At 32.5% G+C, this 121847-nt stretch overlaps 5 protein-coding genes across 6 annotated transcripts; 3 read left to right on the forward strand and 2 right to left on the reverse strand.

Annotated features, from left to right (window-relative positions):
* Positions 1-3633: 3633 nt before the first annotated feature.
* Positions 3634-7940, reverse strand: LOC123662067 (uncharacterized protein C14orf119 homolog). Of its 2 annotated transcripts, XM_045596956.1 has the most exons (3): positions 7712-7940; positions 6827-7050; positions 3634-4640 (listed from the first exon to the last, which is right to left on the reverse strand). In XM_045596956.1, exons 2-3 carry the CDS (start codon positions 7019-7021, stop codon positions 4380-4382), a joined length of 456 nt encoding a protein of 151 aa, XP_045452912.1. In that variant the 5' UTR covers positions 7022-7050; positions 7712-7940; the 3' UTR covers positions 3634-4379. The 2 variants fall into 2 exon arrangements, with proteins under 2 accessions (XP_045452912.1, XP_045452913.1); XM_045596957.1 differs by lacking the exon at positions 7712-7940 and having other exon boundaries at positions 6827-7096.
* A 5218-nt stretch (positions 7941-13158) lies between these two features.
* On the forward strand, positions 13159-28214 carry LOC123662508 (zinc transporter ZIP1-like). Its single transcript, XM_045597351.1, has 6 exons — positions 13159-13514; positions 18973-19342; positions 20155-20362; positions 24676-24811; positions 25717-25901; positions 27867-28214. The coding sequence occupies exons 1-6, from the start codon at positions 13229-13231 to the stop codon at positions 28212-28214; spliced, it is 1533 nt and encodes a 510-aa protein (XP_045453307.1). The 5' UTR covers positions 13159-13228.
* A 1321-nt stretch (positions 28215-29535) lies between these two features.
* LOC123662316 (synaptosomal-associated protein 25-like) lies at positions 29536-58959 on the reverse strand. Its single transcript, XM_045597173.1, has 9 exons — positions 58610-58959; positions 45925-46015; positions 42803-42844; positions 38726-38774; positions 37783-37900; positions 37049-37177; positions 35394-35538; positions 32696-34117; positions 29536-31511 (listed from the first exon to the last, which is right to left on the reverse strand). Exons 2-8 carry the CDS (start codon positions 46012-46014, stop codon positions 34055-34057), a joined length of 636 nt encoding a protein of 211 aa, XP_045453129.1. The 5' UTR covers position 46015; positions 58610-58959; the 3' UTR covers positions 29536-31511; positions 32696-34054.
* LOC123662317 lies at positions 47208-48927 on the forward strand. The gene is made up of 2 exons (XM_045597174.1): positions 47208-47421; positions 48538-48927. The coding sequence occupies exons 1-2, from the start codon at positions 47247-47249 to the stop codon at positions 48771-48773; spliced, it is 411 nt and encodes a 136-aa protein (XP_045453130.1). The 5' UTR covers positions 47208-47246; the 3' UTR covers positions 48774-48927.
* A 20445-nt stretch (positions 58960-79404) lies between the features above and the next one.
* LOC123662509 (zinc transporter ZIP1-like) lies at positions 79405-118544 on the forward strand (the record flags this gene model as incomplete). The annotated part of the gene is made up of 6 exons (XM_045597352.1): positions 79405-79435; positions 83370-83612; positions 115579-115776; positions 116578-116758; positions 116947-117281; positions 117439-118544. Coding segments are annotated over 6 exons (1074 nt in total), but the record flags the coding sequence as incomplete, so codon positions are not given.
* Between the last annotated feature and the right edge of the window lie 3303 nt (positions 118545-121847).

The raw sequence follows: 121847 nt of genomic DNA on the forward strand, positions 1-121847 counted from the left end.
TTGAGTTTTTCAAAAGAATGTTTTCGGTTTGAACTTATCTACCGATATATTTTTACGTCTAAGGATAAATCATTTTAGGTATTAATTTAAAGGGTGACACGTTTGACTAATTTAATGGCTGCTTGATTAAGTAAAAAGTTGAAGGAATCGTTCACCAGTTAGGAACTGAGTGAACGAAATTATGCCGATGAACGATCTAATTTTAAGGTTAGGTCTATGGGATTTCTTTTTTTTTTTCAAGAATGATGCATTACCTTGTATTGGGAGTGGTATGGGGGTTGAGGGGGGCCTCCCCCACCCCTCCTCAGCCCTTTTCGCCCTTAAATTCGTGCCAAACGATTCTAAATCCAACCCAGGAACTGTATAAGCCAAATTAATTAGCAGATGTCTTGAATGAATTAATCCTAAAAGCAAATTCTAGAACCAAAGTCCGACTTGGCGAGTGGAATGTGACAAGTAAGATAGATTGCTATGGAGAGGACTGCAGCCCACCTGTTCTTGATATTCCTGTAGAAGAAATAATTCCACATACAGATTACAATCCAAAAGATAGAAACCGTCTAAACGATATCGCTTTAATAAGATTAGTTAATGAAGTGGAGTTTAACGGTACGTAAGCTATTTAGTTTTATAAAATGCTCTACAACTAAAACATTCTCTGCGTCTTCATTTGTAGGACTGTTACATAATATCGTCGGGTACTATCGGTATCTTGTTTGCTATAGTACATATTAGAATATATTGCAATTTTAACATTAATATCATTAATGTAATACGTATAAAAAAAATAATAAAATATTAACAACTTTTAAACTTTCGCGTTTCATTATTATATTTTAATGTTCATACGGGGATTAACGCGAACAAAATTTTTTAAGGTAAAATATATTACCTTGAGGCCTGACGTTTCGGCCAGGTTACACCAGCCGTGGTCGCAGGCAGACTGATCCAGCGATGTCACGACTCCGCTGTCAGGGTAGATGTTTCTTCATCCACCCTCAACTCGTGATTATTGTCATTTGTACCGCGACACACAACACTTATTATGTCCCTATTCTGTAAGTCAACCGGAAGGTGCCTATTCTGATATTTAACCGACTGCGAACTAAAGCGAGGTTGTGTAATTTTAATCACTGGGTTCCATGTCGGGGATAGTTTGAAACCGTCTTCGCGATTGAATGTTTTGTGTTTCTTAATTTCAATTGCTTCTCGCACTAGTCTTGAGTAAAAGTGGCGATCTGTGGAGAGGATTTCCGTGCGATGGAATTCGATCCAGTGATTAATGCCCGGTTGTAATTAATATATGTTCGGCTATCGCTGATTTATTCGTTTGTCGGTTTTTTACAGCGGCGATATGTTCTTTGACCCTTTCAGCTATCGTCCGCTTAGTCTGGCCTATGTAAGAACTGCCGCAGCTGCAGTTTATCCTATAGACACCTGGTGTTTGTAACGGCAAAACATCCTTCGGTGTGCCCACTATGTTGCTAACCTTTGCCCCCGGCGTAAAGATAGTGGGTATTGAATATTTCTTCAATAGACCGCCGATCTTGTCTGTCACTCCTCTCACATAGGGCATGTAGGCCGGTTGTCGTTTAACAGCGGAGTCGTGATATCGCTGGATCAGTCTGCCTGCGACCACGGCTGGTGTAACCTGGCCGAAACGTCAGGCCTCAAGGTAATATATTTTACCTTAAAAAATTTTGTTCGCGTTAATCCCCGTATGAACATTAAAATATAATAAAATATTTTTAATTTTAGATTTTGTTAAACCTATATGCCTTCCCATTTCGAAAGAATTACGCAGTAAGTCATTTGACGGTTACACTATGGAGGTAGCAGGTTGGGGCCAAACAGAATCATGTAAGTCGCATTTTAATATGTAAAATATAACGAAATTATTGCATTTTCATTGTTTAGTTTTTTTTTTATTACAATGCAATATACGTAGTTCCGAATTATATTTAAAAAGCTATACCGTAAAGTAGTGACTCTATATATTAAACATTTTGAATTTGCACAGTCGAAATTGCGAGAGACCTCTTATTGTAAGCGATTAGTATGTAGATGTTACAGAAAATCAGTCGTATAGAAACAATGATTTGGCAACGAAATAAGTTTTTAGTTTTAACCGTAAATAAAACACCCGAAAGACATCTAAAACGCATCGCATTTGGTATTGATGACTTTTTTGCGTATAGATTAAAAAAAAATATGTAGAATAATAAGTATGTAGGTAGTTTAATTGAATGCATCTCGCTTAAATACTAATAATATTAAATGTTACGACTACATCATACTTTTGATTTTCAGGGCATAGTTCGGAAGTTAAGATGAAAGTTCGCGTACCAGTAGTAAAAAATGACAAATGCCAGGATATCTACAGTAAAGAAGGAAAAATCTTAACGGAAAAACAAATTTGCGCTGGTGGCTTAGAAGGTCAAGATTCATGTAGGGGAGACTCGGGTGGTCCACTCATGGGACAAGTGCCTGGAATAGAGAATTGGATTGTAACTGGTATTGTATCTTATGGTCCGAATCCCTGTGGAACAATTGGATTTCCTAGCATCTACACAAAGGTCACCTCATACGTTGACTGGATACTGTCTAATATTCGACCGTAAATAAACAAAGACAAGAACAATTTGCTTTTTATTTTATTTTTGTTAAAGATCTGATATAGAATTAAGAGTGGATTAGTACTGACAAATTATGACAGTGAAACAAATATAACGTTAGAAGCTAGTTAGGAAATTTAGTGCACAATAGGAAATTCTAGGACACAGCAGAATATTTCTTGGGTAAAATTTGGAGCGACCCGACTAGGAAAGTTACAGTTAGAAAGCTTAGTTTAGTACCTTTGTTTTATCGCTAGGACATGCATTTACGCACTGGCCTCGCCGCCCGAAGGCGACAGGAGTGTGAGGCTCCCGGCACGGACAATGTGTCCTTCCTTCACGCACCGGAAACAGTCCGCTTCGGTCGACTAGGTCGGGCGAGTATGTCCGACTGACTTGGAAAGTACCTACTTCTACAGAACTCTACATTAAGTTCTACAGAAGATCACAGCCAAATGATACTGCTCTCAAATAGTGTTCGGTTCCTATGGTTCTTACCAGGCTAGGGTCAAAAACGGGTTCGCAACGCTCTTGGACATCTATGTTGTAAAATCAAACGCGCTGAAGTTGACATATCGAAGAAACATTGTCAGTTTTTTTTGGGGTACTTTAAATTATTTAACTATTAGAACATAACAATACGATTCGTATATAAAAAGTCGTACCCTAAGTCAACGACTTTAATTTCAACGATTATTAAATGTAATAACATTAAAATAAAACTCAAAATATTTTTTACGACATATATTTAATTATTATGTATATATCTTATGATTTTATGAATATCAAATGCCTTTCTCTTCGCACCAGCACGTTTCTATCAGTCAAACCTCTTACAAATTTCTCTTTAACTTAAAATTAAATCTTATACTAAAAACCACTATGATTTAAAAAAGAATACAAAATCTTGGCACAATGTTTTTGTTTGTACTTATTTATTTTGGTCTTTGGAGCCGCAGATGTTTTTTTAGTAGCAAGTTTATTATTTGTCAAAAAATATAAAGAAATATTTTTTTTAAAAAAGAAATAAGTATGTATATAATCTTTTTTTAGTTATCGAAATTTTGACACACATTTTACGATTATAACATCAATTTAGTGTTCACAGCTTTAAAAAAAAAAAAGAAAAACAAGGCAGTGAATAACCCTTACTTACTTGAATGTCTTTTTTTTACAATATTGTCTTTACCAACCTGCCAGTTACATCATATTATAAATCTAAAGAAATAAAGTTATTTTAATCGTGTCCCAATATAAATTATCTTGGAGATCTGATTGTATTATTTCATTCACACCGATACTTGTGCTTTTAATATGAAATATTATATATGTATATTTTAAATTACAACCTCTGTATACCTATAATGAGGAATATTAGTCTTAATCATTTCAATATTCTTTAATACCTATATACTCTAAAATTATATTAATATCTATATATAATATTGTAAAAGATAGATATGATTTATATGAGATTCTAAAACCGTAGGAATTTGCTAAAATAGCTAATGGAATGGTCTAGATATGGAATGTTTATAAAAGACGTATAAATTCTTATAAGTAATAGTTAAAAGTAATAAAAGTTCTTTCTTACTTCAACAACAAATAAGATCTAAAACTTCAGGCACAAAGGTACCAAAATAATATAAACGCTTACTAAAACTGCCAAAAAACCACGGGCAACTCTAGTTATATGAGGAATATTCTTAGTATAAAAAATAAATAAAATAATGCTATCAAAGTATTATCAAATTCTTGTGCATTTTAAAAGGCAGCAGTGATTTGAGCATTGGTATTTTCTTGTTCGTTACAAATGGGTTCAGTGGTATTTCCCTGACTTTGTGCAACTTCTGTTTCAAAATGCATCTTGTGTTCTTCATCGAGCTCTCCATTCAATTTTCCACCATTGACGAGAGCATCTTGCAATTTAGTTCCAAAGTCTGAGTCAATTTCGGACACAGCTTTTATGAGTCTATTTCGTTCTTCCCCTGCCCAAGTAGGAAACCACTCATTAAACAATTTGATCTGAAAACAATTTTATAACATAACTTTAATTTTCAATTTCAAATGTATAAATGTGTTTGTCAAACTTTCCTTTTTATTAATAATATAATAATTATCTTTGTATTATAACCTCCATGTAATATATCTCATGTTCTTGTTTAACTAGATTTACCATATCAAATATTGCTTAGGAAAGCATGGGAATTATGGACACATCCAGAATTTAGTAAAGGTGGGCCAAAAAATAAATGTAAAAATTCAAAATTCTTATTGTTTAGTGCAACTATTCATTTACTTTTTGTATCTACACTACTAAAATAATAGTTTACGAATGTTTTCGTTGAATCTACCTACAATTTCTTTTATAAAACTAAAATATTTATTATTGACTTCGAGTCAAGGCGGGGCAAATGCAACTTTGCTCCACTGTAGATAATCCCACAATCTTACGAAGTGTGTATATTTTGAGTCATTTATTTATTTTTTGTTTATTTATGCTTTATTGCACAGTAAATTACGGAATTGTAGAATAACATATAATTAATTAACATTAGGCCAAATAAGAGTGCATATATTAGTGTGCAAAGAAACCGAGTAAACTCGATAAAAAAGGCAAAAGAAGTTAATGAAATATCTACATGAGCACATTTCAGCCTATCGCAGTCCATTGCTGGATATAGGCCTCCCCAAGTTCGCACCAGACATACTGGTTTTCCGCAATCCTCATCAAGCCTACACCGGAAATCTTACGTATTATATCGTTATAATTAAAAATACGAAGTTTTGAAAATTTGTTAACAGTATCTATACAAAAAATTAAAATTGGAGTCTATTTGTAATATTAAAATAACCGCTTTTTACTAAATGCACATGGATGTATACATAGGCATTTACTGGCTGTTTGTTCTGGCTAATCTCTGAAACGGCTGGACCGATTTTGACAGAACTTTCACTGGCAGATAGCTGATGTAGTAAGGAGTAACATAGGCATTTATTTAAGAAATTTATTTATTTCATAATTTTGCAAACTGAAAAATAACTTTTTTGTTAAATTCCACACCGACGAGGTCGCGGGCACAGCTAGTTGTAAAATAATATACAATGTGACTAATTGTAAAATATTACTATTTAATTGATTATCCGAGCGTCAGTATTGTAAATGCCGCGCCCATCTGTAATTGCGGGTACATGAACATTTTAACAAAATGTATGTACACTAAATAATTTGCTGTGTACCTTGCGTTGATGAGGCTTGAATAAATAAATAAGTAAATAAATAAATATACACCAGATACTTGGAGCCGTGGAATACTAATTTGGGGCAGCATAGGTCGGAGAGTAGATTTCATCAAGCAGGTCCGCTTTTTTCATAGGAATATATTCAGAGTGCGCCACAATATGTCTTTTATCCGCTATGATGAAATCTATCTCGTTCCTCGTTACAGTATCGGGGCTTTGCCATGTCCACTGCCTTTGGGGTTTCTTCTTGAAAAATGAATTAATCAAGAAGAGCCCCTCCGCTTCGAGGAAGTTGACGAGCATCCGCCCCATGCGATTCCTGTGCCCCAATCTGTATAGATCGATCCGAACGATTAGTCACGGTCTTGTACTCCTACTGTAGCGTTAAAGTCTCCCATAACAACGTTGTAGAAGGCCGAAGTAGTGCCATGTGTGTCTTCGTACAAGGCTTCAACTTCATCTTCAGTGTGACGAGGTCAGAGCATATACCTGTTTCACTTTCAGGGAGTACCTTTCAGTGAGTTTAAGTACAAGGTACGCTACCCGGGCATCTACATAAGCAATAACATATAATACATATAAATAATAATTTATGCAGTATGTTTTAATAACTTCAATTTAAAACTCAGCAACTCCTACATATAAATAATATTAACGCGTCATGTCGTTTAATTACAATCACATTCTTGTTTGTGATAATGATAAAGATTGACTAATGAATAACAATTCCTACTTCTATTTGAAGTGTGAACAGTTTATGATATTTTTTTAAATTATTTTTTTAATTGGTAGTAGGGTATTTGTATATATATTTAAAATTATGTATTACCCTGTATTGTGTATTATTTCTCAATAAGTTTGTGTTACTAAATATATATACATATATGTATATATTAAGAGTCCAAAAAATATGAGCAAATAAAGGAATGAAGATTTTACAAAATTAACATAAAATAATTTATACTTACACGGCATTGGAATAAGGTCACAGGCTTATCTTTACACGATAGGGAAGCTAGTTTACAAGCTAAGTGATCTGGCTTCCCACTGTATGCAGCGGCTAAGATTGGCAGGAAGTCTTCTCGCTGAAGTTCACTGAATTCACCGAACCATTGTACTATGTATCGGAGCTGTGCCTCAGACGTTAAACCAGAGTTCGACATGCTGCGAGGAAATTGACGATATTCTTTAGCTGAAAAGCAACAAAAAAAAAACAAATCTAGCAGAATTATTTTCAACAGGATGATTTATATTGAAAACATTGAGGTATGATTTATATATTAGAAAAAGAGTAAGCTAGAAAGTATATTTCTGACCACGTTTCAATTTTATTAAAAAAGAAAACCGTTCAACTACAAATTTAATTATTTTATCTACTCACTTTCAGCAGTTATAGATAAACATACAGTAGTTTCAAGTAAACAATCCATTGTATAAAAATTAAAACAAAAGTTACGAGATTAACTTTATAAAAATATACAAGCACGATCACCGTGAACGGAATCTATAGAGAAACTAACTATTCTATTCATAACAACTTTCAAAGACCAAGCTTCGGACCGTATAAGATTAAATAATCACCATAATTTCACCTATCGACGAGATTATATCATAATTTTAATAACTTTCTAGTTTATAAAATTTACATTTCATCTGCATGATGTGATAAATGCTAATTTTACGTCTGGTCTTTATATTAATAGCAAACTATTTATTGTGTTAACTACTATATGCCATGTTTTAAACTATGTGTTAGAAATTGTCAAGCTTAACACGTAATTGTTAAACTACAAGTAGAGTAAATAATTGAATTTAATTAAATTCCTATTTAAATGTAAATAAATCATACTTACATTAGTTTTATTTTTCGAAGTTTTTATGTGTTTGGAGGGTTATTTTACTTATTTTGTTAATGTCAATTTTACGTAGATTGTAGTCAGTATACAAATTTTGAATGAATTTATTATATCGTTCAATCGTTGAATGAGAGACTGAGAGTCTCATTCACAAGAATCTCATTATGATGAGACAATATCCGACCAATATCCGACGACTCGACGAGCATTGAATGAATATGAATGTAAACGTGATCTAAACAGTGTGACCAGATTTCATTTAACGAATACTATAATAACGCTTGTGCTTGTGGAGGTTAAAAACTACTAAATTTTACCAAAAAAGAATGAGAAATTACTAAAAATCTTTTACTTTTTTTTATCTTTGAGAAATATAGGTATTCTTTAATTGTGATTAAGTTATGATTTTTCTTCTTATGTTGAGCAACATTATTATAAAGCTGTTTTGAGTCCATTAATTTGATATAAGCCCTATTTCTCAGAATCTTTAACCTATTCTAATTTTTATTGAATTTGTGTTTCACTCGAAATCGATAACCGTGGGAAGCTCCTACATTTCAAGGACAATAATATTGAATCCTTAGTACCTATGAAAGACAGCTTAGTTTGGCTTGTTTAATAAGAGGCCAATATAAAATGCCTCCGGGAATTACTATTTATGTATAGTTAAATTTAGGCACAAACAGTGTTACAAACCTTAAAACTCGTATAATTTAAGTTTAATGTGTTAAAATGGAGTAAATCGGGAGATTTACTCACTAAAATCGTTTTATCGGTATTTAGTCACCAAAATCGGGATACACTGATAAATCGGTAACTTTCATCACTGGCTCACGGCACGAATGGAAATAAGATGAGAATAAAAATGATGATGAAAATTAAGAAAAGAATAAAAATTGAAGATAAACCTACCTAATATAATTTTTCAACACGTGTGGGATTACCCCAACAGCTTTCCCTCTCGAATAATTAATATTAGAAAGAGATAGTTACAATCCATTCGATGAAAAGGAGAATACCCGCTGTTTCTCGAGAGGTTTGCAATATGAACGAAAAAAGTACCAGAATAGTTGAAAAACATGAATTCTACCAAAATATACCAAATAATTTTTAACTACTAGATACTGTTACCGGTAGCTCGAAATTTACCAAAAAAGTAGAAATCTACTAAATGTGGTCACGCTGAATGTAAAAGATGACATATAGGTCTGACTTGTGAACAAAAACTAGCAATCAAAAAACGCGGTATATTCAAAAAGGTTTTCAAATATGTACCTATAGATAAAAATGCTATTTTGGTCAATAATTATCTACCTAAAACGGTATGAGCTACAAATGTCCCTTTCTTGGCTCGGGGCGCGGCGGCGGCATACAGCTAGACAGGAATATTTTATTCAAATACCTATATATATTTTATGTACCTATGTTCGCGGATAACTTCGTCGTTTATGAACCGATTTTGATAATTCTTTTTTTGTTAGAAAGGAAATATACTGGTGTTGTACCATGATAAGGAAACCAGGATCTGATGATGGGATCCCAGAGAAATCGAGGGAAACTCGAAAATCCGCATAACTTTTTAACCGACTTCCAAAAAAGGAGGAGGTTCTCAATACGACTGTATTTTTTTTTTATGTATGTTACATCGGAACTTTTGACTGGGTGGAGCGATTTCGACAAATTTTCTTTTAATCGAAAGGTGGTGTGTGCCAATTGGTCCCATTTAAATTTATTTGAGATCTAAAAACTACTTTTCGAGCTATATCTAATAATGCGTTTTTACTTGACGCTTTTTTCGTCGACCTACGTTATATTATACCACATAACTTTCTACTGGCAGTACCGATTTTGATAATTCTTTTTTTGTTAGAAAGGAGATATCCCAAGTTTAGTACCATGATAAGGAAACCAGGATCTGATGATGGGATCCCGGAGAAATTGATGGAAATTCTTGAAAATCCGCAATAACTTTTTACTGGGTGTACCGATTTTAATAATTTTTAATTTAATCGAAAGCTGATGTTTGTCATGTGGTCACATATAAATTTTATTGAGATCTGATAACTACTTTTTGAGTAATCTTTGATAACGCGCAGTTACTTGACTATTTTTTCGTCAGTACAACGTAGATCACGTTGTACTTACTACTCGTCGATGTAATTGAAGTCGGTTTTTTTTTCGTTTGCGAGCAAACACAATTATTACTATGTGTACCGATTTTGATACCGATTTAAATTTCATCGATATTTGATTACAACTTTTGCAGTAATTGATAATGCGCGACTAATTTTTTGTCTACCTACGTTGTAGTACTTGTCGATATAATTGAAGTCGATTTGTCGTTTGATAGCAGCAAACAACCAACTAAACCAAATCTCAAGCCGTTAAGCCCATCTCCGATCAATCCGTTCTTCAAAAAGAAGTTGAAAATGAAAAATTAACAATAATTTCTTGGGTTAAATAAATAAATTATGAAAATTTAATTTTTTTATCAGTGATTAATACTTAGTGACGGATTTTTAGTGTATTTCATCAAAATGCAGTAACAATTTCTTAAAATTTAGACCATTATTACTATTAAGTAAATGACTTGAACAATAATCCAGAACATTTTTAATTTCAAGTATCTTTCCCTCTACGTTTTCAAATTATCTTATCTTAATGGGCATCATAAATATAAATGAAGATTCAATGGGTAGTTAATACTACTTAGGTAACATAAATATTGCTTGGGAATTGTCGCGAGCAATATTTGTGAAATTATCGTCAATTAACAATTTTTAAGTGATCAACATTGCTGCCGCGACAGACTTATCTGTTTAGGAAATATAAGTGTTTCCTTTATGTTTTGTTATATTTATTAAATATCTTACACAATACAGTAACAATTGACTTGTAGATCGCGCGATTGTCGCGAATGGCTCATTTTTTTTGCTAATAATCGAGACGTAGGAACTGGAAAGCCTTTCTTTATATTAAATGACATTAATTGACTATGTAACAGTTAAAATATTATTTTTCCATAATAAAACAGTTGTGGTATTAAAATTTTTATTTTAAAAATTTTCTAAAATATGTAATACAATGTTGTATTGATTATATTTATATACTATTATATATATTATACTATTAAGAAACAGGTTAACTTTTGCTCAGGAACATCGCTTTTAAACGCGGACCAATGGAGTAAGGTATTGTTTAGTGATGAGTGCAGAATTCTCTTAAATCAAATTGACGGCATGCAAAGAATATACAGACGCAAAGGAGAATGATACATTCAGACAAATTTTGAAACTACAGTTGCATACGGTGGTGGATCAATAATGGTTTGGGCGGGCATTTGTTTGGGAGCTCGCTGATTGACAAAGGGAGTCTGACTGCAGACCGTTATATCAGAGAAGTTTTAGAAGAAAATGTCGTACCGTTTGCCCCATATATCGGTGGTGATTTTGTTTTTATGCAGGATAATGCTCGGCCGCATATCGTTAGGGTAACTCAAGCTTATCTTAATGATATAAATATTACTGTTATGGAGTGGCCGGCGAGATCACCAGATATGAACCCAATAGAGCACGTTTGGGACTTGCTGAAAAGAAAAGTTAGTCCAGAATTCCAGCTCCTGCCAACGTGGGTGAACTGCGAATCGCCGTAGTTCAGGAATGGCGGAGACTATCCCAGGAGATCATCGATAACATCATTCTCAGTATGCCTAGACGGGTAGAAACTTTATTAAGAGCACGTGGAGGAAATACGCGATATTAATCACCATTTTTCTAATTTAATTAATTGTTATATTAATATTAATTTTCACTTTTCCCGGTTACATGAAAAGTTCAAAAATGTACCATTTTTCACAAATAGCCTTTACTCGCAAAATCTGTTCTTAATGTGATCTCATTTTAAGAAAAATAAATGAAACGTTAAATAACAAAATAAGTGTAGTAAGTAGATTTTAAAATAAAACCATATTTTAACCATATTTTTTTAAAGTACTAGCTAACCCGGCGAACTTCGTATCGCCTAACAGTCGATTCTTTAATTTTATTAATTTTTTTTTTTTAGAATTTTTCTCTCCGTAAGAACCATCCTCGTACTTCAAGGAATATTTTAAAAAAAGAATTAGCGAAATCGGTCCAACCGTTCTCGAGTTTTGCGCTTAGCAACACATTCAGCGATTCATTTTTATATTATAGATGAACATTTTTTTGTGTTCCGCTAAATATACCGGTGTGTTTAGTAGTAGATTGTACATTGAAACTAGGAGTACAAGATATTATTGATAGTAACAAGAATTTAAACCCGTCACACAGTAGCGGAAATAATTACGTATAATTAGCTGAGGTTTTATTAGAGAAAACAAAATAAATATATATATTTTTAATTTTATAGCTAGGTTGTAGTAATAAATATACCTACGTAAAGATACCTAATGCAAAAAGTTTTCTATGACGTTGCAAAAGCAAAAGTTGTGATCCACCAGAGCTATTGAGATCTGACAAGTACTTTTCGACTTGTAATGCGTCGTTGTACTTGTAGATGTCATTGAATTCGTTTTTTCTTTTCGTTTGCGAGCAAACAATTATGTCGTTCACAAGATTACTTAAAGAAAAGTCTAAGAAGAAATGTCTAGAACTAGATAGTGCTTATAATCAAAAAAGAATAACGAAAACAATAATTAGTTTGAATTTTCAATATTTAAAAAAGTTAATCATATATTAAAGTTTATATATAAATTTAAAAAATACGTGAAGTTTAAATATTTATATAAAATTACTAAAAGATCTTAAATAAGGACTTTAAAAAAATGCCTTTGTTTTTTATTTAACATAAGTCATTTGTAATCCATATAATTACGAAGGTAGCTTGTAGTGTTATTAAAACGGGATTTATTAAGACACAAGTGCCTAATAAGGACGAAAATGTTTTAAATGAGTAAATAAAAATATACCTATGCTTAATTATTAGACTGATTTCATTACATAAAATATTAGTTTAATAACAAAATAAAATAATTTAATATATATAATAAAATAAAGTAATTTTGTATTTTCAACATTATTTGTAGTAACTGGTCCATGTAATTTCAGGTTTAATTTTAGTTGTTTTTCTTGTACCTACATGACAAATTCACTTTATCATTAATAACTAAGTATCGGAAGGTATACCTTGTATTCTAAGCATTTAGAGATTCACGACTTGGCTCACGTATAGATAAAAACACTGATAAAATCTTAAACCGATTCTATATAAGACAAAATAACTTAAAGTCTATACCACTTCCATACTTGATATATAGCATTGTTTTAGTATCATATGTCTTAGTATAGTAGACAGGAGCGGAACATAATCATCGCGTCTGAAATCAAACACTCACTGCCATTTTTATCATTTAGAACGTTATCTCAGTCCACCTACGGCTGGGACGGAGGATATTCAGTAATCAGTCGAGCGAGGAGATTGAGGAGACGAGAAGTGCGCGTATATCGCTAAGAGTTCAATTAAACTGACGTAAAAATGAGTGAAATAATGAATATAACCAATGTCAACGACGATGAGGGGAATGCGTTGAGAGCGAAAATAATAACAATGATCTCCCTGTTCAGTGTGTCGATGGTATTCGGTCTCTCACCGATGCTTATTTCATTGAAATATGGATGGTTTACGAAATCCAAGAACTCTAATATGAGAGCGAAAAATCAGTTTGTTGTAGGACTATTATCTTTTGGAGGTGGTGTTCTTTTTGCTACTACATTCATGCACTTATTACCGGAGGTCGATGAGAATATAGAGTTGCTACAAGGTGAGTAAAGCTTATACGTATTATATGTTTTAATTTGAGACATTTACCTATACATATGTGAATCGTTTGTTCCCTAGATTGTTTTATGAAAATTATAGTAATGTTGACAGAATCATATGTTTTTATTCATTGCTAAGAGAGTTAGCCGGTATTTAAAAATAACTAATAATCTTGTAACGTAGATCAGGTAGTAATGAAGTTGTAATCTTAATATTATAATAATTAAATCTAGTTAGGGTAGGCAGTGACACAACCTTTACTGTGACATTTAAAGGTAACATGTGGAATGTAAACACATGGCAAACTAGTGATCGCGCATGATTCTCCCAAGAAGTTGTCTAAAGTTTTTCAAACGTTATACTTCAATTCTTGTTCTATTCTAATATTATCTCTGACAGACTGCTACCCTTATTTGTTAAGCAATACTTGGAATGTAGTTTTTAAAAGTTTAGAATTTAGGTGTTTCCTTGAAATACATATTAATGAAAATGATAGAACTTCATAAAAGACAAGTTAGTTAATAAATGTGCACCAGTTTCAAAATTAATGTTTTAAAATCCAATATAACATTTGGTAACAGTTGGTAAAACTATCTAAAGATAATAATAAAGAAAGTTCTCTTTATATTAAATCCCTAATATAAATATTTTTTCTCGCTTCTCGCTTCAGCCTGTAATATTCCACTGCTGCACGGGCTAGCATATGCCTCTTTTCCCATGTAGGAGAAGAATCAGAGCTTAATCGACTACGCTGCTACAAAACGGGTTGGCGGATATATTCCCTAATATAAGTAACGATCGCTATCAGGTGTGCATGATAACAACCGGGACCGACGGCTTAACGTGCTCTCCGATACACGGTGGGAAGACCCACATGAACTGCACAAACACCCAGATTACGACAAACATCTGTATGGTAAATACAAAATTAAATGTTCATGTGCGGGGATCGAACCCGCAACAACCAGCGCAACAGCCACGAACCAGTGCGCCAACGCATCGTCAATACAATACAGTCGTTAATACTTTTGACCAAAGAACAAAATTCAGTCATGTAAAATAAATACAGAAATATTCCTAGGTAGGTAAATAAATACGAATCTATTAGCAAATATACGTCATAAAACATGACAATAATGATATGGTTCTTAAAGTTTTAAATAACCTATTGAATAATTCAAAGTCAACAGTTTTCGTAGTCAATTAGCAAGCGTGGGTTAAATAACAACATGTAGATATATCGTATCCGTGTCAAATAAAGCATTTGTTTAAAACAAGAAACATTGCAAACAAATTATACACCTACGATACTGCCGTATACTAGTTACGAGAAGGGTTTGTTGCACCTAAATCTGCGATTGTTCGGTATAATGTGTGATATTCACGTGTGTTATTGCTCCATGTCAACCCTATGATCCTCCTAGATAACTGTATTACGTATACATTTGTAATGAATTGTAAAAGCATTAATCTCTTGTATTTCATTATTTGGTCTGGTTACTGGAACGTTTAATGAGCAAAACTTTATACTATAAGACATCACGCAAAACCCATAAGAAAACTAAATAACCAAAAATGTCAATTAATCTGAAAGGACTCGAAACAAAGCCTTGTACCTAACACATATTCGTTTTATTTTTTACTAGCTTCCCGCCCCCCCTTCGCACGGGTATTTAACAAAAATTTCCAATCCCTATTTTTTTTTAAATAACTTCGTTCCTTTCGAAATCGCTTGTTTCGCTGTTCAAATCAAACTAACTCTGGCGGGCGACACCGGGCTCTTATATATTCAGAGAGCTAGGCTCTAGGATATTCGAGAAAGTTTGAGAATATTTTCTTTCTCACACCTTCTAGAATGTTCTCGACATTATCGTCCGCCGTAACAACAGGTTCTGTAGCTGTAGCATACGTAAAGGCGCGAAATTTAAAAACTTAAATTTTAAAATGTTTTCAGAACTAATTTGAATAACTAAAATTATGTCGCTTTAACTACAAAATATAAGTTAGCTACTGCTATATAAAAACATAAAATTTAATAACTTTATATAGTAATAAATGTAATTTAAGACTTTATTAAAATTGGAATTTTAAATTTCGCGCCATTACTACACATGCTGCAATTGCTCGTAGCGCCTTTCGAAATGCATCCCAAATAATCGTTGCTCTGAATGAAGTTTAAATACTCGACAACAGATGGCGCCACTACACTTATTTTCCAAGTTGAAGGGTTGGAAAAGCCCAAGCTTAAAACGGGAAGTTTCTTGTTCGAGGGGGGATAAAGGGCTATCACACTATATAAGTCCTTTTATTATGCCGGGACTCCTTTTTAAGTTTTATCGGCACGCACATTTTATCAACTTAGTTTTATTATATATAATGATTATAGGTACCTTCTATATTTATATATATAAATTCGATGATATATAAAATATTTCGAAAAAATTAGCACTTTTATTTACTAACTAGCCCGCGACTTCGTATTCGTCGAATTTAACAAAAAAGTTGTCGTTCAGTTCGCAGTTATAAAATATATAAATTTCTGAAATAAAAGTAGCCTAAGCTATTCCATACTGTATCAGCTATCTGCCAGTGAAAGTCCTTTCAAAATCGGTTCAACCGTTTCAAAGATTAGCCGGAACAAATAGACAAACAGACAGACAGACAGACAAAAATTGTAAAAAATATTATTTTGGTATATGTACCGTGTATACATCCATATGAATTTAGTAAAAAGCGGTTATTTTAATATTACAAACAGACACTCTAATTTTATTAATTATTTGTATTGACATCATTTGTCGTTATAGCAATTCAAACTTTCATATATTACTAGCTGACCCCGCAAACGTTCCTTTGCCATATATGTTATTAACCCGCTTAATCCCCCCCCCCCTGTAACTTAGGAGTATGAAGTAGATGTGGGCCGATTCTCAGACCTACCCGATATGCCAACAAAATTTTATTAAAATCGGTCGAGCCGTTTCGGAGGAGTTCAATGTTTAACACCATGACACGAGAATTTTATATATTAGATTAAAGACCCAATTTTAAATGTAAAAGAAACAACAAACATACAAAATATCTTTTATATCTGGTGTCGGTCTTGACTGTTTGATAGTCTTGTAGCTTAATTAGGTAGTTGAACTTTAAAAAAATATCATAAATGTGCGTTTGTGTGCGCGACATTACGTTATAGTTATAACGAATCCGTCGATTAAAATATATTTTTACAAAATAACAAGTACAATAAAGATTATTTATTACTGATATGAAATATATGTTATTTGGCTGGAATTATTTGAAGATAAATAGATTAGATATCAAATATACTTTCATAAATTGGGGAAAAAGGATAGCCCATACCTATAATAATGGTTTGTTAATTGGCTGAATTAAAATGGATCATTTATATTAAATGTAAAGCGGTAGGTCACTGGAAACATTTGTATAAGGTTCACTTTTTTTAGCTTAATAAAAAAAATTAAAAGGTAGGTTCTTCTAACATACAAATTATAAAAAAGGGGTGAAACGTTAAGTACGTCACTGGTTGACTCGATTTTTGACCTATAGAGAGATTCAGATATTTAAATCATGGTCAAAATTTAAATGGAATACTTTTTAAAAATATAATCGCATAGTAAATAATCTGTGTAAACAAATAGTTTAAGAGACAATCTTTCAGCTGAATTGAAATTTTATCGCGGTTTATTAAGTTTTTATTAATTTTTAGATGCCCGACGTTTCGGATACTTTACAGCAACCATGGTCACGGAAGGACTGTCCTCTAAAGATTGAGTCCGCAATAAAATCCGAAAAAGTTGTTTCATTATAATGCGATATTCACTCGCGTAAACATTAGAAACCAATATGAATTGAAATTCATGTTCTTTTGATTTGAAAAAGTTAAAAAAAATTATATTATAATTGTGTAAACAATCATCGGTGCAATATTTGATATGATCGGATAAGATTAAATTTCAAACGATTCTGTTTATGTTTTAGATAAAATAATAGATATTATTATTATTGCCCAATGTAGCGACAGGGTCAATGATCTTGAATTACCTACATGACTCAAGTATGAAGAGATTAAAATACGTAAATTAAAAAGTGCATAAAGAAAAATTTGTACTCTTTCTGTACAAAAAATGGTGACCAAAACTGCATTAATTTATATTGGATAGATTATTTTAATTTTAATCTTAACAAAAAACCATGCTAGTCTAGTCTATATATATAAAAATGAACGTTTATCTGTATGTCCTTAATAAAATCGTAAACTATGCATTTGATCATATCATAATCTTCAGCAAAGTGTTATGCAAAAGCCCACAAAGGTTTCTGAAATGGTACGACCAGAAAGAAATCGTAGCACCGCGCGTAGGGTAAAGCTAGTTCATTATAAAAATGCTTTTGTTTGGGATACGGATGCAGGAACATCTGTAAAGAGGTTGCGTCAAGGTTGCTTAGTGACAAAGACCTTTGACTCTTGAGCCATGGAATAATAAAATATGAAAATACTTCCTTGAAGTTATTATAATCATTGATAAGTAATATTTCCTGTTTCTTACTAGTTCATTCATCTATTTCTATATTCAATAAAGCAAGGATCCGTCAGGATCGCGCTGTCGGTTATTGATACTTAGACTACTTAAAACAATTGCTCTTGGTCGAATCGTCTAATTTCTCTCTGGGAAGTCCAGGACGTAAAGTAAATTTGTCATCTCAGAGGATCGGTCTTTTATAATGCTCTTAAAGTTTTTTGAAAGATAAGCAAGTAACAAGTAGCATTAATGAATTTTAAAAATTAAGGTTCAGCCTTAAATGCTAACTTCTTTTATTACTTTGACTGTACTTTTAATAATTTTAGTATTTTATGAACTCATAAGGGGGCATCCATTAATTACGTGAGCTATTTTTCGATCAGTTTAGACCCCTTCCTCCCCTTAGTAAGATTTGCCTGGACCCTCCCCTCCCCTTACGAAAGATTGACGCTGAATATAATAGAGACTGACGGGAAATAAAAAACTGTTCAATTATACTATAGTTAATTTATTTAAATAAATAAAATTCTAAGCAAAAACTAAATTATTTGAATACTTCTTGCACTGCTTGCCTCGCTATATGAAACACTTACTCATGACCATGGGTTGACTGGAAGAAATCTCTTTCAGAGATAAGTCCACCTTTGCCATAAACCTTACTATTATTTTATGTTTTATGTCTATTTTTTGAGTGCAATAAAGTATATAATTAATTATTTTAATAATCATGAGATTTATTTTAGCGGACAAAATGAACACTCAAAATATATTTTTTTTATTTCTGTAACATTTTATATTTTTTGAAGTTGATTTTCGATTATCCCTCCCTCGGTTTAAATGAGATATTATTTACTTCAGTAAAACAAATATTGATCTCATTTTATTTATTTTATATACTCTATACCATTCTCACAGAGGCTGGACTTATGGCGGAAATGCCAATTTACCTGGCCGCCCTAATCATGTGCAGCGGATTCTTCATGATGTACTTAGTTGAGGAGTTAGTCCACGTGTATATCAATAGTCGCGAGAACAAAACAGCAAATACTAGTTTCACTCGAGTATTGAGTATACGAAGAAGTAGTGAAGAAGTGGCGAATAACGATAGACCTATTAAACAATTGGAAGCAGCGGCGCATAACCATGGACATAGCCATGTCGCAGTTGCATCTGATGATACCATTGTTGCAGCCCTTAGAGGACTCTTAATTGTGTTAGCTCTGTCTATACATGAACTTTTTGAAGGTTTAGCTGTTGGACTAGAATCATCAGCTAGAAGTGTCTGGTAAATATATTTTTCATCTTACATATTACCTACGTATAGCTAATATCTAAAAATACAAGATATGACAAAATATGCCATTTATATAATACATACATTTGTTGACATAATTATTGACAGTAAAAATTTTAAACACAAAAACAATGTTATCATCGCCTTAGTCAAACATTACTTTGTTTGCTATCGCAAATAAAATCTAAATTAGCATAAGCCAATAGCCGATAAAATATATTAAAATAAATATAATTTAATTCGGTACGTTTTTGTTTTTTTTTTTAATTATTACAAAGTATAATAATTAATAGCTATTTATTAATAACAATGCTAAATTGAAGCGTACCTAACTGATGAAATAAACTTCACAAAGACAAAATTCATAAAGATTAATCAGTTGCAATCCATTTACAACAAAATACACTTTCTTTTGCCAAGTTTTATTTCTCACGCTCATTGATCAAAAACTAGTTCAACAAACACTTTGTTTTTATATGAAATGTTTTCTTCACAAAATTCGTGATATTATATTTTACAAAAAATGTTCATGTCGTGGCTTTAAACACAAACAAAGTAGGTACCGAATATCGATAAATTATTATTTTACCTGACTCTTAAGTGAGATTATTGTTATTTTGTTTAAGAAGTATCTAATGAAATTGACAAAGTCTTATTTAGGAAAAGATGAAGCTACATTACCTATAGCGATAGGCAATGTTACTGTTATAATGTTATACTGTTATGAACGAATATTACAATTGAAACAGCTTTTATTTAACGAAAATTTTTATTTTTTATTTTATGTTTTATAACTTTTTTAGGTACATGTTTGGAGCAGTATCAGCGCATAAATACATAATTGCATTCTGTATCGGCGTGGAGTTATTAGCAGCTGGGACAAAGCGATGGTTGTCCATTGTCTACATTTTCACATTTTCCTTTGTGTCAGCGTTGGGTATTGGGGTTGGAATACTGTTAGTTGGTGGTGCCGGAGCAACCGAGGCCGGCATGTATTCTGTCGTTTTGCAGGTAAAATCATATTTTTTTATGTTTTTTTCGTAAGTTGAGTAAAAGTGTTTTGAAATTCTTGAATTATTATAAAAAAATATCAGTACAAATCCTTCGAATTGTCTTATGATTTTTAGAGCGGACGCAGGACCAAGGACATAAGTCATTAAAATTGTTAGGATTTTAAACTATATCTAGCCGATAAAAATTTTACCTTACTGTAGCATTGTTCTCTTAGTACTAGGTAAATTTTTATTAATATGTACGATTTTATTTTTTGTGTTACTCACACATTAGGAATTCTAAACATTTTTGAATATCATATCAAAAATTGACCGCTCCAGCGGGGATCGAACCCGCGTCTCCGACTGACCGTGTCGGCGCTCTAGCCAATTAAGCTATGGAACGATGTGCCCGCTGATTTTTATATTCGGTTTAAGCGAACCGTGGCGCCGTCTATAGTGAGTTCTTTACAGAAACCCGTAACTATTCAAAGTTTCATATTACAATGAAAATCTTTGACAAGAGACGACACCTTGCTATTTTTAATATGGTGGTGAACCTCCAATTTTTTTTTTCATTAAAAAAAGAAACGAATTGCTATAACGTCAAAGAATGTTTTCTTAAACATACCTACATCTTTTGAATTCACGCTAAAAATAAAATAATTATTAAATTAATTAAATAATAAAAATAATTGTGTTTGCTTGCAAACGAACAAAACCAATCAAAAAAATTCAATTAAATCGAAAAGTTATACAATTTAGGTAGACGAAAAAATAGACAAGTAAATACGCGTTATCAAAGATTACTGAAAAGTAAACAATATACATAGATAAAATTTAAGTGTGACCACAGGACAAGCATCAACTTTCGATGAAAACAAGATTCAACAAAATCGTTTTGTAACCCAGTAAAACGTAATTCGGTAAATGTAATACAACGTAGGTCGACGAAAAAATAGTCAAGTAAATACGCATTATTAGATATTACTCGAAAACTACTTGTCAGATCTCAATTAAACATAGGTAAATGGGTGTGCTGTGTGGCTACGGCACTAAAGAATTTAGCCACCCCCTCTCTTCCCGTGGGTGTCGTAAGAGGCGACTAAGGGATAACAAGGTTCCACAACCACCTTGGAACTTAAGAAGCCGACCGATGGCGGGATAACCATCCAACTGCTGGCTTTGAAATACACAGGCCGAAGACGGGCAGCAGCGTCTTCGGTGCGACAAAGCCAGTACTGCGGTCACCAACCCGCCTGCCCAGCGTGGTGACTATGGGCAAAACACATGAGTTCACGTTATTTTTGGCGTAAACTTGTGGAGGACTATGCCCAGCAGTGGACTGTATAGGCTGTAATGAAATGGGAACACATGAAATACACCACCCTTTGATTTAAAAAAAATCAACGAAATCGATAAACCAGTCGAAAGTACTGAGGTTAACATACACAAAAAAACAGTCGAATTGAGAACCTTCTCCATTTTTGAAGTCGGTTAAAAAGCGTTAGCCAAAGTACGTCCTAATCAACATTAAAATAAATTTTTAAGAAAAAATATCTAAAGCATTTAAATCATATCTAAATAAATCTGTTTTGGATTATCACAATATTGAAAAAAAATATCAATATAGGTATTCATAACGTAATAATTAAAGCAACCATTCTTCTTCTGAGCGCTATTATGGTCTATTAGGCCTTCCATGTCTGTATTTATAAAATTCAATGTCAGTGATTTTTAAATATCGAAATAGGCATTTCTATTATAAACTAGCTGCCTGGACAGACTTCGTTCTGTCAAAAGAATAATTGTGTTTGCTCGCAAACGAAAAAAAAAACCGACTTCAATTACATCGACGAGTAATACAACGTATATCGACGAAAAAATAGTCAAGTAACTACGCGTTATCAAAGATTACTCAAAAAGTAGTTACCAGATCTCAATAAAATTTATATGTGACCACATGACAAACATCAGCTTTCGATTAAATTAAAAATTATTAAAATCGGTACACCCAGTAAAAAGTTATTGCGGATTTTCAAGAGTTTCCCTCGATTTCTCTGGGATCCCATCATCAGATCCTGGTTTTCTTATCATGGTACTAAACTAGGGATATCTTCTTTCCAACAAAAAAAGAATTATCAAAATCGGTAAAAGTTATGCGGTATAATACAACGTAGGTCGACGAAAAAAGCGTCAAGTAAAAACACATTATTAGATATAACTCGAAAAGTAGTTGTTAGATCTCAAATAAATTTAAATGGGACCAATTGGCACACACCACCTTTCGATTAAAACAAAATTTATCGAAATCGGTCCACCCGGTCAAAAGTTCTGATGTAACATACATAAAAAAAAAAAAAAAAACAGTCGAATTGAGAACCTCCTCCTTTTTTGGAAGTCGGTTAAATAGTCATTTTTTTAACTACTTATTACCTTCCGTGGGCCTATAATGGAACATACAAGAAAATAAATTTGCCGAATTGGTCGAGCCATTCTCGTGTTATACGCTTAGCAACATTCATTTTTATTTATATAGACTAGATTACCTGACGGACGTTGACCTTTCCGAGTTCAAATAATTTTTTTTTTTTTAATTTTAGAGATTTTCTGCATAGCTTTCTTAATTTTAATTACCATAAAAAAATTCTACAAAGTATTTATTAGAAATTTTTGAAAAGTTAATTAGTCGAATCAGGCTAGTCATGCTCGATTCATTTTCATTCGTCTACATATAACATTTGTCAATTCGTTATTTGAATTGTTGGCGCATAGTGCTAAAATAGGTCCCTAACCTAGCATTCCTTAAAACAAAACCTGAACAGATAAGAATCATTATTCTATTACGCTCTTCAATTTTATTCATTCCATAGAGAAACAACAAAAATAGCAATAAATTTATTTTCTGTCAAATAATAAAGTCAGAAGTCCTGGCAACAAAAACATAATTTAAATTTGTAAGATTGACTTTACAGTTACTCGGAACTTCTTAGAGCTGGAAAGCTGGAGAGCCGAGAAGTCACGTTCTTCGTCTTATCTTATCTATGAGTGCATATAAATAATATGAGGAAATATATAGGTTTCATCAAAATCGATCGAGTTATCTTTAATGCCGTGGATTTAAAATGTCAGATATTGTAATCATGTTTAACATTAGGGTAATACTATGTAGTTATTGTCTATGGGATTATTAATTCTAACGATATTAATATAAGTATTATGATTAGTGGTTGATTGATTGAATCTGTCGCTGCCTGGTATAGACTTATTTCCTCATGTAGAAGGCTTGATTAAGAGGAGCGTCCCGAGCCAAGAAAGGACAACTACTGCAGCTCAGACCGTTTTAGGTAGATAATTATTGACTAAAACAACATTTCGTAGTCAGTCGACTACGAAACGTCGAACTACGAACGTCTTTCTCCCGAAAACATGCCAATTTTTTTATGTAACTAAAAAAACCTTCGGCTATTCCCCTATGTTCTGTTTTTTTTTTTTTTTTTTTTTTTTTGTAAATATGCGTAATTTTTTTAATGAATGTGAAAATGTCAAAAAAATTTGTTAATATTTCTAGTCTTTGAAGACTCCTTCTCCCTATGATAATAATAATATGAAAAAAAAACAAGACATAATCGACTACGTTTGTATAGAGAAAGTGCCGGTACCCTTTCTTAATCCACCACTCCGTTCGCGATGCTGGTTGGCGATTATAGGTGAATATGATTATTGCATATGTACGATGTAAATTTTTAAAATTGTAAAGATCTAGGTACTAAAAATGTTTTAAGTTTATAGATGTCTTTTATTAGGAATATATGAACAGAAATTGATCCGCGAGATCGCTTCTTAATGAATATGGAGACTTATCTATTATACTTATGTCAATTTCCACGTGTTTTTTTATTGGGAAGCCATGGTTAATAAATAATTCGCAAATAAAATAAATTAAACATACTTAAATTCAATAAAAATGATTGAAAGTTATTTATTAATTCTCGAAAATTGTTAGAAACTTATTGTTCACTAGCTGTGGAATATTGTAAATAATATGTCAGATTCTAAGTGACGCATTAAGATGATACATAAGTCAGTTTTTAAGTTAGAACTCCAGCAATACAACTGCGAAAACCGCCCTGAAATGCATTCAGTCGTTTTTGCGTGATGTGCGACTTACAGACAGACAAAAATTAAATTAATAATATTTTGGTTTCTTTTGGCCACATGAACACCATTTACACATATTTTTTTTTTTTTTTTTTTTTCATATAGATATCTTCTATGTTCAGACAGAAAACACACTTTTATTATAGGTATAGATTTGAAATTTTTTTTCAGGGACTTGCATGTGGTACTTTGGTATATGTCGTATTCTTTGAAGTCTGGAGGCAAGACCGAACAGGAATCGTACAATTCGTCTGTTCGTTACTTGGATTTGCGCTGATGGTTGGTCTTGAAGCTATCGTAGAAATAGGTATGTACCATAGTATAACAGGCTGCAAATATCCCATACCTAGAAAGAGAAGAGTTGGAGCTTTAAGGAAAACTCTATAACTGTCCATGATGGATGATTCTATAAACAAATTTAGCACGTTTAGCAAATTAGTAATGTAGCCAGGTTCTGAACGAAAATTTCGATGCGTTACAGAACTAATAAAAATTAAAAATATATTCATCTATTTTTAGACTGTGTAATTTTTCTTTTCACTGAAGTATAATTATTCTGCTTTTTTACAACAATTAACACAGATTAATAAGTATTAAAAGTTCCTATAGTTTTTCTTTTAATGTACCTAGTTGCTATTTTAATGCATTGCAAACTTGTCGAAAATATTATTATTTTGTCAAAGTGGCTTACTCTTGATTTGTGATAAGTATTTAAATTTAAGTGCTATAATACTTAAGATCTTTTGCTTGAGATAAAATCTAGTGTATGCATCAAGTCACGTATATTCTTCAGGAGATATCGAACATCTGCAATCTTGTTAAGTAACTTGATAGATCGATAAATATAAACCGATTTAATCAAGATTAGGTCATATTGTAAGCCTTATTTTATTTTTTCAGAAAATTAATCTAGCTATACAAGTCGACGTATCTAAAAAACTTGAGTTATTACATATACCAGTTGGTGCATGTGAAAACCTCTACATACTGATATAGGTACTTACTTCAATTTCTTTTTTTTTTTTCAGTCGCTTGATGGAAATCTTGTACAAGGATAGGAGTGAGAGAAGTAGTAACAAATTTTGTGCTCATACTAATTTAATTTATTTAAATAGTTTCGAGTGCGATTTTCCTTATGTTTATGGATATTTAGTCTTAAATTACCCTCCAGCTTTATAGTCCTATTATTAAAAACAATGATGTCCTTAAAAGAAACAGTATCTACAATGGCTGACACATTCAAAACTAAAATGAGCGAGTTTCAGCAAAAATCGCAAAAGTGCTCATCGCCAGTTACCATGGTCTCACTATCAGCCGAATTCAACAGTTTCAAGTTATTTATTATGTCAGCTTTGGGTTCACTACAGCGCCAAGTAGAGTTTCTTGGTATTGAGATGGTTCGTCTGGAAATGACAAAAATGCATAGATGATATTGCTGCATGGAAAAGAAGAAAACAAATCCGAAGATACAACCGCTCGTGTTACCTCTCTTGTCGCCAACTTCTCCAGTGCAAGTATCAAATTTTCACATCGTAAACCCTCTAACAATAATAATAGACCGATTGTAGTGAAGTTCACAGACGTCGCTGTCTGGGATGAAATATGATTTATCAAAACTAAGTTAAAGGGTAACATACAGGTATAGCTCAGTCGGAATTTCTGACAAAGACGCTTCGGTATTGGGAAGTATTTGAACCGAGAGGGCAGTATCTTTTTGATAGAGCTATCACACGCTGATGCTTCGTGTCACCAGGTGCGATCTGTGTAAATGCTTCAGGAGATTTCTCACTCATCATTGAAATCACATGAAAGCTATTAAGTGGTCGCAGGTTCAAAAAATTCAGACCGTCAGACAACTTTTCTACATACGAAAATAATAATAATTGTGTTTGCTGGCAAACGAAAATAGACCGACTTCAATTACATCGACAAGTAATACAACGTAGGTAAACGAAAAAATAGTCAAGTAAATAGGCGTTATCAAAGATTACTCCAAAAGTTGTAATCAGATCTCGATGAAATTTAAATGTGACCACATGATAAAAATCGGATTTCGATTAAATTAAAAAACATCAAAATCGGTACACCCAGCAAAGTTATGCGGATTTTCGAGGGTTTCCCTCGATTTCTTTGGGATACCGTCATCAGATCCTAGTTTCTTTGTCATGGTACCACCCTTAGGATATCTCCTTTCCAACAAAAAAATAATGATCAAAATCGGTTCATAAACGACGAAGTTATCCCCGGACATACATAAATATATATATTCGGTCGAATTGAGGAACCTCCTTCTTTTTTTAAGTCGATAAAAAATTGTTTCTGAGTATTTTTACATGTACCTGCTTACTTCGATTTAAAGGTCAGTTTTATTATTTTTGTCTACCCACACGTAAATTTTATAAATTCTCAATAATTGCTTAGATTCCTGTATTTTTATTTATAAAGCCTAAATTTGTGCTCATTAATGTAATCGTACAAAATTATATTAATATTGTGTTGTATTTTGTTCTGTACTTTTTTTGTTCACTTTTCGCATAGTTTATAATTCATTTTTGTTTTGGAACAGTACAAATTTTATTGAATCATTTAATGTTGTTTTATTGATTTTTTTTATATCATCATATGTTGTTATTTAAATTTTTTATTTGGTGAGCTGAGCGGATACTATATTTACCATGTACATATGTTGTTAACTTCAATAACATTTGTTTTAAATCTCTCTACAGCTGGCGGGTAAGAGATATATTTATTAATTGTATATAATTTTTTCCATTATTATTTTATCTATATTTCTTTATTATAACTTTTATTTTAATTTGTATTTATTATAAAACGTTTATTTTATTACATACTATTTTTTACCCGCGGCTTCGGTTGCATTAAATTTTTTTATTATAAAAAGTATCCTTTGTTACTTCTAATGCCTCTAAGAATACGTGTACAAAGTTTCATGATGATCGGTTAAGTAGTTTTCGCGTGAAAGCCTAACAAAAAAACTTACATTTATAATACTTTATAATATTAGGTATTAGGGAAATATATTAGGAATTAGGGATACATATTACAAATCACAAAATCAATAGCTATGTATCTGATGATAGAGATACATTTCTCTCTTTCTCCTCTTCTTCAGAAGATAGTTTTTGGAGTATAACCCAACACTTAATGAATCACTAAATTCTACCTTTACACGTTTATCGAAAGACTTTTCACAGTTCGCATAAACGCTCAGAGTATTCCTACACAGTACTCCGATCTTTTGTCCTCGTTTGATAACGAAAACATTCACGCTATCCTTGACTCTGAGTTGTAGCTTAAGCCATGTTTATCATCCACTTTATATTCTTTAACTGGGCTTTCAGTTGATTCGAAATGATCGCGTACATCGTATTGTATCTTCCGTTGACCATGTTGAACAACATGGACAGTGCGATGCTTTAGCATTTTCCTATCATGATCTCCATAACTTAACGTACAAAATTCAACAACCTAAGGCAAAATCAAGGATCCTTCTGCTGCGTAACTTTGGTGGAACTAACCTTAACTGCTTGCGTAAAGATGCGACTACGATAAATTGGTCTTTGATTCACACTGCAGATACTATTTTTAATACCTTTTTGATTGATCCATTTAACGTACACGCCCTGATACGACCAGTTCCTATAAAGCATTTGCCAACACCTGGCTTATCGATGACATTACAAAAATAAAAAATAAAAAGCGCATAGCAAAAGCTAAATATAGGGCTATAACCCCAATATAATAAACTATGAGAGATACAAAAAGATTAGGAATCACTGCGATACACTTTGTAGGGATAAACAACGATGCCACATTCATAAATGTTTAACTGAAGAAGGTGATACTTATAAAGTTCGAAAATTTCTGCAAACACAGTTGGGAATAAAATACATCAAAATATTGAACGTAATAAATTAGATTTCAATAAGCTTAACCAGCATTTCCAATCTTCTGAAGCCATTAATGATGCAATAAAGTTAAATAGATTAAACCAAATTTCAACTATATCCACTCCAGATTTTCCTGCTCTCACTTTTAGTCAGTTCACCACATGTTAAGAAGAATGTTTTGGCCGTCAGCTCCGATGGGGTTCGCGCACATTCATTAAGTACTTTTAAGAAACTCACCAAAGAAATGAATTTGTTTTCTTAAATTATATTGGATAGTGTCATAACTATTATTTATATTGACAAGTGACTTTAATGTTGTCTTCTTTTTCTTTCGTTTTAGTTACTCATTTATTATATGTATAGATGTTAAGGTGTGTATGTATGAATACTATATTTTAGGAATATATTTTATTTATTTGTTATCCTTTCTTTTATACACTTTTCGTCCCTTCCCACACTTTCTTTATCAGTCCCCATCCAAAGGTTGCCTGAAAATCGCTGCATTAGCGAAGAGCGCCTGTTGCAACTAATGCAATTATGTTACTTACAAATGTAATTCTGTATTTTGTTGATTATGTATTGGTGTGCAATCAAAATTTACAAAAACAAGATCAATCAAAGATGACAGATTGTAGTTAAGAGAACAGTGTCGAGTATAACGCTATCTTTAGGACGTAATTATACTTAAATCTGTGTAGAACTTTATACTTTTTATTGTTCATATTATTAAAATATTTTCACAAAATCAAATGTATGTAATTTTTATTGTTAAACTGAACCAAATCAGCCTAAAACGTCCCACTACTGGGCACCTCCATTTCATATAAGAGAAGAATCGAAGCTAATTAGATCAGCTCCATTATGGTTATGCGGATAATTTCCATGAGGGTTGAACTTACCATGAGTAACGATCTCTATGTGTCAATGTGATCGCTAGGTGTCAAAACAGAATTGACAGCTTTACGTGTTCTTCGAGGAACACACACAGAAAACAAACAAAGACATATCCAGACCAGAGACAAATATTTGCCCAAATACAAAATATATGACCGCCTGTGTTTTAGCGAATTTTTATTTTTATCAGTATTTAAAAGGAAGTAATTCAGAAATAAAACAGCGATTTATAGGTATATTTAACAAATCAATAATTTAATTAGAAATTAACATTTTATGCTAACTATTCTATTCATACAGAAAATAGATATAATTTATCTATATACTGTATTAGACAATATTAGGCAGAATATAAATGAATATATTTGCGCAGGCGGTAAGTATACACATCTATTGAATAAATTGATCTTATAACACAATGCTAGACGTTAATAAAGATACGGTTAACATTTTTTATTACTGGAATATGTACTTAGATAAAACGTGCTATTCCGCACGCTACTTAAACTAATATGATCGAGAGAGTCATAGAGAAAAATTTGGAAAATTCTTAATGCTAACGCCCGTACAGAGAGCCACTATAATTTATTAGAAGTGTCAAAATTTTTACAAAATACTGAAAACTTTAACTCTTTCGAATAAAGTTGGAAATATTTTGAAACGTTCGCTTTGGTCAGTGGCCCCCTGTACATGAGTATAATAAGTCAAGCCATTCTTTTTAACATTCCTATAATCATTATTCCTAAGGCCGGTACATCTTTATAAGGCGATTAATCGTTCAGTTTAATTTACTGCCAATTTTTAACAGAAAAAATATCTATTCACCCCGTTATAAAAACTTTTTTCTTTATTTTATCTGCAGCTATCTGTAATCCTCGTACAGCTAAAGGATTAATATTTTTTAATTATATAGTTAATTTCACACGGGCTATACTTGACTGTTAAATAATGGCAGTTAATGAAAGAGCACGATCACCTTATTCATACTTACAACAATATACTTTAAGTAATAAATTTTTTAAATACTCAACTATTAAATAGACTATTGCATGTTACTGTAATCACATTACAACTGTTTAGTTACTGGTTGTACGAAATAGAACTTTCTAGTAGAAATTGTAATATTTATTGTAAAATTAGCCAATAACATAGACATAAAACCCATTCTACGGGACATGGGAACAGACTACAGAATGCTACATTATAACTCAGAATTAAAATGAAACTTACAAAAATATTATTAGGCACCATAATCTTAATCTAAAAATTATAAAAAAGCATCTACTTGGATAATTTTGAAACTAAGCTGATTACATTAATATTTAAAGTTAATTTTATTATAAATACAAATAAATTAGAAATTATTGTATTAAATTACAAAATAAAAATAAGTATATTTCATACATAAGACGTCAAAATTACATACAAAAACTAAAATATTTTAAACGTTAGAGAATCTCACTATCATTGTATATATTCAAATTATCTATATTTTTAAAAACTTCAAATGCTGTTTGAGAAAATATCATCGAATCTTGCCGAGGTTATCTATTTTTTATCTATCGAAAATATACTGACTATATTTGAGCTAAATTGGTACCTCTTTACAGTGTTATTGTTTCGAGCAAATAATTTATGTCATAAGCTACTCTTTCTTACAACAGTTTCTAAGTGAATTAAAACTTTTGTTAATATTAACACTTCCAGATGAAAGTCAAAGGAAAGGAACTTTGGCACATTGCGTAAAGTAAAAACATGTGCAAAATAATTTGTTTTGGTGCGGTCTACCAAAACGTATGACAAAAACGGTTATTCTTTCAAATTATCATACGCTTACAACCAAGGTACAAGTATTACAGATATTTCATTGCTTTAAATTATTTATTGCATTTTTTTTATATAACCGTATTTGCTATGTTAACACAAAAAAAAATGCGCAGAAAGATGTTGCCATAAAATTTTCTAGACCAAAAAATAAAGATTAATTCTTACATATCGCGAATTATATAATATCAATAATTTTATTATCGTTTGCGTACAGCCGGAATTCGTTGTTACATGGAAGGGGAAATCATGAATAGGGCAACACCATTTCTTCAAACTTTCAATAATTTGCTAGGACTTTCGACGAGTTCCTTAAGATTTGAGCAGCTTATTCGCTCGCTGGTTCGCTACAGCTATGCGTGTTTCATTGCTCTCACCCTAGAATATTATAAGAAATATATTATATATAAGTAGTATATACACAATATTGGTATTATATTGAAACAGTGTCATTAATTATTAAGAGAGTAGCAGCGTAAAAGAAAAAAATAATTTGTTGAATATACTTAACACATCTTAGTACGGTGCACAGTGTGCGCATGTTAAAATGTACAGTTTAGAGCAAATTCTGATTTCTGATGGACAAACTATACAATGGAGTATTAGTGTGTACAGTGAACGTACACATAGATCAGATACCAGCTGCTAAAGTTACATAACAGTATTATGTCCTGACTATATTTATTTTACGTATTTTGTAGGGATTAACAAATATTTTTTTTCTACAATTATTATAGATTTTGGAAAATCGATATTATTTATCGGTTATGAAATATTTAAAATTCCACTTTTTTTTCAGATATATTTTTATTTCATAAATTTCTCTTTTTAAGCTGCTTACTCATTTTATTTTAAGTGAAAAAATTTTAGAATAAAAATATACCATAAAAATGTGTAAAAATTGTAGTTGTGTTTATATTGTTATTAATTAAAATAATATAATATAATTTCACTGGCTGCAATTTTTTTAGTAAAAAATTATAAAAATGTGATATGTGTGATATATTAGAAGCTTTTGAATTACTTTAGTATTGGATTTTAATAGCATGTGTTCAAAAGTGTAATTAAAAACCCTAGAAATTTAATAATTAAATACATTTTAACTCTTTCTCATTGGTTTGAAAATTTCATCAATAAATTACTAATCTCACAATACCCAATTACTCATCAGAATCTTGTGCCTCATTAATATACAATCTGCGTGCAATATTAAATAGGTAGTAAATAAGATTTTTAATTCAAAAACGAATATTATATTGCCTGTTTTATTTATATATTTTTTGTCATGTGTTTGACTTAAAAAACTAAAATTGATAAAAAAAATCTAGGCTATTAATAAAAGTATTAAAATTTTAAGTGTTATTATTAATAGTGTACTTATAATTATAAAATATTATAAATAGTTACACCCTTAAACTTATCGCTTACTACAAGCGAAACTTACCCAAATAATTAAGCAATTATGATCTATGTTACACATTTAAAAGCGATTTTGCTTAATAAACAAGTTATATTCAGCGTAGCTTAAAAGTGCGTTTAAAAAAAGTTTTGAATATACTCACGTTACACGACGCAGACCTGTGTGTTTGTGTTTGTGTCTGTCTCGTGGTTTAGGTTATTGGAAAATTTAGATATGCATTATGTTATATGTTGTAAAAATTATTAGGTACTGAAAGATTACAAGTTTAATTTGATACCTAATAACCAATTTTGCCAGATATTTATTCTGCAATTGTAATGACTCTACTTGGTTTATTACTTAAAGTATTAATGTACTAGTCTTTATTTATTTATTAATTTAAATACAAAATAATACGAAATAAATAGATGTTGTAAAAATAAAAAGTTTACCATTGTTCAAATTATATACTTTCAATATTTTCCTACGGTTATTTGTTAATAATTGCTAGTTATACATAATTCTGAAGTCCGTCAGTTCATAGAAGCAGATATGGTTTTAAGATATGCACAAATAGGAACACCTATATTTTAAAAATGGAATGACAAAGTAATTAGAATTAACATATATTAATAGAAAAATATTTTCAAATAGAAACACGGCTTATTGCTGAATACTTTTATAAGCTTTGAACTACAAAAAAAATTACATAAATGCTCCTATGAAATGTTTCAAAGATCGTTTATTTAGATTCCAAAATTTTTTGAGACATGATCTAATACTAACTTCTTAATTTCGAACTATTATCACATATCAACTCATTCCTTAGCGATGATCTAACCATAAATTATTTCTTACAATTATAACTACAATGATTACATTTATAATTGATTCTTTATGTATTATTTAAGAATAATTTCAACACAGATAAGATTTTATTTAAATTTTATTATGATCTTTAACTGTCAACATAGCGTTTGCTTTCTATTTACTTTAACAATAGGTAAATGCATTTTAGTAAAATAATAAATCTCAATATTCAACTTCTACATTAAGGTTGTTTTATAAGGTATATTTGATGATTCTTTTAAGACATTGGTCTACACAAAATGAGCACCAAATATGGTTTATTTTATGTTGAGCGTTTTTTTTTTATTACATAGAGGAATAGCAAAAGAACAATATCGATAGATACATTAGCAATAATAAAGAGGTATTACACATATTTTTTTAAGTGTTAACACATGTTACTCAAACTATGTATGGCCGGTTGCGATGATGATTAAGTCAAACAAATTAAATGACTAGAAATTAATGAAAACGTTAACAAAACTGTAGAGTCTATGACGCCATATATTAAAAACATTCATAAGCAATTTTAGGAACGAATGAATAATTAAATGATAAGTTTGAAGGAATATTTTTCTAGAAAGGTTGTGTTTATTAACGATTTTAGTATGGTTTCGAGTAATACGCAACCGGCCGAACCACGAGACGTGTGTACAGTGTGTGCTGCCGTCGTTTACTTGAGGAGCTCGTGTGCGCGCTGGTTGGCGAGCGTTATCCTTGTTTCATTGGATTCACCCTATGGTACAAAACGTTCGTCTTGCTTTCATGTACGACCATAATCCGTTTACATTTGAAACCCTTACGCCTTCAATAATAAGCCAACGCGACAAAATTGTCAAAATTTCGAATGTCATTTTGACGTAAAAGCTTCCAATGTGTACGGACTATCAATCACTTTGAATGTTTCTTGTGTTACAGTTTTTGATATTAATACACTGGTAATGAGTCGAATGAGTGTTACTGATGGGACTAGTTCTGAAGTTATGTTAGTTACTGAATGGGATTCTATAATGATTGTGATCATGTGTCCTTGGTTCAGTGGCCATGTTTCAAAATAGGAAAGTATTACACAACACCCAATCAAATCTAACCACATTCACTACTTATGTATCGACGAGACATGCTAAGTGGTAATAGATCTAGGTGTATTTCAGATTCTAGGAAAGCGTTTTGAAATGTCGAAGGCCAATAAGCGATAGACATCTGTTACAGACACAGAATAATTTGAAGAATAAAAATTGAAATCCACGTCACAACTAAGGTGAATCATACACTAGAATGGTGAAAATGTTATGATGTACAAGAAACAGACGAATTTATTAAATTTAATAAATTCGCGTATTCAAAATATCAATAATATCGAAAGCATCAAAATAAAATATATTATTTTGAGAATATATTTTTTTATGTATTTATGTAATTAAAAAAATTACGTAACTTTGTCTTCGATATGCAGGAAGTTTCTACATTATCGTCAAAATTGAACTTTTTAAAAATGTATATTTAAATCATGGAGGTTTTAAAGTTTTATAAACAATATGAGTAAATTATATAATCTGTACAATAAAATAACTTTGGGAAGTTTTTATTTGCATATTTTAATAATATATTGTCCCCATTAACTACGTATTAAGTTGTTGAAATCCTTGCTACAAAAAAACCAAAGTTTTAGATAAACTTAAACTAGCAAGTAAATATTATTTTTCTTAAGTATCCTGCATTATTAAGACGAACTTACGCGTTTCATGAAAACAATATTTTACATCACTGAACAAGTTAACATAAAAAGCACTTCTCTTCATATCAAACCAGAACAAAATATGAAAACGACAAAAATTGAGGATATACTTATGAATTAGTACCAAATTGGTATTATAAGTATTTTACTTAGTACGTACAAAATATCTAGTCGCAAATGGACATAGAAGTCATTAATAAAACTTGTACCAGTGCCTTTTATGTAAGCTTCTTTTGTGTAAAACAGCGTCATATAAAAATAGTCGTGTAAATACCTTGCGGTTGATACGGTCGATCTGGCGGTTCTGGTTCTCGAGTTCGGAACCCATGTCGATGGCCATATTGCGCAGATTACCTATCATCGTGTTCACTTGTCCCATGTTCTCTTCCATTTCGTCTTCGCGGGCATCGTTTGTTATCCTTGAATGTTTGATAGGCAGGTTAAACGGGATACTTATGCATGCACGTACGCAAACATTACTATTAAATACTAGCATCCCGCCCCGGCTTCGCACGGGTATTTAACAAAAATTTCAAAATTTTTTTTTCCTAATTTTTTTTTTGTTTTGAAAATATAATATAGCTCTATGTCGTTCGCGGATAGGGTAGCTTGCCAACGGTGAAAGAATTTTTCAAATCGTTTCAGTAGTTTCGGAGCCTATTCAATGCAAACAAACAAACAATCAAATTTATCCTCCTTATAATATTAGTATAGATATTAGACGCATTGTTATATTAATAGCACTAACTGTAATCGGCTATGTATAAAGAAGAAGGTCAACCGATATTGAAAATTAATTAACATTCACTCGCGTCAAAGGTCAAAGGTGAGTTTGTAGTAGACCCGGTATTTCGATATTCACTGGTGTACAAATTGACCTTCGTATCTTTATACGTTTAAATCAAATAATACGTATTACGAAGGTCACATTGTATCGTAGTGTATATTTTTTTTTAATTTAGAAAAGGGGGAGGACTTTTTTGTAATAAGACTTATCCAAAGTTGACGATTAATTATAAACTGAATTTGACATATTTATAATATATATTTTATATTTTATTTATAATGAATTATTATAGACGCCGCGTTAGCGCAACGGTCACAGCCATAGATTGTACCTGTTGCGCTGGCGGTTGCGGGTTCGATCCCCGCACATGACAAACATCTGTATTGGCCATACAGCTTAACCTACGCTTGCTAATTGATTACGAAAAGTGTTGACTTTGTATTATTCAATGGGGTTATTTAAAAGTTTAAGAACTATATTATTATTGTCATGTTTTATGACGTATATTTGCTAATAGATCCGTATTTATTTACCTACTTAGAAATATTTCTGTATTTATTTTACATGACTGAATTTTGTTCTTTGGTCAAAAGTATTATCGACTGTATTGTATTGACGACGCGTTGGCGCACTGGTTCGTGGCTGTTGCGCTGGCGGTTGCGGGTTCGATCTCCGCACATGATAAACATTTAATTTTGTATTTGCCATACAGATGTTTGTCGTAGTCTGAGTGTTCGTGAAGTCCTTGTGGGTCTCACCACCGTGCCACGGAGATCACCTTAGGCCGTTGGTCCCGGTTATTATCATGTACACCTAATAGCGATCGTTACTCATAGTAGGGAATATATCCGCCAACCCACATTGGAGCAGCGTGGTGGATTAAGCTCTGATCCTTCCCCTACATGGGGAAAGAGGCCTATGCCCAGTAGTGGTATATTACAGGCTGAAGCATAAGGGTATAATATATTAAAATTGTACTCAGTCAGAAAAAAAAGCGTAAATAAAAAGCACAAAGTCACTGTAATAAAAGGTAAAGAACTCGGCTTGTCAAGTTGCATTTTGAACCAGCATTTTTGTACATAGTAGTAGACAGTTTAGTTTACCTACTCTATTTTAAAGGACATCTCTCAATCTAATCTTACCTCCCGATGTATCCGGCCTGCGGACCGATGCCGTTGCGTTCGTCCATCACTCGCTGTGGCTGGTTGTTGACGACCTTCCCGTCATCATTGCCCTTCCATGTACCGTCGTCCTCCTTGAACGATGCTCCTCTAAAATAATTTAATTTTTAATATATCATCCAGACTTGAGTTATTTTTTTAAAGGTTATTTGTTTTCGTAGATGAAGAAAAACATCTGGAGGAAAACTGCGAGATGGATTACAAGAACTCAACCAAAGGATGATCGTCAAGCGACTTTTTCTATTGTTTTATTATAAAAAACAACATCCACTTGCTATTTTTTATCGTTAGTTGTAATCGTCGATCACTCTGTAACTCTGACCTTACGGCTGCCCAATTTCAAAACATAGTAAGAGACAAATTTTTCGAAATCGATTTTTTAAGCATTTTTTGTTCCAATGGAATTGCGTGAAGATATATATATATATATATATATATATATATAGAAAAAAAAATGTTGTCCCTTACTCTGTTTTGAAATTGGGCAACCGCTTAGGTGTGTATGACCAAGCTTAAATAATATTAAATAATTATTAATAGCCGAGCTATTTTACTAATATATATTACGTCCCTTTATAATTTACAAGTGATTTCGATAGATAATCAGCTAAAATGTTCTTAATTGTAAACTTTTATTAATTACATTTGAATGTTGTGTGAGAAGTATTTCAGCCGTTCAAAAGATCAGTACGTACTTGTTACATGGAAGTACGCAAATTCCGCAACATTTCTCCATACCCGAGAGATTCTTCTCGGCTTCACGCATATCCGCGTTAATCTGGTCCATTCCCTCCTCGATCCTGTCCAATTGTTCTGTCCACACACACCATCATAAGATTTAAAACCGAACTTTAAATCTAAATATAAATGTGTGTAAAGCTCCTAACCAAACAATTGAATTCTTTAATCGCGGTTGTTTAATGTATTTTAATATTATATAATTTTTTTCTTGTAAATTCTTAACGCCCTCAGAAAAGTCGAAGCAAAATGTAAGACAAGTTTTTGTTACTGAAATGTATGATATAGCAATCGTCTATAGAACATGCATTTATATGTATATTGTAGGTATGCTATAACAGCAATTCTGTTTTGAAAGGAAAGCGTCTAAGTTTTATTTAATTTGTAAAGTTTTCGTGTCGCTGGCTGATATTGTCTTACACTTCGATACGAACAAAATTTGTAAACTACTTTTTAATTTACCTTGATTTATATGATGTATGTGCTGAGACTAAGTGATAATTATATAAAAAATTACTTTATGACTAACACTTAGAACAATAATAAATACTAAATACATGCATTCAACAACAAGATTGAAGTATACGTGCATGGCTAGATGCGTGACAGGAACTAAGTAAAACAATACGGATGATGAAGTTTAAGATCAACGTCTCCATTCACGTCGAGGCGAGTGTGAACGAAGATACAGTTATCGTTCTATTTAATTATATGGTGGTGACGTTCGTTTACCTTTATTTATTATCCATTATTATTTAACTGTTAGCACGTTTCAATCGAAATGTAAAATGTTAAAACTTATTGCCATTCAATGATTTTTCATAAACATTTTGAACTGGCATTTCAGACAGAAGCCTTACTAAGTTATGAGTGATGTAAAAAGTACTACTGGATGCTTACCGCCCTGTTCATCCAGCATGACCAGGGTTTTCATGCCCACCTCGTGACTCTACAACACAATAATGATGTCACTATAGCTCGCCAAACGAATGCGGCGCGAGGCGGTCGGACGGCGCCCGCGCTCGGCCGGCCGCCTCGGCGACTCAACTCAATACAACTCAAACTGACAACTAAAGAGAAAATAAAATAATACATGAAATGGTCACGGTGAGCCGCGTCGAGGCAGGCGGCCACTCCTCCGTAGTAGGTGAGTAATGAAATAAATTAGCAAATGAACGTTTCGATAAAGCCATTCCTAAATGATACGTGAACATAGCAAAGTATTGTACGAAACGAAGAAAAAATTAATAAAGTATGCGGCATGGAGGAGCGCGGAGGCGGTGCCGCCGGCCTCGTACTGACACTGATCGCATCGAGCTAACAGTTACAGACCTACGGCGCTAACATTAACAGTACGCTGCTAGCCATGGAGATGAAGGCATATACCATTTGCTCTATACGTCAACAGACACACTCGGTAGACGCGCATTCATTTCAGTACCGCAGTTTATAAGAGAAGAGGTAGATTCGGAAAGATAAATAAATATACCTATAAAAAGCGTTCCGATCGATAATATCAACGGAAGAAATAAACAGATTGCGCAGCTCATACAAATAAATCTTCAGCAAAAGATAGAGTAATAGTCTTCTGCGACAATTAGCAACGAACGGCCATCGGGCTTCTATTTACACTATGTTGTCAAAATCATCCCCATCGAAACATAGAACATACGCAACATCGATCTGAGATAAGGTCGTTATTCAAGAGAAACGTCAAAGAAAAACAAAGAGATTTAATTATTTAACTGCACATTCAACACAGACGTTCTCACGGCTCGACTACCCATGTGTTCAGTTTAACTCTTACCGCCCTGGTGACTCAACATATGAAGCGCTTGCCCCCCGGCGTCCTCGCTCTATACATAAAATACAAATCAAAATAATATATCGCAGGAGAGAGTATCGGGGTGTGGGTTGCGGGGCCGTGCACGCGGTGCCGTGGGCCGCACGGACGCGCGCGCGTGCGGGCGGAGGGCGTGCGGCGGTGCGGGCGAGGCGCGTGCGCGTGCGCGTGCGGGCGCGTGCGGGCGCGTGCGGCGTGCGGCGCGTGCGGCCGGGCGCGCTAACACACACTACTCGAACAACGGCATGCATGCAGTGAAGCTTGCAAGTAAAACCAGATTCAGTTTTATCTGTGCTCAGTTTCATATGAATCATGATTATTTTGTGTAATGTTAAAGAGTCGTGCGTTGAGGAGAAGCGTTTCGAATTTACTTCGCTCGGTCGTTTTAACCGTTTCATGTGATTTAGGTAAGTTGTTTATAAGGAGTCGAGTACGTACATCTGAAATGCAAAATGTATAAAGTTCCGTACCGTCGAATATATACGTTGGTAATGTCAATTTGTTCGGACTAGCCGGCGTCGTCGACACTAGCATTAGCTGATAAGTAGTGCAATTTGGTGTATATTAGCTACATAACGCATACAATGATACAAAGATGTGGGTATTCCGTGATAATTTCGGTGTGTGTTATAAAATGTCGATGAGCTAAGTTTAAGGATGCCCGCACCTTTGCATTGGAACATTAGAGATAATTTAAAAATGCTCTAGAGGCGATACCCCCTTGAAATCTTCATCATCGACGAGCCCGCATTTGGGCGGGCTGAAAACCCTACGATGCTCCAATAAGGCTAGCGAAAAGTAAAATAGATAAAATTGAAAATTATTTAGTGTTGTAATTGCAGTTCACTCACCTCCCTGGTCATCTAGAGCGACCAGAGTACGAATGCCGGCCTCCTTGCTCTACACCAGCCGCAGAAACAAAAAGTCAAGAGAGCATGTTAGTTGTGAGGGGTACAGTGGAGTGAGTGGAGAATGGTTCGGAGCGCTCGAAGCGACTCCACCAGGGTGTCGCTAGGGAGAGCGACACGCGAACGCGTGGGGTGTCCGTTGAAAGTATATACCACTGTCTGGAGGATATCTTTAACACTTTAAGTCGAATGTCAATCTCCTCATTCACTTATGTTCGATTTACCATTTGTAAAGATATCCTTCGACAAATTTGAAGTGTCGCTTTGTTAATATTGACAATCTGTACTGTGTTAATTTTGAATTGTTGTACAGACCTACGGATTATATAAATGAAAGTAATTTGAATTGTTGCGATGTTGATGCGTTAACGTATAGACAACAAAATAAAAATATATGTTGTTAATTGTAAGTTGAACTAAAAGAGAACAGGATAAAATAAAATATTAATTTATATTTTGATAGGTGTTCTGTATTTGTTGTGAGAGTTTGCAAGGTGTAGCTCGATATATTTGTTGGAGTTTAGTAGTAGGTACGGCGTGCGATAACGCCCATATTTGCAGTATTGTGAATGTTGGAGAAGGCACGAAAATCATACAACATAATAGTAACACAGTCAACAACAGAGAACAGCCACTACACAGAGACCTACGTAAAGAACTTAAAAGTAAAACAAAGAGAGATAGAGATAGAGAGAGAGAGAGAGAGACAGAGAACATAAATTTAGAAAAGAGTAATCCCTAATATAAATTAGTAGGTATCCAGGATGTTTTATCATGGAGTATTTGAAATTTTATCTGTTTTTGGAATATATCCATAGTAATGGCTCGATAGTGTTCATAGATAAGTAATGATACAGAGGAAGTAAGAAAGTAGAACGTGCTTTGGAAGTAGTGATATTGGCCACAGAGGCGAATAGACATTTTTAATAAATGCGTCCAATTTAAAAGGAATGTCGTTTTGAAAGCAAGCCCAAGCACAAACGAACACACTATGTCGAGAGGAAAGCGTTTTTGGTTAATTAACATTCTAGGGTAACGCCGAGAAGTATTGTCATCTATTAGGGGGATGTTGGAATCAGTCTAGACAAAATGGGCTTTCATGCTATGATTTAACGTTAAAAACAGGCTACTTGGACTGAATCGTTGGATGCTGACAGTTAATTTATTTGTGTTTGTGTGTGATACATACCTATTAAACATTTAATAAGATTTTTAATTTATTAAATGGTACGATTAACTGTCAACGCCAAATTGTGGGCTCAGGGTATTTTTATTCACTCACAAAAACTTTACAATACTACAAACAACACAAAGGGCTATAGAGATCGCTAACAATATCGGATACAAGTAGGCACGGATCATGCAACACCCATAATATGGTTATCGTAAATAAAATATGTTTCGGCATAAGGTTGTAAAATAAATTAAAATAAAAATTAAAACAAATAAAAATAATAATCGGACAACTACAATAGATATACATACACACCGAATAATATATAATAGCGACATCGATAACACAACAGCCAGGGATAGCAAAGGCTGCGCCCTAAAGGGTCATGGGGCCATCGGAGAATGAACTGAGCTCGGGACACTTCGCTATACCCCTCACTCCCTCGCATCGAGAACACCTCTCTCACAGATGTTTACAAATAATCACAACAGAATAACTGAACATAAATATTCAAAAACTATGGGGTGGGGAGGTTCGGGTTAACATAAAGTCACTTAAATTAAACACGTCTAAGTTACGACTCCGCATGTCACATCTAGTTTATCTAATTGCCAATGGATAAAGAAACTCTCTCCAGTGATTTGTTCGCTTGTAAATTCATAAACACAAATTTAAAGAAAACACATTTTATTATAAAATTAAAGGACATCTGAAATGTACAAATAAAATAATTTTGTGATATAATTTAATCAGGGTTCCGTAGTTTTAAAATACATTTTTGCTAGTACACCAATTTTTTATTTTAATGAGCACTAAAATAACCCTTATATTATTGGCATTTCTTTGGAACTATATTTAAACTCGCAAGGTATTCTCGACAATATTGTAAATGTCATCATATCTCTTTAAAAATCGCCATAACATAACATTTTATTCTAAATTAAAATACTGTAGTACATTATTACTTAACTTTCTAATAAACATTATGTTACAGCATTATTATATAATAGTACTATAAATATTATATACGTAAAGATTGCTTCGAAACTCACCTCCTCGCATAGCTGCATCATACGCCGGGTGGACTCCAGAGACTGAAATGAAAAATCGTAAATTCAGTTTTTTTTAATTTGTTGGACCTGTTTCAAAGGTGATAAAATTTATTACCTTAAGCAACAGAAGATAAAACAAGCTTATATAGCCCATTTCATCTCAACTAACAAAATACAATTGTTGTAATTGCAGGTGGTGAATAGAAACACCTAATAGAAAAATTCGTGTTTGATGGTTAAAAAGAAAAATATAATATATAAACTATCTGTTGGATACCGTTATATATCAGATAGCTATACCAATAATCGGTGAAACTAGTCCTGATGATAAAAATGTTATTTTAAGTATTTTATAACTTTTCATACTATACATATCAGTGTACCTATTTCCATGAAACTTAAAACCGTGCCGAAATACGGGAAACTCAAAACGACTAACGACAAATGTTGAACAATCTCTCAGTTTTTTAATACTATTTGTTTTTCTGACATTCCAGAAAATCCTCTTTATAAAATTCTAGCAGACCCGGAAGACGTTGTCCTGCTCGGAATAAAGCTAACAAATTTGATTGCTCTCATACCGACAGCAGCGCCACCTACCGGGTTCAATTGTGTTTTTAAGCCATCCATGAACCTATATTTACGTACAAAATTTTAACCAAACTAGTCCAGTCGTTTAGAAGGAGCTCATTCGTTCAAATTTCTATTCGTTTTTGATTTCACGTATAATATTTTAGTACCTGTGTGACTGAACTTAGCTAGCTATTTTTAGTAAATCGTGTTTTTTGGAAATCATATTTAAATACGAATTACATATTGACAAAATATGAATAATACTTTCCGATTTTACCGACACATTAAAAAATATGAACTGGTTATTTAAATAAAAAATCATGAGTACAATTAGAAGGTTTCTTGCCCCCGAAATCCCCTGCATACTAAATTTCATGAAAATCGTTTGAGCCGTTTTCGAGATTTAGATTATATATATATTTACAAGAACTGCTCGTTTTATAGTATTAGATACATTATATGTATTCCAAAAACTAGTATGAAATTTAAAAGTAAGGGTAAGTAGTTTAAAAAAATGAAGATCAAGTTTATTAGGATTTAGGGTAACCATCAATTCAGCTGTAAGATTAAGATACCATAGTAATAGAAGTCACCTATCTAAAAAAATATATATGTACAATCTATACATATCTACTTGTTTTCTTTTTAACTATCTTCAAAGAAAGGAGAAGATTCTCAATTCGACTGTATTTTTGGGTGTGTTACCTCATAAATTTTAGTGGACCTTGACTTAGATGATTATTTTTTGAATCAAAAGCTGGTGCTTGTCATGTCACGACCGCTTTAAAATTTAATCGAGATCTGGCAAGTTTTTTTTGAGTTATCTCTAAAAACGCGCACTTACTTGACAATTTTATGGTATACCTACGTTGGATTAATAGTAGATCTAATTGAAGTGGGTTTTTTTTTGTTTGCGAGCAAACACAATTATTTTTATTTATATAACAGGTTCATTGCTTGTAATATGCATAACTCTCTTTTGATTTTCAGCACATATATTATATTATTTAATAAAAATTCGAAGAAATCACCAAGCACAAGCACCCAGCCGGCCTAGCATGCGTACAACGAGATATCTCTTGACGAGAGAGAGAGATAATGTCTACATCGAGTATTTTCTCGATTACCCTAACATGCGCACTACGAGAGACAAAATTCTCTTCCGAAGACTTCGCCTTGTCGAGTAGAGAAACATTATCAACCATAATCACAACTGAATATCATTCTTATTTCTTATGTCGTAAAGTTGAATTTACAAGGTTATTGACCAATCGTGCCAAACCGGGATGAGCCAACGTTTGTATAATTTCAAACGAGTGACACATGTTTTATTTAACAATGTTCTCGGCCTTTTGGCTAAGATAAAAAGTGTATATCTAATTTAAAAAATCTAATATGGAAAATAAAACGGCGTAAGTAAATGAATTTAATTATATATGTAAAACAATATGCTCGTGTTGTGCTTTATATCTTGTCGCACATTAGATAATTGTAATTCTATCACGCAGTTTTTTTTTTTTTTTTTTCTTTTTTAATTTTTAAAATTTTTTGAATTTTTGAATTTTTTTTTTTTTTGATTATTGATTTTACTTTTATTCTATTTAATTTTATTTTTACTTATTGATTTTTTAAATATAATTTTGTTTTGTTTTTTATTCTGAATGTTGTCTTGTCTTGTTGTACTAACCCAATATGGACTTATACTTTGGTCTGAAATAAAGTATTATTATTATTATTATTATTATTTAGAATAAGAAGCAACAGGGCGCAAATACGTTTTTTGTGTCATTATATGGCACACTTCACTCGACTTTTCGCATTTCCCGCTCTTCGTATACCGAAATTATATAATTATAATAGGGAAACGCCATGGTATACAAAAAATATGCACCCGGTTCTATTTATTTTTTATTTATCGTCTTTCTCGTCGATAATATTGAAAACGAGAAGTTTCTCTTCCTAAAACGACAAAATTCGACAAAATTACGATGTCATGTTAGCTTCCGTAGAGATAAATATCACAGATCACTAAAATTTAATGATTATCTCTTCTATTGACGTAACGAGAAGAGTATCGCGTGCACGCATGTTAGCTACTGTAGACATAGAGAGATAATACGAGAAAAGGGGTAGACAAAATTTTGTCGTGGCGCGCATGCTAGGCCTGCTGATCACGACAAACATCTGTATGGCCTACACAAACATTTGTAGGGATCGAGCCCGCAATTAAAATCGCCAAGTTGCTTTACGATTAGTCAAAATAAGGTCAAGGTAAGGTAAAAGACCATTGCGGTAGGGCACAGGGGCACAGCAGGAAATATCCTGCTCAAATCTGGAGCAGCCCGACTGAGGAAGTACCTCAGCCTTACAGTGGCGAGTAAGGTAACCAGAGCTCCTGGGGGGAATTGGGGGTAATGTTAGCAATACGCTTGCAATGCTTATGGTGTTGCGAGCATCTATAAGCTACGGTAATCGCTTACCATCAGGTGAGCCGTACACTTGTTTTTCGACCTATTTGTATAAAAAAAGCATAAATGTGTAACACTGACCTCATCGGTCACCTGGCCCGCGCGTAATTGCAGCTGCTCGAGTTCGCTGCGCGGCGCGCCATTCTCTGCCGGAGGTGGTGCGGAAGGCATCCTGAAAAAAACGAATTTAATAATTAGTAGACAAATAATACTGACCTAAATAAATGATTCCTCTAAAACTTGAGCTTTTTAAGTTTTTCTCAATATTTGTAAATCTATAATAAAATCTATAATAAAAAATGTAAATCTAATATACATAAATTATGCGTCATGTTGTTTATCCACAATGGACTCCTAAGCTACTTAACCGATTTTAATAATATTTGCACACCGTGTACAGTTTGATCTAACTTGAATATTTCATTTAAAAAATATATGGCGATAGGAAGTTCGCCAGGCCAGCTAGTAATCTATATAAATAAAATGAATAGATATATATATATATATACTGCTAAGCGCAAATCTCAAAAATGGAATGACCGATAAAATGTTCTAATATTTTGTACAATGTTCTTACGGAATACAAAATTAAGGAAATTCCTCAGAAAATTAGAAAATTCCAAATAAATTGATAATAATTAATACATACTACATTTCTATGTTCAAAGACTATTCAATTTCAGTTAAATTTATTTTAAAAACTGGCTGCGCAAACAGACTTCGTTCTGTCAAAAGTTAATAGTAAAAATTTTTTTTTTTTTTTTGTTATTTTATTTTCTTTATTTTTTTAGTAATAAAACCTTAAGTTATGCGCTTAGCAACATTAATTTTCATTTAAATAGATATAAAAATAAAATTAGTGAGAACATTTTATATAATAGAGAGGCGCATAATAAAATTATAGATGAAACTTTATGAAAATTTATAAATATTACAAGAGATGTAACGAAACGTAAAACTTTGCGGGTACTTAGGGCAATTATAAGTAATTTAACTTCACAATTTAATCATTAGTAAAATGCTATTAAACTAATCAATCAATCAATAAGTAAATATGCATTTACTTTTAATGTAGATTTATAAAACTGGAATTGGCATAATTGATCAACTGCACCAGTATACTTGCTTAAAATATTACGTACATCACTTGCGCAATTGATTTGGCAGTTTGGCTGTACGACTTGCGCTACCGACGTGACTGGTAGTTCTGCCCGTCTACAGCGCAATTTCCCGCGACCGGAACTGTATCTCTTTCGTACTTACATTCGGTGATCGGTCGCCAGTCGCGCTACCGCTCGGTCACCGACAGTTCGTTCTTTACTGCGCATGACATATAGGAAAATATACCGAGTTTAACGTAATCTGTTGTTGTCAATTTGTCATATTATTGTTTTCTTTTGAATATGATGAAAAATTTTCATACAGAACTATTCATTAATGAAATTCAAAAGAGACGATCAATTTGGGATACGACGTCCGCGGAACACGTTATTAAAGAATTGAAAAAAAGGGACTGGGATGAAATTATTAGCATATTTGGAGGAAATAACATGTCTCAGGCTGATAGACATGTTCTGGGTAAGTAACTAACACACAAAATAACTTCACAAAACATAAATACCAGCTAACAGTAAATAATACATCATCATCATCATCATCATAGGCCTCTACGTCTATTCCAGACGATTTAAGCGGTGTCTGAAGAGCATTTCTTCTGATGGCTGTACAAGCCGATACGGGAGCGGCAGATTCTACCACACACCGAACAGGGAAAAGATGTGCTAGTGTCACTGATGTCGCTGTTCTGGTGTTTTTTGTTTCTCCTGTCCGATAAGAGTCCAAACCAGGCTTCATCGTGATGTTGTTGACCATCCTTCACGCTCTTACGCCATTGGTCTCTGTTCTCGGCTAACTTTTCCCAGCTGTTGTGATTTATGTTAAAAGCGACCATATCGCGCTTGGCGCAGTCTTTAAAACGGAGCAAAGGCCTCCCAACATCCCTCCTTGCGTTCGCAACTGCGCCAAGCATGATCTGCCGCGGAAGTCGAGAGGGGTCCATCCGGTGTACATGCCCCAACCAACGCAGCCGACGCTGTTTTAGCATGGCAGTTAGACTGGGCATCCGCGCAATTTGTAGAACCCTCTCGTTGGTCGCTCTGTCTTTCCAACTTATACCCAGGATGTTCCGTAGGCAGCGCATATAAAAAGTGTTAATCTGACGTTCTTGCTTCGCATAGGACGTCCACGCCTCCGCTCCGTACAAGAGCGTGCTCAAAACACAGGCCTGAAATACTATCATCTTGGTCCTGTTGGTAAGATGTTTGTTGTTCCACACTCTTGTACTGAGCCGCCCGAACGTAGTCGCCGCTTTTCCGATGCGAAATAATACATACATATAAAGAAAATACATATAATTATGTTTTTATTTTTATAAAGAGTAGGTACTAAGTGAAATTGCAGGTATACTCTATATTGTAGGTATTTTCTATAAGGCTAGTTATAAATCTAAAAATTTAGACGAATTACTTTATTTTTGCAATTTCTGGATAAGTTATTTTAATTTTAAACATATACAATATAATATTATACTCATCGTCATTTTTTTTTAGTAGATTATAACAAAGGAATAAGAATATTTGTAACGAAAAAATACTCATTACTTAACTCAAAAACCAAATATTTCAAATATTTCAGGGTTTGCGTTAAAAAAGAGATGGAAAAATATAAGAACATGCTTCGCAAGAGAACTTAAGAGACAGAAAAATTATGGTTCGGGTGCTGGACGAAAGAGTGAATATACGCATTACAAACATTTACTCTTCCTCACAGATGTAATAAATATTGTAGATAAAGATATGGACGAAGATCAAGAATATATTATATGTGTTATGATAGCAATGACGTCGATCTACAGCACGATGACACAATAATAGAAAATAAGTACGGATGTCAAACTATAGACGATTCATATAGCGATGAAGAAGATGAAGACCGCATGTTTCTATTATCTCTATATAAAACAATGAAAAGAATTCCGGAAAACAAAAAAATGGCAGTGAAAATAAAAATGTTATCAATATTAAACAAGGTTATACTTGAAAATCAGAAGAATGTATTGTTTAAATAGCTTATATAGTAGAAGCCCGAGTAGAAATTTTTTCGTGTTCCTTAGAAGAACCGGACCAGGCATGCCTGATCTGGACCGGATAAGGTATGTAACGCAGAAGATTTGCCAGGACCTGATCAGGATGAGATGAGATTTCCTGATCAGGTCCAGATCAGGAAATCTTATCTCATCCCGATCAGCCGGTTCGGTCCGGTTCTTTTAAAAAACACGAATGTATATTCTTGAAAAAATTGTTTAATAAAATAAAGTGAATTGATATTATACGAATGTTACTTAACACAATTATTATGATATTTATTTCCGTTTATTTTTTCCATTGGTTTATTAATTTATGTTTTTACTTTAAATATTAATTATTTTAATTTATTTATATAATTTTAATTAATTATTATTATTATTAATTTTATTTTATTTTTTAACTTCTAATAATTAACTACTAATTAACTACTTCCTACTACTTACGACTGCTCCACTGTGTAGAAAATATGGACTCCCTGCTAGATTGTTCTGATAACTGTATATAGGTATACTAAGTGCGCTTAAAAACATTGATAGCGCGATTCAGGCTCAGTTCGCGAATTTTTTTCAGGCTATCCTGATCTGTACCGGAACGGGTCCTGATCAATGCCTTACCATACTTGATTATATTTTACATGAGACTATCCTGATCTGGACCGGACCGGGTCCTGATCCAGTATGCCTTACCATAATTGATTATATTTTACAACAGGCTATCCTTGTCTGGAACAGACCTGATCCTTATAGAGCTTACCGAATCTGGTATGCCTCATTCTATCCTGATCCGGTCCAGATACATGATCTGGTTGAGCCTGACCTTTTTTCTAGTCTGGAGTGTGGTGGATTAAGCTCTAATCCTTCCCGTATATGAAGAAAGAGGCCTATGCCCAACAGTGGGATGTTACAAGCTGAATATATTAAATAGCTTATAAAGATCTTATTTATTGATGCTAGTCGAAATTAGATATGAAATTAGGAAAAAAAAATACAAAAAAAAAAACTTAAATAAAAATTTAACGTTATACGTATATTACGTATAATTTAAAAATAATACATCTTTTTTCTTTTCTACCAGCTGTAGTTAATGTTATAATTTACTTGTGTTAACTAGTTACCTGACACAAACTATTGTAGTCACTAAATTTTTAATTATCTTATTTATAGGTTCAGATTTTAGTTATGTAACCTCACAGATGTATTCTATGGAGCCGTACAAATGAAGAAACTATTATTTAATGGAAGCTCTAAAATTTACGTGCTTATAAAAAAACTATAATGGAATTATAAATTTATTTGGTGGTTTGTACATAGCCACCTTTGACTACACAACACTGGCTCTGGCAAGATGATTTGCCATATTTCAAAAATATATGATCCTAATTTAGTATTATAGCTTAAGTTATGACGTAAATATTGGCATAGCCTATACAAAATTGTGTTAAGGTTCATCGGAACAATTTTTTGTATTTGATAAATTATGATTAATATTCGCATTCAAACACAATAATTATAAAAAATATTATTTTAGTTACAATAACAAAAGCACAATTTAAATAATTGTTCATGACACTACCAAGACCATTCATGCTATTTTGTTACATTATAAATAAACAATTGTTCAAAAAATTATTTGAATGTAGAATTTAAAAGACATTGTTACAATCACTGATATCGAATGTATGTATATTTTTTTATGAAATAGTAAAACAGTAAAGTTTAAATGCTGCTGTGTGATTACAACAGTAAAGAATATAGCCACCCCCTCTCTTCCCATGGAAATTAAAAAGCCGACCGATGGCGGGATAACCATCAAACTGCTGGCTTCGAAATACACAGGCCGAAGACGGGCAGCAGCGTCTTCGGTGCGACAAAGCCAGCCCTGCAGTCACTAACCCGCCTGCCTGCCCAGCGTGGTGACTATGGGCAAACCACACGACTTCGCACCATTTTTGGCGCAAACTTGTGGAGGCCTATGTCCAGCAGTGGACTGCGATAGCTGATGTGTGTGTTTGTGTGTATGTGAAGTTTAAATCAATAGCAAGTTGTAATGAACTTAATAAAACATTTGATTAGACAAAAATATGTTATTATCAGAATAAATAACTTTAAAATTAATCTTCATAACTATAAAATCAATATAAATAAAAACGAATCGGCGATATGTATGTACGCGCAATCTTTCCAACAACTGTGTCAAAGTGGATAATTTTTTTTAGAGTTTACATCATAAGAAAGGATATAAGGCGCGCGGTGTGAAAAAAAGTAACGCTGAGAGTGATGGTGTAAAGTTATGTTGAGATATTGACGCCTTACAGTCCTATTAGCTGTAAGAAGATATAGGTGTACCAATATAGCAGCATTTATCGTATTCATATAATACGAATATCAATCAATTTATTGTTTACTAGCCGTACTCGCGACTTCGTTTGCGTGGAAGATTATATCTGAATACTCATTATTTATTATTATTTATTTAACACTACAAGTATTACACAGAAAATAACAATTTTACAGTTATAACAAATCACAGGTTTACATTTTTACTGTACCGGTTATAGTTATAGTAACCTAATATCTTAAGGGAAATAAAGTCAGCTGACCATATCATGGTGGGTTTATACATGAGCTGGCTGCTTAAAAATGAAAAAAAAAACTTCTATTTTCAATGATTTCCTCTCAAGTAAAATTTCCCTCGTGATAGTTTCTATTCTACTATTAATGAAAATTAATGTCAGCTGGCGGTATCTCGGTGGAAAGTACGTCACCTGGTACCCTTTAAACTTTTTGTTTACATCTTTCAAAGATTTTCAAAAGCTTTATTTTTCCTTCGAGATATTAGGTAAACTATAATCCAACAAATTTTGAAGTGGGAGGAAATGACTAAAACAACTTTTTTTTTCTCCATGCGTGGGAGGCTGCCACTGCCAGTCCTACCCACGGAGTCGCAGCTGACGGTCGCGAATATTCTTAATATAAATCCCTAATGCATTTTACGAAGTTTCGAATGGGATGAAATAATTGACGAAATTTGTACCTGCCTCCCGGACATAATCGTTATTAAGTGAACACCAGTCGCATGTCGGAGCTGACTCGTATATTTTTTTTTTTTTTTTTTTGTATTTGTCGGTCGGACGGTCAGGACAAGGTTTTAAACAAAAAATTTAATTTTTTTTTATTTAATTTGCTAATATGATAGAAATCTTAAGAAAATCTTATAATATAAATATTCTTATAAAATTATTATGTAAATTATTATGTATACTGTAGTTAATAATTGTGTTTGCTCGCAAACGAAAAAAAAACCGACTTCAATTACATCGACGAGTAAATACAACGTAGATCGACGAAAAAATAGTCAAGTAACTACGCGTTATCAAAGATTACTCAAAAAGCAGTTATCAGGTCTCGATAAAATATATATGTGACCACATGATAAACATCAGCTTGCGATTAAATTAAAAATTATCAAAATCGGTACACCCAGTAAAAAGTTATCGCGGATTTTCGAGAGTTTCCCTCGATTTCTCTGGGATCCCATCATCAGATCCTGGTTTCCTTATCATGGTACCAAACTAGGGATATCCCCTTTCCAACAAAAAATTATCAAAATCGGTACATCCAGTAGAAAGTTATGCGGTATAATACAACGTAGGTCGACGAAAAAAGTGTCAAGTAAAAACGCATTATTAGATATAACTCGAAAAGTAGTTGTTAAATCTCAAATAAATTTAAATGGGACCAATTGGCACACACCACCTTTCGATTTAAAAAAAAAATTGTCGAAATCGGTTTACCCGGTCAAAAGTTCTGATGTAACATACATAAAAAAAAGAAGAGTTGCAACAACGAACAGTTATTTGTTGTAGTTTATGGTTATTTAAGTTTAATTATATCCACCAACCCGCACCGTGGTGGATTAAGCTCCGACCCATCTCTTAATCATTCTGTTGGAACATTTTCAAATAATTCAGATAAGATAAAAAGATTTAACAATTACAAATTTACTTTTATATATTCTTTAAATTAAATTGATATACAGTTCACATGAGTATTGAAATTAAATCCTTGTATTTTAAACATTTTTGAATATCATATCAATCTTGTATTTTATAATTGAATCGTTTTACTATTCAAAAATTAAAACAATTGCAACATCAATTTAAAATAACTAGTGGTCGCCCAGCGGTCAAATTCGACCAATTCGACCATAATCAATTAAGATTAAGTTTCAACATTATTAAGGTTCTGATGTCAAAGACTATATATACTTCTAGAATAATCATCACCATCATCATTTTAGCATGTAGGCTACCTGACATTTATTATTCGTTTATGTATATTATATTTATTTGTATTACACATATATTAACTTTTACTATTTAATTTATAAAATATTATTTTATATATATTTAATAAACAAGCATATCCGCAGTATACGGCGTATTTGACATTAGTTATTTCTCTAGCAAGATTTTTTTTCTTTTTGCAATAACAATCCAACATTTAGAACCCACTCACGTAAGAAAGCCACATTTTGAAAAATCTCACGTGAGATTGGGGGATGGGGGAGGGAAGGACAGAAAATTTAAAAAACACCTCACGTAATTTTTGGACGCCCCCTAACAGTTATACCCCTTCTTTTCTCTATATACATTATTAACATTCATTTGTGGAATATTGCTATTTCCCTACTTTCAATTTTTTGCGCTAAATTTTTAACATAGTAGTCTCATAAACTCGACATCATTGAACTTGGTTTATGTAAATAAAGGGGGCGGTAGGCGAATCGACCTTGAACACTGAAACAAATGATGGGGGCAACTCGCTAAGGCTTACGTCATTACCATGCTACGTATTTACCATTCTTGATCTAGTCCTGAAAAACTATTACGCAATTAATATGTATAAACATTATTTGAGCCAATAAAAAGTAACCTACAATTTGTATAGCTTGTATTTTGCCAGCTTTATATAATAAGTACAACTCAGTCATATAAATTTGTCCTAGTTGGCAATACATAAGTTGACCAATTTGGCTAAAATCGACTATATCATCTGTATATCTAAAATAATAATCTGGTAATAATTGTTATTTACAACAATATTTCTTCATATCTTTGTTTTATGACAATGTTGAGGAAAGTCTACTAATTGATTTTATATTTCCACTTCCGGAAACATTGCTTTATATGAATAATTAGCATTCATAATAAATAATGGTTTTGTAAGTTTTTACTTCGAAAAATGAAAAAAATGATACATAAGAGATTTAAGATCATTTTAAATAAAAAAAAAAAAAAAAAAAAAAAGATTATTAAAAAATAAATCGCGTGAAGTTTTTAACGATCACTGAAAGCGAAAGCAAATTTAAGCTTTTATGAAAAACTACCTTTGAAAGCAAATCATAAATTTTTAATAAATCTTTGGGTTGCATGCAATAGCGTGAGCCACGCTCTGACCTTTGAATTTTAACCACCTGTGATTGTCTACAAACATCTTACAGAATGTTGTATTAGGTATACAGTCATATTCCATATATCTTAAGTTACTGTAAAGAACACTTTATTTAAAACATAATTTTCGTCTTTTTAATGCTTTTGAACCTGAAATAACTTCAAGATCTAGACTTACGAGGATCAGCCTCTGGCTAAGTTAAATTGATTTAATAACGTAACAAAATGAAGACTTTTTTAAATATTAGGTACTTAAGTTCTAGAAAACGTGTATACTTACGTACTATACGTCACAGTTTTAGGGTAAAAATAAAGACTATTTACATAAAATATTTGACTTATATTAATTTTTATATTCAGTAGATTTGCATTTCTCTAAAAATAGATTGTGGCCACAATCTTGGTATTTGCAGAGACAGAGCGATGGTTTTGTCTGGGCAAAATCAATAGTCGCGCGCACCGCCGCTGCTGCGTTCACCCCTCACCCGGGACCACATACGACTTTAACTTATTTAGTGCTCATGATAGTCTCTTTATTCTATAAGTAATAATATCGATAACAGCCTGTTTTCATCAGCATTGTATCATATTCTAGATATTTCATGGCTGGAAAAACATTTTACAGGAAATATGAGCGTTTAATGGCATGCCGTTGGCATCAAATTTGCGTCGCAAAAATGTTTTATACGTATTTATAATCCTTTTTATATGGTAAAAGTAATTGACCAAAAGTGTAAATGTTGTTGTACTTAACCAAATGCCTCATTTCAAATTATATACAACATTTTTGTATAAAAAAATCATGTTCCATAATTGAATTTCTTTTTAAGTTGGAAGGTTGAGTTCAAACTGCGATTGAATTTGTTGACATACTTGATTATTGCCTAACACGTCTGAGTAACATGCTTTGATCACAATTCTCTAAAACATTGAAAGTAATGGAAAGAAGTAATAGAAAGAAGTAATGGAAAAGTTTTTGATTAAGTTAAGTTTTGTTTAATTGAGTTAGTTTGGCCAGACGACGACGTCACATCTCGGTTCTAAATAAGCGAGGCGAAAATCTAGTACTTACCTAAGCCTGTCTTGCGCGTCAATATAATACGAAATGAAACTATTAATGTTACTTAATTATAAACTTTGCAAGTCCTTCATTTTAAAATAATATAAGTCTATAAGGTTTAATGAAAAGTTTTTGTAAATAAATCTAATTTTAATATTCTTAATCGTATAAGTAATTTACTAATCCTTTAAAAATGGTTTCACTAATATTTATTAATTTAGACACTTTTTAAGATCAACAACATATTTATGTATTAATTTAACTAGTGGTCGCCCAGAGGCCATTCGACCATAATTAAAAATTTAAATAAAAAAATAATGAAAATAAAGAACCTTTTAAAAAAAAATTCAATTTGACTATAGACTTTGACAATCAACAAAAGAGTAAATATGCGTGTGTGCATCAAATGCATGGTACTGTGTGTAATATTTTTTTAACTGATTTAATATATTTTTATGCATAATTAAAAAAATATTAGCATTCTGCACTCCTTCTCTATATAAACTAATAAGTGTGCGAAATTTCATACTCCTGCGTCCGCGTAATTTCTGTAAAAAGGGGTACAAAGTTTTTGCTTCACTTATTAATATATATATATATATATATATATATATATATATATATATATATATATATATATATATATATATATATAAACCTTGCATTTCTCAATGAATTTTTTACTTTAATAGTTTTGTACCGAATGTATGATAATAATAATGTTGCACTTGGCTCCATTGCCCTTTCATCCCTCTGTCTATCTTAGGTTGGGGAAAACTGGATTCAGAGAAGGAGATACGGAGAAGGTTTACGGAGAAGGAAACATTTGTGTGTAAAACCGATTTGCATTTCACCATTTTTTTTCTCAAAAGAAAAGTTTCTTATTTTATTGGACAATATTTGTAATTTATGAAGAGATAAATTTAATTCCATTAGTTCAAAAAAAACATATCTTACACATTTGTTTATATGTAAATATGATAAGCTATTTTTAAGACTAAAACTAAAGATTTCTTTATATATATATATATATATATATATATATATATATATATATATATATATATATATATATATATATAAAACAAATTACAAACTTATTTATACTCCAATCTGTCTCCCTATTTGGACGACTTTAACTTCTATTTGCCTGAACCGTATATGACCTACATTTATCATATCCTCTTTATTCAAGCAGTAAGTTCTCGTTTGTAAGTATCTTGTTATAAACGAGTTGCTATAATAGTCTAGTCGACAAATGGTCTAAAATAGAGATACTGCTCTAAAAATTATGTGCGATAGATAGTGGAGCAGGAATGACGCCTAGAAAAATGAGCTATGGACATCACAGGTAGACTAATTTATTGGGGGTTATATTTTTGTTATTTCTGGCTCTACCTTAATTCCGGTGCTGCGGGAAGTGTACTTATGCTCCGTTCTGCGACTTTTACGCGTTATTTTCGAACAAATTTACGTAAAAACGATCTTTACTGCAAGATCAAAATACGATACGAACGAACCTTTAACGACTGACAAATAGACACTTTTAAACAAAATAACGCGTCAGACATAATATTCTAATAAAATTAGTAACATTGTGTGCTAGAATATAGGTATAGAAATTCGAAAAATACCCAAAACCGAATCGGAGCACCCCACTGTCCACGTGGTCCTGGTCTGCCCTACCCCTAGTGTTTTTTTATAAGCCGGAGGCGCGGAGGGGGGTGAAAAACCCACACTCCCTACCCCCTCTTTCCCCCCCAACCCCATAAATTTCTTGCCGAATTACCGAAAAATGTGCCAAAAGCGTGCACAAAAACTTGCAAAAGTTATAAACAATTAAAGATGAAAAAAGTCGGGCAGCTCCATATTTTGAGCAGAAAATGTCCTACCTCAGTTAAGGTTTAGTTTAATATTTAGTTAATATTATTAAATGCAAAGAATTTAATTTACATGTTCATTTAAAACATTAATAAGTAATGAATTTGGGTGAACCAATTTGTCACCGCCTTATACTTAATTGCTTTACAAGTTTATGATGATAGGTTGAAGAGACAGCGTCAAATAGTTTAGTTCATTTTCATACATACCAAAATTAAAATACAACATTCAAAAAAAAAACAAATTTACATGGAATACTAATACTCTGAGCTTTCTTTTATATTGAAATAAAAAAATTAAAGACAAAGATAATAAAATAAACAATTCACAGTTTTAATTGAATTGTTCTCTTCTTTGAACGCCATGGGGTCACCAGTTGGGCCACACTTATTTAGTCGATTGAGCCAGCTTAAAAGCGCTTATTTGCAAAATTATTATGATAAGTTTATATTGCACTACCATACCCATTCTTAACGATCTTACTTATGTTTTCTTACACTATCTGACATATGACTTTTTAAGTTGACTCTGGCTCGCTGTCATATGGTGTACCCCATGGCTCCAACAGAAAAACTAAAAAATCAAGCTCACGTTTAACATGTTAAATTGTATTTTTACTCATTAATCAAAATCATAATAGTTATAATTTAAGTCGTTTTAATCAATAATTTAAATAGATATATCAAAACATCAGTAAATTATGGTTTAACTATAATTCCTCTAATAAAAGAACACATAGTTAAAAAATAATAATATATCTAACGGCAATGAAATAGTGTAAATATCACTGAAATATGTTACAAAAAAGTTGTCATTTTAATAAAACATAAAAATCTATTTTTTATACATATTATGACAGTAAAATAAGAATATGTAGATGAGTTTTAAAATTATTCCATATACAATGATTAATTTTTCCATGTTTTAATATTCTAAATATAGAACATAAGTCTTATGCATATAATGTACTTATATCATTAAATAAATACTGTAGGAAGTTCATCAAAAAAAATTAAAAATAAAACACGTACGTTCATCTGACGTCATTTAGTTTAATCATCTAATGACATCATGTAAGATAAAACTATGACATACTCTTAATTAAATTTCTATTTTGGATATTAATATTGAATAGTAAATCTACATATAAAATACGGGAAATTGTAATATTATTGATTATTTAGGATCACTAAATTCTGTTATAAAATAGCTTTGAATGTAACTTACTTGTAGTTTTGTGTCTGGCACTTAACTTAAACCAAATCCCGTTGATATCACCCAGCACACACTAAGCACCAAAATACAACACAATTATGAAGTGAAAGACTTTCTCTTCTTTGCTACGGAACCTCGGTCGATCGACTGGAAGAGGTTAGCCAACAAAATGCGCAATGTTTTGACTATGCGCATTGAATTTCGCTGTCATTGTCATGCGCGTATTACTTTGTGGATTTTTAGAAGTACAGAAAGCGTATAACCGCTATAATTGATCTAAGAAATATGTTTAGGACAAAACTGTAAAATATAAAGTTATTAATTTTAATTGCAAAATTATTGTTGTTATTACTGTGGAATACAGCGACATCTATTGATAGTGCTTGGAAATACTGACTATATCTTTATAAAAATTTTTTGCTACTTGACACAAGATGACGCTGAACAAATATATCTGATGGGGAGAAGAACACTGCTCGTGTACGTATTTTATATACAACTAGGTCGGCAATCAAGCTTACGGTCTACCTAATGGTAAGCACCTATAGGACGCCTGAAATACTAAAAGTATCGCACAAGAGTTGCCTACCCTACCCCTGTTCTCCCCAGGCGCTCTGGAAACCTTACTCACCACGGGAACACCATACTACTTGAGAGCAGTATTATTTAGCTATGATCTTCTGTAAGGCTAGGGTCCCCAAATGGGCTGCTTTTGAGCAATTATAGGTTGGCAGATATATTCCCTATTATGAGTAATGATTGCTATCAGGTGTATATTATGATAAGAACCGGGGCCGACAGCTTAACGTGCTCTCCGTGGCACGGTGAGAAGACCCACATTATTCCCTTTTTGTTACTAATATTGTGATTTTATTTTGGTATTGTCATAGTTGTTTGAAATTTTTATCTAACTAGTTTATGATTTGTGTGCATATACGTAAAAAAGTCAACTAATGGTTAATAAATTAAAAAATCCAGTACGACATACATATCCATACAGATGACAAAACAATAAAATCGTTAGTTCTTATATCTTATACCTTTAAAAGAGGAATTATTGTATAGTATATATAATCTAAATCTCGGAAATGGGCCAGGGATTTTCATTAAATTTAGTGTGCATTTAGGGGACGATAAATCGATCTAGCTAGGATTCGATTTTATAAAATGTCGTTTTATCTGTGTTAACAGGCAGTAAAAAACTGCTTAGATCATTATTTCATATCATTATGCTATCATTAATTTTAATGATATTATTATATCATTAGAATATGAAGGTATATTTCGCTACTACGTACAATTAAAGTTCTAAAAGTTCAGGTAAGAAATCGTACAGTAATGAAACGATAAGACCACGCTCAAATTCATATGTTATATATATGTTTATAAATTAATAATAATTTAAATATGCATTTCATATATATTTTTTTATTATTATGTCGGTAAAATCGAAAAATATTATTCATATGTCATCAGTATGTAATTAGTATTTCAATAAAAGTTCTAAAAAACACATATTACCAAAAAAAAAACAGAGCAAAGCTCGTTCATCGAGTACCAAGTTTTTAAGCTTTTGCGGTCATTATTACTCTTTTTTACTCGACGTACCACTAGTGACCAGGACGTTTGCAACGTCGCCGAAGTATCGGGAATTTCAAAATGACCATTGCGGTATGTCCCGTAAAAGGAAAAGCGCCGGTGGTTCTTGATCGTTTTCAATCGAAACCCCAAATATATTTTAGTTAAAAAATAGACAATCTACGTATATACATGCATAACAACTATAATAGTTTTATTGTTAGAATTTAAGATTATTCATTCTTATTTTGTTTATACTTTAGGTGGAAAGAAAAGCTTGAGAAAAAACACAAAAAAAATGTCAATCATTTATTTTGCTTTATTGAAAATAAATGTTCTTGAAATATATGTTCTTATAAAAACATAAATCTAGTTAGAATATGTAAAAATTAATATACCTAGTTAAATATATTTTTCTAAATAGCTCAACGGTGGCGCAACGGTGACAGCACTGATTGGTGGCTGTTGCGCTGGCGGTTGTGGGTTTGCTCCCCGCACATGACACACATTTGTATTGGCCATACAGACACTTGCCGTGGTCTGGGTGTTTGTACAGTCCTTGTGGGTCTCCCCGCCGTGCCTCCCCGCACATGACAAACATTTGTATTGACCATACAGATACTTGCCGTGGTCTGGGTGTTTGTACAGTCCTTGTGGGTCTCCCCGCCGTGTCTCCCCGCCGTGTCTCCCCGCACATGACAAACATTTGTATTGACCATACAGATACTTGCCGTGGTCTAGGTGTTTGTGCAGTCCTCGTGGGTCTCCCCGCCGTGCCTCGGAGAATACATTAAGCCATCGGTCCCGGTTGTTATCATGTACAACTGATAGCGATCGTTACTCATAGTAGAATATATCCGCCAACCCGCATTGGTGCAATGTGGTGGATTAAGGTCCGATCCTTCTCCTACACGAGGAAAGAGGCCTATGCCCAGCAGTTGGATATTACAGGCTGAAGCTATAAATAGCTCTAAATAATAGGTGTACCACACAACATTTTGAAGTTTTTCGTATACTTACATATAATATTAAAACAACAAAGTAATTTTTCCAAACTTAACAATAGTAATATTAGTAACAGTATATATGAAATATAGTACCTGGATGACCGATTTTAGCTTGGTATTTTTTTTTTAGTAAATCATGTTTTTTAAAAATCATATTTAAATACGAATTACATAGTGATGAAACATAAATAATATGTTTCGATCTTACCGACATATTAATTAAAATTATAAACTATTTTTTTCTTTTAATATACTTTGATACGAATTTGACGCGTTGATAAAGAACTTCCAATAATAGTTTTTATCACAAAAGAAGTACCTAACTTGAAAAAAAAACATCGGACTTGAGATGTCTTGAGATATCTGGAAACTTGGAAAAACATCAGACTGGAGATGTCTGGTCTCGAAACAGGGTCTTCTTGATTCGTGACTGCCCGATTTCCCACCTGAGCTATTATAAACATTAAGAAAACACCGATAAAACGACATTTTCTAAAAATGAATCCTAACTAGATCGATTTTTCGCCCCAAAAACCTCTTTATAAATTAGTGCTATTTTTGATCATAACTTCATAAATAGTTAAGATAAATGCCTGTTTTTTTTTGCTATCACTAACCCGCCTGCCCAGCGTGGTGACTATGGGCAACATAATTACATGAGTTCACGCCATTTTTGGTGCGAACTTGTGGAGGCCTATGTTCAGCGGTGGACTGCGATAGGCTGAAGTGATGATGATGGTGATATATACTAGCTGACCCCGCAAACTTTGTTTAGCCGTATATGTATATTATAAACCCCCCTTAATCCCCCCTTATAACTTAGGGTTCTCAGACATGCACACAATATTTCTTAAAATTCGGTCCCGCCGTTTCGGAAGAGTATGGTAACTAACATCGTGACACGAGAATTTTATATATATAAGATATATTGAGAATTGTTCGTTTAAAGGTATTAGATCTGTATATCCGCGTGCGGTTACGCGTAGGCAACATACCTATTTTTATTTTGAAGTAGGCTTTATATAGGACTCGGTATCACGTTGTATGTTCATGCGTCAGTTTGTCGAAGGTTGTGTTGGATAAGTCTAAGCCTATCAATTACGTATATCTGTCGATTAGATATTAATATCAGAAAATTGTTTCGTTTGAGTAGGCATGAAGCTACAAAGAGATTTACACTCTTGAGACAACAACACATATTGCGCTTATACTTCAGCCTATAATACAAACACGCACAACACGCTGCTCCAATGCGGGTTGACGGATATATTCCCTACTATGAGTAACGATCGCTATCAGGTGTACATGATAACAACCGGGACCGACGGCTTAACGTGATCTCCGAGGTACGATGGGGAGATCCACAACTATTGCACAACACCCAGAATACGGTATGCATCTGTATGGCCAATACAAATATTTGTCATATGCGGGAATTGAACCCGCAATCGCCAGCGCAACAGCCACAAACCAGTGCTGTGACCGTTGCGCTAACGCGTCGTCGTCGTTTAAGTGGTAAGATAAAGTAAAATGTTAACTTAGATTATTTCAAACGTGCTACTTTTGCACGAATGAAACCTTCTCGGTTTGCTTCTCAACAGCTAGTTCTCCAAAAAAAAATCGTTCGTCGTATCCTACCTACCCTACCTAACCTACCTATAATAATATATGATATATGATAAACCTACTTATAACGGAATTCGTTACGTACGAAATAATCAAAAATCTAATAATTAATGTGATATGGTGGTGATATGGAATCAATTATCTATATATATATATATATATATATTATATACATTATATAAAAGCGAAAGGTCACTCATCACGAAATCTCCGAAACTATTACAACTACAAACTTGAAATTTGGCAGGTGGGCTCCTTATAGGTCGTAAACATCCGCTAAGAACGAATTTTACGAAATTCGACGCATAAGGGGATAAAATGGGGGTTGGAAGTTTGTATGAAAGTCCTATATTTCTGAAGTAAGAGACTTGAAATTAAAAATGTATGCTCTATAGATAGTAAGAAGGTGTTCAAATAATGTATCTTTAGAAATCAACTCCCTTTTGGGGGGGTTACAACGGGGGATGGTAGGTTGACTCACTCATCACGAAATCTCCGAAACTATAACAGCTACAAACTTGAAATTTGGCAGATAGGCTTATAGGTCGTAGACATCCGCTATGAACGGATTTTACGAACTTCGATCCCTAAGGGGATAAAACGGGAGTGGGGGTTGGAATTTTGTATGAAAGTCCTATGGTTTTGAAGTATAGGTGATGAAAAGGTGTCCAAATAATGTATCTTTAGAAATCAACTCCCTTTTGGGGTTGAAACGGGGGATGGTATGTTGACTCCCTCATCATGAAATCTCCGAAACTATAACAGCTACAAACTTGAAATTTGGCAGGTAGTTTTTTTTTTTTTTTTTTATGTCACTAGGTCGGCAAACAAGCGTACGGCTCACCTGATGGTAAGCGATTACCGTAGCCTATAGACACCTGCAACACCAGAAGCATCGCAAGCGCGTTGCCGACCCAATCCCCAATCCCCCAGGAGCTCTGGTCACCTTACTCACCAACAGGAACACAATACTGCTTGAAAACAGTATTATTTTGCTGTGATCTTCTGTAAGGTCGAGGTACTACCCCAGTCGGGCTGCTCCATATTTTGAGCAGGAAATTCCTGCTGTGCCCTACCTCAGTTAAAGGTTCCTTATAGGGCCTAGAAATCCGCTAAGAACTGATTTTACGAAAATCGACCCCTAAAGGGATGTCGCGGGCAACAGTTAGTGTATTATAAAACAAAGTCCCCAAAAGTGTATGTGATCGATTCTCTCAAAATCTACTGAACGGATTTTCATGCGGTTTCACCAATGGAGAGAGGGCTTCAAGAAGAAGATTTACGGAACAGCTAAGTCGATTTTGATGAGAGTTTCACTGGAAGTTTGTGGGGAAAACTTTGGGACACACTGATTTCAACGCGGGCGAAGCCGCGGGCACAGCTAGTATATATATTTTTAAAGGCCTTGGCAATTTCAAACAAAGAAAATATATTATCTGTGCATGATTAAAGATACTTAATGGTGAATAAATGATTGGTAATAAACTGATTAGTTTACTTCGAGCTTATCGTTAGACTATGTGACAGGTATAAATTTATTATTATTTGTGAAGTATTCGCTGGATACAAGAAACAATTGATTGTGGGTGTATTATAGATAGGTACATTAGTTAGTATTGACGATAGTTAATAATAAACTTCGGGTAAAATATTAAAATTATTTATAAGCAATTAAAGGACCCCGCACAATTTGTATGGAAAATGGCTCTCGGCTAAATTGGCTGAAATTTTGCATAGGGGTAGTTTTCAACATGCTGATTAAAAGTCTCAAGGCACAAACCCCCAAGTTTATCCCACGACCCTCTACAACCCCCCAAACCCCCCAAAATGCACTTTGCAATAGTCGACTGCAGCTTTGCGAAGAGATAGGCACCAACATGCTTAACATAATTCTAAACTATACCCTCTCAAAACAGACCCCCGACTACCTACAGCTCGACCCCCCACTCCCACCAACCCCCACACACCCTCCCTTAATTCACTTTGCAAGAATTAGCTAAAACTGAGTAAAGACTCGTGAATGTACCAACTGTAAAGCTATTCACAGAGAATACTGCTATTCTAAAAATAATTTTCTTAGGGTCCGCAGAATACGGTGATTCAGCAGTCCTTTTCAGGATAGTAGACCCGATCTTCATCACTTTTGCGAACTTAACAAACCCTAATGAATATAGTTGAGGAGATAGCCATTCTTGTCTAAATGATGACCACAACTGCGAACATTATCCGGCACAAAAATATTTCTTTGTACGAATTGCATTGCATAGACAATCTCTGGATGTTATTTTGTTCGTTACAAATAACGCACGAACGCGATGCTGTTTGCATTAGAACGTTCAATCGCAAACAGCTTGGATCGTCATTAATTAAAGTTATTTCATCTATTATTGTACCTGTTGCAGTTGATGCAAAGTCTTGAATATTCATTAAGAACTAGGGGTAAATGGCCATGATCATCCCTTTTAGTAATCGCAAGTTGACGTTTATCAGCTTTGTCATAACCGTTCATAAATGCCAACTGTCCCACGTTGAATTCTCCATTACAAACGTAACACCGTATTTTTGTAAAAAAAGTTCATTTAAGACTGGAAAGGACTGCTTCGCGAACACGAACTAAAGTTCGCAAAAGTGATGAAGATCTTGCAAAGTGAATTAAGGGAGGGTGTGTTGGTGGAGTGGGGGGTCGATTTGTAGGTAGTCGGCGGTCTATTTTGAGGGGGTATAGTTTAGAATTATGTTAAGCATGCTGGTGCCTATCTCTTCGCAAAACTGCAGTCGACTATTGCAAAGTGCATTTTGGGGGGTTTGGGGGGTTGTAGAGGGTCGTGGGTTGAATTTGGGGGTTTGTGCCCCTTGAGACTTTTGATCAGCATGTTGAAAACTACCCCTATGCAAAATTTCAGCCAATTTAGCCGAGAGCCATTTTCCATACAAATTGTGCGGGGTCCTTTATAAGGTTTCCTTTTGCTTTAAAAAAAGGTGGACCCACTGACAATAGGTACTACAAAAGAACGTCAACGAGATGCCGTTAATTAAGAGAAAATCGTCTGTCGAGGGAAATGAGAAATATAATGAAATACGATGAAGTTAAATACGAGGTTAAATGATAAAGATATAATAAAGACTATACATTACTTACAGCAACTGCTGCCTGTTACGTTAGTTGTCGTGCTGCTAATAAATAATTATAATCGAATGTACCATAGAAGGTCATATAGAATCCGCGACCGCTGACGTAACCCGTTACTGCTTTTATACTTTTTTTTAAGTAGTTATGTTATTGTGTTAAAATTTTGTAGCAATTAACAAACAGTCTTGTTACATCATATATTAATTATTTAAAAAATATTGTTACAAATATGGATGTTTTGAAATTAAAAAACAGTTTCGAATTTCATCAACCAACAACAAAATCATTTTCATCTTTATATATACAGTCTATCGTTAAATTTCATTTTGTAAGAGACCTGATAATCTTTTTTTCTTATCATCATGATCATCATTCCAGCCTATTGCAGTCCACTGCTGGACATAGGCCTCCACAAGTTCGCGTAAAAAATGCGTGAACTCATGTGTGTTGCCCATAGTCACCACGCTGGGCAGGCGGGTTGGTGACCGCAGGGCTGGCTTTGTCGCGCCCAAGACGCTGCTGCCCGTCTTCGGCCTGTGTTTCAAAGTCAGCGGTTAGATGGTTATCCCGCCATCGGTTGGCTTCTTAAGTTCCAAGGTGGTAGTGGAACCTTGTTATCCCTTAGTCGCCTCTTATGACACCCACGGGAAGAGAGGGGGTGGCTATATTCTTTGGTGCCGTAGCCACACAGCACCTTTTTTTCTTAATGATGATTTATTTTATGCTGTAACGATGCGGATTTACGAGGAATTCGTTACCTTTATCACATTCGCTCGTATATCGACCATATCTTTCCATTTTTCTTAAGATAACTGTACATAAAGATACATTTTATTGAAAAGAGAAAAAAACATTCTATATTTTGCGCCATTATTTGCAACAACTAGACCATTATTATTTTAATACTACACATGCTTTTTAAAGTGTAATTAACTTTTGAATATAAACATTTTGTTGACAAAAAGATTTAATTAAGAATTGTAGGTGTAACTCTACTCTACTCTAAATGATTTTTTAAGGGTCAGTACCTCAAAAGGAAAAAACGGAACCCTTATAGGATCACTTTGTTGTTCGTCTGTCTGTCAAGATCCTTTTTCTCTGGAATGCGTAAAACTGATCTATCTATCAAGCTGAAATTCATACCAAATACTCAGATCTACTGCCCCTTAGAGCTGTGGAAAAATTAAACTTCTAAAGCAACGAAATCAAAAGACACAGCCGTTTATGCTGCAAATTTTTGACACTCGCAAGGGAATCGAAATCTACAGGGTACTTCCCGTGAACTCAGAATCTCGAAATTTGGTACGAAGTAACGTCTTATAGCACTGATAAAGGTAAAATTGCGAAAAGCGTGAATTTTTAGTTACATCATTTATTAAAAATATTTTTCATTATTTGTTTGTACGGAACCCTCGGTGTGCGAGTCCGAATCACACTTGGCTAGTTTGTTTTTTACTAGAAAGATAAACTGACATATATTTTTTACGTAATAAATTCTTTAATTATGAAAATATTAATTAAAATTAGATTAAATAAATAACCTTCGATGTTAAGGCCAAGATTCGATCGCTTCCTACTTACTTGCAAAAATAACGCACTTGACTTCTCGGTAACAATGGCCGTATCGAATCTGTCGAGATATCGCTTATCGTTATCATCATACTCGTAGTAACGGCCGCTATGCGACGTTAAACTAGCGTCGTTAATCGTTAATAACAAGATACGAGTACGTCAAACGATATTGTGATATGTTTGATGATATCGCGAGGGATTATCGGAATATTATACCTACATGCATGTAATTAGTAATATTCCACTTGATTATTCGACTAACTCGATAATTTTTTACTGGGTGTACCGATTTTGCTTTTTCAAATCGAAAGCTTCTGCTTGTCATGTAGTCTACATAATTATGTAGCTATTATTAATATTATTATCTATATTCGACGTTTTTCTTATATATTCTATATCTAGCTATTATCGAGAATATTTTATTGTATGTCGATATGTTTTATACAAATTAAATAACAAAATTGAAATTATATCTAGTTTGACATTTGTTATAAATGATATAAAGATATGGAGTACATAGTTACAAATAATCGTAATTATACTTTGACAATAGATTCTATATTGCTGAGTGAAAACGTCACACTCGTAGCGTAAAAGTTTATCAGTAGCTACAGCTATAAAAATAATTGTAAACTCATATTAATGTACTCTTTATGGTACAACACGTCGCCATATTAAGTGACGTGACTTACCTACTGTGTTAATCGTGTATTGTCAGTGTTATTATAATAATATAACATAATTGTGTTTGCAGACAAACGAAAAAAAAACCGACTTCAATTACATCGACAAGTAATACAACGTAGATCGACGAAAATTTAGTCAAGTAACTACGCGTTATCAAAGATTACTCAAAAAGTAGTTATCAGATCTCGATAAAATTTAAATGTGACCACATGATGAACATTAGCTTTTCATTAAATTAAAAATTATCAAAATCGAAACACCCAGTAAAAAGTTATTGCGGATTTTCGAGAGTTTCCCTCGATTTCTCTAGGATCCCATCATCAGATCCTGGTTTCCTTATCATGATACTAAACTAGAAATATCTCCTTTCTAAAAAAAAAAGAATTATCCAAATCGGTATATCCAGTAGAAAGTTATGCGGTATAATACAACGTAGGTCGACGAAAAAAGCGTCAAGTAAAAACGCATTATTAGATATAACTCGAAAAGTAGTTGTTAGATCTCAAATAAATTTAAATGGGACCAATCGGCACACACCACCTTTCGATTAACACAAAATTTGTCGAAATCGGTCCACCCGGTAACATACATAAAAAAAAAAAAAAAAAAAAAAAAAATACAATCGAATTGAGAACCTCCTCCTTTTTTGGAAGTCGGTTAAAAATTATACTTTTAAAGAAATGTTTATTGCGTTTATGAAAAATATTTTTATACTTATTTATACTATTTGTTTCATAGTTTTTACTCACTTTTAAGTATACATTTTCTTAAGCTATGCTAATAGTAATACATTTTTGTTTCAATATAATTTATTTATTGATTTTTTTTTGTGATTTCAAATTATTTTTAGTATATTTGACGAAAATATCAACTGTAACAGTTTATGATTACTGAATCATTAAACTTTTATACATCCTATATCTATCCTATTCTATTCTGTCCATCTATCTATCTATGCGTAGAGTAAATAGACTATGTCATAACGGAGGGAAATCAAAAACGAGAGAAATAGACCGCCTTTTATACAATTAATAATGCGTACGTGATATAATGTTACAAAATAAGCATTACTAATACAGAACTCCTAGCTATTGTAACAAGTTATATTGTTAAAAGTTATTGTGCGTATGACTGAAAAACCCGACTTATTTTTATTTATTGATAATTGGTGATAGTGACTTTCGTGCTTAAAAATTAAAATGAAATATTATCTTTGTAATTAAATGGAAAAATAATTTAGATATGTATGACGTACACAAGACAATCATCAGACGACATATCATTCGACGGCTCGACATCTTAAGCGTGTGAATACATGAATTCTGAATTTAAATACCTACCAATATACCTAAAATTACACAAATGCATGCACATCCATGTAATTATTATCGGTAAAAACAGAAGGACCAAAAATTTGAAAATATGCTAATCAACAAGTTTAAAAAAAAAACTTATATATTAACGACTTTAGTAAAAAAATTAAATGAATTGAGAATTATTGATATTGGGCGGCAAATCCTCGGTACCTGGCACTGTCACTGCTCGTGAACATGGCATCTCCGATCATTCATCCCCTGAAAGAGTTGACATTGACCGTTAAAGCTTAAAAACACACGCATAGGTACCCTAACTTTACTAGTTTAAGCTGTCATTTGTGACCGTATTAATAAATTCGCGTAAATATTCACTAGGCTATTTTGAATTCTCATTCATTGTATTTTATTATTACAATAATTATTAATTTCAAATGCCAGTAATATAAATAACATTACGAATATTTAATGAGTTGAGTTGAAGTTATAAGCTCTGTAATTAACTTAATATTAATGTCACGAACAATAATAATTGAGTTGCGAATAATTACATGGATTTAACGAACTCAGTCACGTTCCAGGAAATAACTAACAGAATTCGCAATATCAAAGGGAATTCCTTTCGTAGTTTTGACAGAGACCTTGGCTTCACTACTACGGCACCTAGATCGCATCTAATCGGTACCATTTTTAACCGACTTCCAAAAAAGGAGGAGGTTCTCAATTCGACTGTATTTTTTTTAATGTATGTTACATCAGAACTTTTAACCGGGTGAACCCATTTCGACAAATTTTGTTTTAATCGAAAGGTGGTGTGTGTCAATTGGTCCCATTTAAATTTATTTGAGATCTAACAACTACTTTTCGAGTTATATCTAATAATGCGTTTTTACTTGACGCCTTTTTCGTCGACCTACGTTGTATTATACCGCATAACTTTCTACTGGATGTACCGATTTTGATAATTCTTTTTTTTTTTTTTTTCTAATGTTTACGCGAATTTTACTCATTTAATAAAACACTTTTTTCGGATTTTATCGCGGTTTATTGTTAACTTTTGATTCCCGACGTTTCGGATACTTTACAGCAACCATGGTCCAGTCCTCCCGTGACCATGGTTGCTGTAAAGTATCCGAAACGTCGGGAATCAAAAGTCACGTCACTTCTTAATCATTAGCAATAAAAAGTTAACACATTACGATCACTACTACTACTACCGTTATCGCTCCCGCTCTCGCTTCTACTTCCACTACCGCTTCCCGCTCCCTATCCCTCAGAAGCGTATTTCTACTATCATTCCCGCTAACGCTAACGCACCCGCTTGGGCTATCGCTACCCTACGGCATACGTTACCGCTGTCGCTTTGCTATTGTTTAAAATTTAAATTTTCTCATCATAAATACAATACCCTCTAAACTATCGCGTCGATTTATAAATACTGTTGCTCAGCTAGGAGTTGTCCTTAGCCATTGCGGTTATCTTGAAGCATTAAGAACACTTTTTAATAATAAGGATTTCTAGTTATCAGTTTGTCTTCAATAATTTATATGACTATGGAAGGTATACTTATGAAATTTTTTGTTTTATTCACAGCAATATTTATGGAAATTGTACATAAAAATTAAGTAAAGATTTACATGCACAATTGCACATTTAAATAAAGTTTTATATTATTATGCACACGATTTAAACATAAAAGTATTTACTTTAAATATTTTAATAAAATTAGGTATACATAAAATTCAATAATTTTAGCTATTTTGAAAAATTCACCTAGTTCTCGCCTGAACGTACCTGTAGAACAGTGCCTCTACAACGGTAAATGGAAAAATATTTCAGGAACACCATATTTGTAATCAAGCATCATATTTTGTGTAAAACATATAACTATCTCATTAAATGAATAAAACAAGAAAATGAATAATTTGTAAAGGTTTTAAAGAAAGAGTACTTAGTTTATTTATTACTAGCGACATGCCCCGGCTTCGCACGGTTGCAAAACTATCAGTGCCCGTCTACTATATTCTGCATGTATTATACATATAAACCTTGCTCTGGAATAACTCTATTTACTAAAGAAAACTGCATCAAAATCCTTTGCGTAGTTCTAAAGATCTAAGCCTATAGACAGAGGGATAATGGTGAAACACTCAATTACTAAACGCTAATTTTGACAGTATTGTAACCGTTCAAAAGATAGACATATGACGCAACAATCATAACATTGGCCAAAATTTTTAATTAATTAAGGCAGAAATACAGGCAAATTTTAATATTTAATTAATTACTAAAATCCTTATATTATCTTGTCAACAAATCATGAAAATGCTTAGATATTAAGATATCTTAAAACATTAATTAACGTGGACTTACACAATATCATAAGTATGCGATTAATTTTATGATAGAAATAAAAAAATACTAGAATATGTCTTAAAATTCGTGACTATTATGACTTATGATGTTTTGTGTGTTATATTTTCTTGATAGTTTAGAAATCGAACATAGTCTGTCATCAAAAACATGTGACTAAATTGCAAATAATAATATATATATTTATTATTATATGTCGTCGTGGGTGTCTTAAGAGGCGACTAAGGGATAACAAAGTTCCACTACCACCTTGGAACTTATAAAGCCGACCGATGGTTAGATAACCACCCAACCACGGCTTTGGAATACACAGGCCGAAAACGGACGGGCGTCTTCGGTGCGACAAAACCAGCTCTGCCGTCACCAACCCGCCTGCCCATCATGGTGACTATGGGCAACACACATGAGTTCACGCCATATTGTCTGGCGTGAACTTGTGGAGGCTTATGTCGGATGTTGTAGGACGCTTATCGTGCTGACGTATAAGCTGACTGTATAATCATTCACATCACACTAACAATGCACAAAAATGGTTTAAAAATATTTTACTACGATTTTTACTTAAATTAACGTGGATACGGTGGGGTGCGGAATATCGTGGGGCACAGTTAGTATAATATAAATGTAAAATTTGGATGATTGGACGTTTTTATAGATCGATGAAATTTGACATGGATATCGTTGCCCGGAATAGCATTCTATTGTAGAAGGTTCTCATGGAATAAAAAAAGGTTAAAGAAATTTATTCTCAAAAAGACAATGTCACTTACATGAGAACAACACACCACAATAAAAGTAAAACATACATATCGTCGTCTTATAAATCCTAGTGCTCAGTTAACGAATAATTTAAATGGTTTCTTCTAACGATAAAGTGTCATTGAGAATATATTGCGAAAGCCGAGATTTAAATTCGTTAATTGAGCTTACATCTTTTATTAGACATGGTAATTTGTTGTAAAATTGTGCTCCTTCGAATGTGATAATCCTTTTGGCAAATTTCGTCCTAGTCTTAGGCAGAATCAATAAGCTGGGTCGTCGATTGCTGCGCTTCGTGATACGTTTTATAAAGGAAAAATTTGAACGAATAGATTTACAGATAATTTTTTTTAGTATTAACGTAATAGAATTGATAATTTGTAATTATAATTTAACTAAGCAATATTTTATTTGTAGTTTGTTTCTATATATTCTTGATTTCAGTAAAGATTAGTAAGCAAACTTGAGCAAAAACAACATTGAGTGAATTTAAATATTAACAGTAATAATGTGTTATGAAAGTTTGTAAAAGAGAAAATGATGATGCACAATGGAACCGGATTTTCGCTTGTCCTTAACTCAGGGAATCCCAAACGCTATAAACAAAATGACTTCGTGCTGCACGTTGCAAACGAGTTTTTAAACTAATAACACTGAGAGAGCCATCTTTAAAATAAAAACAGGACAACAACATTTTAAATAAAAATTGGCTTTTAATAACTTTGAACATTTTAAAGTGTTTCACTTCTTTAAGTCTACCTTTTCAAAATTAATATAAGCACATCCACGAATTATAAATAAACTTTTTAACTTTGTTAAGTTTGTATGCGCTTTTCCTTTATAATAATGTAAAATTTTTAAAAAACTAATAAACAAAACCGCTGAATCAATTATATCATTTTTTATGGTATCTAACTATCATTTAAGTCACTAAAATCTCTTACGTTACTTTTTTTATTTTCAAAAAATAACAAAAAAAGGCCCTCTGCCTAATATCAGTCGGCCGTTATTTAAAACACAATCATTAGCTTACCTAAGCATACCTAATAAATAAATGATAAATGTCTGTAAAAATATTTAGCTGTTTATTTATTTTCAATAAAAATGTATTTCTCTACTAAAGTAAGGTGGTATATAAAACAATAATCGACCTCATCACACGAGCCAGGCACTATACCTGTTCTAGGTACTAGGGAATTTCCAAGTGACCCAGCCTGTGTAAAATAATCTACTAGGTATTCGATGAATGATTGCTTAAAAACTGTAATTATGTATAAAATACGCAGTTTTTTCATGTTTCTATATTAACAATAACAGAAAATTAGGTACATCCTTTTTAAGTAAGACTTACTTAAACAGGTACTTACATTATTCCTGGAGTCGGTTACATCCACGAGAGAGAATGATTTTATAGCACATATTTTTCTGTATTTCTAATAAAACTGTAATCGGTCCAGATACATATTTAATTTATTTTGCGGGCGCTTTATGACTGACTCTGAAGTTTTGAATCTTATTTTTTTATTTTCTCGTTTATTTGTGTATCAGCCAAGATGATCAGAGAGATATCAGAACAAGATGTTTGTTTATGACCTTAAAATAACTGCATGAATTTGTACGAAACTGGGCACGATTTGAGCCATATCTAGAAAACTAAGGCATTTTATACTTTTTACATTAAAGTAGCGAACCTTTCACCAAATACCTATTAAATAATTACAGCAACAGCATTATTATATTATTAATATTATTAATCAATCCTTGTTGCCTCAACTGTCTACCATTAAAGAAAACCTGTAAAAGAATAACGGCTGCGTTAACTAAGGTTGCTATTTTGTGTAGCCTGAAAATAAAACAATATAATTAGTACTTAAGCCGTAGTGTGGTAAATTAAGTTTCGCAATACTATATCTGAAGAGGGACCAGTTCTTTTATTAACTGACTTTAAAAAAAGGAGAAGGTTCCGAGGGTAATGTTGTGTTACATGGCGCCATTTTAATCTGATAAAGATCTAACGAATAATTGAGTTATCTTCACAAATGCGTATTTAATTGACTATTTTTGCGACAAGCTACGTTGTATTACCTTTTCGATGGAAATTTATGTCGGTTTTTTAACCGACTTCCAAAAAAGGAGGAGGTTCTCAATTCGACTGTTTTTTTTTTTTTTTTTTTTTTTTTTTTTTTTTTTTTTTTTTATGTATGTTACCTCAGAACTTTTGACCGGGTAGACCGATTTCGACAAATTTTGTTTTAATCGAAAGGTGGTGTGTGCCAATTGGTCCCATTTAAATTTATTTGAGATCTAACAACTACTTTTCGAGTTATATATAATAATGCGTTTTTACTTGACGCTTTTTTCGTCGACCTACGTTGTATTATACCGCATAACTTTCTACTGGATGTACCGATTTTGATAATTCTTTTTTTGTTGGAAAGGGGATATCCCAGGTTTGGTACCATGATAAGGAAACCAGGATCTGATGATGGGATCCCAGATAAATCGAGGGAAACTCTCGAAAATCCGCAATAACTTTTTACTGGGTGTACCGATTTTGATAATTTTTAATTTAATCGAAAGCTGATATTTATCATGTGGTCACATATAAATTTTATTGAGATCTGATAACTACTTTTTGAGTAATCTTTGATAACGCGTAGTTGCTTGACTATTTTTTCGTCGATCTATGTTGTATTACTTGTCGAAGTAATTGAAGTCGGTTTTTTTTCGTTTGTGAGCAAACACAATTATGTCAAGAAAAGGTAGATAGATCATTGCAAAATAAACTTATTTTATTTATATATCTATATTAAAGTAAAATATGTAATTAAAATTAAATTTTCAATCGATTATTGTGTGTAGCAAAGATTTTTTTTTATAAATTAAAGTTCAAGAAGAATATAAGTTCAATATTATAAGTTCTTACCATAGCTATTATCTGAGAAATTCGTTAGATGATAACGCCGATCAATATATGTATATATAAAAAAAAAATAACCAAACCAAATGACCATTACATAAAAATTTAGATTTAAAAATATATTAGCATAATTTATTTAAATGAAAAATGATTATCTTTGTCCAAGCGAATGGAATGCTATTATACAACTACGCGGAGATGACATTGATGTGGCATTTCAACAGATCGTCAACTTTATTAAACTAATAAAAACAATTATGAAAAAGATTATTTAACCTTTTTATTATATCTATATCAATAAAATGAATTGCGGAAATTATATAACATTAATTAAAAATAATAAGTATTATAAGCCTTACACAACAAATAACACAATGCTTCTTGAAGTTTCGCTGCAGTTAGAAGCTTCAGAATCGTAACGGAATCTATTAAATAATAATATCATATCAGTGATCGTAACTAAAACCTTTATTAAATTATTATCTACACGTATAAAAGTCGTCCGATAATAACCAACTGCAAATTGTTAGGAAAATCCAAAGCTAAATGTACTTCAAATGTATTTTTAATTTCAATGATAAAATATATATTAAATTGATAAATATATGATATATATATAACATTGATAAAATGATAAAATATATATAAAATTTACGCAATTTTAACTGTCATTAGAGTTTTTCTGTAGTGTATAGTTAATTTATAATTAAGTATACACTACTGAAAAACTCTACCTTGCCCATAGTCACCACGCTGCGCAGACGGGTTGTTGTCCGCAGGGCTGGCTTTGTCGCATCGAAGGCGCTGCTGCCTGTCTTCGGTCTGTGTATTAACAGTTTTGCATTACAGTGTCTGATTGTTGAGAACAGGCTATAGTTTATATTTTATAAACGTTACGGATCAAAGAAAATACTACCTGTATTTCTATCTAAATCAACCAATCTCGGATTATTTATATAGGCTAAGTTGTTTAGGTAGTAATTATTGTAGTCTCTACTTATATTATTTATCAATGTACCTATCTACTCATACAATGTGAATTAAGTATGTCAAGTATGTGTATTGCTTATTCTTTCAACACAGTTACTGTGTAAACCTTGTGCAAGTGTTAATCTGCGTTTGTTTGCAAGTTGGGTCGTGGTTAATGTAACTAAAAATAATGTCGAAGTCCGTTGACCTCTTTGGTAAATTTAATACTTTTAAATTATAGTTTATTTTTCAATCACCACAATACCAGAAATATAATTTAAACAAAGATATCTTTCAACCTACATGTCACGTGTTATCGTAATGTTGGTGTTTTGTGAATAATTTCTTTTGTTTAACGTAACGTAACGTAACGTAAGTTTAAATTTTAATATTGTTCTATTCTGATTGATCTTTTACTAATAGTGGCTCAGTTACCTAGTACCACCTCCACCCTCACCACCAGTAGGTAATACTCGACTGCCACAGAGTACCCAGTCACCCCCTTGCCCTGTCCATGTTATGGTACTGTGCTCGGCCGAAAGGACAAATTTCCACAGAGATGTGTACTTATACCAGATTTGGGGCAAAAATGGACCCCACAACCCACAGAAAAAAAGGAGGGCTACATACCACACAAACGGGCTGGTCAAAAATTTCGAAAATTATGTCTTGAATTAACATATTTAGATGTGTAAAATTGACAATTTCTAAGGCTTTATTTAGTAAATATTATAAAAAATTAAAAGACAATTATATGTCTGGATAACTTTGTTATCAAAATACTCATTTTCAAGTTTTTGGCTGCAATATAACCTTTATGTAGAAATGTTTGTAAAGTGGTATAGTTGTGGAACTATTTTTTCTAAGAGTAAAGAACAATAAGAGATTTATTTGCTAAGTATTGTTTAAACTTTTATTCTAAACTGTAGTCTAATTCGATTAGACTTCAATGGTATTAAAAATTCTTACCTACGCTAAAAACTTTTTAAAAATATTAACATTTCATATTTAGTAATTAAAATAAAGAGATAAGATAAATACACATCTAGTGTATAATTCTAATAAATTAGTAATCTTTTTCTAAAAAACTCGTGAAAGATGTTGACGCCACAATACTAATAATTAGAATTAATTTAAAAACTTCAATGAAAACTACTGCGTCAAACTGAATCAAATTCTTACAGAATCATATGAAAAATATTCCGCATCGATCAATAAAAAAATCGTGCATCTGTACTTATAAACAAAGCATCGTCGAAATGACATCGTCGAAGTTAAAAAGAATCGAGTCATATTGAATTAAATTTTAATGGAACAATGACAACTATTTCGCATAGAACAAAAAAAAAATTGTCGGATCAGAAATCTCGATGTAATCGGTGTACATCATCATCATCGTTTATTTACTTATATTTATTTATTATTTTTAACATTTACAAATTAAAATAATTGTGTTTGCTCGCAAACGAAAAAAAAACCGACTTCAATTACATCGACAAGTAATACAACGTAGATCGACAAAAAAATAGTCAAGCAACTACGCGTTATCAAAGATTACTCAAAAAGTAGTAATCAGATCTCGATAAAATTTGACATGTGACCACATGATAAACATCAGCTTTCGATTAAATTAAAAATTATCAAAATCGGTACACCCAGTAAAAAGTTATTGCGGATTCTCGAGAGTTTCCCTCGATTTCTCTAGGATCCCATCATCAGATCCTGGTTTCCTGATCATGCCATACTAGGAATATCTCCTTTCCAACAAAAAAGAATTATCAAAATCGGTACATCCAGTAGAAAGTTATGCGGTATAATACAACGTAGGTCGACGAAAAAAGCGTCAAGTTAAAACGCATTATTAGATATAACTCGAAAAGTAGTTGTTAGATCTCAAATAAATTTAAATGGGACCAAATGACACACACCACCTTTCGATTAAAAAAAAATTGTCGAAATCGGTCCACCCGGTCAAAAGTTCTGATGTAACATACATAAAAAAAAATACAGTCGAATTAAGAACCTCCTCCTTTTTTGGAAGTCGGTTAAAAAAGCAGAATTTAATATTTTTTTAAGCTAGTATCGTTGCCATTGGCGTTAACTGTTGGTAAGAGGCCTCATTTTTTGACCACAACCTCCTTGGAATCATAGGGATTTCAACAGTTGCGATCCTGTACCGCATGACGCTATTTAAATGTAAAACTTCTTTTTATATGGATCTATTAATATTTTATTTTGTCATATCCATCAGATAAATTTCACGTGTAAATGCTCATATAGAAACAAATCATTTAGGAAGTTAATAGAACTATACAAACAGGCGTATCTGCTCTCCATCTTAACTCTTAAACCCTTTCAAAGTATGGACCAGTATATAAGTGTATAATCTATGGTATGGACTTCGGATTCCCAGCAGTAGATATTATCAACTATTTCTCTTAAGATGCAGCTCTGCGGAGCGTTTGGTGGTAAAAACCGAAAATACATACACAATAAAATTCATTTACTTACAAATTGTCGTTAGCATATATTTTTTTACATAATTATGTATTATTTATAACGTATGGCGTTATTCTAAGCCATATCAATTGCCTGCAACAAATCCTCATATCATATTTATCTGATAACATCTAATCGGAATTATGTCTCAGAACAAAGTACTTACGATGGAAAATCGTTACGTTTATCGAAAGATTCGTTATTTTTCGTTAGTCACGTACGCACACAGTCATGTCACACTGTATCCACATGCAAGTTTCAAAGGTTATTGCTAAATTTAGACTTTTAAGTTTTAAGCTTAGATAATTAGACTGATTGCTTAAAAACTACGAAATTAAGGTAAAAACTAAGAAGTTATTTATAATTGACTGCTAAAAACTATTGTACAAAATATTTTAAACAACGGTCTCGATATTGTATGTATATATAACGAAAACAAATTAACGTTAAAATTGTACCTACAGTATTATGACTTCGTAAAGTAATATTATCAAAGATAGCATTAGAAATGAGACTATCCGCGAGAGAACAAAAGTAACCGACATAGCCCACAAAATTAGCAAGTTGAAGTGGCAGTCATGGTGGTGGTCATCTGTGTCGCAGGACCGATGGCCGTTGGAGTGGAGACCGCGTCTTGGCAAACGCAGTGTGGGAGGTCTTCCGGCACGCTAGACTGACGATCTACGTAGGATCGCTGGTGTAGGCTGAATGAGGATTGCGGAAAACCGGGATATCTGACGCGAATTTTGGGGAGGCCTATATCCAGCAGTGGACTGCAATAGGCTGAACTGACTGACTGGACAATTCATTAAAGTTACCCACATGCTGTTCTTTTATCATAAATGAGAGGGCTTATTAGTGACGTTTTCACGCAGGATAGAATGTGACTAAAATTTCTATACCTATATTTTTATATAAATAAAAATAAATTGCTGAAATGTATGTATAATACGCATAAAATTCGAACCAATGCACCAAATTAGGTACTTTTTTGTGGTCGAAATGTAGGAGGTAGGACAAGATTTATATATAAAAGAAAATTTTAAGTGTTTCTGAAGCTAACTTCAATAAAATGAATTAAGATTTTTCATTTCTGTGAATTTTATATAGTACATATAATACACGTTAAGGCAATGAAACTTCGTAAGCCGAAATATTAGTTTGACTTCTTTTACTTTTTTTATTAATTATTATTCTTTACATAAATGTCGCACCTGAATAGTCTTAGAAAATTTTATTCATCACTTCTAGTGGATGTGGTTTATTGTGGGATAAAAATGACATATTGTCATGTATAAAAAAATTATAAATAACAAAAAAGAAAAATGCATATATGTATAACGCAAGAAGCCTGAAACTAATCACTGGACGTATCAACACTGCGACAATTATTTTGTAATTACGTATGAATTTAGATTTAATAATTAAAAAAATATGTTCTATGATCTCATGTTTATCTATACAAATAAATAAATCTGGAGTGTCTGTTTGTAATATAAAAATAACCGCTTTTAACTACATTCATATGTATATACACGGTACATATACCAAAATAGCACTTTTTATAATTTTTGTCTGTCTGTCGGTCTGCCTGTTTGTTCCAGCTAAAAAAAATGGAAAAACAATTTTACGTAAGTTTCTATCCACAAGATTAATCATGATTATACAGGTATTATTAATTTGTTTCTGCCTTTAAGTATCTAAGGGTAATGTTGATTTTGCCTAATGTTATACAAACACGAAATCATACAGGGGAAAATCCCCGAGGACCAGGACCTTAATGAGATATAAACCTGCAAGTATGTAACTTATATAACAGAATGTACTGATAACAATAGAAGGCTCAATCGAAGTGTTTATAGCTTATACCCAAACTAGCGACCCACCCCGGCTTCGCACGGGTGCAATGCTGATATACTACAGAATGTCTTTATATACAACGTTTATTGCTTTTTAGTCATTAGGCAACACAAATATGTTTTCTTTAGAGGTTACTCTTGAGAGAGCGACATATAATTGGCCATATGAATAACACTCAACGCTCAAATCTGAGCCCGCAACGTTAATAGTTTGACCCTGCGAAGTTTCAATGGTTTCTTCTACTACTACTACTGCTGCTGCTGTTGCTGCTGCTGCTGCTGCTGCTGCTGCTTCTTCTTCTTCTTCTCCTTCGTCTTCTTCTTATACTACTACTCATCTTCTTCTACTACTACTCTTCTTCTTCTTCGAATTCTTCTTCTTTTTCTTCTTACACTTACAAGCTTCACCCTACGAACTTTAATCGCGAACTTTCTAACGCAATACTAATATAATAATATATACGCTAGTTTTTACAATGGTAAGACTCCTTTCCGGCTTATCGTACAATCATGTTAAGACTAAAATAGTGTTTTCCTATATCACATGTTTATTTATTTATAATTAAGCATTTAGTGTGACAGATTTTTTATAATAAATTTTTAAATACTATTTTATAACTTAAAAATTATAAAATGTCCCACATATGACATTTCTCGATGATGAGTTACACACATGAGACATGTTTCTGTTTCTCTGTAGACTTACATAGGAGAATATATATGTACCCATATTTATAACATTATTCTGCTTATATAGGCACTTTCTCCTCAACTAGGGCTGCCACCATCTGAATTACCGAAGCCCGACAAACTTTCTAAAACCCCGGACTGGTATGTGTTATTGTGCTTTTTCTTAGGTTAGTGACCGAATGGAAGTATGAATGTATTTTAGTAGATATATCTGGATCTTTTTTAAAATAAAGAATATACATACGTTAAGTAATGACAAATGATTCGCATTCAGCCTGTAACATCCTACTGCCGGGCATAAGCCTCTTTCTCCGTGTAGGAGAAGGATAGGAGCTTAATCCACCACGCTGCTCCACTGCGTATTGACAGATATGTTCCCTTATCCGTACTATGACTAACGATTCGCTATCAGGTATTTATGACAACAACTGGGACCGACCACTTAACGTGCTTTCCGAGGCACGGTGGGGAGACCTACATGGATGGACATCCAAATCGGAACTAATAACCGGAAATATTTATACAAATACAAATATCAACAGTCGCAACAGTCGCAAACAGTCGCTGTTTAAGGCGACTACTTGCACCACTACACCGAGCTTTTGATGTTTTTAATTTTTTATAATATAATAATTAATTAATAACATAAAAATAAATAAAAATAATTAATATTTAAAGTAAAAACATAAATAAATAATACATTGGAAAAAATAAACGGAAATAAATATCATAATAATTTTGTTAAGTAACATATTTATAATATCAATTCGCTTTTTTTTTTGTTAAACAATTTTTTCAAGAATATGCATTCGTGTTTTTTTAAAAGGACTGGACCGAACCGGCTGACCAGGATGAGATGAGATTTCCTGATCTGGACGCGATCAGGAAATCTCATCTCATCCTGATCAGGTCCAGACCAATCACCTGCGTTACATGCCTTATCTAGTCCTGATCAGGCATGCCTGGTCCGGTCCCTCTAAGGAAGACGAAAAAATTTCTACTCGGGATGGTCGTCTGTTCTTATTGTAAACAACTTAATGCTTGTGTTACAGGTAGCAGTCGACTGATATAACATTTTTTTTTGATAAACATACATAGTAATAATACATATTTAAATATATAAATACAAATATTACACCCAGACTCAGGCGGGAATCGAACCCGCAACTCGCGGAACAGAAAGCAAGGCCACTACAAACTGCGCCAACGAGCTAGTCAGAAATAAAAATAAGATCATAATTTAAATAAGATCATTTATTTGTTTTATTTTAATGTGAATGAGTAAAAATGGTTTGTAAAGAGTTTTTAAATTCTACTTAGTAAAACAATCAACAATCGGAATATTTATTATTATATATTTAATTATTATTAATTTAATTGTACTTATATTGAATTAAATACATAGTTTTTAACTTTAAGATAGCGAGATTATTATCTACTGACTTTTAACTAATAATTTAAAACGTTGCATGTTGTAAATATACCAATATACCTACCTCAATTAAGTCATTTAGCACATTGCATTCGAAGGCTTCGTTCACAGGCTCCGCAGGAGTGGAACGAACTGAAGCAGAAAAGCCGGTGGCTTATAGTACTAGTGCGTCGCTTCGAGCCGGCGCACGCGCTTATCGCTGATACCGAGAATCAGTATAAAAGAGCACGTGTCCTTTATGCAGGCCAATACAACTTCAAACTTGTAAGAAGGACGACCTAAAATAAAAAAATGGATCAACTTTTGAGGCACGATGACCATGACCATGATCACGATCATGATCATGATCATGATACAGAAGGAGTGGTCATCGCCAAAGGGGTTTCTATGGCAGTTTTGTTTTGCGCCTCCATGATATGTGGTATTGTACCATTATTTTTGGCGAAGAAGTTCAGGTGGATATCACCTGATGAAGCGGGGAACTTGAAGTCCAAAAATAGAATCGTGATGACTTTGCTCTCATTTGGTGGAGGTGTTCTGTTGTCTACCACCTTCCTGCATTTACTTCCCGAAGTAAACCACAATATTGAACATTTGCAAGGTAAGTTTTAAAGCTATTTTTACATTTCTGTTGTGTTTTTAATTATATATTTTTTTTTCTATGTGTAATTGTGCATTTTCGGTTAATTAGAAGCATTTTTCGGTAAAACAGCATTTTTATAAATATATATTTAATTAGTTAGAGAATTAATATGTAGTTTAATAAATGAACTAATTAGATGTAATAGTGTAAACGATACAAGTATTTGTTTCAACTCAATGTGCTCTACATATTTAAACACATAGTGTGTTAAGTCAAGTCTTAAGTTCTTAAATATTATAAATATTTATAAACGTACTTTATTACTACAATAAAAGTCATACCACTTAAATATTATTAATATAACAAAAACCGCCCGATACTTTAACTCCTATTGAGCATTAAACACGTACAAACGTTATCTAATAATACTCTTAAATAACAGAAATCTACAAAGTGTTTGCTTATTTACGTTAAAGAAATGTTTAATGTTAGACTAAATAGGAAATGCATTAACACATGTATTATGTACATTCGTTTGTTTCGTCACTATTGTTCCGTTTTATTTAACAGGAAAATGAAGAATAAAACGATTTCAACGAAATTATAGTAACGATTCGTAAGGAAATTAAATTAAAATAATAAAACTTACAAAAAAATATTTTAATTACTAATATTACAAAAGTGTTTTCCTTAGGTATTTCAGGAATATTTTTCCGAAAAGGGGTATTCATTTAAATGGTAATTGTGAGGGTCTCTTTTATAACCGGAATAAATTAAACCATTATATTTTGTATATTTTTTTTTTTTTTGTTTATTGACGGTATCGTATTTTTGTGGAATTTTAATTCCTTATGATTATATTTTTTTTGTATTTCACTTTGAGTCACATTATGTATGTGAATGTGTAAGAATTAAAAACTCTTAAAATAAGTTTGAACGTTGTTGAAAATTTGCGTAGAAATAACGTATTAATTAAACTTCAATAATTAATTAAGAATCTGGATTAAATTTACACTCATACTTCAAGTAATTTACATATGTACATAGCTTTATAGTGCTTATAAAATCAGTTAAAAGTTATAAAATAACAGCGTGATAATCTTATTTAGAATCTATATTCTAAATAAGAGTATAATATACAGACATTAAGTAAAAGTGAAAAAGTTAAAATATTAATTTTTCAATACGAAAGTTACAATCACCGTCGATAGTAAAATAAAGCGGGACTTCATAAGCATATTATTGGTTCCAAGGTTTGATTGTTTTGACGCTATTTATTAGATTGTACCAACTCAAGTGGACATTATCTAATACCGGCTGGTTGCGCAAGCGCCGGCCAATTCGCTGCGTACTGGGTATGTGTGCCACTGACCATTCATCTTGCCGAGTCAATATTTTATTAATTCTTTTACTAGTTTTTTATCATGATGATAGTCGATTGTACTTATATTTAATTACGACATTGTTACAAATTGTTATTTCAACATAATTTTATACGTACCTAAACAAAAACAGTTTAAAATATTTTCGTCGTATTTCTTGATTTTTTATGATTAAATTAATGCGTTTTTTGTTTCAATCACAATTATATATTATAAGTAGGTTATTTTGGTACTATTCATTTGAAAATATATACATATAATAAAATTACGACGCGTTGGCGCAACGATCACAGCACTGGTTTGTGGCTGTTGCGCTGGTAAGGGGTCCGATGTTTGCCGTGGTCTGGGTGTTTGATCAGTCCTTGTCGTGCTACCCGGCTTACCCGGCTACGGCTTAACGTGCTCCCCACCGTACTTCGGAGAGCACGTTAAGCCGTCGGTCCCGGTTGCTATCATGTACACCTGATAGCGATCGTTACTCATAGTAGGGAATACATATATCCGCCAACCCGCATTGAAGCAGCGTGGTGGATTAAGCTCTGATCCTTCTCCTACATGGTGAAAGAGGCCTATGCCCAGCAGTGGGATATTACTATATATACGTAAGTACATAAAAGCTAACATTTATTATAATTATGTTCAATGGTCTGTATATATTAAGTTTGAACTAGAGTTTGTATTCTAGGATTTCCCGACCGAGCCATATGAATATAAATATGTCTGCATAGAATACATAACAAAATGTGTATGTATGTCTCAGCTCCGACACACAACTGGGTTTTACTCCTTTAGAAGATTGCCGTGATATTTAGAAAATTTAAATATTCTATTAAATGAATCGAATCAGAATTAATGAGAATACTAAAATTTAAAATTAAAACATAAACACAGCGTCATTGAGTGCCAGCGTCACTGAGCTTCAGAGTTCACACGATTTCACTTCCGATTTTCACGTCACGGGTTTAAATCGTTTCTTTAGAAGTAAATTCCAAAAAACCAAGGCTATACATACTGTTATATATAGTACTGAGTAGGATCTACTCCTGTTTCTGAGGTCAGGAAACACGACAACAATACGAAAAATATCTTCAGATACTTTATAATGTTAATATCAGTATATAAGTGTATAATCTATGGTTAATATAGTGACGTTGACCGTTATTGAAATCGTCAACGCGACTATTCTGATGTCAAACGGTGGGACCGGACACGTTAACAATTAACTTATTACCAATTCAATGAAGGGAAACACAGAGCACGAAGCACGCGATACGCATTATAAAATTGCGATCCCTTGATAATTGCATTCGCAACAGTTTTACTTTTTTATACAATTTATGTTGAATAACATAAAGAGGTTTTATATATTTTTAGGTTTTATATTTTATGAGTTTTGTTCATCTATTCTAATAAAATAGGTAAATTTAAATGTAATTTTAGTCTATGGGTATGTTTAGGGTTCTTTTTATACTATAAGGGCCTGTTTCACTAAGTGCTGTTATGGGTATCAGATGTATAGCTCCATCCAACAGATACAGTTAAATCCTGTTTATCCACCAAATATTTCTTCTTCTGGCTACCTGAGAACCCAAAAGATGTATTTATTGAGGCGAAAGATCCCTATGAGCCTTAATTTCTAGCTGATAAATCTTGTCAGTAACTCGTGCAAGATATAAAATATACTAGCAACCCAAGCCAATAATTATGCTATAACACATCTTGTAATTAGTACAAAAATATTCAACGCAAGTTAAACCATGTGGGACGTTTTGTACAAAATTATAAAATCGTATTTGTTTATGTATTTGTACAGCATGGAATCATCATACGCAAATAATTATGATCGTAGTCAATCGAGAGACGATTATTGTTGTTTAATGATAAGGAAACGTTAGTGTAATTACACATATCATGTCTCTTTTACACTTTTTCTTGGAACAGAAATTAGAACATAATCTATCTATACAATTCTTTATAAAACGAAGTCCTCCGCCTTGCTCGTCTATTTGCGATTAACTTAAAATATAACTAGTAATTAAGTTTTTATGACCCTCCGCGGTGGGCGCCTCTTTATCACAGATCACTGAGACCGTTGTAATATACCCGAGAAAACTGGTACGGGCCACTAGTATTTATTTGGATTGCGTACGCAAATAAAACAAAACTCTACTTTTAAATTGGCGCTGTCTGTTGGGCTTATTATTAATGGCACAGGACCGTAACTTTAGAAATAAAATTGGTAGACGCTTGCTAGTGCATAGAATAGGTACGTATTACTATGACAGCCATAAACACAAGAACGTACTAAAAAAGTTAAAAATTAAATATAATGTAGTAAAAACTTTATAAAAAAAAAACGAAGTTTATCGGCATTTTAATTCGATATTATAACGTAAAATTTTTTGTATTATACGGAATCGTCATCGTCGAAGACTTACCTCCATATACTTTTTATCGCTATTATGTAAACGGAAATTTTTACAAAAAAAAAGCCACATAAATCTGTTGTTGTTATTACTTTTTATGTTATTCTTAACTCTTTTTCTTTCACGGGACTTACCGAGGTTGTTCTTAAATTAGAACTTCCGATATTTCGGCAATGTTGCAGACGCCATGGTTACCGTCCGTAAAAGTGTTGATAGTAACCGTGGCTGCTTAAAAATATATGTTATTCTTAAATCAGTACGATGCTATTTTAATGTACAGTAGTTCTTAACGTAACATGTCGAACGTAATTAGATGTAAAATGAGTCATGCTTACTCATACATTATGAGGAAATCTTGAGTCTGAGCGTGGGAATTCACCTGCATAGGTGCGCTATACTAGGTAGTAGATACCTAAGCCTAAACATTTATGTTTTATTGCAGGTGAAAAAAATCCCCATTCCCATATATAACTTTTTTATTAATTTTACTAGCTATGAATATTTTTAACGTGTTTGTTAACAAATGCTAAGTAATATAATTATTACATATATTGAGTCAGTTATTAGTGGTCTGTTTAAAAGTAAATATTTAATATTTATACTGTTTTTTTAGAACTGATACACTACTACAGCAATTTTAATTAAATGATCGATTCAGTAGCTCACAGTGAGTAATGAGGTTTTTTTTCTTAAAAATAAAAAAGTATACATATATGTTAAAATTAGGTTGGTAGGTATATGAGCACTCGTATTAGCAGGAGATATCCGATGACTTCATTAAAATACATACTAAATGTAGTTTTCCAAATAATAATTGTAAATTAAATTATTTTAAGCAATAAGTAAGGAGTTAAGCCTTATCCGCGGTCAGTGAACTTTACTCTCTGACGTAACCTAAGGATACCATACTAAAATTCGCACAAAATTATGTCTATTCTCTTAGAAGTAGATGACGAAGAGACCCAAATTAATGTAAAATTTATAATGATATAACAAAGCGGAACAGTATGTGTAATTGTCACTCTTTGTTATAGAAACATATTACTTAAAGAAGGTTTTAGGCTCGAAAACGTCAAGGTACGGAGTAAAGTTAGTAACTCGGAGAACATAACGACAAAAATCGAAGCAAGTGATACCGCGCAGACCGACTAGTTTCTAAATTAAAGCAATTTAGTAGAATTAATCATAGTATTGATTTCTTATTACTTTTCTTACCTTGACAAATATTATACTGTCAGTCAGTCAGACAAATATTAGATATACATTAATGTGATATTAAAAAAAAAAAAAACAATTTAATTATTAATTATTTTTTTATAACAATAGTTTATTATTAATTTGTCATTATTTTATAATTTATTTATTTTTAGTCTGATAATTCTATTACATTTTTTCAACAATTTAAATACAATAATTTTACTCAAAAAAAATCTGTAATGAAACGACGCAAGAAATAAAAGGCTTTATTATTTTTATTTATTTATTACTTTTATAAAGCAATCAAATTTGTAAAAATCACTGTAGAAATTTGAAATAATGTTGCAATTATCCGCATCATTTGACCACATTGTAAAGAAAGTGCGATTTCGCAATAACTGTCATGATGAATGCTACGAATTCACTCAGTTTATTACGTGCTTACAACTTGCTTTTGAGGAGTTTCAACTTCTTCCTGATGCGGGGAAAACGTTATATAAATATACACAGATAAACATAATTTACCAGTAAAAACGTGACGAATTATTTTTTTATATTTGTACCAAAATATAAAAATATACATCTTGAACATACAAATATTCGACAATATGTAATGTAATAAATATCGTATCTAATATTCAAGGCTTGTCTAACAATGTCTAATAAACGAAACAACCAATTTAAAATTCAAGGCAATATAAATTATAGTGTGATATGAAGCAAAGAAAATGTAAAATAATGATAATTTTATAATAATTACCCGTAATCTATGTGTGTACCTTGGAACTTAAAAAGCCGACCGGTGGCGGGATAATCATCCAACTTCTGGCTTTGAAATACAGAGGCCGAAGACGGGCAGCAGCGTCTTTGGTGCGACAAAGCCAGCCCTGCGGTCACCAACCCGCCTGCCCAGCGTGGTGACTATGGGCAAAACACATGAGTTCACGTTATTTTTGACGTAAACTTGTGGAGGCCTATGTCCAGCAGTGGACTGTATAGGCTGTAATGATGATGTGTCTATGTCTGAACCTTATCTGCGCATCAAGCCAAATACTACTTCATTCATTTACATGAAATAGGAATGAATATTTTTGCCTTCAAATTCGGCATGGCTTTTGAGAGATATGTAAAAAAATGTCCTGGAAATTACGTATAAGTATCTATCATTTCCTTAATATTAGGTAAAAATAACTTGATACTAGAATTGTACGCATTGGTTTTTTATAAATCGATGATTGTACGATAGCCTTTTAAAGGAGGTGTTCATACTTTATTGTATATGACAATAGCGAACGAAGTCGTAGGCACAAATAGTTCTTAATGTAATCATAGTATTCTATCGACTAATCAAATATATATGTACAGATTTCATTAAAAAACCATTATACTACTATTTATAACGCAGCCGAATTTGATTGTGGCAATCTAATATTAATTGTAATAGTCATTTAACAATAAAATTTTCCTTAAGACCTCGTAATATGCTTCTTTTCCGCTATAACTAATATTTACATTAAATAATATTTGATTATATCACCCGCAGACACCAGTTCGACAATCCATACATTGATACTTATAATTTAACTCATAAAAATTCTCAACAAAGATTCATATCATTATTGACACCTGATGACAGAAATTTCTAGCAACTGGTTTACTGTAAATACTAATTTTAACTAGATATAGCTATAAAAGCCATATAATCTACTAAAAACAAAAAACTTTGTCAAAAATACATAAGAATTGATGTAAAACAAAGTAATATACATTTATATAGTATTTGTGTTTGACATACCATTTGAAGTTGGGTATACAAGCTTTTCTAAGGCTTATAAACGCTTTAAATATATATATATATATATATATATATATCTATCGCGATAAAATATATAATTTATGTATATAGTTATCACCACATTAATTAAAGTTACACTCAGACTTTACTGTTACAGTATGATGTACTTGAAATATGGTGTACTTTGTTGGTGTTCTATAAATACATGAATAAATAAATATACATTTGAACATACAAATAATCCGAAACGCAGTAAAATTTCAATTCAGACAGTGAACTGAGCATTATTACATGACTCATTTAAACAATTGTAACACTAATAAATATATACTTATTAAGAAACAAAAAAAATTCTCAATTACATTTAAAATTATTATCGTTTATAATTTATCGCTTTGTAATAATGTTACTCTAACTATTCTGATATAGGTAAATGTACTGAATGCGTCGTAAACAATTTCAAAACACCAAATTAATTACGCCGTTGATCTTTAATAGATTAGATAAGCATTTAAACTATGTCACAAAAGACATTATTTTTAATATAGCTTATTTTTAATATTACCAGATTATAGGTTTGTGTTAATCCATATTTGTATAATGAAAAATCTAGTTCTACTTCTAATGTAAATGTATATAATACCTTTTGAGGTAGAACACAGCAGGAAATATCTGGCTTGCCTTGTAGGGTCTGCATCGTACCTGTGATGTTCTTGGTGTTGCAAGTTTCCATAGGATACAGTATTACGGCAAACTATCATGTGGACCGTGCGCTTGTTTGCCGAAACAGTGGTATAAAAAATTCCTGCGTCTTAATAACGTATTTGTCTGCAGGCCTAACTTTGTTATATTTTTTTGTATAATACTAAAATAGTTCAAGTATTAAAAATGAAAAAAATTCTCGATCACCTTACCACCTCAAAGATTTTTGTAATTCGTGATTTCTTAGTATTTACTTTATTAAAAAAGTAGTAATAAAAAAAAAAAAAATGGCAAAGATATCGTGTAACTTCGCCTAAGATTAGTCTAAATTATTTTAAACAGACCATTTAACACACTAAAAATGCTCTGTTAGAATAAAGATTTTTTCACCGTCACATTTCACTTTAGCTGACAGATACCTCTACTTTTACCTCGTGAAACCAAAAATTGTAGTTAAGGTAGATACTAATTCAAAATATTGCACTTTCTGTTGATATAAAACCGAATTAGTAACTATCGATATGGTCCAGTATATAGAGATTAATTAATTCTGGGTTATAATGTTTCATTTGCTTATAGTAATTTTAAATGTGTTTCATGTTCATTTTATTCTTTGTGGCAAAGAAAACATCTTGAAAGCTGCACGTCGATACATTTGTCATATATCAGTTCCGTTGTGAGCGCATGGTTTTGTCCTTCACCCTACATCTTTTCTCTGCTAAAATATAAGACCGTTACAAAACAAATCTTTAAAGTATTCGTTGTTATCATACCGAAAAAAGATATAAAAAAAAACCTTTGTCAAGACATCAAATGTCAACAGCCGCTAGTTACTAACGGCTAAAAATACTTTTTAAAGAGTAATAGAATATTGTATAGGTATCGCCTTTTTATTTCTCAAATGTAGCGAAATAACGTCGTAACTGCTAGATACTGGCCGTTATAGATAAGATATGAACAAATAAACGAATTTCCATTTCGTTTATCTTTTCTGATAAAATGATATTGCGATTATGATAAAACAAGCTATCGCGTCTTTAAGCTTTAGTGCACCTAAATTCTGTTATGACATGATTCCTATTGAGTACTTCTAGAATTCGAGGCGGCAACCTTTTTTATGGGTTAAACCTGTGTGTAAAATATATATATATAAAACTATTTTTCACCTTGAGATTACTATCAATATTTTATTGTATATTGTATTTTTAGACCTTCAAAAAAAAGGAGATTTGAGTTTTTTGAGTTATTTCTATTAATGCGCGCTTACTCGACTATTCTTTCGTCTACCTACGTTGTATTACAGGTTATTTGTCGATGTAATTGAAGTCTTTTTTTCGTTTGCAAGCAACTTTCAGACTTCGTGTAAATTGAAAGTGTGCAATACAGCATTAAATTAAAATAATTTTGGCTCGATGATTTATAATTGTGCCCTTTTTCACATTACTATATTCTCACAATGACTTTTCCTTGCCGCTACAATCTGTTACTATCTGTATATCAACATTTATTTTATTATGATAAAGAAAAATCTATAACCGTCACATGTATGTGATAAAAAGAATATAATTAAAATAATGTTAGCACAATAAGTAAACTTTAAGACATTTTCGAATAATATTTTTTTACGCTTCAGGCTGTAATATCCCACTACTGGGTATAGGCCTCTTTCCCCACGTATGAGAAGGATCAGAGCTTAATCCACCACGCTGCCCCAATGCGGGTTGGCAGATATATTCCTTACTATGAGTAACGATCGCTATAGCGATCGTTACTCCCGGTTGTTATCATGTACACCTGATATATCAGGTGTACATGATAACAACCGGGACCGACGGCTTAACGTGCTCTCCGAGGCACGGTGGGTAGACCCACAAGGACTGCACAAACACCCAGACCACGGCAAACACCCGTATAGCCAATACAAATGTTTGTCATGTGCGGGGATCGAACCCGCAACCGCCAGCGCAACAGGTACAATCCATGGCTGTGACCGTTGCGCAAACGCGGCGATAATTTTTTTAACCTACCGTAAAACCGATTGAAGACTTAAGCTGCAATCATTCCCATCATTTAGGAGATGATTCCTTCGCCTACCAACACCAATACTTACCAGTAGCGTACATTAATAAAAAAACACGAATTAGGAAATTAAAAAGCTTCAAATGCTTAAGTATAACATATCACATAAATGTTCAAAATCGTTCAAATTTAGCAAAACTTTGTTATATTAAGGCGAAATCATCTTCTACTCTCTTATCTTCTCTCTTTTATTTAAAAAGTATTTGTTCTATAAATAAAGTAAACGTGTAAAAAGTGAAATAATACATTTTTATGTTTCTGCAATAATTGCTAAATTCATACGTTGGAACGTTGGTCGAATTTGTAATTATGTCGCGTGCATACCGTACACGACCACATTGTCAGTTGACCAATTAATAATAGGGACATTTAACGGAACAACACTTTCTTACTGTCTATAAAAATATAACTATGCGTTTCATTGACCTTCTGTCCACTTTTCTGACTCAAGATTTCCATTATAATTTTTTGTTTAAGATTGTGTCATCTAATTTATAGTAAAACAACAATAAAAGCATGTCATTATTACAATGAAACAATTTTTTCGTATTTTATCGCAATTTATCTTGGTCCTCCCGTGACCAGCAACCATGGTAAGTAGGTAGGTAGTATTAGTAAAATCCGAAACGTCGGGCATTTAAAAAACTTAATAAACGCGACAAAATACAAAAAAGTTGTTTCATTGTATTGACTTAAAATCGCGTAAACATAAGAAAACAATACAGGGTCATTGCGCCTGTTCGCGTCCACTTAGTGCAGTTGCCAAGTTTGAAGAAGAAAATAAAAATGTCCCCGCACTAATTTCTATGAAAAATTTATTTACTGTGTTCATTATATAGTCTATTTAAAGATTAATTTTCAGTTTTGTTCGAAACATCTTGTTATTATTTTATTTAAATACAAACGTCAGAATTAGGCGATTTACCCAGTTTGCGTCCATAAAATCCAATTTGCGTCCACCCGCTGGACCACTTCGCGTCCACCAGCTTAGAAAAGGAATAAAGAGGTGATATTTTTATGATAATCTAAAGAGACATTGGATTTTAATAATTTATTTATTGAAGAATTATAGTTATTTAAAAATCAACACATTAACATTAATAAATCACTATAAAGAAAATAATACACCTATTTATTCTTCTAAATATTGATAGAACTTAAAATTAAAAAACAAATTAACCTGTGTACAACCTATGTAGTCAGTAAATAGTAATTCCACCTTTAAAATTCAACAATTATCTGTTCTGTGAATTTTAAAGGAATGTAAGCAAGCTAAAGATCAGCCTGCAATTACAATCACAGCAGCCTTTCGCAGTCGACTAGTGGACATAGGCCTTGACAAGTTCACTCCTATGTTTTGCTCATAGTCACCACGCTGGGCTGACGGGTTGGTGACCACAGGCCTGGCATTGTCGTACCGAAGACGCTGCTGCCCGTCTTCGTCCTGTGTATTTCAAAGCCAGCAGTTGGATGGATATCCCGCCATCGGTCGGCTTTTTAAGTTCCGAGGTAGTAGAGGAACTTAATCGCCTCTTACGACACCCACGGGAAGAGAGGGGGTGTTTATATTCTTTGATGCCGTAAGCACCACAAAGGTCAGCCTTGATTAATAATAATTATGGAAACCAAATACGAGGTGCACACATATCTCCATTCGCATTAAATATTAATAATACCGCTGTTTTCTTCTTCGTTACTTGGTTTTATTTGATACTAGCTGTGCTCGCGACTTCATCCGCGTGGAATTATAATTATAATTATAATAAAAAAATATTGTTCTGTTCGTAGAATTACAAAATAAATAAATTTCTAAAATAAAAGTAGCCTAATTTACTCCTTATTTCATTAGCTATCTAGATGGTAACGTCAAAATCAGTCCAGTCGTTTCAGTGATTAGCCGGAGCAAACAGACAGACAGACAAAAATTCTAAAAAATGTTTTTATTTATTTATTTATTTATTTATTTTCTTACATCTAATATTACAGGCATAACCCAATTCATTAGACATAGTAAAAGAGACAAAAAGCGAAAGGAAAAAAATGTAAACTATAATTTAAAAAGAATTGGCTGACTTGAACATAATACTAAAAACAAAACAATAATAAATATAAAAATATTAAATATAAAAATATTAAATTCATTTCTCATAACATATTATATACAAAGTAACTTTTGCGAATTCATTCCACGAACAAGAAAAAAGGTCTAGTGTTTCAGCCACCAAGTTTAGCGTTCTGACTGAACGAGCAAGGGGGCCGTTGCGCACTAGCTCGGTTCTGCCGTGGGGTACTGCAAATAAGCTCGGTCTCTGTCTTCGTTGTAGATGATACCTATCGGGTACGGTCAAACCTATCCACCATTTAAAATATAAGTTGCCAGAGCCAGCTCTCTCTTAGTCTCCAACTTGTTGTATCCAACCATGCCCAATACAAACAATGTTGGATACATCAAGGGATACACGCCATAAAGCCTATGGTAAAGAAACCTGGTGAATTTATTTTGAACACGTTCCAGTATGAGACTGTATTTGACTTCATGTGGAGACCATACTACCGCATTATACTCAAGCTGACTTCTTATTAGGGCATCATACAGTAAAGAGATTATTTATTTTGGTATATGTACCGTGTATAAATCAATATACATTTAGTAAAAAGGTGTTACTTTAATATTACAAACAGACACTCCAATGTTATTTATTTGTGTAGATAAGTTTTGTACCCTCTTGGTCTGCACCCACTGATTTTGTCCAATATCGAAATAGCATATTTTTTGCATAGGTGCTTGTCTTACCGATTTCTTCTTCTCTTGGATCTCATGCAAATCTCTCCTTAAATCTTCCTTTGTGTATGTTCTTTTTTCCTTCTTCTTTCTTATCTGCAAAGAACTCATCTTAAATAGAAAAAAATAAGAAAGAAATTACTTATTTCATTCAAAGTAGAATAGGTATTAAACTTTTAGTTTTATGTATTAAACTTATAGAATTAATTTAAAAAATGGACGCGATTTAGTTTTCTTATTAATCCCTTTAGGTATAGTTTGCGTCCACTGCGGACGCAAAGTGAAAGTTTTATAAATTCGGTGTAGCAGTTCGCGTCCACCTTATTTTAACTATTAACTATAAAAAAAATAAGCAAATTCATAATTATTATAATTCCTTTTATCATAACCAACGCCTAGAAACAGCTATGTATCCAAAATAGACATAAAACAATAAAAGACTCACCTTCAAACGAACCGCTGCCCACTATTTTCTTCTCATTATTCCGTGCCTTCGCGCTCTCTTGTTGAACAGCCCTCACTAACTATTTTTTTTACCCAGGATTGCTTGGATGCACGGAACTTTTGTCTATGCGTACGTGCCTCTTATACATTGAGGTATTAGCCGGTAATTATTTTTCGACTTATTGGCGTCTTAGTATACTTAATTTCGAGACTTTTCAAAGTGAGATCCGTAAAATGGACGCGAATTGGGCGGTGGACGCGAACAGGCGCAATGACCCCATATCATTATGTTAACAAAATTATTATCCGAACAGCGGTAAATTATAATTTATGGAGCAAAAAAAAAAAACAAGCTACATTATACGCAAAACTTTAGCTATTATACACACATATGTATACGTTTACTTATATGTATCGAATAAACACATTATGTTGTTATATTATTCAGTTACAGTTACATACACTTTTACAATACAGGTACTTTTCATTATTATAATGTTGACGTGACTTGTTGCGTGTTTTCTCATGATCTATGTTTGTCCATTGAATTTAAACAATATTATATACTCGTATGTCACCATGCATCACCGCCTTAGAACAAAGCCAATGGCACCCATGGAAAATCCATCCTTTTAACACAATATCTTTTACTATCCATTGTATTTTTTTACTGTAACATATTTTAATATTAATTACTTACTTCAATTAGCTTTACAAATTAAAAGTGAGATAAATACCCATGCAAGTATGTTGTTAAATGTAGGTATATATGAAGATAAAATACCGAAGCTTGTCGTTAACGTTATATTTAATTCCGTAATTTTATGTATGCATTATATTGTTCACTATAAATAGAAGCGATTAACTTAACAAAGGTCCATTCTATATGTATATATTTATTTTATTGCTTGTGTGTTTTACTTTACTTAATTACTTTTGAATATTAACACAACTTTTTTACTTTTTTTTTTAAACAGTCGCTGACTGTTGGATTTTTAAAACTGGAAAAATCTAATAATAGCGTCTTAATTACACGTCAATATTTTTGGATTCTTGTTATGACCGTTTCCGCCTTGCGAATTAATTTTTTTTTATTGTCTTTTGTTTATAATTTTTTATATTTTCAAATTCAGTTTTTTACACTAGGTACTAGTGCTTTACCGTTTTCCATTACCGGAACTGAAGGTATACTTGTTCATTACCTAGTATAACATAAATAACGTCAAACAATTATGTAAGTATAAGCTAAGTTAAGCTATAATCAATTCACACATACATTTTAATCGATTTAATAATACTAGTACAACTATGCACCCGATTCATAATATTATCACTATGAGAGAACAACTCTATTACAAAGCATTTTGTTACGTAAAATCTGTTTACATCTTGGTATTTTGTATAATTAGAATTTAATTATATTTTATGATTATCGGTCTAATTATTATTTAATTGTAACAAAAAACTTGTTTTAACGACGAAATTTGAATTCTTATTACAAGTATTAAGTTAGTGGTATATTTGAATAACAATATTTTTGAAGTAAAACTTCTTTACGTACGCTTTACTTAGGGAGTAAACTGGTGAATACATGTCGAGAACGTTACGAAGTGTGTATATAGTGGGAGGCGAACGGAAGTTAATAGGTTTAATTATATAAGAAAAGTTAAGATAGAAAGAAAAAGAGTTACGTTTCGTAAGTTTTATTTTAGTCGCCTCAAGCACAATCCTTTTTTATTATTTTCTCCAATGAACTATTAGATTGTTTTAGCATTATGGTTTTAACTTAACCATTAAGCTAGACTTGTAAAATTTTATTTATTCTTAAAAATAAAACGCAAGGGTCAAGTAAAAACTACAGGCAACGAGCTAAGGCTGACTTGACGATATAGTTTTTTTTAACAACACGATATATATACATTTATAGTTACTTAGGCACAGATAGGCCTTGTACTCAGACTTGTACTAACAAGTCAACTGTATAATGTCACTTGCATCTACCGTGAACTTGGCATTTGCTACAAGCTCACACATTTTATCGTACTTTATAAATACCGATTTATAAATAAAGTCCGATAAAAATAACTGAGTAAGTAATAGTATACACAAGTATAAGTACATTGTTTCAGAGATAGATTAATACGGACTGTTCTTCATAAATCATGTTTAAAATAATAAATTTGTTATAAATATTTTTGTAACAATTATTGTTTTAATTTTTTTGCGTGTAAATTAGACAAAGACTCAAAAACAATAACAAACTCGGACTTTAATGTATATAATATGTATAATAACGTTCGTAAATTAAGATATAAAAAATATCAAATTTCTGTTTTAAATAAATATATCAAGACGTGATCCATTAAAGTTAAAATTTTATGTTATATTTTATATCAGGTTAAAAAAGTATACATAACTAAACCTTATATTTTGAAGCAGACACGTTATGAAAATATAACGATACTTATGAAAACTCAGCTGAATCATTAGAGTATGAAACTATGAACAGGTGAATGTCAACAGCGAGACATGCGAGTATGAAATGTTTTAATTAAACTTCCATGCTTTCATTAAAACCTCGGGCAAATATGAACAATACTTGTTATTTACTCGTCACAGTCGCTCGAAATTTGAAGCTTACTTTCTATATAAATAAGGCTATATATTTACGAGGTACAGCGACGATATAAAACAGAACATATCTATTAAAAACCGTGTATAGTCCACTAAATTTAAAAACGTTATCAAGGTCGATTAATTAGTCGGCCGACTAATTTATTCAAGTTATCTACATATCACGGAATGCATTACGATAGCTTAGTCAAATTTAACTTTAAAAAATAATCAACCATAGGTTACAAATACGTAACAGCATACAGTACAAACTAGACTTTTACCTACTAAAATAAACATTTTTACAAGGTTTTAAAGTTGTTATACCATATTTTTACACAAATCACATTAAAATCGTACTTTATAAGTATTTTTTTACGAAATTATTTTTATTTTTATCAAGTTTTATTTTCAAGGTATAAACATTGAATAACTTGTATAGGTATTTATATGCATTTCTAAAAACGACAACTACATTATAATATACGTAAAATGCTTCTATATAAGTCTACGCACACCTCTTTGTACCGCACCGAAATAGGTTGAATTGTTTATGAATAAGTAACCTGAGATTACCGGTATACGAACGTATAATCACGTCCTGCATATCAAAATATTACGAACATTTAAAACCTATTTCTACAGTTGCCGGATAAAGCTATCTGACATATAACGGTATCCAGCGTAGAAAAGCTTACGATATGTTTTTGTCTCCGACGATTATACGATATATTTTAAATCGCAACTTGTAAATTGAAAAGTTGAAGTTTATTGATTTACGTAAAACAGGATTAATAAATTTTTTAACCTCCTGCTGAAAAAACCTATCAAAAACTTATGTGCTGGATAAACATTTTCAGCTGAAACAGGCCCGACTTAGAATCTAAAATATTTTGAGTTTTATTGAGATGTAATTAAAGAATAATTTATAATAGTTTTCTTTTGACAGACGACTTTTATAAATTAGCAACTCTTGGTTAAAGAAAAATTAATTCATATTGATATGAAAATGCAGATATTATTTTCTTTCAATTTTCCACACTAAAAGTAATATTTATAAGAAAGTGAAAAGTTTTGAAACAACGAAACGAATGGGATTATAGAAGCATGCAAATGTTTTGAGTAATATAGTTAATAATAATTATATTTTCTTATCTTTTGTTTGAAATATTTACACGATTCTGGAATACATATATGTAGGTACTTCTTTACATGCTTCTTTATATGTGGCAGTTTTAAGCTTAACATTATTATTTGAATAATATTAGTATTTATGAATAATCGGTTAAAAAGTAAGTAGGTACAAAAATGTATTTTTAGAATTAAATAACGGAAGAAAATTAAGATGGATGATGAATGATGAAATGAAATAGTGATGACGAATGATGAACATGAAGGTAATAAGAATCCCACTAAAAACATTTTCATGTAAAATTTTGCCAAGACGAGATCATATGGCTCGCACTGTCAAAAAGTTATCAGATCTCATGTAGAGCCAAACTTCTAACTCTACACGCCCTAGCTCTACAAGCCGTAACTTCACAAACTCTACACCTTAGTCAAAATATGTGGCTTGGCTGTTTATATTTATATAATAAATTGACGAATGATGAACATGAAGGTAATAAGAATAATTAACTTTAATACATTTTTTTAATTGACTTTTTTTATATATAACTAGATCGGTAAACAAGCGTACAGCTCATCTGATTGTAAGCTACCGTAGCTTATAGACAGACAGACGTCTGCAACACCAGAAGCATCACAAGCGCGTTGCCGACTCTATCCCCAATAACCCCCAGGATCTCTGGTCACCTTACTCACAAACAGGAACACAACACTGCTTGAAAGCAGTACTATTTAGCTGTGATCTTCTGTACGGTTGAGATACTTACCCCTGTCGGGCTGCTCCTATTTTGGGCTGGAAATTTTCTGGTGTGCCCTACCACAGAAAATTTTTGACTATTATTTTTACTACACTCTTAATAGTCGAATAACTCAGTGAAATATATATTTAATATGTTGTGTAGTTTAAAAGAAAATAATTTTACGTTCTCAAAAAGTGGCACAAGTAAAAAGTGCTCCAGGGCGGCGTTATTCTTGTAGACACAGAACAACGTTTATATTAGAATACTTATAAAACAGTTGCAATTTTCAAATTTTAAAATAGCAAATTTTGCTATCATTACATAGTATATAATTGTGTTTGCTAGCAAACGATAAAAACCGACTTCAATTAGATCGACAAGTAATACAACGTAGGTAGACAAAAAAATAGTCAAGTAAATACGCATTATCAAAGATTACTTAAAAAATTGTAATCAGATCTCGATGAAAATTAAATGTTACCACATGATAAACATCGGCTTTCGATTAAATAAAAATCATCAAAATGAGTACACCCAGTAAAAAGTTGTGCGGATTTTCAAGGGATTCCCTCGATTTCTCTGGGAACCCATCATCAGATCCTGGTTTTCTTATCATGGTACCACACCTGGGATATCTTCTTTCCAACAAAAAAAAAAGAATTATCAAAATCGGTACATGAACGACGAAGTTATCCCCGAACATACATAAAGCTAGCTAGTACTGTCATAAAGATATAAATAGTTTCATAATATTCGTGTTTTACATATTTTACTTTCAATAATGATTTATATACGAAAACTCAAGAAAGAACTATTAAAATTTTGTAGCTCGGTAGAATTTATTTATTGTGACGTATATACATATACTAGCTGTGCCCGCGGCTTCGCCCGCGTTTAAATCAGTGAGTCACAAAGTGTTCCCGGCAAACTTCCAGTGAAACTCAAAATCTCATCAAAATCGGCTTAGTCGTTCCGTAAACCTTCCTCTTGAAGCCCTCTCTCCATTGGTAAAACCACATGAAAAGCCGTTCAGTAAATTTTGAGGGAATCGATCACATACATTTTTGGGGACTTATTGTTATAATACACTAACTGTTGCCCGCGACTACGTTCGCGTGTTTATGAAGATATGCTTTACTATCAAGATGTTTAAGCAAATTATTTTTTTATTTCAGTCACTTGAAATGCTTATCACTCTGAGTAACTTTTTAAAAGGTGCAATTTAGTATAATTTAATAGTTACTTTTATAACACCTCTCTATACACCACATTTTTAGTTTTATTTTCAGACTGCAGTATAAATAACCTATCGACGAACTTATAGCTGCTGTATATGTTTCATACAAACTATCAACCCCAATTAAACCTCCTTAGCGGTGAAATATCGTAAAATCCGTTCTTAGCGGACGTTTGCTAACTATAATCTACCTCACTGCCAAATTTTGTCTTTGTCCAACCTGGATGGATGGACTATCCAGCGGTTTTTAAGTTCTCGTGATGAGTGAGTCAGTGACCTTTCTCTTTTAGATATATAGATTACGATGCATTATTTGGACACCTCCTCACCATCTATAGAGCATATATTTTAAATTTCAAGTCTCTTACTTTAAAAACATAGGCCTTTCATACAAACTTCCGACCCCCGTTTTATCCTCTTAGGTGTCGAGTTTCATAAAATTCGTTCTTAGCGGATGTTTACGTCCTATACAATACCTACTTGCCAAATTTCAAGTATGTATGTGTTATAGTTTCGGAGATTTCGTGATGAGTGAGTCAACCTACCATCCCCCGTTTTAACCCCAAAAGGGAGTTGATTTCTAAAGATACATTATTTAGACACCTTCTCACCATCTATAGAACATCATTTTAAATTTCAAGTCTCTTACTTCAAAAACATAGGATTTTCATACAAACTTCCAACCCCCGTTTCTCCCCCTTAGGGGTCGAGTTTCGTCAAATCCATTCTTAGCAATAGATTACGCCCTATAAGGAGCCTACCCGCTAAATTTCAAGTTTGTAAGCATTATAGTTTCGGAGATTTCGTGATTAGTGAGTCAACGTAACATCCCCCGTTTTAACCCCAAAAGGGAGTTGATTTCTAAAGATACATTATTTGAACACCTTGTTACCATCTATAGAGCATACATTTTAAATTTCAAGTCTCTTACGTCAAAAACATGGGACTCTCATACAAACTTCCAACCCCCATTTTACCCCTTAGGGGTTGAGTTTCGTAAAATCCGTTCTTAGCGGATGTCTACGTCCTATAAGGAGCCTACTTACCAAATTTCAAGTTTGTAGGTGTTATAGTTTCGGAGATTTCGTGATGAATGACCTTTCGCGTTTATATATATTATAGATTTATATACCTACTAGCTGTGCCCGCGGCTTCGCTCGCGTTGAAATCAGTTTGTCACAAAGTTTTACCAGCAAACTTCCAGTGAGACTCTCATCAAAATCGGCTTTGCCGTTCCGTAAACCTTCCTCTTGAAGACCTCTCTCCATTTGTGAAACCGCATGAAAATCCGTTAAGTAGATTTTGAGGGAATCAGTCACATACGCTTTTGGGAACTTTGTTTTATAATACACTAACTGTTGCCCGCGACTACGTCCGCGTGTTTATGAAGATATGCATTACTATTAGATGCTTAACGCAAATTTTTTTTTTTTATTTCAGTCACTTGAAATGCTTATCACTCTGAGTAACTTTTTCAAAGGCACAATTTAGTATAATTTAATAGTTATTTTTATAAAACCTCTATACACCACATTTTCAGTTTTATTTTCAGGCTGCAGTATGAATAACCTATCAGGCGAACTTGTTGCTACTGTATATGTTTCATACAAACTATCAACCCCAATTAAACCCCCTTAGCGATGGAATATCGCAAAATCCGTTCTTAGCGGACGTCTACTAACTATAATCTACCTCCCTGCCAAATTTCATCTTTGTCCATCTTGGATGGATGGACCATCCAGCGGTTTTTAAGTTCTCGTGATGTCAATCAGTGACCTTTCTCTTTTATATATATAGATTACGATGTATTATTTGGACACTTCCTCGCCATCTATAGAGCATACATTTTAAATTTCAAGTCTCTTACCTTAATAACATATGACTTTCATATAAACTTCCAACCCCCGTTTTATCCCCTTATGGATCGAGTTTCGTAAAATCCGTTCTCAGCGGATGTTTACGCCCTATAAGGAACCTATCTGCAAAATTTCAAGTTTGTAGGTGTTATAGTTTCGGAGATTTCATGATGAATAAGTCAACCTACCATCCCCCGTTTTAACCCCAAAAGGGAGTTGATTTCTAAAGATACATTATTTGAACACCTTCTCACTATCTATAGAGCATACATTTTAAATTTCAAGTCTCTTCCTCCAAAAACATAGGACTTTCATACAAACTTCTAACCCCCGTTTTATCCCCTTAGGGGTAGAGTTTCATAAAATTTGTTCTTAGCAAATGTATACGCCTTATAAGAAACGTACCTGCCAAATTTCAAGTTTGTAGGTGTTATAGTTTCGGAGATTTCGTGATTAGTGAGTAAACCTACCATCCCCCGTTTTAACCCCAAAAGGGAGTTGATTTCTAAAGATACATTATTTGGATATCTTTTCATCGCCTATGGAGCATACATTTTAAATTTCAAGTCTCTTACTTCAAAAACATAGGACTTTCATACAAACTTTCAACCCCTGTTTTACCCCCTTAGGGGTCGAATTTCGTAAAATTTGTTCTTATCAAATGTCTAAGCTCTATAAGGAGCCTATCTGCCAAATCTCAAGTTTGTAGGTGTTATAGTTTCGGAGATTTCGTGATGAGTGAGTAAACCTACCATCCCCCGTTTTAACCCCAAAAGGGAGTTGTTTTCTAAAGATACATTATTTGGACACCTTTTCACCATCTAAAGAGCATACATTTTAAATTTCAAGTCTCTTACTTCAAAAACATAGGACTTTCATACAAAATTGCAACCCCCGTTTTACCCCCTTAGGGGTCGAGTTTCGTAAAATCCGTTCTTAGCGGATGCCTACATCTTATAAGGAGCCTACCTGCCAAATTTCAAGTTTGTAGGTGTTATAGTTTCGGAGATTTCGTGATGAGTGAGTGACCTTTCGCTTTTATATATATTATAGATTTTACGGTTTACAGTAACGCATATTTGTGTATGTAACAAGTACCTATGTGGTTAGATTAGCGCATATGCTAATTCTACTGTACTCTATTCTGTGTTAGGTTATGGTTAAACTGGGTCAAACTAACCTAATTCGCCACGATGCTTTTGTAGGGAACATGAAATGTCAGTCCCACAAAATGAAATGTTCTCTTTTAAAATCTTTTAGACGTATAATATTTGTATACTTATATTTATAATAAGTTACTTTAATTTCCAATAAAATATCGTTAGAATAAAAATCCATCTTTATTTCTTTGTGAACAAAAGAGTCTTGACCCGACTTTTGAACCGATTTCAATAATTCATTCATCAACTTCAAATTAGAATTCGCCCAGAAATACAATAGGCTGTAAAAAATTCAAGCTGCGACAAATATTAATGGATCAATATCCGCAAATGGAAACATGAATTACTACTACTAACAAGACATCTAGTTAACTAACAAAGACATCTAGTCGTACTATATTACGATAACACTGCCTTTGCACTCTGTTAAGTTTCTATGCTGTAATTTTTTTTTCTTGTAATTTTATATGCAATAAAGTAATAAGTAAATAAATATGTACGTAGCAACAGGTAGGTAACAATACCATATAAAACAATTACACCTATATAAGATATTCGTTTTGTTTCTGATAAGTTTATGTTATTTAAGAATTTCGTTACGAAAAAGAAGAAAAAACTTAACAATAAATATGCCTCAATATGTAACTATTCCAATAATTAGTACAATGCGAACTATTCGCCTTGGTATTGAAGTAACATTTGTGAGTATTTAAATGTGGTAGGTACGTAGGTATACGTATGGGGGTCTGAGAAAAAACCGTATGATTACGTGTATTTTAAAAATAATTGTTATTTCGTAAAAGATTTTAAAATTATATTTGAGACATTAAAACAGAACAAACAATCTTTTTTATAATTAAGATTACATCAAATGTATACTTATATGATTTACTTCTACGCGCAAGCGGCGTTGGGGATATTGACTGGTTTAGTATTAAACTTTACTTGATTATGTATTATATATTTATGTAAAATGTGACTTATTATTGCGATATTCAGTCCAGTTTCTATTCACGCGTGACGCGGAAATCAGATGTCAATCTAAGTAGGTAATATAACACTACAAACGTCAAACTGACTGATTTTACTATATGTGTTCTATATAATTAATAGGGCATTCAACTTGATATAACATTAGATTTTACGTTGTTTTAACTATGTAATATTTTTATATATCAAAAGCTGCCATCGAAATAACATATAGCCTACATTTTAAGTTGGACAAAGTTACATATCTGTGCAAAATTTCATTAAAATCAGTCCTGTAGCTTCCGATATTAGCCCGAAGCCCCGGACAAACATCATATTAATACTTATTATAAAGCTGAAAAGTTTGTTTGTTTTTTTAATCTCAGGAACTACTGAAAAATTATTCTGTGTTGGATATTCCATTTACCGAGGAAGGCTAAATAACATCACGCTTCGACAAATAGGAGCTGAGCATTAATAAGAAATGATACATGTTATGCGATAGCACATGTCTATCTTTTAAGGTTGATTCTTGAATAGTCATGTAAATACGCATTATCAAAGATAATTCAAAAAGTACTTGTCAGATCTCGATTCAATTTAAATGGGACCACATGACAAAGCACCACCTGCCGCGCGCCTGTATAAGTCGCCTGAGTTGCTTAGTAATTAATGTTTTGAAAATGTTAAATATTTTTATAATCATCAAATGAACGCGGGTGAAATCGCGGGGCGCAGCTAGTCACATTATAAATACGACTAAAATTTGGTTTGAAGGCGCTGATAATTTAACTACAAATTATGTAACAGCTGCGCGATTTACGTTTAGGGAAATACCTGATGACAATTCGAATTTTTGTTTCTTATTTCTTTAGAGATAGGGGCGAAAATTTAAAAACATTTCTTGCATTTTACATATTCAGCGGGGTCACGGCGCAAGTCCTGCATCTTAAATACTGCCTAACACAATCCAGTATTCACTGACGGCATTGTAGATCTTTTACGCTTTGTACATGAATATTTAATGCTTTTTACCATGTTCGCTATCTACTTGACAAAAATAGATTCACTGTTGCATATAAGGAAAGTGCTGACAATGAAGCGTGTTTAAATCGTTCTGATTAATAACCACATTACGTAAAATCACATAACTTTATTCATAAATTTTTAGTTCAAAAGCAATGTTATGTAAAGCTAAACCATTAAGAAATGAATAAATACGTACGAAATAATACTTATTTATTTTTATTTTGGTAATTGGGTGTATTTTTAAAATTGATATACAAATATTATATAGTTACGTTATTTTTATTACGAAGAACATTTATTTGTACTCGTTAGACTGAGCTTGATTGAACCTGTTTCAATAATTCCTTTGAATAACATGCAAATAAATTATCAGGGTAATGCTCATAAAAGCAGAGGATTAGCCATAAATATAATCCAATCAGGATATTATAATATAATCATATTTATTTTTTGCTGTGATTTAATATATAAAAAAAAATATGTTTTATAAATCAATGTTATAGACACTAATCTATTCGAGTTTTCAAAACTTACAAAGCGAAATTGTTTTATTTTATAAATATAAATATTTTACTGTAATTATTAAAACGCTGGTAATTAATTTCTGAATAATAATAATAGTAGGTACTAAGTATAAAGAAAAACTCAAGGTGACACGCAGGCGATGGCGTCACTTGGCGGCTCAATTTTGTCAACTCTTTCCGATCTTAAGACCTTACGTAAATGGGCACACGAGTTTGTTCCTCAAGTTATTTAATTTACAGTTGCTTTTATCTTGAACTTAAATAACATAAAAGCGACGTTAACTTTGAAGTTAATGGAACAGACCGGTCGAAGCCGCCGAGTAAAAACAAGACAGAGGGAATTTCAAACAATTTGCGAAGGTCTGGTTTTACTGTGACACTTAAAAATTTTACTCTTAAATTATCAGAATATGTAAAATTTACGTTTCCGATATTGTTTACGACCATGTAGTTTTGAGATCGTCTTAAAGATATGGATTTACCTATAATTATACTTCCACACACACTGACCGATGCATTTAAGTAACCGCATACCTTCCGAACGATGCAACCTAATTTGATAATTCCTTTTTTTTGGTTTCGTTGTTGTTAGGATCAGGTTTTTATAAAAGAAAAATAATAAAAATCGATATCGAGAAACTAAAGTGGTACGAAGTTCGCCGTATCAGCTAGTTTCAAAAAAAATGTTGAAAGTAAAAAAAATCTTAATCAATAAGCTTTTATTTTAAATTCGCTAAAAAGAATAAAATAAACTTTGAAAAGAAAACCCCATAATTCGGTTTTTCCTAGTCTAGAGCTTAGCCAACTTCTCCTTTAAAACTTTAACTATCATTGTATAATGTCATTACACAATTAACATACTACAAAATACAGTCGAATTGAGAACCTCCTCCTTTTTTGGAAGTCGGTTAAAAAGCTTGTCGTACTTTGTGTGACAGTGTGAGTTGTATAGGGGGCGTCCATAAATTACGTGAGCTGTTTTTTTAAATTTTCTGTCCCTCCCTCCCCCCCTGGTGCTATGTCGTGAGATTTTATTCAACCCCCTCCCCCATCCCCCAATCTCACGTGAGATTTTTCAAAATGTGGGATTCTTACGTAAACGCGTTGGATTGTTATTGTAAAAAGAAAAAAAAATATTTGCTTCGTGCTTTTATTTAAGACTAGTAATCAGACACAATCAAAAAATCACACAGTAGATGTATAACGTCAAAGTATGAATGAAATTATTTTATTTCGAATGAATTGGTGAATGATCTTAATCGTATTACGATTACGCTTAAGATTAAATCTTAAACATGTACAATCTGGATTAAATGGACCAAAATAGTATAATTTTTTTTTGTTTCAATCAGAAAAAAATTGCGTGATATTTGCCCCTCTCTCCAACGTAAGATTAGATGAGATTTGACTCGACCTCCTCCCCTCCCTAAACATCTCACGTATTTTATGAACGATATTATCGACTATTTTTATCATTCAGTACTAGATTACATTATAAGAGATTTTTCAAATTTCCGTATTAATTATGTTTATATTTCTGTGGGCATTTAAATATTCATAATGATTACCGTAAGTCTAATCTTATTATATTACAAAATAAACTCGTAACTTTTTATTTGTTTATTCATATACGTGAGTGAGTCATTACAGTATAATAAGCTTCACTGACTTGTGGGTTGAATTAATGAGGAGGTTGATAAGAACTCTGACATTAATGCTAGATTGATGTCAAGTTTGAACCTTAAGTTAATAGACGTAGCGACAATTTACCTAATGAATGTAAATAAAGATATTTGAATTTAAGCTATTTACGTAATATAATACTAGATATTTAAGACTGTAACTCGACGATTGATCGACGACAGTTATGATGTAGAAGTGCGAACAAACCGTGGATATAACGGTACGGGTTCGACTCTTGCTTAGACATTATTAGATTTTTTTAAATATTTATTTCTGATTGAGACTCAGTCATGTCTTGGAGAGCACCTAAAACTTCGGTTGTTGATCCCGGTTGTTATCGTAAAACTCTTATTGTGACTCTTAAGGAAATTATCCGCTAAGTTGCAGTATATACCTATATATACCTGATAAAGACGTTTTTTTCCCATTAGTGAGACATAAACAACTAATTTCAGATCAGTTCCGTTCATTTCAGTATTTTTATTTTATTTTTATTAATTATTATAGTCAGAAGTTAAACTAGCACCAATAGGGAATGTAGATTCTGCAGTGAAGAATCGTCAGGAAACTCCGCAGATATACTTAAAATAAAAAACTGTGGGTGTGTTTATTATTAAGAATATAAATATCAATATTGAAGACTGAATATCCAATATGCGTTTGTACTTATGTTTGGAACAAATATTTGAAAAGTTGATATAGACTAGGTATTATTTACTGACTCTATTATCGATGTATAGAAAACTACCAAATTTCCGCAGACAACGAAAGAATGAGAAGAGAGAAGTGAGAGAAGAAAAACCGACTTCAATTATATAAGACGAAAAAATAGTCAAGTAAAAACGTATTATCAAAGATTACTTCAAAAGTTGTAATCAGATCTCGATGAAATTTAAATGTGACCACATGGTAAACATCGGCTTTCGATTAAATTAAAAATCATCAAAATCGGTACACCCAGTAAAAAGTTATGCGGATTTTTGAGAGTTTCCCTCGATTTCTCTGGGATCCCATCATCAGATCGTGGTTTTCTTATCATGGTACCAAACTAGGGATATTCCCTTTCCAACAAAAAAAAGAATTATCAAAATCGGTACACCCAGTAAAGAGTTATTGCGGATTTTCAAGAATTTCCCTCGATTTCTCTAGGATCTCATCATCAGATCCTGGTTTCCTTATCATGGTACTAAACTTGGGATATCTTCTTTCCAACAAAAAAATAATTATCGAAATCGGTACATCCAGTAGAAAGTTATGTGGTATAATACAACGTAGGTCGACGAAAAAGAAATCGGTTCTTATTATCAAAAATCGGTTCATAAACGACGGAGTTATCCCCGAACATACATTAAATATATATATACATATATATTAATATATACGAATTGAGTAACCTCCTCCTTTTTTTGAAGTCGGTTAAATAAAATTATACGTTCTTTTATATAGTCATGACAATATTGTATGAAAAGAGAAGAAAAATAAAGATAAACACTCGATAGAAATTTTTTCCTTAACTTAATATTCCTTAATTATACCTACATTGTCTTTGGATTTTCTAATTACGCTATTTATTACGTTATTATATTAGATCTCTCTCGTATAATTAATTTTCTCTAATATTTGCCTCTTCTATTGCTTTAATTTTCTTTTCAAATTATTTTATAAAAGTCATTACTTACTAATTATGTTATTTTTAAGTAACATAATAACTATAATTGTGGTGTATACCTACCTATACTTAAGAATTAATCGTAATAATTATTAATTGCTTTAATAAATTGACTTTACTAATAGATAAACATTGACTTAAATTTATTGATCATGTGAAAGAACAGCATTTGAGTTTGTTTCGACAATAGAGGATAACTATTAACACCAAATGCTTAACTTCATTAAGTGAATGGTTTCTTTTGTGGAATAAGCCTAGCTTAAAGCTATTTTTGCCTTCTTCTCAGATTCGCATTCCGATGCTATGATAATTATTTATTGAATAAAAAATTAACATAAAATAATAATTCAAAAGTCCTTCAAATCCTTTTTGGTAAAGCTAATTTTACTGTTTAATTTATTTTACCAAATGCACGCTATAACTTTTTGCACGCACTTCTCAATATCACGAGAAAATTGGTCGTGCAGTGAATTAACGATGTTTCTGAGCTAATCTTCGAAACTACTGGAACAATTTTAATAAATTTTGCACAGATATGTAACATTGTCGAACTAAACTTATAGGCTATATTTTATTTCGATTAATGACCTCGAGTGAAACTGCGGGGCACAGCTATTATAATATAAATATTAGCTTTAATAGATTCAATATATACATAACAACCTAAATATACGTGTGTAGGGCCCGTTTTACCGGCTGTAGATAAAATTTATCCTGCAGCTAAGTTACGAATAGACTTAAACACCAGGAGGTAGAATATGTCAATTGTATCTGTTGCGAGAAATTAAGGAACTACAATTTTTAGATTCAAAATTGCGAATTCGATTGTGTAAATCATTACATAGTATAAAACAAAGTCGCTTCGCGCTATTTGTATGTTTAGATATTTAAAAGTACGCAACGGATTTTGATGCGGTTTTCTTTAGTAAATAGAGTGATTCTAGAGGAAGGTTTATATATTGTATAATACATGGATGATATAGTAGAAAACACTGATAGTTTTTGCAACCATGCGAAGCCGGGGCGGGTCGCTAGTTAATATATATCATAAACTTCTATCAGTTGCCGTCATCTATTAAATAGCATTAACGGCTACCAGTGATACAGGCCCTAAATATAAAATATGAATGATATTTATTAAATCCACGATCCAGACGTTCTGGTATTTTTTTTTGACGTCAAGAAACACATACATATGCGTCTAGCATCCTCGCATATTTTGCGATACAATAACACATTTCTTGACAATAGCATTTCAATTGATTATAGGATTCAGTGCGCGTGCGTTGATATTGTTTGGACAGATGCGAATATAATTGACAATGTTCACCGTACGATTATTTGCGTATGGGAGTATGCTACGCTTTTAAATAATAATACCTACGTGTGTAGTATTTTACCATATATAATTATTACTAAGGAAATTTAAAATAAAATATCAAGTAAACAAAAGGTTTTAAATGCGTTGTTTTTTTTAAACAAAAGATTTTATATTTGATTGATGATATTATTTAAAAAAGATTTAAAGACTTCTTACCTTTATATAAAAATATATTTTTTAAACAAGAGTTTTTTAAAGTATTTTGCGCAGATATTTTAATAATTATGTAAAATTGTCGGAAATAAAGTATAAAAACTTCCTTTCTCGTTTTAGCCGTTACGAAAACATTATAATATAGGTATAAACAGTGTGTTCTTTCTGCATGGTTTGTTCAGATAATGAGTGATTTATCACGTACAAAGTGTGTAAACTATCACAACTGGCTGTATTTGTCTTTCTATTTGTTGGTAATTATCCTTAGTATTTACTTATTATATTTTACGTATTTTTGGAATATTACTTTTACAGCATTAGCTCGGTATTTAACAACTATTTAAAAAAATAGTACGGAATATACAAAAAATGTACTCAGGATATGTCGTAGGTACTTTGTGATTTTTATTATTATTAAATTCATAATCTATATATTAAATTAACAATACGTAAAGCAAAAACTTTGTATCACTTTTTATGAAAATTACGTGGACGGAGGATTATGAAATTATGAACACTTATAGTTTATATAGTGAAGAAATATTCTTAGGAATATTTTTTTTTAACTATTCCTAAGAATATTTTAAATCAATAAAAAAAACATTACACACACTACCATGTATTTGACACACACACGCATATTACTCTTTTGTTGATTGTCAGTCTATAGTCAAATTAAAAAATTTAAAAAAAGGTTCTTTATTTTCATTATTTTTTGGTTTTCTTTAATTTAAATTTTTAATTGTGGTCGAATTTCGACCTCTGGGTGACCACTAAAATTTTAGATATGCATGGAATATTGTTCTATTTTTCTATTCGCAGACACAAAAAGTAAGCATCAATCATACGATTTATGAGCTAAATAGAAAGTGTATTTTATTATTATATTGTACGTAAATATTACGATAAAACCTATACGTAAAAATTATATAAACTTGAAATTTGGTATACTTTCAAGTTTGAAATTTTAATTGTAACTTAATACTCTTCGTAACAGTGAAGAAAATTGCAATTAAAACTTTAAGAGATATTAAAAGTATTAATTTTTGTGCTTTGTTCGACCAATTAAGCAACGTTCTTGCGATTTTCAATTAATATTGTGATAGAGTCATCTAAACAAAAGTATAATGGCTATTGCTTCACCGCGTGCCTGTTCTGTTTCCCTTATTAGCCTGGATATTTTCTATAAGAAATCACTATAAGTGTTAAGATCGTCTTTATAAACTGTAGGTATATTTTGTGTTTTTTGTTTCTTTTTTTTGGTTCCTATCTCTATCCATCATCATCTTCCTGCCCTTATCCCACTTATGTAGGGTCGGCACAACATGTTTTCCTCTTCCATTCCTCTCTATTATTCGTCACTTCAGTGCTTACTCCTTTCTTTCTCATGTCCTCACTCACACAATCCATCCATCGCTTTTTCGGTCTGCCGATCGCTCTTCGTCCTTCGACATTCATCCCTAACATTCTCTTACCGACATAGCGGTCATCCCTCCTCATTACATGCCCATACCACGCTAACCTATTGCTCCTCATTTTCTCTGTCACGGGTGCTACTTTCAAACTTCCCCTTATATACTCATTTCTAATCCGATCTTTCCTCGTTACTCCACACATCCATCTTAGCATTCTCATCTCGGCTGCGTGCACTCTTCTTTCATCCGTCACTTTTGTTGCCCAACATTCCGATCCATACATTACGACAGGTCTTATGATCGTTTTATAGATTTTCCCCTTAAGTTTAAGGGGCATTCGTGGATCACAAGCTGTTCCAGAGACCTGTCGCCATTTCATCCATCCCGCATTTATTCTATTTTTCACGTCACGGTCTATGTTGCCGTCATTTTGTATTAATGACCCAAGGTAGCGGAAGTCGGAGCAGACTGGTAGGGATACACCATCCAAGGCAATATAGGAAAAACCGGACGAACCGCTGAAATCGCAGAACAAGTGCTCGGTTTTAGACCTACTTATCCTCAATCCCGCGCCCTCCAGTCTTTCCTGCCATTTTCCCAGTCTGCTCTGTACCTCAAGGACATTATCTCCGACAAGAACAATGTCGTCAGCAAACAGCATACACCAGGGTGCTTCCTCCTGTATGTCTGATGTTAGAACATCCATTACCAGGAGGAATAGATACGGGCTTAAAGCCGACCCCTGGTGCAAACCTACAGCCACACTGAACTTGTCAGTTATCCCGGCTTCGGACCGGACGTGGGTGCTAGCTCTAGCATACATCGCCTGAACAAGTCGTACATACTTCTCTGGCACTCCTTTCCCTTTCATAGCCCACCCCTATGAATGTCTATCCATAAAATATTAAATATAAAATAAATAGGTAAAAATGTTTTTCTTGTACTCTAGTTTAGAAGCGTTCCGCTTTCATGGGTTTTATTTGTAAATCTATTGGATTCATCAAAAAGTATCTACTTAATTATTATGCATGTATGTAGTAGTAACTAGTGTAACAAAATAGTGATGCTCATAATTATGGTTATTTCTAAAAATTGTTTTAAGCATGTAAACATTTATACTAAGGTTGTTTTTTTCATTTAAAGATAATCTCTATGAATCTGAATGTCTGACTACAGTGTTTCATTATAAAATTAAAAACGAATAAGGTTGTTAACAGAAGGTGACTCGTGCAATACCTTATACATACCAAGTCCTCATTCATCTATTGTCTTGTTATTTGAAGTACCATGAGTATGAAGAGAAAAAATGTCAATGCAAGCAAAAACTTTGCATACCTATAATGTGCATATAAACTTTGCATATATAAGAAAAAGAAAAAAGTAGTAACTAAATTAAAACCATCAGATTACGAACATACACTTTGTTTGATCACCTTATATTTAAGAAGGCACTATTTTACTCATCTCAAAATATCAATGTTTAAAATAGTGGGTAATACAATATTGGTATTGCTCAAGTAAATCAGAGACAAGATACCTGTAAAAAAGGTCTAATTAAAATCTTTACAAAATTAGGTAACTAAAGTTATCTAATAAATAATTGTTATTAATTATTTCCAGAGTCAAATCAGCTACAAGAATTCGATTTTTCACTATCTGCCTTGTTGATGTGCTGCGGCTTTTTCATTATGTACCTGGTCGAGGAATTGGTCCATATCTACATCCACAGACGTGAGAAGAAGAACGGCAAAGCCGCCCCTCTTGTGAGGAACTTAAGTGTCCGCAGGAGTCGAGCCAGCAGCGAAAGTAAAGAGGCCAGTGAGAAAAGCGTGACTAACTCCACTTCTGATCTCATCGACCCGGCTTCTATTACGAAAGGCAAGGTATGGATAGTTATGCTATTTCAAAATCACTACCCAAGTATTAAGCTTTATTAAATTAAGAATGTTTTGAAATATTTTGTTGACTTATCAAACCGATGATATAGTACCTACTCATATAATTTATTTAAAGTAATACAAATAAAATCAATATTTAGTAAATAAAATCGTTTTAGAGATTTTACGGTTAACTCTTAAAATGTGTAAAGAAGAAAAAGTAAGTAGACTACAATCTATACTAACATTATAAAGCTGAAGAGTTTGTTTGTTTGTTTAACCGCGCTAATCTCAGGAACTACTGGTTTGAACTAAAAAATTCTTTTTGTGGTGCGTAGTCCATTTTACGAGGAAGGCTTTAGGCCATATAACCACTGCGTTGTGCGTCTGCGTAAAACTGTAAGTCAACCAAATTGTTCAGTAATAGCTTAAAAATATTTTAGTACGTTTTGTCCATAAATATAACTCGGTTGAAACCGTGGGGTACACCTAGTAATCTACACATAAAAATATATTTGATGAAATTTTAAAGATACTTTCAGCTAATCATTGATTTATTATTAATAAATAGCTTTTGATGTTAAGATCACCTTTGTATATCTTTATAATTTGTATGTTTTGGTTCTTAATTGTTTCTTTGTGGTTATTGTAAACCACACCACAAAAGTATAATAGTCTTAAAAGCGATACTGAGTTAGAAAATTTCATTTATATTCGATTCGTGCATTATTTCAGGATGTAGAAGTGAACCACAATCACCACACACACAGTCACCAAAGTCATGGACACAGCCACTTGCCGATACACGCAGCTGACGATGTGACCTCGGCTTTACGCGGCTTGCTCATTGTATTGGCTCTTTCTATACATGAACTATTTGAAGGTCTCGCTGTTGGTTTGGAATCTAGCACTTCACACGTTTGGTAATAGAAATTCCTTAAAACTAAAAAAAAGCTACATTTCGCGCCATCTGTTATCAAGTAGTATTTCCTTTTATTATTATACATATTATAATTTGACACTAGATGGCGATAAACAACCATAGCTTATATACTTCACAATAACTAATCATAGTAATTATGAACTAAATGCATATTATTATCGTTTTCAGGTATATGTTAGGAGCTGTATCTGCTCACAAGTTAGTCATCGCATTTTGTATTGGTGTGGAATTGATATCAAACCGAACAAAGACTTGGCTTTCTGTGGTGTACATAACAACATTCGCTATTGTCTCTCCCCTGGGTATCGGCATTGGTCTGATTCTCGTCGGTGGCGAGGGAGCGACGGCGGCTGGTGTATACTCTGTAGTCCTCCAGGGCTTGGCATCTGGTACCTTGCTGTATGTCATATTCTTCGAAATCTGGAAGAGCGACAGGACAGGAATTTTACAATATATCGCAGCGCTGTTTGGTTTCGGCCTTATGTTCGGACTACAGCTGCTTAGTAAGTTATATCGACTACTTCTATCTTATTATATGTAATGTTTCAAAAGAGTTTTTATACCATCGCCCATTATATAAAATTACTACATTTGGTATTAAGTCATTTTATTTTCATACATTATGTACTTCGTTTCATATATTTTTTTCTTTATTTACAGCGGGACATTCACACAGTCACTCCCATGGTGGTGGTGGTCACGACCACGACCACGACCACGATCACGGCCACAGTCACGACCATTAAACAAACGTTGCAGATAACATAATTAATTTAATTTTAATTAGGTTCCAATTAAGTGTAGTATTATTATACGAGTAATATAGATTTATATCATAAACAGTTTTGTAAAGACAAAACGAGATATTTCAAATAAATAGTAAAGTGAAAAAACATTTTGTGAAAGAAAACTTCTTATCAGTTTTATGTCGTAGCTTTTTTGGTCTAATATTCATTTATATGTATAAACCAGACCATCTTTAAAAATATTTACGTTTTTGATGTGAATCAAGAAATTATTATTTAGGTAATGTTTTGGAAAACTAGTTTGGAAGTAAAATTAGTTTTATTATTATTTTCATAAGATTTTAACAAAACGACGTACTTACCTATATAAGTGTAAAAAATATTTTCGCTGTCAGAAGTATTATTCCAAAAAAGAAAACGTTTGAAATTAACAAATGTAACTCTAGTCAGCGTGATTTAGTTTGTAATGCAACTATGTACTTATAAGCTCGGCGTTAATTCTAAAACTCGTAAAATGTACCGTCTTTAACTCTTTCAGACTAAACTTATTTCTACAAGACCAATCGTGTCGTTTATTTATTACTAATCAAACTTACATAAATATCCCAAATGAAAAATTTTTGTTGTAAAAAACTATTTATAAAATATGAGATTAAATCAAAATAAACTAAGTTGACAAATCGATGGGTATTCTTAAATCTTTTACTTCGAAAAAATTAAACCCTGGCTACTTATGTCAATAAATGATATTAAATACCATTGTGTATCATGTACCAATATAATAGCAATATAATAAGGAGAAAAAGTTTCAATTTTTAACGCATAATGCTTGTGTAACTTTATGATTTATCAAACGTTTCTGTGATATAAGAGCTAAGCAGACGAAGAAATAGAATACCTTCTATGTAGTTATAAATAAGGTCTTAACAATTTAATATTATGTACAAAGACAGATTTCGATGGAAGTACATAGCGTGTAAATATATTATGTAATTTGTGTAAATATAATTGTTACATAAATTATTGTGTATTATTTATTTCGATAATGAATATTAACCAACGACTTAATAGCTCTCAATAAGATCTTCAACATACCTATACCTACATCATTTTTCTAAAAGAGTTCTATTCATAAAATAAAGGTTAGAAAATGGAGAAGGATTAAGGTTACTAACTTACATAAGCATGGCGTATAGAATTTTATTAGAGACAAGACTATTTTGTTATAAATAAACAGCTTACAAATAACGACCTCCACTAAAATTTACTCCTTTGTTTTGGGTCCAAAAACGTACAATTCACAAGCATAAACGCCAAGACCACATCAAGCCTTTGTATGGCCTATAAATATTTGTCATTTCCCACAGCCAGCGCCGTGACCGTCGCGTCGTCAATATTAATTAAACCAAAATTAAATTGCCTGGTAATTGATTCTAAGGACAATACAACTGCTGTGGTGTAGTTGTGTGTGTCTTGTAGTATGCAACTAAACACTTTTGTTTCCGGGTTCGATTCCTACTCGGGATGGGTATTTGTATTTGCACAAATATTTTATTCTGGTTGAGATGTCTGTGCTTGTGGGTTTCCACACCGTGCCTCGGAGAGCACGTAAGCTGTCGGTCCTGGTTGTTACCATATACACCTGATAGCGATCGTTACTCATAGTAAGGAATATATCCGCCAACCCGCATTGGAGCAACGTGGTGGATCTAAGCCTTGATCCTTTTCCAAATGAGGAGAGAGGCCTATGCCCAGCAGTGGCATGTTACAGGCTGAATTGTCATTGTAAATTATAGTACCTGGGTGACCGAGCTTAGTTCGGTATTTTTAATAAATCGTGTTTTTTGTAAATCATATATAAATACGAATTACACATTGATAAATTATGAATAATATTTTCCGATTTTACCGACATAATAATAAAAAATATGAACTGGTTATTTAATAAAAAATCATGAGTGCAATTAGAATAATTGTGTTTGCTCGCAAACGAAAAAAAAACCGACTTCGATTACATCGACGAGTAATACAACGTAAATCGACGAAAAAATAGTCAAGTAACTACGCGTTATCAAAGATTACTCAAAAAGTAGTTATCAGATCTCAATGAAATTTATATGTGACCACATGACAAACATCAGCTTTCGATTAAATTAAAAATTATCAAAATCGGCACACCCAGTAAAAAGTTATTGCGGATTTTCAAGAGTTTCCCTCGATTTCTCCGAGATTCCATCATCAGATCCTGGTTTCCTTATCATGGCACTAAACTAGAGATATCTTCTTTCCAACAAAAAAAGAATTATCAAAATCGGTACACCCAGTAAAAAGTTATTGCGGATTTTCAAGAGTTTCCCACGATTTCTCTGGGATCCCATCATCAGATTCTGGTTTCCTTATTATGGTACTAAACTTAAGATATCTTCTTTCCAGCATAAAAAGAATTATCAAAATCGGTACATCCAGTAGAAAGTTATGCGGTTTAATACAACGTAGGTCGACGAAAAAAGCGTCAAGTAAAAACGCATTATTAGATATAGCTCGAAAAGTAGTTGTTAGATCTCAAATAAATTTAAATGAGACCAATTGACACACACCACCTTTCGATTAAAAATTTTTTGTCGAAATCAGTCCACACGGTCAAAAGTTTTGATGTAACATACATTAAAAAAAAATACAGTCGGATTGAGAACCCCCTCCTTTTTTGGAAGTCGGTTAAAAAAAAGGAAAAAAATAATCGATCTGGAGGCATGGGATTTGAACCGTGGTCTTCTGTTAATATCGACCGGCAACTTTCCACCCTAAGCTACTACAACTTAAGTAGCACTTGCGAAATTTACTTTTGTATTCTAACGATATTGTAGTCATTTTTTTACTGCCTAAAAACAGGATAAAACGACATTTTCTAAAAATAAATCCTAGCTTTATCTATTTATCGCCCCTCGAATTCCCCTACATACTAAATCTCATGAAAATAGTTGGATCCGTTTCCGAGATTCTGATTAAATATATACAAGAATTGCTTGTTTAATACTATTAGAATATAATCGTAACATCTAGGTATATTTACGCTTAAAAATTATAACTTAACTTAATTTCGACAATACATTTTTTATTTAAATTCTCTTGTCAATCAACAAGGCGGTATATTTATTATAGTTTGTTGCTAGCTAAGCCAGTATAATTATACTCTTTGTATGTTTATTCTCAAACTCAACAAAAACTGTTTAAATTAACATAGACAAGTAACGCTAAAACTAAGTACACTTTATTAGATATAACTCAAAACCTAATCATCAGATCTAGCTCAAATTTAAATGGAACCACGCGACAAACACCAGTCACCACACATAAAAAATATAATCGAATTGAGAACCTCCTCCTCTTTTCGAGTCGGTTAAAAAAGAGTTATAAATAATGTTAAGATAATAAGTTTACCAAGTGCAAAATTTGACAAAACATGAAATAAGTAGGTACGTGCAGATTGATGCACTATACATACATACATATACATATATATGTACTTATGTAGTAATAATAGTAAGTGAATTTAATACTCATTTAATCAATATTGAGTTGTCAATACGGAATCGTCATAGTATTTTTTCGCATTTAGTACATTGAAGACTGACCTATTTCATTACAAGGGTACCTACTCTACAAAATGAACTTCTATTGAGGTCACTGAATCGAACAGTTGAACGAGTGAATTCAATAGTCCAATAAGAATAGTTTCATAATAACAGTTGTTTATTATAAATATATTATGAACACTTCTAGTATTCTGTTTCTACCACAATGCACGGTATAAGAAATACCTGATGAAAATCATGATTGTGATTTTCAGTGCTCATTTTGTCTATTTGATTTATGTATTTTAAGATTACAATTATGCTGTATTTAAGAAGGTGGAATACATATTTGCTGCCTTAACCGCTGCTACTGTATCACCTTAACCGCTGCTACTGTATCGTGTCCTGTACCCAAAGGTTATCTGGAAGAAATCGCTATTTAGCGATAAGATCGCCTTTGTACATCTTCTATTGTATCTTTCTTTACATGTGTCTGTATTTCGGTGTACATTAAGAATAAATAAATAAAAATAAAATAAATATTTGACTTATTTTATTCTTTATAAACGGAGGACAAATACTTAATATCCTTGCAGTATAAGTAAATAACCTTGATATAATTTTCTATTAAAACTAACTTTGTGCTAAAAAGAATGAGCCCCGTTGGGTTACTTCAGCCTAACCCTGTCCTTATAACGCTTGCCTTCAGTCCACTGCTGGACAAGGCTTCCAAAAGTTCGCGCTATTATTG

Source organism: Melitaea cinxia, chromosome 18, assembly GCF_905220565.1.
Source record: "Melitaea cinxia chromosome 18, ilMelCinx1.1, whole genome shotgun sequence".
Lineage (NCBI taxonomy): Eukaryota > Metazoa > Arthropoda > Insecta > Lepidoptera > Nymphalidae > Melitaea > Melitaea cinxia.

What these genes read in the sequence shown, in the direction of transcription:
- LOC123662067 (XM_045596956.1), bottom strand. Translation starts at nt 7,021, where the DNA reads ATGTCGAACTCTGGTTTAACGTCTGAGGCACAGCTCCGATACATAGTA. An exon ending in TGACCTTATTCCAATGCCGT is followed by an intron (nt 4,641 to 6,826) that starts GTAAGTATAAAT and finishes AATTGTTTTCAG; the next exon opens with ATCAAATTGTTTAATGAGTG.
- LOC123662508 (XM_045597351.1), top strand. Translation starts at nt 13,229, where the DNA reads ATGAGTGAAATAATGAATATAACCAATGTCAACGACGATGAGGGGAAT. An exon ending in TCATCAGCTAGAAGTGTCTG is followed by an intron (nt 19,343 to 20,154) that starts GTAAATATATTT and finishes TAACTTTTTTAG; the next exon opens with GTACATGTTTGGAGCAGTAT. An exon ending in TGAAGCTATCGTAGAAATAG is followed by an intron (nt 24,812 to 25,716) that starts GTATGTACCATA and finishes TGTCCTTAAAAG; the next exon opens with AAACAGTATCTACAATGGCT.
- LOC123662316 (XM_045597173.1), bottom strand. Translation starts at nt 46,014, where the DNA reads ATGCCTTCCGCACCACCTCCGGCAGAGAATGGCGCGCCGCGCAGCGAA. An exon ending in TGATGCAGCTATGCGAGGAG is followed by an intron (nt 38,775 to 42,802) that starts GTGAGTTTCGAA and finishes ATTGTGTTGTAG; the next exon opens with AGTCACGAGGTGGGCATGAA. An exon ending in CAGGCCGGATACATCGGGAG is followed by an intron (nt 35,539 to 37,048) that starts GTAAGATTAGAT and finishes CAAACATTCAAG; the next exon opens with GATAACAAACGATGCCCGCG.
- LOC123662317 (XM_045597174.1), top strand. Translation starts at nt 47,247, where the DNA reads ATGATGAAAAATTTTCATACAGAACTATTCATTAATGAAATTCAAAAG. An exon ending in GGCTGATAGACATGTTCTGG is followed by an intron (nt 47,422 to 48,537) that starts GTAAGTAACTAA and finishes CAAATATTTCAG; the next exon opens with GGTTTGCGTTAAAAAAGAGA.